The sequence below is a fragment of the Rattus norvegicus genome, chromosome 1 (genome assembly GCF_036323735.1).
Source record: "Rattus norvegicus strain BN/NHsdMcwi chromosome 1, GRCr8, whole genome shotgun sequence".
Classification (NCBI taxonomy): Eukaryota; Metazoa; Chordata; class Mammalia; order Rodentia; family Muridae; genus Rattus; species Rattus norvegicus.
Genome location: NC_086019.1, coordinates 82657441 through 82795890, shown reverse-complemented (window position 1 = coordinate 82795890; position 138450 = coordinate 82657441). Strand labels below are relative to the sequence as shown.

General features: G+C 46.5%; 9 protein-coding genes, 1 long non-coding RNA gene and 1 pseudogene across 25 annotated transcripts in view; 6 read left to right on the top strand and 5 right to left on the bottom strand.

The window, feature by feature from the left end:
* Vom1r55 (vomeronasal 1 receptor 55) overlaps nt 1-218 on the bottom strand; it is an 897-nt gene extending 679 nt beyond the window's left edge. Inside the window, exon 1 of the mRNA NM_001166763.1 lies at nt 1-218. This exon is cut by the window's left edge and continues 679 nt beyond it. Within this exon, the coding sequence (NP_001160235.1) occupies nt 1-218 (218 nt within the window).
* Nucleotides 219-40821: 40603 nt separating this feature from the next.
* Nucleotides 40822-53182, top strand: Mzf1 (myeloid zinc finger 1). Of its 2 annotated transcripts, XM_006228116.5 has the most exons (6): nt 40822-41144; nt 42504-42942; nt 43311-43494; nt 43896-43966; nt 44085-44205; nt 50811-53182. In XM_006228116.5, the coding sequence occupies exons 2-6, from the start codon at nt 42544-42546 to the stop codon at nt 52241-52243; spliced, it is 2208 nt and encodes a 735-aa protein (XP_006228178.1). In that variant the 5' UTR covers nt 40822-41144; nt 42504-42543; the 3' UTR covers nt 52244-53182. The 2 variants fall into 2 exon arrangements, with proteins under 2 accessions (XP_006228178.1, NP_001101940.1); NM_001108470.1 differs by lacking the exon at nt 40822-41144 and having other exon boundaries at nt 42071-42942; nt 50811-53165.
* A 4410-nt stretch (nt 53183-57592) lies between these two features.
* Ube2m (ubiquitin-conjugating enzyme E2M) lies at nt 57593-61130 on the top strand. The gene is made up of 6 exons (NM_001108471.1): nt 57593-58274; nt 59271-59365; nt 59460-59498; nt 59592-59695; nt 60001-60064; nt 60152-61130. The coding sequence occupies exons 1-6, from the start codon at nt 58166-58168 to the stop codon at nt 60290-60292; spliced, it is 552 nt and encodes a 183-aa protein (NP_001101941.1). The 5' UTR covers nt 57593-58165; the 3' UTR covers nt 60293-61130.
* On the top strand, nt 60803-64679 carry Chmp2a (charged multivesicular body protein 2A). Of its 5 annotated transcripts, none has more exons than NM_001416000.1 (6): nt 61147-61270; nt 61850-62063; nt 62854-63033; nt 63109-63239; nt 63323-63384; nt 63459-63661. In NM_001416000.1, exons 2-6 carry the CDS (start codon nt 61896-61898, stop codon nt 63584-63586), a joined length of 669 nt encoding a protein of 222 aa, NP_001402929.1. In that variant the 5' UTR covers nt 61147-61270; nt 61850-61895; the 3' UTR covers nt 63587-63661. The 5 variants fall into 5 exon arrangements, with proteins under 5 accessions (XP_063125093.1, XP_063125089.1, XP_006228179.1 ...); NM_001108906.2 differs by lacking the exon at nt 61147-61270 and adding an exon at nt 61273-61402; XM_063269023.1 differs by having other exon boundaries at nt 60803-61270; nt 63323-64679.
* Nucleotides 64325-71049, bottom strand: Trim28 (tripartite motif-containing 28). 2 transcript variants are annotated; one of them, NM_053916.1, is made up of 17 exons: nt 70368-70996; nt 69966-70078; nt 69610-69742; nt 67585-67720; nt 67387-67503; nt 67202-67316; nt 66925-67071; nt 66707-66821; nt 66492-66598; nt 66359-66395; nt 66227-66272; nt 65886-66138; nt 65379-65698; nt 65150-65273; nt 64980-65066; nt 64764-64901; nt 64325-64677 (listed from the first exon to the last, which is right to left on the bottom strand). In NM_053916.1, the coding sequence occupies exons 1-17, from the start codon at nt 70711-70713 to the stop codon at nt 64504-64506; spliced, it is 2508 nt and encodes an 835-aa protein (NP_446368.1). In that variant the 5' UTR covers nt 70714-70996; the 3' UTR covers nt 64325-64503. The 2 variants fall into 2 exon arrangements, with proteins under 2 accessions (NP_446368.1, XP_063121963.1); XM_063265893.1 differs by having other exon boundaries at nt 64333-65066; nt 70368-71049.
* An 11915-nt stretch (nt 71050-82964) lies between these two features.
* Nucleotides 82965-88258, top strand: Zbtb45 (zinc finger and BTB domain containing 45). Of its 3 annotated transcripts, none has more exons than XM_006228115.5 (3): nt 82965-84197; nt 85614-86916; nt 87562-88258. In XM_006228115.5, the coding sequence occupies exons 2-3, from the start codon at nt 85614-85616 to the stop codon at nt 87816-87818; spliced, it is 1560 nt and encodes a 519-aa protein (XP_006228177.1). In that variant the 5' UTR covers nt 82965-84197; the 3' UTR covers nt 87819-88258. The 3 variants fall into 3 exon arrangements, with proteins under 3 accessions (XP_006228177.1, XP_006228176.1, NP_001100948.1); XM_006228114.5 differs by having other exon boundaries at nt 82965-84289; NM_001107478.1 differs by having other exon boundaries at nt 84130-84327; nt 87562-88257.
* Nucleotides 88259-88521: 263 nt separating this feature from the next.
* On the bottom strand, nt 88522-96364 carry LOC108348449 (uncharacterized). 4 transcript variants are annotated; one of them, XR_005498947.2, is made up of 3 exons: nt 95968-96364; nt 95483-95586; nt 88522-95192 (listed from the first exon to the last, which is right to left on the bottom strand). It is a non-coding gene; the product is annotated as an uncharacterized LOC108348449 (long non-coding RNA). The 4 variants fall into 4 exon arrangements; XR_010059584.1 differs by having other exon boundaries at nt 96148-96357; XR_005498948.2 differs by lacking the exon at nt 95483-95586 and having other exon boundaries at nt 88522-95456; nt 95968-96104.
* A 191-nt stretch (nt 96365-96555) lies between these two features.
* Slc27a5 (solute carrier family 27 member 5) lies at nt 96556-107149 on the top strand. Its single transcript, NM_024143.2, has 10 exons — nt 96556-97293; nt 97785-97994; nt 100081-100239; nt 102406-102530; nt 104352-104546; nt 104633-104723; nt 105915-106113; nt 106367-106464; nt 106632-106762; nt 106836-107149. Exons 1-10 carry the CDS (start codon nt 96606-96608, stop codon nt 107010-107012), a joined length of 2073 nt encoding a protein of 690 aa, NP_077057.1. The 5' UTR covers nt 96556-96605; the 3' UTR covers nt 107013-107149.
* LOC134482888 (small nuclear ribonucleoprotein F-like) lies at nt 100250-101711 on the top strand (annotated as a pseudogene).
* Nucleotides 107150-115476: 8327 nt separating the features above from the next.
* Nucleotides 115477-121971, bottom strand: Zfp446 (zinc finger protein 446). Of its 5 annotated transcripts, none has more exons than NM_001427845.1 (6): nt 121709-121971; nt 120464-120847; nt 120190-120391; nt 119819-119913; nt 117825-117906; nt 115477-117618 (listed from the first exon to the last, which is right to left on the bottom strand). In NM_001427845.1, the coding sequence occupies exons 2-6, from the start codon at nt 120803-120805 to the stop codon at nt 117062-117064; spliced, it is 1278 nt and encodes a 425-aa protein (NP_001414774.1). In that variant the 5' UTR covers nt 120806-120847; nt 121709-121971; the 3' UTR covers nt 115477-117061. The 5 variants fall into 5 exon arrangements, with proteins under 5 accessions (NP_001414774.1, XP_017445423.1, XP_017445425.1 ...); XM_017589934.3 differs by lacking the exon at nt 121709-121971 and adding an exon at nt 121231-121609 and having other exon boundaries at nt 115482-117618; XM_017589936.3 differs by lacking the exon at nt 121709-121971 and adding an exon at nt 121416-121563 and having other exon boundaries at nt 115482-117618.
* Nucleotides 121972-123105: 1134 nt separating this feature from the next.
* Zfp324 (zinc finger protein 324) lies at nt 123106-132280 on the bottom strand. The gene is made up of 4 exons (NM_001400923.1): nt 131827-132280; nt 129200-129326; nt 128635-128751; nt 123106-127896 (listed from the first exon to the last, which is right to left on the bottom strand). The coding sequence occupies exons 1-4, from the start codon at nt 131908-131910 to the stop codon at nt 126479-126481; spliced, it is 1746 nt and encodes a 581-aa protein (NP_001387852.1). The 5' UTR covers nt 131911-132280; the 3' UTR covers nt 123106-126478.
* Nucleotides 132281-138450: the final 6170 nt, after the last annotated feature.

Genomic DNA, 138450 nt, shown 5'->3' with positions numbered 1-138450 from the left:
AAATCTTCCATCACCTGCTGTGCCCCCTTGGAGAGAAGAACCAAGGAATTGGCCAGAGCCAAGTTGGACAAAATGAGCTCTGTAGGCTTCGGCCTGTGCCCTGTGAGAAGGACGAAGCTATGCATGAAGAGCAAATAAGTGTTTGCCAGAAGGCCTGTGCCCATCTGCAACAGGATAACAACCTTCAAGACCATATCATCAACAGTTATTTGCACCATGTTTGTGAAGGTTTATATGGTCAAGGTTGTGCCCTGGAAGAGAAAAACATTGATATTACTGTGCATAGGTTACAACTACCCAGTGAATCTAAGCATCTTATTAACTCATTTTTATTTGTATTTTAGATGTAGGGGTGTCACATGTGTGTACACATATGTGTGTGGCTGCCCCATAAGACTAAGAAGGCTAGGGGTCAACATTAGGTGGCTTCCTCTAACTGAACCTGGAGCTCACTGACTGACAAACTAACTGGCAAGCAATTCTGAACAGCATTCTGTCTTTGCATCCCAGGTACCTGCTATCTCATCTGGCTTTTTATATGGGTCTGGAAGACTCTAATCTGCATCCTCGTGCTTGTAATACAAGCTCTTTGTCAACTTAGCCATCCTCCCAGCTCAAAGACTTCCTTTCTTCAAAGATTAAATTGCTGCATATACATAGGTGGCCTAGGTCCAGTCTAGGCATGCTCTTTGGTTGGTAGTTCAGTCTCTGTGAACCCACATGGGCCTAGGTAGGTTGCCTACACATAGCAGATGTGAGGCTTGATCTTCAAGTGGTTCTCCCCAACAGTTACAATGGGGAATGTCCCTGACTCAGACTCTGTTGCCTGCCTTTGGATCCCTTTCCCTTTGGACCCCTTTCCCTTAGATAGGCTGCCTTGTCTGACCTCAGTGGGAGAGGATGCACTTAGTCCTGGTGAGACTTAATGTGCCAGGATCCGTTGGTACCAGGGTGGGAGGGGGGACAAGGAGGATGGAGGGATGGGAGGGGTGGGAGTGGGGAGTGGGACACTCCACCTCTCTGAGGAGAAGGGGAGGGGGGAATGGGAGAAGGAGGGCAGGAGGGTGGGAGGATGGGGCTGGGAGGGGCTGCAATCAGGATGTAAATAAGTAAGATGAGTAAATAAATAAGATGAAACTGAAGTGCTAAAAGTTTATCTAAATTGGTAGAGTGCTTGATGGCTTATGTCAAACTCCTGAATTTTATCGCCAGCACCTCGTAAACCAGACACAACAGCAATCCCAGCACTCAGGAGATGGATATGGAAGGATCCAGAGTTAAGTCATTGGGAGGACATGGCATGAGGCCTTGTCTCAATTAATAAATAGAAATAATGTAAATAAATAGAAGCTGAGTAGGTGGAGGTGGAGCGCTGGTTCAGTGGTTAGGAGCACTGGCTCCTCTTACAGTAGACTTGGACTGACCACCAGCATGCACATGTAGGCACACAGCTACCTCTAACTCCAGCTCTGAAAGATCCTATGCCTCTGGCCTCCAAGCACTGAACTCTCATGCACGTATCCACACATGGCCTCCAAGCACTGAACTTTCATGCACATATCCACACAAGTACAACATAACTATTTTTTAGTTTTTGTCTTAATCAAACTGAAAGTCGCTGAGAAGTTTTCTGGCACTTGAACTCCGATTTTGTAAGACTGGGGATATGGCTCAATGGTACAAAGCTTGCCTGGCATCCATGATGTAATTCAGTTGTTATGCCCAGTCCCACAAACAAATTCTAGTTTTATATTAGTTTTTTTATTACCATCATAATTGCTACATGACTGCTGAAATGTATTATCCTTGCTTTCAACCTAGTTCAACAGAAGTTACATCTGCCTGGGCCTGTAATCTCAACAGCGAGAAGCAACAGCGAGAGAACTGTCAGAGGTATGAGGGCAGGTTAGACTAAACAGTAAGTTCCAACTTAGTCTAGGCTGTATGAGAATTTGCTTTCTTTAAAAAAATAATTAAGTCAGACAATAACTTGATTGTTATTATATATTATATACTACTATATTTATATCCATTATAATTGTATATATTATATTTCTATTTTTTATATATTGAATTGTCTCGTACATTATTGGCACTGTACCATGGAGTTAACCCCCAGTCTCCCCCACAGTCTTACCTCCAAATGCATGTGATGGCTATGCAGAGACACCATCTATGCTCAGTTTAAAGACTTTCACTAGCAGACTAGAAGACTTTAATGAGAAAGAGCAAGTTCCCGTTGTTATAGGATCCTAAAAAGGGAGTTGTTTCTTCCAAACTTCCTGGAACTATGGACCTTCCACCCAGACCACATGCCGTGATAGATCAGGGTGTGCTGGCCATTTCTACAAGCAGACTGGGAACCACAGATCTTGTTTCATTCTCAGAATGGAGGGAGCGTCATCTATATACACTGAGGACACAGGACAAAGGCTTCCATGGAACCTTGTAGAAAGGAAACGTTGAGCTCCTCCTTTCCAACACCCACATGCCACGTAAGTGCCTTCAGTTCCAAGGGACAGCATGCAAGAAAGTAGAAACAGGGTTTTGAAAAACGTGTAGGGGCTGTAGATAAAGCTCACCAGTTAACAGCAATGGCTGCTCTTCCAGAGATCCTGAGTTCAACTCCCAGCAACCACGTGGTGGCTCACAACCATGGGATCCGATGCCCTCTTCTGGTGGGTCGGAAGATAGCAACAGTGTACTCACATAAATTTAATCTTTAAAAAAAATAAAGAAAAAGAAACACGTATAAACATCCAAAGATCAGGGAGAACACTCACCAAAGACACTGCTTTCTGAGACACTGTTGGTTCAAGAAGTCAACAGAGAACCTGGTGCAATATCCACAGCCAAGTCTAACAGCTTTGACCAGCAGAGCCACATGGTGGTGGGGAAGAAGTGACTTCCACATGTTGTCCTCTGATCTCCACCTGCACACCATGTCGCACCCACACCCGTATATCCAAACACAAACATACATACTAAATAAGTGGAAACTAATTTTTTCCAATTTTTTTGAGTCAGGGTCTTACCATGTAACTTTGGCTGGTCTGAAACTCGATATGTAGACCAAGCTGGCTTCTAAATCACAGAGATTCGGATGTCTGCCTCTGCCTCCTGAGAGCTGGAATTAAAGTCCTGCATAACTACATTTGGCTAGTAAACAATAGATTCTATTTTATTTATTTTTTTTATTTTTCATGACAGGGTTTCTCTATGTAGCTCTGGCTATCCTAGAATTCACTCTGTAGACCAAGCTGGCTTCGAATTCAGAGATCTGTCTGCCTCTGCCTCCTGAGTGCTGGGATTAAAGGGTGTGCTATCACTGCCAGACATGACAGAAATTTTTTTTAAAAAAAACTTAATCAACAGAAGCTGGACATGATGTTACATACCTGCAATGCCCACCTTCAGTAGGGTGAAATTGAAGGATCAAAAGTTCAAGGCCAGGCTGGTCCACATAGTGGGTTGCAAGCCAGCCAGGCTACATAGTAAAACTCTGTCTCAAAACAAACAAACAAACAAACAAAAAGACATAGAACATACATGCATTGTCTCTGTATACATTTAAATGTTGCTATTTTTAAATAGAATTTAAGACCTCAAGCATCAAAGAACAGACATAGAACAGAATACTTAGAAGGAGAAGATGAGGATATGATACTGAAGCTGGGTAGTGGAGGCCCATGCCTTTAATCCCAATACTTCGGGGGCAGAGGCAGGCAGATTTCTGAGTTTCAGGTCAGCCTGGTCTACAAGAGGAGAGGCAAGAAATTAGAGGAGTGGGGAGGGTGGGGAGAGAAGGAGGGAGGGGAAAAAAGAGAAAGAGAGGCTCTGTTAGAAGTTAGGAGTTATATCATCTATCCTAAATACTGAAAAACAGAAACATCTCTGTTGAGACCAAGCTGGGATGGGAGGCTACTCTTCCTTCACTAAGATGACAGATCCTGAGACTTATGAAAGGGTTTGCATTCAGAGTGACAGCCCTTCACATACACCTGCTGGATCAGGCAGATACCTGCAAATCACTCTAAGATAACCCATTCGTCAAGCTTCAACCCCACCATTCTCTTCCCATCCTCACATGTCTCCACATGATCCCTCCGCCTAGCCACCTTTCGGCAACCTATTGGTACCAGCTCCAGGCAGAGGCTAAGTCTAAAGCTAAGGGGACAAAACCTGGCTCTGAGCAGTATTCACAAGCTAGAGTTTATGAATCTTCACCTGCACCCTTGCCTGTAGACTTGAACCCCAGGAAGCCTCACAGGTTCACCTCCACAGCTGTGGACACAGGCGGCAAAGCCAGATCCAGAGTGCACAGCAGTTGTCTGAGGCCACTGAAATGGGAACTGGACTCCAGAGTAAAACCCTCAGGTGGCTGCCAGTATGTCACCTGCAAAGACACTGACATTGTCTGTAAGGGGAGTCTGGGCACTTCCAGAAGAGAAAGCACTCAGGCACCAGGTGCAAGGGCCTAATAGTAGCTAGTAATAATTAAGAGGCCTCATGAACAGTTAGAAAAAAATACTTCTGAGCTCCCAGGAGCTACACACCAGAGTGAGAGGTGGTAGTGTGCTATATAGGTTAGGGGTGTTCTATAATAGTGTCCCCAAAATGGGCTCACAGTCTACTTCAATGGAACTGTCTTTCAGTAAGTTCATGGTCACCCATAGGCTGTCTCAGAGGGGAAGTATCAGGAGCTGCCAGCAGAAACAGGTGCAGTCTGCCTTTCCACCCATATGCATTCCTGCAGGGCCTCTCCACAGAACACAGCTGGGCTTTGAAACACTGTAGGCCCTTCCACCAGGAGTAAGACACAGCCTAGACCACATCCATCCACCCTCACTCTCTCCTGAGACTCCTTCTCAGTTGCTCATTTGCATTTAAGATTGATATATTTCTCTGAATTTGAAGTATCTAGTCTGGAAGTGTCTTCTCAGAGAAGCTGGGGACCTTGTGAAGATGTTCTCCAAACCCATTCCCTAAATGACCTTATGGTTTTAAGTTTCCTTGGAAGATGCAAACAACTGTCTGTCAACCTCCTCCCTGGATAGGCACCAATGACATCCCAAAATACAATTTCACCCAAATCCAATTTGGGTTTTCTTACACCGTACAGGCAAGGAGTTACTTATAAGAGTGTGGTGCCTACTTCAGGTTTGAAAGCCTACTCAACCCTTCAATCGCTCATCTTGAAAACTCACCAGTCCCTGAGCCTGAAAACTCACCAATCTCTGAGCTCAAAAATTTCATCAATCCCTGGGCTTGACTTGAAATCTCACGAATCCCCACCATGGGAATCCCCCCCAAAAAAAAAACCATATATAAGCCTGCCTCCCACTCAGGTCTCTGCTGCTTCTAAGCCAAGCACAGGCAGCTACTCTCTTGGGTCTTTCCCAGTAAGTCTCTTGTGTGAGGTTTGTTGTGCAATGTGATTTTGTGGTATTCCTTTGCTCCGGACTGGCAGGATGCCTTTCCCTTCAGAGCTGTAACACTTGCAGTAGGAAAACCCTTTATCCCTCCACCCCAACGCCCAGCAAAGCTGTAGTAACACTTATGATGGGGAAAACTTCCCCCGCAGAGCTGCAACATTTTCATGTGGAAGACAGTTATATCATCTCCAAGTCATTCCCATCGTGTATAACAACCTCATGGAAGCTGCATCATGGAGTTCTTTCAGTTTGCAATGGTTACCACTACATTTAAAGTTTAGAATTACAATGCTTGAGAGACCAAAAATCAAATAATGTCTCTGTTGAGGCCTGCTCCTTTTAACATAACTGTAGCTATTTTTCTATTCAGACTCCACGTTACTCACAAGGTGAAATTAAGCTCATAGTTACTTTAACTGACACTGAAGAATGTTACTAATAAGACCAAAAGTTAGGGTTGGATCACTTGTACCCTGTTATCTCAGTGTTCACCACCTGTCCACCATCCCTTACCTCACTCAGGAGCAATGAGCTTAAAGGTTGACTGATGATACTTTGTCTAGTTAGCCAAAAACATTGTACCACTTCAATGCTTGCCTTAGAACTTTTGAACCTGGTTTTTCACAAAAAAAAAAAAAAGTCTGCCCTGAGGACAGACTAGTACCATAATTAGGTTTTCTCTTCTTGTGGACCTGGACATCCAGCACTATGGTGTACAGTCAATAAACTACTTTTTTAAAGATTTATTTATTTTATGTATGTGAGTACACTGTTGCTGTCTTCAGACACACCAGATGAGGACATCAAATCCCATTACAGATGATTGTGAACCCCCATGCAGTTACTAAGAATTGAACTCAGGGGACTGGGGATTTAGCTCAGTGGTAGAGCGCTTACCTAGGAAGCGCAAGGCTCTGGGTTCGGTCCCCAGCTCCGAAAAAAAGAACCAAAAAAAAAAAAAAAGAATTGAACTCAGGACATTTGGAAGAGCAGTCAATACTCTTTGGTTCTTTTTTTTTTTTTTTTTTTTTCGGAGCTGGGGACCGAACCCAGGGCCTTGCGCTTCCTAGGTAAGCGCTCTACCACTGAGCTAAATCCCCAGCCCCGCAGTCAATACTCTTAACCACTGATCCATCTCTCCAGCCCTCGATAAACTATTCCTGCTTAACTGAGATTGGTGTATGTATGGTTTGAGTGGCAATTCCCAGACCCTAACAGTCGCTAACATATAAGCCTGTAGCTTGTATAGGCTGTACCCTAGCAGCCCACCTTTCTTCTCCTGACATTGAAGACTATTCTGAAATTGATTGATCTTGTAAAATTTGCTGTTCTAGCAAAATAATAGGTCATAACACCAACTGCTATTTCTACTTTTATAATCAAACTTGTTACTCTGCTCAACGAGTAGGCCAACTGCAAGATAGATAGATAGATAGATAGATAGATAGATAGATAGATAGATAGATAGATAGATAGATAGATGAATGACAGATTCATACCCTGCCTACACATAGAATACGTATAATCATGGATTTTGACTTTGTAAGTCTTGGACTGATATGACTAAATGCTGCATCTTGGGAACACTCTCAGTTGCAGTCCTGATGCTATGAGTATCTGGCACCAGTATTGAATAAAGCCTCTTAGGGGTTGGTCTGGTACTACTGGTATTCAAATGCTAAATTCTGTACCCCAAGATCTGGCTGCCCCAAGACAAGTGAATTTCTATGCATTCTAGCTTTTGTTGTGCAAACCTTGCTCCCTGATTTAAAACTATTGATTAAATAAAAATGGCTACAGCCAATTATTGGGGAGATCAAGTGGAGTTTGAGTTACCAGACTGAGGGACCACGAGGAGAAAGAGAGGAGAAGGAAGAAAGAAAATGAAGGGCACAGGTGACCTCTCCATTACATATGACAGGCTAGGAACACCATGCAAGAGACATTGACCCTGAGGTAGTTCTTTATTGGACCAATAGAAAATGAAAGAGAGCGATGCTCTACATAATACTGAGTCAAGAGATGCTTCATGCACAGTGCACAAAAACATCCCCCAACAAAGAACACACACTGTTCTTGTAGAGGACCCAGAGGACCCAGTATATGATACACAGACATATATGTGGGCAATGCGAAAGTAGTAACACATTAACAAAGATTTTTTTTTATTATTTTTAAAGTGGTGTGTGTGTGTGTGTGTCTCTCTCTCTCTCTCTCTCTCTCTCTCTCTCTCTCTCTCTCTCTCTCTCTCTCTGTGTGTGTGTGTGTGTGTGTGTGTGTGTGTGTGTGTCTCCAAGACTGACATTACAGATGGTTGTGAGTCAACATATGGGTGCTGGGAATCAAAGCCAGAAGAGTAGTTTAAGTGGGCTATGCCATCTTTTTTTTTTCTTTTTTTCTTTTTCTTTATTAACTTGAGTATTTCTTTCCCCCCCCCCCCCCGGAGCTGGGGACCGAACCCAGGGCCTTGCGCTTCCTAGGTAAGCGCTCTACCACTGAGCTAAATCCCCAGCCCCAAGTATTTCTTATTTACATTTTGATTGTTATTCCCTTTCCCGTTTCCGGGCCAACATCCCACTAACTCCTCCAACCTCCCCTTTTTTACAGGTGTTCCCCTCCCCATCATCCCCCCATTACTGCCCTTCCCCCAAGAATCCTGTTCACTGGGGGTTCAGTCTTGGCAGGACCAAGGGCTTCCCCTTCTACTAGTGCTCTTACTAGGCTATTCATTGCTACCTATGAGGTCAGAGTCCAGGGTCAGTCCATGTATAGTCTTTAGGTAGTGGCTTAATCCCTGGAAGCTCTGGTTGCTTGGCATTGTTGTTCATATGGGATCTCGAGACCCTTCAAGCTCTTCCAGTTCTTTCTCTGATTCCTTCAACGGGGGTCCCATTGTCAGCTCAGTGGTTTCCTGCTGGCATTCGCTTATGCATTTGCTGTATTCAGGCTGTGTCTCCCAGGAGAGATCTACATCTGGATCCTGTCAGCCTGCACTTCTTTGCTTCATCCATCTTGTCTAATTGGGTGGCTGTATATGTATGAGTCACATGTGGGGCAAACTCTGAATGGGTATTTCTTCTGCCTCTGTTTTAATCTTTCCCTCTCTATTCCCTGCCAAGGGTATTCTTGTTCCCCTTTTAAAGAAGGAGTGAAGCATTCACATTTTGATCATCCTTCTTGAGTTTCATGTGTTCTGTGCATCTAGGGTAATTCAAGCATTTGGGCTAATAGCCACTTATCAGTGAGTGCATACCATGTATGTCTTTCTGTGTTTGGGTTAGCTCACTCAGGATGATATTTTCCAGTTCCTTCCATTTGCCTACGAATTTCATAAAGTCATTGTTTTTGATATCTGAGTAATAGTCCATTGTGTAGATGTCCCACATTTTCTGTATCCATTCCTCTGTTGAAGGGCATCTGGGTTCTTTCCAGCTTCTGGCTATTATAAATAAGGCTGCAATGAACATAGTGGAGCACGTGTCTTTTTTATATGTTGGGGCATCTTTTGGGTATATGCCCAAGAGAGGTATAGCTTGATCCTCAGGCTGTTCAATGTCCAATTTTCTGAGGATTCTCCAGACTGATTTCCAGAATGGTTGTACCAGTTTGCAATCCCACCAACAATGGAGGAGTGTTCCTCTTCCTCCACATCCTCGCCAGCATCTGTTGTCCCCTGAGTTTTTGATCTTAGCCATTCTCACTGGTGTGAGGTGAAATCTCAGGGTTGTTTTGATTTGCATTTCCCTTATGACTAAAGATGTTGAACATTTCTTTAGGTGTTTCTCAGCCATTCGGCATTCCTCAGCTGTGAATTGTTTGTTTAGCTCTGAACCCCATTTTTAATAGGGTTATATGTCTCCCTGCGGTCTAACTTCTTGAGTTCTTTGTATATTTTGGATATAAGGCCTCTATCTGTTGTAGGATTGGTAAAGATCTTTTCCCAATCTGTTGGTTGCCGTTTTGTCCTAACCACAGTGTCCTTTGCCTTACAGAAGCTTTGCAGTTTTATGAGATCCCATTTGTCGATTCTTGATCTTAGAGCGTAAGCCATTGGTGTTTTGTTCAGGAAATTTTCTCCAGTGCCCATGTGTTTGAAATTCTTCCCCACTTTTTCTTCTATTAGTTTGAGTGTATCTGGTTTGATGTGGAGGTCCTTGATCCACTTGGACTTAAGCTTTGTACAGGGTGATAAGCATGGATTGATCTGCATTCTTCTACATGTTGACCTCCAGTTGAACCAGCACCATTTGCTGAAAATGCTATCTTTTTTCCATTGGATGGTTTTGGCTCCTTTGTCAAAAATCAAGTGACCATAGGTGTGTGGGTTCATTTCTGGGTCTTCAATTCTATTCCACTGGTCTGTCTGTCTCTGTACTAATACCATGCAGTTTTTTATCACTATTGCTCTGTAATACTGCTTGAGTTCAGGGACAGTGATTCCCCCTGAAGTCCTTTTATTGTTGAGGATAGCTTTAGCTATCCTGGGTTTTTTGTTATTCCAGATGAATTTGCAAATTGTTCTGTCTAACTCTTTGAAGAATTGGATTGCTATTTTGATGGGGATTGCATTGAATCTGTAGATCGTTTTTGGTAAAATGGCCATTTTTACTATATTAATCCTGCCAATCCATGAGCATGGGAGATCTTTCCATCTTCTGAGGTCTTCTTCAATTTCTTTCTTCAGAGGCTTGAAGTTCTTATTGTACAGATCTTTTACTTGCTTGGTTAAAGTCACACTGAGGTACTTTATATTGTTTGGGTCTAATATGAAGGCTGTCGTTTCCCTAATTTCTTTCTCAGCTTGTTTCTCTTTTGTGCAGAGGAAGGCTACTGATTTATTTGAGTTAATTTTATACCCAGCCACTTTGCTGAAGTTGTTTATCAGCTTTAGTAGTTCTCTGGTGGAACTTTTGGGATCACTTAAATATACTTTCATATCATCTGCAAATAGTGATATTTTGACTTCTTCTTTTCCAATCTGTATCCTCTTGATCTCCTTTTGTTGTCTGATTCCTCTGGCTAGAACTTCAAGAACTATATTGAATAAGTAGGGAGAGAGTGGGCAACCTTGTCTAGTCCCTGATTTTAGTGGGATTCTTTCAAGTTTCTCTCCATTTAGTTTAATATTAGTTACTGGTTTGCTGTATATGGCTTTTACTATGTTTAAGTATGGGCCTTTAATTACTCTTCTTTCCAGGACATTTAACATGAAGCGGTGTTGAATTTTGTCAAATGCTTTCTCAGCATCTAATGAAGCCATCATGTGGTTTTTATTTTTCAGTTTGTTTATATAGTGGATTACGTTGATGGTTTTCTGTATATTAAACCATCCCTGCATCCCTGGGATGAAACCTACTTGATCATGATGGATGATTGTTTTGATATGCTCTTGGATTCAGTTTGCCAGAATTTTATTGAGTATTTTTGCGTCGATATTCATAAGGGAAATTGGTCTGAAGTTCTCTTTCTTTGTTGGATCTTTGTGTGATTTAGGTATAAGAGTAATTGTGACTTCATAGGAGGAATTCAGTACCACTCCGTTGTTTCAATTTTGTGGAATAGTTTGGATAGTATTGGTATTGAGGTCTTCTATGAAGGTCTGATAGAATTCTTCACTGAACCCATCTTGACCTGGGCTCTTTTTGGTTGGGAGACCTTTAATGACTGCTTCTATTTCCTTAGGAGTTATGGGGTTGTTTAAATGGTTTATCTGTTCCTGATTTAACTTCGGTACCTGGTATCTGTTTAGGAAATTGTCCATTTCCTGCAGATAGTCAAGTTGTGTTGAATATAGGCTTTTGTAGTTGGATTGATGATTTTTTGAATTTCCTCTGATTCTGTAGTTATGTCTCCCTTTTCATTTCTGATTTTGTTAATTTGGACACACTCTCTGTGTCCTCTTGCTAGTCTGGCTAAGGGTTTATCTAACTTGTTGATTTTCTCAAAGAACCAACTTGTGGTTCTTTTGATTCTTTCTATGGTCCTTTTTGTTTCTACTTGGTTGATTTCAGCTCTGAGTTTGATTATTTCCTGCTTTCTACTCCTCCTGTGTGTATTTACTTCTTTTTGTTCTAGAGCTTTTAGGTGTGCTGTCAAGCTGCTGACATATGCTCTCTTCTGTTTCTTTCTGCAGGCACTCAAAGCTATGAGTTTTCCTCTTAGCACAGCTTTCATTGTGTCCCATAAGTTTGGGTATGTTGTACCTTCATTTTCATTAACTTCTAAGAAGTCTTTAATTTCTTTCTTTATTTCTTCCTAGATCAGGTTATCATTGAGTAGAGCATTGTTCAACTTCCATGTATATGTGGGCATTATTTCCTCATTGTTATTGAAGACCAGCTTTAGCCTGTAGTGGTCTGATAGGGCATATGGGATTATTTCTATCTTTCTGTATCTGTTGAGGCCTGTTTTGTGCCCGATTATATGGTTAATTTTGGAGAAAGTACCATGAGGTGTTGAGAAGAAGGTATATCCTTTTGTTTTGGGATAGAATGTTCTATAAATATCTGTTAAGTCCACTTCGTTCATGACTTCTCTTAGTCTGTCTATGTCTCTGTTTAATTTCTGTTTCCATGATCTGTCCATTGATGAGAGTGGGTGTTGAAATATCGTACTATGATTGTGTGAGGTGCAATGTGTGCTTTGAGCTTTAGTAAGGTTTCTTTTATTTATGTAGGTGCCCTTGTATTTGGAGCATAGATATTTAGGATTGAGAGTTCATCTTGGTGGATTTTTCCTTTGATGAATATGAAGGGTCCTTCCTTATCTTTTCTGATGACTTTTAGTTGAAAATCGATTTTATTTGATATTAGAATGGCTACTCCAGCTTGCTTCTTCAGACCATTTGCTTGGAAAGTTGTTTTGTAGCCTTTTACTCTGAGGTAGTGTCTGTCTTTGACTCTGAGGTCTGTTTCCTGTAGGCAGCAAAATGCTGGGTCCTCATTAGGTATCCAGTTTGTTAATCTGTATCTTTTTATTGGGGAGTTAAGACCATTGATGTTGAGAGATATTAAGGAGTAGTAATTGTTGTTTCCTGTTATCTTCGTATTTGGAGGTGAGATTATGTTTGTGTGCTTGTCTTCTCTTTGTTTTGTTGCAAAACGATTAGTTTCTTGCTTTTCTAGAGTGTAGCTTGCCTCCTTATGTTGGGCTTTACCATTTATTATCCTTTGTAGTGCTGGATTTGTAGAAAGATATTGTGTAAATTTGGTTTTGTCATGGAATATCTTGGTTTCTCCATCTATGTTAATTGAGAATTTTGCTGGTTACAGTAACCTGGGCTGGCATTTGTGTTCTCTTAGGGTCTGTATGACATCTGTCCAGCATCTTCTGGCTTTCATAGTCTCTGGTGAGAAGTCTGCTGTAATTCTGATGGTCTGCCTTTTTATGTTACTTGACATTTTTCCCTTACTGCTTTTAATATTCTTTCTTTATTTTGTACAGTTGGTGTTTTTGATCCTTTTGTGACAGGAGGAGTTTCTTTTCTGGTCCAATCTATTTGGAGTTCTGTAGGCTTCTTGTATGTTTATGGGCATCTCTTTCTTTAGGTTAGGGAAGTTTTCTTCTATGATTTTGTTGAAGATATTTACTGGTCCTTTAAGTTGGGAGTCTTCACTCTCTTCTATATCTATTATCCTTAGGTTTGATCTCTTTGTGTCCTGGATTTCCTGTATGTTTTTGGGCCAGTCACGTTTTCCATTTTACATTATCTTTGACAGTTGTGTCGATGATATCTATGGAATCTTCTGCCCCTGAAATTCTCTCTTCTATCTCTTGTACTCTGTTGGTGATGCTTGTATCTACGTCTCCTTGTCTTTTCCTTTGGTTTTCTATATCCAGGGTTGTCTCTCTCTGTGCTTTCTTTATTGTTTCTATTTCCATTTTCAATTCCTTCTCCTTTTTCGATGTGTTTTCCTGTAATTATTTCAGGGATTTTTGTGTTTCCTCTCTAAGGACTTCTACTTGTTTACCTGTGTTTTCTTGCATTTCCCTAAGGGAGTTCTTTATGTCTTTCCTAAAGTCCTCCAGCATCATGATCAAATGTGATTTTAAATTTATATCTTGCTTTTCTGGTGTGTTTGGATATTCAGTGTTTACTTAGGTGGGAGAATTGGCCTTCGATGATGCCATGTAGTCTTGGTTTCTGTTGCTTGGGTCCCTGAGCTTGCCTCTCGCCATCAGGTTGTCTATGGTGTTACCTTGTTCTATTTCTGGCAGTGACTTGATCGTCTATAGGCCTGTGTGTCAGGAGTGCTGTAGACCTGTTTTCCTCCTTTCTTTCACCCAGTTATGGGAACAGTGTGTTCTGCTTTCAGGTGTGTAGTCATTCCTGTCTACTGGCTTTCAGCTGTTCCTGTGGGTGTGTGTCTTGAGTCTACCAGGCAGGGCACTTGGAGCAGAAAAGTTGGTCTTACCTCTGGTCTCGGGCTTGAAGTCGCTCCTCAGGGCTGGGTTTCAGCTCTCGATGAGGGCAGCAACCAGAAGGGCCTGCCCCTACTTCTGGCTCCTTGTGCGCAGGGGACCCTGATTGCACTAGGTGTTTTCCTCTAGAGTTAGATATGTGGGCAGAGAGTAGTCTCCTCTGGTTTCCCACTCGTGTCTGCCCCTCTGAAGGTCTAGCTCTCCCTCCCACGGGATTTGGGTGCAGGGAGCTGTTTGTCTGGGTCTCTTCAGACCTGGGCGCAGCCTGGACCACAGGGCTCCTGCAGCTTGAGTGCCCCTATCTTCCTGCTCCCAGAGGCTCTATACAGTTTCCTCTTGAGTCAGGGATGTGGTCAAAGGTGGGCAGAAGTGGCAGTCTCTCCTGCCCTGCAGTCTCAGGAGTGCCCACCCGTCTAGGTGATGAGCTCTCTCTCCCACAGGGTTTGGGAGCAGGGAGCTATGGGCTGCGGTCAGCGAGGTTTGGGCACCAGCTAGAAACCAGAAGTGTGGAGAACCTCAGTTCTATTCTCAGCACCCATACTAGGATCCTCTAGGGATATCCAACTCCCTCTTCTGGAATCTGCAGGCACCTACAAGCACATATGCATACAACACACACACACACACACACACACACACACACACACACACACACACACACTCATACACAAAATAATATTTTAAAAGTTAACAAAGCAACCACACCCTCGGATCCCAGCCAGCAGCAGCTCTCTGCTCCCAAACCCCGTGGGAGAGAGACCTCACCACCTGGTCAGGTGGGCATTCCGGAGGCTGCAGAGCGGAGGAGACCACCAACACTGCCCACCCCTGCCCAAATCCCTGGCCCAAGAGGAAACTGTATAAGGTCTCTGGGTTCCCGTAGGGGAGGGCCCAGGAGCGGCAGGACCCCTGCGCCTGAGACACCGCCGAAACCTGAAGGAAGCAGACCAGATAAACAGTTCTCTGCACCCAAATCCCGTGGGAGGGAGAGCTAAACCTTCAGAGAGGCAGACACGCCTGGGAAACCAGAAGAGACTGCACTCTGCACACACATCTCGGACGCCAGAGGAAAACACCAAACGTCATCTGGAACCCTAGTGCACGGAAGCTCCCGGAAAGGGTGGCGGATATCTTCCTGGTTGCTGCCGCCACAGAGAGCTCGTGGGCAGCACCCCGCGAGCAAACTTGAGTCTTGGGACCACAGGTAAGACCAACTTGTATGCTGCAAGTGACCTGCCTGGTGAACTCAAGACACAGGCCCACAGGAACAGCTGAAGACCTGTAGAGAGGAAAAACTACATGCCCGAAAGCAGAACACTCTGTCCCCATAACTGGCTGAAAGAAAACAGGAAAACAGGTCGACAGCACTCCTGACACACAGGCTTATAGGACAGTCTAGCCACTGTCAGAAATAGCAGAACAAAGTAACACTAGAGATAATCTGATGGCGAGAGGCAAGCGCAGGAACCCAAGCAACAGAAACCAAGACTACATGGCATCATCGGAGCCCAATTCTCCCATCAAAACAAACATGGAATATCCAAACACACCAGAAAAGCAAGATCTAGTTTCAAAATCATATTTGATCATGATGCTGGAGGACTTCAAGAAAGACGTGAAGAACTCCCTTAGAGAACAAGTAGAAGCCTACAGAGAGGAATCGCAAAAATGCCTGAAAGAATTCCAGGAAAACATAAATAAACAAGTAGAAACCCATAGAGAGGAGACACAAAAATCCCTGAAAGAATTCCAGGAAAACACAATCAAACAGTTGAAGGAATTAAAATTGGAAATAGAAGCAATCAAGAAAGAACACATGGAAACAACCCTGGATATAGAAAATCAAAAGAAGAGAAAAGGAGCTGTAGATACAAGCTTCACCAACAGAATACAAGAGATGGAAGAGAGAATCTCGGGAGCAGAAGATTCTATAGAAATCATTGACTCAACTGTCAAAGATAATGTAAAGCAGAAAAAGCTACTGGTCCAAAACATACAGGAAATCCAGGACTCAATGAGAAGATCAAACCTAAGGATAATAGGTATAGAAGAGAGTGAAGACTCCCAGCTTAAAGGACCAGTAAATATCTTCAACAAAATCATAGAAGAAAACTTCCCTAACCTAAGAAAAGTGATACCCATAGGCATACAAGAAGCCTACAGAACTCCAAATAGATTGGACCAGAAAATAAACACCTCTCGGCACATAATAGTCAAAACACAAAACGCACAAAATAAAAAAAGAATATTAAAAGCAGTAAGGGAAAAAGGTCAAGTAACATATAAAGGCAGACCTATCAGAATCACACCAGACTTTTCGCCAGAAACTATGAAGGCCAGAAGATCCTGGACTGATGTCATACAGACCCTAAGAAAACACAAATGCCAGCCCAGGTTACTGCATCCTGCAAAACTCTCAATTAACATAGACGGAGAAACCAAGAGATTCCATGACAAAACCAAATTTACACAATATCTTTCTACAAATCCAGCACTACAAAGGATAATAAAGGGTAAAGCCCAACATAAGGAGGCAAGCTATACCCTAGAAGAAGCAAGAAACTAATCGTCTTGGCAACAAAACAAAGAGAAGAAAAGCACACAAACATAACCTCACATCCAAATATGAATATAACAGGAAGCGATAAGCACTATTCCTTAATATCTCTCAACATCAATGGTCTCAACTCCCCAATAAAAAGAAATAGATTAACAAACTGGATAAGCAATGAGGACCCTGCATTCTGCTGCCTACAGGAAACACACCTCAGAGACAAAGACAGACACTACCTCAGAGTGAAAGGCTGGAAAACAACTTTCCAAGCAAATGGTCAGAAGAAGCAAGCTGGAGCAGCCATTCTAATATCAAATAAAATCAATTTTCAATTAAAAGTCATCAAAAAAGATAAGGAAGGACACTTCATATTCATCAAAGGAAAAATCCACCAAGATGAACTCTCAATCCTAAATATCTATGCCCCAAATACAAGGGCACCTACATACGTAAAAGAAACCTTACTAAAGCTCAAAACACACATTGCACCTCACACAATAATAGTGGGAGATTTCAACACCCCACTCTCATCAATGGACAGATCATGGAAACAGAAATTAAACAGAGACGTAGACAGACTAAGAGAAGTCATGAGCCAAATGGACTTAACGGATATTTATAGAACATTCTATCCTAAAGCAAAAGGATATACCTTCTTCTCAGCTCCTCATGGTACTTTCTCCAAAATTGACCATATAGTTGGTCAAAAAACGGGCCTCAACAGGTACAGAAAGATAGAACTAATCCCATGCGTGCTATCGGACCACCACGGCCTAAAACTGGTCTTCAATAACAATAAATGTAGAATGCCCACATATACGTGGAAATTGAACAATGCTCTACTCAATGATAACCTAGTCAAGGAAGAAATAAAGAAAGAAATTAAAAACTTTTTAGAATTTAATGAAAATTAAGGTACAACATACCCAAACTTATGGGACACAATGAAAGCTGTGCTAAGAGGAAAACTCATAGCGCTGAGTGCCTGCAGAAAGAAACAGGAAAGAGCATATGTCAGCAGCTTGACAGCACACCTAAAAGCTCTAGAGCAAAAAGAAGCAAATACACCCAGGAGGAGTAGAAGGCAGGAAATAATCAAACTCAGAGCTGAAATCAACCAAGTAGAAACAAAAAGGACCATAGAAAGAATCAACAGAACCAAAAGTTGGTTCTTCGAGAAAATCAACAAGATAGATAAACCCTTAGCCAGACTAACGAGAGGACCCAGAGAGTGTGTCCAAATTAACAAAATCAGAAATGAAAAGGGAGACATAACTACAGAATCAGAGGAAATTCAAAAAATCATCAGATCTTACTATAAAAATCTATATTCAACAAAACTTGAAAACCTACAGGAAATGGACAATTTCCTAGACAAATATCAGGTACCGAAGTTAAATCAGGAACAGATAAACCAGTTAAACAACCCCATAACTCCTAAGGAAGTAGAATCAGTCATTAAAGGTCTCCCAACCAAAAAGAGCCCAGGTCCAGACGGGTTTAGTGCAGAATTCTATCAAACCTTCATAGAAGACCTCATACCAATATTATCCAAACTATTCCACAAAATTGAAACAGATGGATCACTCCCGAATTCCTTCTATGAAGCCACAATTACTCTTATACCTAAACCACACAAAGACACAACAAAGAAAGAGAACTTCAGACCAATTTCCCTTATGAATATTGACGCAAAAATACTCAATAAAATTCTGGCAAACCGAATCCAAGAGCACATCAAAACAATCATCCACCATGATCAAGTAGGCTTCATCCCAGGCATGCAGGGATGGTTTAATATACGGAAAACCATCAACGTGATCCATTATATAAACAAACTGAAAGAACAAAACCACATGATCATTTCATTAGATGCTGAGAAAGCATTTGACAAAATTCAACACCCCTTCATGATAAAAGTCCTGGAAAGAATAGGAATTCAAGGCCCATACCTGAACATGGTAAAAGCCATATACAGCAAACCAGTTGCTAACATTAAACTAAATGGAGAGAAACTTGAAGCAATCCCACTAAAATCAGGGACTAGACAAGGCTGCCCACTCTCTCCCTACTTATTCAATATAGTTCTTGAAGTTCTAGCCAGAGCAATCAGACAACAAAAGGAGGTCAATGGGATACAGATCGGAAAACAAGAAGTCAAAATATCACTATTTGCAGATGATATGATAGTTTATTTAAGTGATCCCAAAAGTTCCACCAGAGAACTACTAAAGCTGATAAACAACTTCAGCAAAGTGGCTGGGTATAAAATTAACTCAAATAAATCAGTAGCCTTCCTCTGCACAAAAGAGAAACAAGCCGAGAAAGAAATTAGGGAAACGACACCCTTCATAATAGACCCAAATAATATAAAGTACCTCGGTGTGACTTTAACCAAGCAAGTAAAAGATCTGTACAATAAGAACTTCAAGCCTCTGAAGAAAGAAATTGAAGAAGACCTCAGAAGATGGAAAGATCTCCCATGCTCATGGATTGGCAGGATTAATATAGTAAAAATGGCCATTTTACCAAAAGCATTCTACAGATTCAATGCAATCCCCATCAAAATACCAATCCAATTCTTCAAAGAGTTAGACAGAACAATTTGCAAATTCATCTGGAATAACAAAAAACCCAGGATAGCTAAAACTATCCTCAACAATAAAAGGACTTCAGGGAGAGTCACTATCCCTGAACTCAAGCAGTATTACAGAGCAATAGTGATAAAAACTGCATGGTATTGGTACAGAGACAGACAGATAGACCAATGGAATAGAATTGAAGACCCAGAAATGAACCCACACACATATGGTCACTTGATTTTTGACAAAGGAGCCAAAACCATCCAATGGAAAAAAGATAGCATTTTCAGCAAATGGTGCTGGTTCAACTGGAGGTCAACATGTAGGAGAATGCAGATCAATCCATGCTTATCACCCTGTACAAAGCTTAAGTCCAAGTGGATCAAGGACCTCCACATCAAACCTGATACACTCAAACTAATAGAAGAAAAACTAGGGAAGCATCTGGAACACATGGGCACTGGAAAAAATTTCCTGAACAGAACACAAATGACTTATGCTCTAAGATCAAGAATGGACAAATGGGATCTCATAAAACTGCAAAGCTTCTGTAAGGCAAAGGACACTGTGGTTAGGACAAAACGGCAACCAACAGATTGGGAAAAGATCTTTACCAATCCTACAAGAGATAGAGGCCTTATATCCAAAATATACAAAGAACTCAAGAAGTTAGACCACAGGGAAACAAATAACCCTATTAAAAAATGGGGTTCAGAGCTAAACAAACAATTCACAGCTGAGGAATGCCGAATGGCTGAGAAACACCTAAAGAAATGTTCAACATCTTTAGTCATAAGGGAAATGCAAATCAAAACAACCCTGAGATTTCACCTCACACCAATGAGAATGGCTAAGATCAAAAACTCAGGTGACAGCAGATGCTGGCGAGGATGCGGAGAAAGAGGAACACTCCTCCATTGTTGGTGGGATTGAAGACTGGTACAACCATTCTGGAAATCAGTCTGGAGGTTCCTCAGAAAATTGGACATTGAACTGCCTGAGGATCCAGCTATACCTCTCTTGGGCATATACCCAAAAGATGCCCCAACATATAAAAAAGACACGTGCTCCACTATGTTCATCGCAGCCTTATTTATAATAGCCAGAAGCTGGAAAGAACCCAGATGCCCTTCAACAGAGGAATGGATACAGAAAGTGTGGTACATCTACACAATGGAATATTACTCAGCTATCAAAAACAATGACTTTATGAAATTCGTAGGCAAATGGTTGGAACTGGAAAATATCATCCTGAGTGAGCTAACCCATTCACAGAAAGACATACATGGTATGCACTCATTGATAAGTGGCTATTAGCCCAAATGCTTGAATTACCCTAGATGCCTAGAACAAATGAAACTCAAGGCGGATGATCAAAATGTGAATGCTTCACTCCTTCTCTAAAAGGGGAACAAGAATACCCTTGGCAGGGAATAGAGAGGCAAAGATTAAAACAGACACAGAAGGAACACCCATTCAGAGCCTGCCCCACATGTGGCCCATACATATACAGCCACCCAATTAGACAAGATGGATGAAGCAAAGAAGTGTAGACCGACAGGAGCCGGATGTAGATCGCTCCTGAGAGACACAGCCAGAATACAGCAAATACAGAGGCGAATGCCAGCAGCAAACCACTGAACTGAGAATAGGACCCCCGTTGAAGGAATCAGAGAAAGAACTGGATGAGCTTGAAGGGGCTCGAGACCCCATATGTACAACAATGCCAAGCAACCAGAGCTTCCAGGGACTAAGCCACTACCTAAAGACTATACATGGACTGACCCTGGACTCTGACCTCATAGGTAGCAATGAATATCCTAGTAAGAACACCAGTGGAAGGGGAAGCCCTGGGTCCTGCTAAGACTGAACCCCCAGTGAACTAGACTGTTGGGGGGAGGGCGGCAATGGGGGGAGGGTTGGGAGGGGAACACCCATAAGGAAGGGGAGGGGGAGGGGGATGTTTGCCCGGAAACCAAAGAATTATTATTAAGTATTAAATAAATTAAAAAAAAAAGTTAACAAAGCAGAACTGGAGAAATGGCTCAGCGGTTTAGAGCACTGACTGCTCTTCCAGAGGTCCTGAGTTCAATTCCCAGCAACCACATGGTGGCTCACAACCATCTGTAATGGGATCTGATGCCCTCTTCTGGTGTGTCTGAAAACAGTGTACTACAGTGTACTTATATATAATAAGTAATTTTTTTTTAGTATAGAATAGAGTTTATTCAGGACATGGGGAAGGGAGTTAAGAGGATAATAGGGGCAGAGAAAGGCAGAGAGAGAGAGAGAAAGTAGAAGAGTAGAGGCTGGCCATGAGCATATGGAGAGAGAGTGGGGAGGGAGGAAGGGAATGGGGACAAGGGGGGAAGAGGGGAAGAGCAAGAGAGCAAGTAAATTTTTTTTAAAAAACTTAACAAAGCAGATCTAAATAGTGCAACCCCTCCACATCACAAGTTTCACACAGGTGAACAGCCTTCGGAGTGGGAACTTTGTACGATGGCCCTCAGCATAATAAAATATAACTTTTGTCCTATTAACAGTGTGCATCTACCTTCTTGCTTGTGACACAAGGGATCCCATTCTTTCTTAAAAGGATTGGTATAGGCTCAGGACCCCAAGACCAAGTTCTTAGCACAAAGATGATTTATTTGCCCCAAAGAGACAAAAGGCAGAATATAAGACTCAGACAGAGGGGTTGAGGATTTCACTCAGTGGTAGAACGCTTGCCTAGCAAGCGCAAGGCCCTGGGTTCGGTCCTCAGCTCCAAAAAATAATAATAAAATAAATAAAAAAAAATAAAAGACTCAGACAGGAGAGAAATGACAAGGAAGAAGAAGGGGAAGGGAACAAGGGAACAAGGGAGAGGAAGGAGGAGTATTTGTCATGTAGAAGGGCAAAGGACTGTCTCTGGATAGAGAGGAGACGTGTCCCTCAAGCAAACAGTGGTTTATAAAGATAAAAGGACAAACCTTATTAAGTTCTGGTGCTTAATTTTTTTTAAGATTTCCTTTTTTTAATTTATGTGAGTACTGAGTACACTGTAGCTGTCTTCACACACCAGAAGAGATTATAAGATCCCATTACAGCTGGTTGTGAGCTACCATGTGGTTGCTGGGAATTGAATTCAAGACCTATGGAAGAGCAGTCAGCGATTGTTTCCTCTGAGCCATCTGTCCAGCCCCAAAGTGCCTGTCCAGGGACACCCGGCCTGCTATGCCTTTCTTTGCCTGAGCTAGTTGTTTTCCACATCATGAGACCTTGTTTCCAAGTAGCATAAGTGGGGGTTACCACCAGCCAAGAATACTGGAGACTTCCTGGTAGCCTGCTTCTGCACAAGAATGAGTTTCACTCTATTGTTAGTTAGAGACTTCAGGAAATTGAAACTTATTGTAGATAAGAAGTTTTTGGAAAATCAAAACTTACACCATTGGTTTCTGATGTGACGTATGTTTATCGTTACCCTGACTACCAGTTTGTGTTGTGTGATTTTTCTGCTTATAAGCAAGTGCTTTTTGCTTGATTAAATGAGACTTGATCAGAATACTGTCTTATCTCCATTTCTCACGCCTCTTGTCCCATCCAACCACTCCCCTCTCCAGGGTCTCCGTCGATTCCCGAGGGCCGGGACAAGCACCTAATTTTAATTAGTCATGTTAATTAGGTAAGACAAAGGGGGCTTTATTGATTGGTGGATTTCAATACTTTGTAGCTAAACTCTATAAACCTCAGGAGGAGGAAGTAGCCAACTAAGGAGAACAGACCTTGATGGCTAGCTTTCAGGACATAATGGAACAGTTTTTATCTAAGCAGAAGGAATTGGGGAGAAGGGCAGGGCCCAACAGAGCCATTATTTGTCATGTTTGGGTTGGCTAGAATCCCTTCACTTATGACCTGTGTGGAAACTTACATGCATGTGGTACTTATAAACATAAATAGGCAGGATGAAATCCCAGCAACCACATGGTGGCTCACAACCATCTGTAATGGTAGTGTACTAAATAAATCTTAAAAAAAAAAAAGGCACACACACACATATAGATCAACCACACACACACAAGTTCTTATTTTTTAAAATGCAGCCAAGAATGATGGTAAATGGCTTAATTCAAGCACTGGGAAAGCAGAGGCAGAGAGGCAGGTGGATCAATGTAACTTTGCAACTAGATTTGTCCAAGTTCAAGGCCAAGCAGAGCTACATATTGATATTCTGTTTCAGGGGAGGGGGGTACCAGAAAAGAAGTATGTTGAAAGTTGTGGATAACTTAGTGGCTGCAAAATTGTGAAATACACTAACCCCATCAAAGACAGTCCAAGCAAGCCTGTTGTGTGTGACTAATCCTCACTTGGGAGGCAGAGGCAGACAGATCTCTGTGAATTTGAAGCCAGCCTGACTGGTCTACATAGTGAGTTCCAGGATATCCAGGGCTGCATAGTGAGACTGTGGGGGAGGGGGGGAGGAGAGAGAGAGAGAGAGAGAGAGAGAGAGAGAGAGAGAGAGAGAGAGAGAGAGAGAGAGAGAGAGAGATTTTCAAATTTTCATTGGGACAGTAGGAAAAATGTTTTGAGAGACATCACCCATCCCTGGCTCAAAAGTGTGAAAAGGTAAACCTTTCCTTTTGAGAAGGGAACTCGCTAGTTGAACAGAACCAGCAGCTAGGGAAATGTGTCCCCAGTCCTCAGGTCAGATTCGGCTCAGAGGTTGCTGCAACCACAGTCTAAGAGGGTTAAGGCACTGACTAGTTTTGCAAACAGGCAGGCTGTAAATCATAAAGACTCACAGTCAGATTTCCAAGGCTGGCTTGGGAATCCAGCTAATGTATAGTGGAGTCAGAGTCCCTGTGTGCAGCAACCCTTGAGAGACTTGCAGGCTTTTTAACGCTAGAATCTGGACCCTGGGGCTGAAAAGATGGCTCAGAAATTAAGCATCATTATTGCTCTCATAGAGGACTACTATCCGCAACTTCAGTTCCAAGGGATTAGATACCTTCTTCTGACTTTTGCTGTTCTTCTCTGACCTCTTAAGGCCCCAGGCACTGGAGGTTGTACATATATACCTTCAGGCAAAACTCTCATGCACATTAAATAAAAGCATCTAAAGACAAAAAAAAACAAAGAAAAAACAATTGGGACCATAAATATTGTTTAAAAGAAAGAAAAGAAGCCAGAACTCAAGGCTTCTTTTAATAGGAAATAGTCTGTTGTATTGGCCATCCTTTGCATCCAAAGGCTAGAGCCCCAAATGTTATAGAGTTAAGGCTTTTATGCATTTTTTTCTCATATATGTCTACATACATTTTGATCGAGTGTTTGAAACTACTAGGCAGTAATGGCTAGAATGAGAAGAGAAGGGGAAGAGAGGGTCTACAGGAGAGATGCAGTGAGTTCGCATGCCCTGTTAGGGTGTCCTGTTATACTTATCTGAAGAAAAGAGAGACACTGCAGGATGAATTTAGGCTTTTCAACAAGCAGGGGTTCGGCCTCTCAAGGACTAGACGATGCTAGCTTCCTAGAAGCTCTTTCCATTGTTACACTAAAGGCACTTTTAGCAATTTCCACATATCAAAACCTCTTATCTGAAGTTCAGCTTGTCTTGAAAAACCCATCACCTAAGCAATTCTCAACCATAAGAGACTTCCTGATTTGCCAGGGCAAATAACTTAGTCTCCAGACTAAGTTATGCAAAGGCTCTGAGTATCCTTCAAAAGAACCCCATAAAATCTCAGATAACAACCACTGGCAAAAGGTCACTTCTAAGCTTAGGTGCCATCACTCCGGAATCCAGGCCAGATAAAACAGTCCTGCTAAGCTTCTGCTACAGGAGGGCACTGACCAACCCACACTTATGAACACTAAACAGGCCACAATGCTGTTTTTGCAGTTTTCTTCCTCTTAGTCTTTGGGAGACACCTCCTCCTCTTCCACCCACAAGGGGGCAGGGTGTGATAACCTAAGGGAGAAGACCCCAAGATGTTGAAGAAGGCAGGAATGTAACACATGGTGTGCCTGTGGAGAAAAGACACAGACAATAATCAGAGCCAGCATGAGAAAGAGGTCACCCGAGGTACATATAGTAAGGCCCTAGGGGCTGCCCAGGATCCACTAAAGCGCCATCAAACCACTGTAGCTTGCTGGACCTGATGTGACAAGATTTATTGTTTTTATAGTGGGATTCCGGCTTCATGCTGGTTCACGGATCCAGTGCTTTCTCCTATTCTTTCTCTTCTGGTATTAATATTCACCGTCCAACAACTGGGAGGTAAAAGCAAAAGGATCAGGTGTTCAAGCTCATCAACTGTACAGTGAGCGGGAGGCCTAACTAGGCTACTCAGGACACTATCAAAAACCAAAACACTGGGCACAGTGGCCATGGCACAAGCCCTTGGGAGGCAAGAGCAGGGGGATCTTTAAGTATGGGGTTACTCTGTTTACACGGAGTACCAGGACGACATAATGAAATCTTGTCTAAAATAAATAATTTTTAGATTAGAACCACAGCTATCAAGGTTGTGTCAAAAATTTGTGTGTTGCAGGATATATGATCACACTGTGAACCCCGAAATTGTGCTATTTGCTGGGGGGGAACTATCTTTAGTTGTGATGTGGTGCAGCCTTAGCACACACCTTTTTTTTCCTTTTTTTTTTTTTATTAACTTAAGTATTTCTTTTTTTTTTTGGTATTTTTTTTTTATTAACTTGAGTATTTCTTATATACATTTCAAGTGTTATTCCCTTTCCCGGTTTCCGGGCAAACATCCCCCTCCCCCCTCCCTTTCGTTATGGGTGTTCCCCTCCCAACCCTCCCCCCATTGCCGCCCTCCCCCCATAGACTAGTTCACTGGGGGTTCAGTCTTAGCAGGACCCAGGGCTTCCCCTTCCACTGGTGCTCTTACTAGGATATTCATTGCTACCTATGAGGTCAGAGTTCAGGGTCAGTCCATGTATAGTCTTTAGGTAGTGGCTTAGTCCCTGGAAGCTCTGGTTGCTTGACATTGTTGTACTTTTGGGGTCTCGAGCCCCTTCAAGCTCTTCCAGTTCTTTCTCTGATTCCTTCAACAGGGGTCCTATTCTCAGTTCAGTGGTTTGCTGCTGGCATTCTCCTCTGTATTTGCTGTATTCTGGCTGTGTCTCTCAGGAGCGATCTACATCCGGTTCCTGTAGGCCTGCACTTCTTTGCTTCGTCCATCTTCTCTAATTGGGTGGCTGTATATGTATAGGCCTCATGTGGGGCAGACTCTGAATGGGTGTTCCTTCAGTCTCTGTTTTAATCTTTGCCTCTCCCTTCCCTGCCAAGGGTATTCTTTTTCCTCATTTAAAGAAGGAGTGAAGCATTCACATTTTGATCATCTGTCTTGAGTTTCATTTGTTCTAGGGATCTAGGGTAATTCAAGCATTTGGGCTAATAGCCACTTATCAATGAGTGCATACCATGTATGTCTTTCTGTGAATGGGTTAGCTCACTCAGGATGATATTTTCCAGTTCCAACCATTTGCCTACGAATTTCATAAAGTCATTGTTTTTGATAGCTGAGTAATATTCCATTGTGTAGATGTACCACATTTTCTGAATCCATTCCTCTGTTGAAGGGCATCTGGGTTCTTTCCAGCTTCTGGCTATTATAAATAAGGCTGCGATGAACATAGTGGAGCACGTGTCTCTTTTGTATGTTGAGGAATCTTTTGGGTAAATGCCCAAGAGAGGTATAGCTGGATCCTCAGGCAGTTCAATGTCCAATTTTCTGAGGATCCTCCAGACTGATTTCCAGAATGGTTGTACCAGTCTGCAATCCCACCAACAATGGAGGAGTGTTCCTCTTTCTCCGCATCCTCGCCAGCATCTGTTGTCCCCTGAGTTTTTGATCTTAGCCATTCTCACTGGTGTGAGGTGAAATCTCAGGGTTGTTTTGATTTGCATTTCCCTTATGACTAAAGATGTTGAACATTTCTTTAGGTGTTTCTCAGCCATTCGGCATTCCTCAGCTGTGAATTCTTTGTTTAGCTCTGAACCCCATTATTTAATAGGGTTATTTGTTTCCCTGCGGTCTAACTTCTTGAGTTCTTTGTATATTTTGGATATAAGGCCTCTATCTGTTGTAGGATTGGTAAAGATCTTTTCCCAATCTGTTGGTTGCCGTTTTGTCCTAACCACAGTGTCCTTTGCCTTACAGAAGCTTTGCAGTTTTATGAGATCCCATTTGTCCATTCTTTTTTTCTTTTCTTTTCTAGACTTTTTTTTTATTTTTTTTTAAATTTTTTTTTATTATTAACTTGAGTATTTCTTATATACATTTCGAGTGTTATTCCCTTTCCCAGTTTCCGGGCAAACATCCCCCTCCCCCCTCCCCTTTCTTATCGGTGTTCCCCTCCCCACCCTCCCCCCATTGTCCCCCTCCCCCCAACAGTCTAGTTCACTGGGGGTTCAGTCTTAGCAGGACCCAGAGCTTCCCCTTCCACTGGTGCTCTTACTAAGATATTCATTGCTACCTATGAGGTCAGAGTCCAGGGTCAGTCCATGTATAGTCTTTAGGTAGTGGCTTAGTCCCTGGAAGCTCTGGTTGCTTGGCATTGTTGTACATATGGGGTCTCGAGCTCCTTCAAGCTCTTCCAGTTCTTTCTCTGATTCCTTCAACGGAGGTCCTATTCTCAGTTCAGTGGTTTGCTGCTGGCATTCGCCTCTGTATTTGCTGTATTCTGGCTGTGTCTCTCAGGAGCGATCTACATCCGGCTCCTGTCGGTCTGCACTTCTTTGCTTCATCCATCTTGTCTAATTGGATGGCTGTATATGCATGGGCCACATGTGGGGCAGACTCTGAATGGGTGTTCCTTCAGTCTCTGTTTTAATCTTTGCCTCTCTCTTCCCTGCCAAGGGTATTCTTGTTCCCCTTTTAAAGAAGGAGTGAACCATTCACATTTTGATCATCTGTCTTGAGGTTCATTTGTTCTAGGCATTTAGGGTAATTAAAGCATTTGGGCTAATAGCCACTTAGCAGTGAGTGCATACCATGTATGTCTTTCTGTGTTTGGGTTAGCTCACTCAGGATGATATTTTCCAGTTCCAGCCATTTGCCTACAAATTTCATAAAGTCATTGTTTTTGATAGCTGAGTAATATTCCATTGTGTAGATGTACCACATTTTCTGAATCCATTCCTCTGTTGAAGGGCATCTGGGTTCTTTCCAGCTTCTGGCTATTATAAATAAGGCTGCAATGAACATAGTGGAGCACGTGTCTTTTTTATATGTTGGGGCATCTTTTGGGTATATGCCCAAGAGAGGTATAGCTGGATCCTCAGGCAGTTCAATGTCCAATTTTCTGAGGATCCTCCAGACTGATTTCCAGAATGGTTGTACCAGTTTGCAATCCCACCAACAATGGAGGAGTGTTCCTCTTTCTCCACATCCTCGCCAGCATCTGTTGTCCCCTGAGTTTTTGATCTTAGCCATTCTCACTGGTGTGAGGTGAAATCTCAGGGTTGTTTTGATTTGCATTTCCCTTATGACTAAAGATGTTGAACATTTCTTTAGGTGTTTCTCCGCCATTCGGCATTCCTCAGCTGTGAATTCTTTGTTTAGCTCTGAGCCCCATTTTTTAATAGGGTTATTTGTTTCCCTGTGGTCTAACTTCTTGAGTTCTTTGTATATTTTGGATATAAGGCCTCTATCTGTTGTAGGATTGGTAAAGATCTTTTCCCAATCTGTTGGTTGCCGTTTTGTCCTAACCACAGTGTCCTTTGCCTTACAGAAGCTTTGCAGTTTTATGAGATCCCATTTGTCAATTCTTGATCTTAGAGCGTAAGCCATTGGTGTTTTGTTCAGGAAATTTTTTCCAGTGCCCATGTGTTCCAGATGCTTCCCTAGTTTTTCTTCTATTAGTTTGAGTGTGTCTGGTTTGATGTGGAGGTCCTTGATCCACTTGGACTTAAGCTTTGTACAGGGTGATAAGCATGGATTGATCTGCATTCTTCTACATGTTGCCCTCCAGTTGAACCAGCACCATTTGCTGAAAATGCTATCTTTTTTCCATTGGATGGTTTTGGCTCCTTTGTCAAAAATCAAGTGACCATAGGTGTGTGCGTTCATTTCTGGGTCTTCAATTCTATTCCATTGGTCTATCTGTCTGTCTCTGTACCAATACCATGCAGTTTTTATCACTATTGCTCTGTAATACTGCTTGAGTTCAGGGATAGTGATTCCCCCTGACGTCCTTTCATTGTTGAGGATAGCTTTAGCTATCCTGGGTTTTTTGTTATTCCAGATGAATTTGCAAATTGTTCTGTCTAACTCTTTGAAGAATTGGATTGGTATTTTGATGGGGATTGCATTGAATCTGTAGATTGCTTTTGTTAAATGGCCATTTTTACTATATGAATCCTGCCAATCCATGAGCATGGGAGATCTTTCCATCTTCTGAGGTCTTCTCCAATTTCCTTCTTCAGTGTCTTGAAGTTCTTATTGTACAGATCTTTTACTTGCTTTGTTAAAGTCACTCCGAGGTACTTTATATTATTTGGGTCTATTATGAAGGGTGTCGTTTCCCTAATTTCTTTCTCGGCTTGTTTCTCTTTTGTATAGAGGAAGGCAACTGATTTATTTGAGTTAATTTTATACCCAGCCACTTTGCTGAAGTTGTTTATCAGCTTTAGTAGTTCTCTGGTGGAACTTTTGGGATCACTTAAATATGCTATCATATCATCTGCAAATAGTGATATTTTGACTTCTTCTTTTCCGATCTGTATCCCCTTGACATCCTTTTGTTGTCTGATTGCTCTGGCTAGAACTTCAAGAACTATATTGAATAAGTAGGGAGAGAGTGGGCAGCCTTGTCTAGTCCCTGATTTTAGTGGGATTGCTTCAAGTTTCTCTCCATTTAGTTTAATGTTAGCAACTGGTTTGCTGTATATGGCTTTTACCATGTTCAGGTATGGGCCTTGAATTCCTATTCTTTCCAGGACTTTTATCATGAAGGGGTGTTGAATTTTGTCAAATGCTTTCTCAGCATCTAATGAAATGATCATGTGGTTTTGTTCTTTCAGTTTGTTTATATAATGGATCACGTTGATGGTTTTCCGTATATTAAACCATCCCTGCATGCCTGGGATGAAGCCTACTTGATCATGGTGGATGATTGTTTTGATGTGCTCTTGGATTCGGTTTGCCAGAATTTTGTTGAGTATTTTTGCGTCGATATTCATAAGGGAAATTGGTCTGAAGTTCTCTTTCTTTGTTGTGTCTTTGTGTGGTTTAGGTATAAGAGTAATTGTGGCTTCGTAGAAGGTATTCGGTAGTGATCCATCTGTTTAAATTTTGTGGAATAGTTTGGATAATATTGGTATGAGGTCTTCTATGAAGGTTTGATAGAATTCTGCACTAAACCCGTCTGGACCTGGGCTCTTTTTGGTTGGGAGACCTTTAATGACTGCTTCTATTTCCTTAGGAGTTATGGGGTTGTTTAACTGGTTTATCTGTTCCTGATTTAACTTCGATACCTGGTATCTGTCTAGGAAATTGTCCATTTCCTGAAGATTTTCAAGTTTTGTTGAATATAGGTTTTTGTAGTAAGATCTGATGATTTTTTGAATTTCCTCTGAATCTGTTGTTATGTCTCCCTTTTCATTTCTGATTTTGTTAATTTGGACACACTCTCTGGGTCCTCTCGTTAGTCTGGCTAAGGGTTTATCTATCTTGTTGATTTTCTCAAAGAACCAACTTTTGGTTCTGTTGATTCTTTCTATGGTCCTTTTTGTTTCTACTTGGTTGATTTCAGTTCTGAGTTTGATTATTTCCTGCCTTCTACTCCTCCTGGGTGTATTTGCTTCTTTTTGTTCTAGAGCTTTTAGGTGTGCTGTCAAGCTGCTGACATATGCTCTTTCCTGTTACTTTCTGCAGGCACTCAGCACTATGAGTTTTCCTCTTAGCACAGCTTTCATTGTGTCCCATAAGTTTGAGTATGTTGTACCTTCATTTTCATTAAATTCTAAAAAGTTTTTAATTTCTTTCTTTATTTCTTCCTTGACCAGGTTATCATTGAGTAGAGCATTGTTCAATTTCCACGTATATGTGGGCATTCTTCCCTTATTGTTATTGAAGACCAGTTTTAGGCCGTGGTGGTCCGATAGCACGCATGGGATTATTTCTATCTTTCTGTACCTGTTGAGGCCCGTTTTTTGACCAATTATATGGTCAATTTTGGAGAAAGTACCATGAGGAGCTGAGAAGAAGGTATATCCTTTTGCTTTAGGATAGAATGTTCTATAAATATCCGTTAAGTCCATTTGGCTCATGTCTTCTCTTAGTCTGTGGACATCACTGTTTAATTTCTGTTTCCATGATCTGTCCATTGATGAGAGTGGGGTGTTGAAATCTCCCACTATTATTGTGTGAGGCCAATGTGTGTTTTGAGCTTTAGTAAGGTTTCTTTTACATATGTACGTGCCCTTGTATTTGGGGCATAGATATTTAGGATTGAGAGTTCATCTTGGTGGATTTTTCCTTTGATGAATATGTAGTGTCCTTCCTTATCTTTTTTGATGACTTTTAGTTGAAAATTGATTTTATTTGATATTAGAATGGCTATTCCAGCTTGCTTCTTCTGACCATTTGCTTGGAAAGTTGTTTTCCAGCCTTTCACTCTGAGGTAGTGTCTGTCTTTGTCTCTGAGGTGTGTTTCCTGTAGGCAGCAGAATGCAGGGACCTCGTTGCGTATACAGTTTGTTAATCTATTTCTTTTTATTGGGGAGTTGAGGCCATTGATGTTGAGAGATATTAAGGAATAGTGGTTATTGCTTCCCGTTATATTCATATTTGGATGTGAGGTTATGTTTGTGTGCTTTCATTCTCTTTGTTTTGTTGCCAAGACAATTAGTTTCTTGTTTCTTCTAGGGTATAGCTTGCCTCCTTATGTTGGGCTTTACCATTTATTATCCTTTGTAGTGCTGGATTTGTAGAAAGATATTGTGTAAATTTGGTTTTGTCATGGAATCTCTTGGTTTCTCCATCTATGTTAATTGAGAGTTTTGCTGGATACAGTAACCTGGGCTGGCATTTGTGTTCTCTTAGGGTCTGTATGACATCAGTCCAGGATCTTCTGGCCTTCATAGTTTCTGGCGAGAAGTCTGGTGTGATTCTGATAGGTCTGCCTTTATATGTTACTTGACCTTTTTCCCTTACTGCTTTTAATATTCTTTCTTTATTTTGTGCATTTGGTGTTTTGACTATTATGTGAAGGGAGGTGTTTCTTTTCTGCTCCAATCTATTTGGAGTTCTGTAGGCATCTTGTATGCCTATGGGTATCTCTTTTTTTAGGGTAGGGAAGTTTTCTTCTATGATTTTGTTGAAGATATTTACTGGTCCTTTGAGCTGGGAGTCTTCACTCTCTTCTATACCTATTATCCTTAGGTTTGATCTTCTCATTGAGTCCTGGATTTCCTGTATGTTTTGGACCAGTAGCTTTTTCCGCTTTACATTATCTTTGACAGTTGAGTCAATGATTTCTATGGAATCTTCTGCTCCTGAGATTCTCTCTTCCATCTCTTGAATTCTGTTGGTGAGGCTTGTATCTACAGCTCCTTGTCTCTTCTTTTGATTTTCTATATCCATGGTTGTTTCCATGTGTTCTTTCTTGATTGCTTCTATTTCCATTTTTAATTCCTTCAACTGTTTGATTGTGTTTTCCTGGAATTCTTTCACGGATTTTTGCGATTCCTCTCTGTAGGCTTCTACTTGTTTATTAATGTTTTGCTGTGTTTCCCTAAGTGTGTTCATGTCTTTCTTGAAGTCCTCCAGCATCATGATCAAAAATGATTTTGAAACTAGATCTTGCTTTTCTGGTGTGTTTGGATATTCCATGTTTGTTTTGGTGGGAGAATTGGGCTCCGATGATGCCATGTAGTCTTGGTTTCTGTTGCTTGGGTTCCTGCGCTTGCCTCTCGCCATCAGATTATCTCTAGTGTTACTTTGTTCTGCTATTTCTGACAGTGGCTAGACTGTCCTATAAGCCTGTTTGTCAGGAGTGCTGTAGACCTGTTTTCCTCTCTTTCAGTCAGTTATGGGGACAGAGTGTTCTGCTTTCGGGCGTGTAGTTTTTCCTCTCTACAGGTCTTCAGCTGTTCCTGTGGGCCTGTGTCTTGAGTTCACCAGGCAGGTCACTTGCAGCAGAAAAGTTGGTCTTACCTGTGGTCCCCAGGCTCAAGTTTGCTCGCGGGGTGCTGCCCAAGGGCTCTCTGCAGCGGCAGCAACCAGGAAGACCTGTGCCGCCCCTTCCGGGAGCTTCAGTGCACCAGGGTTCCAGATGGCCTTTGGTGTTTTCCTCTGGCGTCCGAGATGTATGTACAGAGATCAGTCTCTTCTGGTTTCCCAGGCTTGTCTGCCTCTCTGAAGGTTCAGCTCTCCCTCCCACGGGATTTGGGTGCAGAGAACTGTTTATCCGGTCTGTTTCCCTCAGGTTCCGGCGGTGTCTCAGGCAGGGGTCCTGCCGCTCCTGGGCCCTCCCCCACGGGAGCCCAGAGGCCTTATACAGTTTCCTCTTGGGCCAGGGATGTGGGCAGGGGTGGGCAGTGTTGGTGGTCTCTTCCGCTCTGCAGCCTCAGGAGTGCCCACCTGATCAGGCGGTGAGGTGTCTTTCCCACAGGGTCTGGGAGCAGAGAGCTGCTGTGGGCCCGGGATCCGCGGGCGTGGGACCTCCGGCAAACACAGGACGTGCCCGGTCCTAGATGAACTCTGCCTCTGTGTGTCCCATTTGTCCATTCTTGATCTTAGAGCGTAAGCCATTGGTGTTTTCTTCAGGAAATTTTTTCCAGTGCCCATGTGTTCCAGATGCTTCCCTAGTTTTTCTTCTATTAGTTTGAGTGTGTCTGCTTTGATGTGGAGGTCCTTGATCCACTTGGACTTAAGCTTTGTACAGGGTGATAAGGATGGATCGATCTGCATTCTTCTACATGTTGCTCTCCAGTTGAACCAGCACCATTTGCTGAAAATGCTATCTTTTTTCCATTGGATGGTTTTGGCTCCTTTGTCAAAAAACAAGTGACCATAGGTGTGTGCGTTCATTTCTGAGTCTTCAATTCTATTCCATTGGTCTATCTGTCTGTCTCTGTACCAATACCATGCAGTTTTTATCACTATTGCTCTGTAATACTGCTTGAGTTCAGGGATAGTGATTCTCCCTGACGTCCTTTTATTGTTGAGGATAGCTTTAGCTATCCTGGGTTTTTTGTTATTCCAGATGAATTTGCAAATTGTTCTGTCTAACTCTTTGAAGAATTGGATTGGTATTTTGATGGGGATTGCATTGAATCTGTAGATTGCTTTTGGTAAAATGGCCATTTTTACTATATTAATCCTGCCAATCCATGAGCATGGGAGATCTTTCCATCTTCTGAGGTCTTCTTCAATTTCTTTCCTCGGTGTCTTGAAGTTCTTATTGTACAGATCTTTTACTTGCTTGGTTAAAGTCACACCGAGGTACTTTATATTATTTGGGTCTATTATGAAGGGTGTCATTTCCCTAATTTCTTTCTCAGCTTGTTTCTCTTTTGTATAGAGGAAGGCAACTGATTTATTTGAGTTAATTTTATACCCAGCCACTTTGCTGAAGTTGTTTATCAGCTTTAGTAGTTCTCTGGTGGAACTTTTGGGATCACTTAAATATACTATCATGTCATCTGCAAATAGTGATATTTTGACCTCTTCTTTTCCGATCTGTATCCCCTTGATCTCCTTTTGTTGTCTGATTGCTCTGGATAGAACTTCAAGAACTATATTGAATAAGTAGGGAGACAGTGGGCAGCCTTGTCTAGTCCCGGATTTTAGTGGGATTGCTTCAAGTTTCTCTCCATTTAGTTTAATGTTAGCAACTGGTTTGCTGTATATGGCTTTTACCATGTTCAGGTATGGGCCTTGAATTCCTATTCTTTCCAGGACTTTTATCATGAAGGGGTGTTGAATTTTGTCAAATGCTTTCTCAGCATCTAATGAAATGATCATGTGGTTCTGTTCTTTCAGTTTGTTTATATAATGGATCACGTTGATGGTTTTCCGTATATTAAACCATCCCTGCATGCCTGGGATGAAGCCTACTTGATCATGGTGGATGATTGTTTTGATGTGCTCTTGGATTCGGTTTGCCAGAATTTTGTTGAGTATTTTTGCGTCGATATTCATAAGGGAAATTGGTCTGAAGTTCTCTTTCTTTGTTGTGTCTTTGTGTGGTTTAGGTATAAGAGTAATTGTGGCTTCGTAGAAGGAATTCGGTAGGGCTCCATCTGTTTCAATTTTGTGGAATAGATTGGATAATATTGGTATGAGGTCTTCTATGAAGGTTTGATAGAATTCTGCACTAAACCCGTCTGGACCTGGGCTCTTTTTGGTTGGGAGACCTTTAATGACTGCTTCTATTTCCTTAGGAGTTATGGGGTTGTTTAACTGGTTTATCTGTTCCTGATTTAACTTCGATACCTGGTATCTGTCTAGGAAATTGTCCATTTCCTGAAGATTTTCAAGTTTTGTTGAATATAGGTTTTTATAGTAAGATCTGATGATTTTTTGAATTTCCTCTGAATCTGTAGTTATGTCTCCCTTTTCATTTCTGATTTTGTTAATTTGGACGCACTCTCTGTGTCCTCTCGTTAGTCTGGCTAAGGGTTTATCTATCTTGTTGATTTTCTCAAAGAACCAACTTTTGGTTCTGTTGATTCTTTCTATGGTCCTTTTTGTTTCTACTTCGTTGATTTCAGCTCTGAGTTTGATTATTTCCTGCCTTCTACTCCTCCTGGGTGTATTTGCTTCTTTTTGCTCTAGAGCTTTTAGGTGTGCTGTCAAGCTGCTGACATATGCTCTTTCCTGTTTCTTTCTGCAGGCACACAGCGCTATGAGTTTTCCTCTTAGCACAGCTTTCATTGTGTCCCATAAGTTTGGGTATGTTGTACCTTCATTTTCATTAAATTCTAAAAAGTTTTTAATTTCTTTCTTTATTTCTTCCTTGACCAGGTTATCATTGAGTAGAGCATTGTTCAATTTCCACGTATATGTGGGCATTCTTCCCTTATTGTTATTGAAGACCAGTTTTAGGCCGTGGTGGTCCGATAGCACGCATGGGATTATTTCTATCTTTCTGTACCTGTTGAGGCCCGTTTTTTGACCAACTATATGGTCAATTTTGGAGAAAGTACCATGAGGAGTTGAGAAGAAGGTATATCCTTTTGCTTTAGGATAGAATGTTCTATAAATATCCGTTAAGACCATTTGGCTCATGACTTCTCTTAGTCTGTGGACATCACTGTTTAATTTCTGTTTCCATGATCTGTCCATTGATGAGAGTGGGGTGTTGAAATCTCCCACTATTATTGTGTGAGGTGCAATGTGTGCTTTGAGCTTTAGTAAGGTTTCTTTTACATATGTAGGTGCCCTTGTATTTGGGGCATAGATATTTAGGATTGAGAGTTCATCTTGGTGGATTTTTCCTTTGATGAATATGACGTGTCCTTCCTTATCTTTTTTGATGACTTTTAGTTGGAAATTGATTTTATTTGATATTAGAATGGCTACTCCAGCTTGCTTCTTCTGACCATTAGCTTGGAAAGCTGTTTTCCAGCCTTTCACTCTGAGGTAGTGTCTGTCTTTGTCTCTGAGGTGTGTTTCCTGTAGGCAGCAGAATGCAGGGTCCTCGTTGCGTATCCAGTTTGTTAATCTATGTCTTTTTATTGGGGAGTTGAGGCCATTGATGTTGAGAGATATTAAGGAATAGTGGTTATTGCTTCCCGTTATATTCATATTTGGATGTGAGGTTATGTTTGTGTGCTTTCATTCTCTTTGTTTTGTTGCCAAGACAATTAGTTTCTTGTTTCTTCTAGGGTATAGCTTGCCTCCTTATGTTGGGCTTTACCCTTTATTATCCTTTGTAGTGCTGGATTTGTAGAAAGATATTGTGTAAATTTGGTTTTGTCATGGAATCTCTTGGTTTCTCCATCAATGTTAATTGAGAGTTTTGCTGGATACAGTAACCTGGGCTGGCATTTGTGTTCTCTTAGGGTCTGTATGACATCAGTCCAGGATCTTCTGGCCTTCATAGTTTCTGGCGAGAAGTCTGGTGTGATTCTGATAGGTCTGCCTTTATATGTTACTTGACCTTTTTCCCTTACTGCTTTTAATATTCTTTCTTCATTTTGTGCGTTTGGTGTTTTGACAATTATGTGAAGGGAGGTGTTTCTTTTCTGGTCCAATCTATTTGGAGTTCTGTAGGCTTCTTGTATGTCTGTGGGTATCTCTTTTTTTAGGTTAGGGAAGTTTTCTTCTATGATTTTGTTGAAGATATTTACTGGTCCTTTGAGCTGGGAGTCTTCACTCTCTTCTATACCTATTATCCTTAGGTTTGATCTTCTCATTGAGTCCTGGATTTCCTGTATGTTTTGGACCAGTAGCTTTTTCCGCTTTACATTATCCTTGACAGTTGAGTCAATGATTTCAATGGAATCTTCTGCTCCTGAGATTCTCTCTTCCATCTCTTGTATTCTGTTGGTGAAGCTTGTATCTACAGCTCCTTGTCTCTTCTTTTGGTTTTCTATATCCAGGGCTGTTTCCCTGTGTTCTTTCTTGATTGCTTCTATTTCCATCCTCACTTCCTTCAACTGTTTGATTGTGTTTTCCTGGAATTCTTTCAGGGATTTTTGTGTCTCCTCTCTATGGGCTTCTGCTTGTTTATTTATGTTTTCTTGGAATTCTTTCAGGCATTTTTGCGATTCCTCTCTGTAGGCTTCTACTTGTTCTCTAAGGGAGTTCTTCACGTCTTTCTTGAAGTCCTCCAGCATCATGATCAAAAATGATTTTGAAACTAGATCTTGCTTTTCTGGTGTGTTTGGATATTCCATGTTTGTTTTGATGGGAGAATTGGGCTCCAATGGTGCCATGTAGTCTTGGTTTCTGTTGCTTGGGTTCCTGCGCTTGCCTCTCACCATCAGATTATCTCTAATGTTACTTTGTTCTGCTATTTCTGACAGTGGCTAGACTGTCCTATAAGCCTGTGTGTCAGGAGTGCTGTAGACCTGTTTTCCTCTCTTTCAGTCAGTTATGGGGACAGAGTGTTCTGCTTTCGGGCGTGTAGTTTTTCCTCTCTACAGGTCTTCAGCTGTTCCTGTGGGCCTGTGTCTTGAGTTCACCAGGCAGCTTTCTTGCAGCAGAAAAGTTGGTCTTACCTGTGGTCCCGAGGCTCAGGTTCGCTCGTGGGGTGCTGCCCAGGGGCTCTCTGCAGCGGCAGCAACCAGGAAGACCTGTGCCGCCCCTTCCGGGAGCTTCAGTGCACCAGGGTTCCAGATGGTCTTTGGTTTTTTCCTCTGGCGTCCGAGATGTGTGTGCAGGGAGCAGTCTCTTCTGGTTTCCCAGGCTTGTCTGCCTCTCTGAAGGTTTAGCTCTCCCTCCCACGGGATTTGTGTGCAGAGAACTGTTTATCCGGTCTGTTTCTTTCAGGTTCCGGCGGTGTCTCAGGCAGGGGTCCTGCCGCTCCTGGGCCCTCCCCCACGGGAGCCCAGAGGCCTTATACAGTTTCCTCTTGGGCCAGGGTTGTCGGCAGGGGTGAGCAGTGTTGGTGGTCTCTTCCGCTCTGAAGCCTCAGGAGTGCCCACCTGACCAGGCGGTTGGGTCTCTCTCTCACCGGGTCTGGGAGCAGAGAGCTGCTGCGGGCCGGGATCCGCAGGTGTGGGACTTCCGGTCGAGTATTTCTTATATACATTTCGAGTGTTATTCCCTTTCCCGGTTTCCGGGCAAACATCCCCCTCTCCCCTCCCCTTCTTTATGGGTGTTCCCCTCCCCATCATCCCCCCATTACTGCCCTTACCCCAAGAATCCCGTTCACTGGGGGTTCAGTCTTGGCAGGACCCAGGGCTTCCCCTTCCACTGGTGCTCTTACTAGGCTATTCATTGCTACCTATGAGGTTAGAGTCCAGGGTCAGTCCATGTATAGTCTTTGGGTAGTGGCTTAGTCCCTGGAAGCTCTGGTTGCTTGGCATTGTTGTTCATATGGGGTCTCAAGCCCCTTAAAGCTCTTTCAGTCCTTTCTAAGATTCTTTCAATGGGGGTCCCGTTCTCAGTTCAGTGGTTTGCTGCTGGCATTCGCCTATGTGTTTGCTGTATTCTGGGTGTGTCTCTCGGGAGAGATCTACATCCGGTTCCTATTGGCCTGCACTTCTTTGCTTCATCCATCTTGTCTAATTGGATGGCTGTATATGCATGGGCCACATGTGGGGCAGGCTCTGAATGGGTGTTCCTTCTGTGTCTGTTTTAATCTTTGCCTCTCTATTCCCTGCCAAGGGTATCTTGTTCCCCTTTTAAAGAAGGAGTGAAGCATTCACATTTTGATCATCCGTCTTGAGTTTCATTTGTTCTAGGCATCTAGGGTAATTCAAGCGTTTGGGCTAATAGCCACTTATCAATGAAGCACACACCTTTCATCCAAGAGCTTTCTGCTTGAATACTATAAACAGGATTAAATAATGTCAACCATAGATCAAGAAGCAGAACAAGAAACCAGTTGACAAATACAGAACATAGGCATATTAAGAAAAAAACACAGAGAGTAAGAGGGAGTCTGGAGGACAGATAGACATTCAGAAAGTAGAAGGAGAAACCCTCAGTTTGAAGGTTTCTTGGGACACCGAGAAATAAGCATTGGTGGTAAGACTTCAGCTGAGAAAGAAGGTCACCTGGGTGCTTTTTCTGCCTCTCTGAGCTAGCAGGTTTTCATTCCAACATCTGGCTTCTAAGTCTTCATTGGTAAAATCAAACAATTGAGATTTTGTTTAAAAAACAACAACAACAAACATATATGTCTCAAGGAAAACAGAAAAGTAGCAAAGGTAGATCCAGGAAGATGCAACAGATGAATTTGAAATAAAACAAAAGGTTGGATGTAGGGATACAGAACTATTTAGCTACCTTCCAGGTGATGTGCTGGGCAGAACTCATTTGTAACCTGTCAGCTTCTTGTAAATCATTTTCTACCAGAATAGTGTTATGACTTCAATCCCAGCTAAAGAAGGGGGGAAACTGCTATGTTTACGTAGTCAAAATTGTCTGGTAAATGACGCTAGGAAACTAGAGGACTTCCAGTCCTCTTTGTGGTGTATTGTCATTGTGTGTGTGTGTGTGTGTGTGTGTGTGTGTGTGTGTTTCTCTGAAAATGTCTCCCCTACACGCATATCTAATCTTTTTTGTTGCCATCTTTCAGTCTTTGAAACCTATCAGTCCTTCTTACGGTCTTATGGCCTCTATTAACATCTTTAGTGTATCTCTATTGTCTACTGACTTAACCTTTGTACTGGATTTTCGATGTCTCACTTTCCTAATCCCAACCCCTTTCTGCTTCTCTCTTCCTCCTCTCGTTAAATTTTCTGCCATGATTCGGGTCCTAACTCTGATTCTAATGAATGAAACCCCTCCCCACTCCGCTTTCATTCACACCTATATCTCTCTGAGTTCACTTATATTCACTTATATTCATCCTCGCACCCAGTCTCCGCCCTTAAAATTTTTGCGTCCTTCTCCTCTTTCTTCCCCGACTCTGAATGCGGGTGTGTCTGCCTTCCTGTATAGACAGCTAGTATTTGTTTCCCTGTCCCCTCCCCTTGGCCTCGCCAAAGAACCGGACCTTTCCTAAACCAAGTAGTCCCGTCGTTACCTAGGATACCACCCTGTCTGGTCCCCTGGTTACCATGGACACTCGCTCACTCCTACCCACCCCACAGAAATACAAGCGATCCGGTGATGCTGCGTTTGCGCACACACGCAGCACCCTCCGGACTACGACGCCCAGAGAGCATTTCGTTAAACCTTTCTCTGGGTTCAGAAGCTAGCCCAGCGGACGCGCCTCCCGAACCGTGGTTGCCATGGAGACGGAGAGGCTGACGGCGTCCGAGTGAGAGCGGTGATTGGTGCAGAACCCTGCAAATCCTGGGAAGGCCTGTAGAGAACTGACCGAGAAAAAAAAAAAATGTGGTGGGGGGCATGCGCGGTGTGGAAGGCGGTGCTACCATCTGTTGCCCCCCGAGAGGATTGTGCACGTCGACGGGGCCCTGACGCCTGGATTCGAGACGGGGAGTGTGGGAAGAGACGGCCAGGAGTGCGACCTGATTATTGCGACCAGCGCAATCCCTTGGGGACGGGAAGAAGGGTAGAAACGGAGGCGGGGGTCGGGGGGGGAAGGGCAGAAGGGCTTAGAACTGCGCGCAGAGCAGTCTGGGAGATGTAGTCTGGTCTGGAGCAAGCGAACGGGAGTGCTCACGTTCACGAACGCATAGCCTCCCTCGGAGCACTGAAGGAAGGCTGGGAGTCCCTTCACCGTTAGGCCTTGGGAGGGGACTGGGTAGAGTGGACTCTGGGATTTCGTCTGTCCAACTAGATCTGGAGCGCCGGCAGGGATCCAGGAACTCCTACAAACTGGCCCTGTGCTGTCACACTAAGCAAGCTGATCGCCAGCGTTGCCATGGCGACCGGACTCATTGGCACCCTAAAGCGGTGATGCTCGCTTAGAGTTCTGGGAAATGTATTTCCGGAACCTCCGCTACTTGCTTAGTGGCTGTTCCCAAGTTTCTCTCAGGGTTTCGAGTTCTTAGTACTCTAAGGGAGCAGCGGTGTAACCCACAGAAATCAAGCTCCCTCTAAGATGCTGCCATCCCAATAAAATAAATTTAGATTTTCTTTTTTTTTTTTTTTGGTTCTGTTTTTTTTTCGGAGCTGGGGACCGAACCCAGGGCCTTGCGCTTCCTAGGTAAGCGCTCTACCACTGACCTAAATCCCCAGCCCAAATTTAGATTTTCACAAAGTCCCAGTTACAGAAAGTGTCATGGGAGAAGTCAGTCTTATCTGCAAGTGAGGAAACTATAGTTCACCTAGGCACAGCAAAAGTAGTATCCTTGCAGACTGTTCGGTCCAGTGATTTGGAAGCCTTTGAGGGTCCCCAGAAGTGCCCCAGTCACCTCCCAACCCCAACTAAATTAGAGAGCTGAAGATTTGTATCGCTGTTACATGTGATGAGTTAGCTTCTGGTATTAGAGATATATGGAAAGGTGTCTGAGAAGAGCTGAAATGGGGGACCCAGTGGAGTAGGACTGTCCCCTTGATACCACATTGGGATGGGAATGTTCGGGCCTGAGAGAGGGGCCAAGTCCAAGACTGGTAGAAAACATTAAGGTTCAGTTATTGGGAGTCCGGGAGGAGGCAGCAGTGGTAATGCAAGTAGAGAAGCAGCTGCTGCTATAGAAAATAGGATTTAAGGAAGAGAAATATTTCTAAGCTTAAGCAACAGCCTGTATTTAGAACAGAGTAAGCTACCAGACCTGACTGAAATGAGGTCTACAAAGCACGTGGCTCATATAGAGTTCCAAAGGGACTCTGGGGAGTGCCTGTTCCCTCAGATGTTCTCCTCATGGAGAAGGTCTCAGGATCACAACAGCGTGTGGTAGGCACTCGGTAAACATTCACTGCCCCTGGCTGTCCTTACTTCACACGCCTCATACTATTCCTTCCCTAGGGACAGACACTGGCCTCAAAGACCTGATCTGGTTCTCCTGATGAAACCCATTGTGCCAGACTCCTCAGGCCGTGCACCCCCAGAAAATGAGCCTGCTGTGGTGAAGCTGGAGGACTCTGACAACTACGATAAGAGAGAAGATACACTGTGGGACCCAGGCCCTGAAGCTGCACGTCTACGCTTCCGGTGCTTTCGGTATGAGGAGGCAATAGGTCCTCAGGAAGCCCTGGCTCAGCTCCGAGAACTGTGTCACCAGTGGCTACGTCCAGAGGTACATTCCAAGGAACAGATCCTGGAACTTTTGGTGCTGGAGCAGTTCCTAGGTGCACTGCCTTCTGAGATCCAGGCCCGTGTGCAAGAGCAGTGGCCAGGCAGCCCTGAAGAGGCTGCTGCCTTGGTTGACAGACTTCGATGGGAGCTTGATGGACCTCGGAAATGGGTGAGTCGGTAGCTGAATAGAAGGTCAGGGCTGGAGCATTGTCACGTTTTACCTCACTCTAAGAGTGCCATGCCTAGCCAGACATGTTCCTTGGTCATACAGAAGTGTCTACTTATAATGGATCCTTTGTGAAGCTGCTCAGGACAAGAGCCCATAGCTATATTACCTGTCATCCCAAAGCTAGATGAAACACAATGGGTACCATGCAACCCCCTGTACCAGCAAATAGTCCCTTTGCTCAGGGTCAAAAGAGGGGAATGGGAGGTTTAGGAATTTGAAGGACCTAATCAGTCTGCTTTGGAGTTGGTGCCCATAGAGCATGGGTTGTGCCCAGCCCCACTCTCTCCCTGGTCCGTGCATCTCCCTAGGTCACGGTCCAGGTACAGGGCAAGGAGGTCCTATCAGAGAAGATGGAACCTTCCAGCTTCCAGCCTAGACCTCAAGTCAAGCTTCAGACTCCAGAGGCTGGGTCTGAGACTACCCCAGGGGCCACGCAGGAATTGCCGCTGGACCTACAAATGAAAGAGGAGACAGAGTTGATGGAGAATCCAGGTGAGAGCAGGCAAAGTGGGCAGGCCCTAAAGCCTAGCTGAGCAGAGATACTCCACTCCACTGAGCCAGGCCCCCACTAGATGATAATAGTTCCAGTGTACCTCTGGTCTTTCTCTCACCTCCAGTCCAACCAGAACAGACACTGTCCCTGACCACCACGGCCCCATTTCCAAGCATCATGGGACAAGCTGACCCACAGAGATACAGATGCAGGAACCAGTGCTTCCAGAAAACCCTATTTGACACCATTCCCACTGGGCCCTCAGCTGCCCTACCTTGTCCTTCCCAGCTTCGAGATCGTGCCTATGTCTCCCTCACGTCTGGAACCTAGCTAGCACCTAGCACCACTAAGAAAGGTGGAAACTTTCTTGAGCTGCCTGACCCCACTTTTTCTCCCCCAGAGCTCCTGGAGTCTGAGCCTCTTTCTGCTGCTCAAGAGGCTGCAGCCACTCTCCTACCTAAGGTGGCCCAGGTGAGATCTATACAGACTGTAAGCGACCCTCTGCCCTATGAGTCTATAATGGGTGAGTGTCAGATAGGTCCTCTGAAGCCAACCAGACACAGTCCAACACTGACCACTGTGGTTTCAGGGCCATGGGATAGCACTGGACCAGACCTCTCCTCACAGCGACACTGAACCTGATGTGCCCCCATGGAGCGAGGACCCTATGCCCCTGTGGCATGAGGAAGTAGAAGGCATCTTGTCGCCAGGTTAGTGAAATGGACATGGTGGGACTGAGCCCTCCTCGTGATCTGCTACATCCATGAGACCTTTGTCCCTACTCCAGACAGCACGGTCACTGCAGTGCCTCCTTTAGCCCTCTCTGCCACTGAGCCCCTGGCTCTTTCTGACTTTGCCTTGAATCATAATACCTTCTTGAAAACAACCTCTCCCAGCCATAACATTCTACATGGCCTCCACACTGTGGTGTGCGTCTTGCCTGTTGGATAACAGAGTAGGCAAGTTTGGGACCTAACAAAGAGGGCTTATTAGTAGACAAGGCAAGAGTAGTTCTGACACAGTAACTACTAAGGACAGACCAAAACTCTGCCTAGTCACCTAGGCTCTCCTCTCTTTCTTCATTTACTTCCTTACCTGTAAATTCTGGTATAGGAAGTAAAACTCTGAGAGGTTACAGATCTGAAACACATTTGTTTAGCCCTTATTAGATAGTTTCTTTTTCCATTATTGGAGCTCAGGGATTGTGCATGCTAGGTAAGCACACTCTCACTGAACTACATCCCCCAGCTTCCTTCCAGTGGATTACGGACAAAAACTCTACTATTGAGCAGTGCCTCCAACCATTCCCTGGTAGATTCCAAGCCTTTGTCCCACCACCGAGCCATGTGTTAGCCCCTCCTGGAGTTTTACCACTGAGCTATAACCTCAATCCCAAAACTGTTCTGTTGGACTCATTTGCAGGATTTTTTTTTAATTGCTGCTGTTGATAGGCCCTCTCTATTTGGAATTCACATCTCTCACTAGTAGGAAATTGTCTTGAAATGTTTCTTGGAGCATGATGTGATTGACCGAGGCTCTTGGGCTCTGGGATGGTCCTCTAATCTTATCACCCAGTTTTCCACCTTCTTTGTTGTGTGTGAATTCCAGCATGTGGTGTGTGTCATAGCACACACATAGAGTTCAGATTACAAACTGCAGCAGTCAGTTTTCTTTCTCCATCATATGGCACCTCAAGATCAGACTCAGGTCATCAGGCGTGGCAGAAAGATCATCCATCGTGAGCACCCGCTGCCTCAGAATTCACCCGTCCTGATTAGCCATGCCTGTGTTGCACAGGAACCACTTTGTCCTGCTTGGACCTGCTTCCCTCTTTATTCACAACTCCAGTCTCTCAGCTCTCTTGCAGGCACATTGACAGCACTGTTTCAGGCCTCCTGGCTGCTTCCTCCTCTTGGGCTGCTCTTGCTGTAGACAACCATAGCTCCTGCTTTCAAGCATCAATTCATCTTTGCCTCCATGATTTCTGGCACGCCCCTTGGCTACTTACCTCATCCTCCAGCTGGGCCTTCTGTGGCAGACAGAGTTTTGGGTATTGAGAGAGGGTCCTGTTTTGTTTTGAGATGGGGTCTACTGTATCCTAGGCTGGCTTAGAACTCAGTATATAGCTGAAATTGACCTTGAACAACTGATGCTCCTTCCTGCCTCTACTTACCAAGTGCTGGGATTACAGGAGTAGGATACCTCTCCTGTCTTATGCAGTGTTGGGGATAGAACTAAGGGCTTCATGCATGCCACAAGCATTTTACCAGCTGAGACACATCCCAAGCTGTATTAGTGATTTGGAGGTGGTAGTGATGGTACAGTGTGTGTGTGTGTGTGTGTGTGTGTGTGTGTGTGTGTGTGTGTCTGTGTAGTGTGTACCAGGGATTGAACCCTAGACTTTTTCAAATGCTAAACATTCATTCTATTATTAGAGCTATACTCCCAGATATCCTTTTAGTACTTCATTATGGTGCTACTTTAAATGTTAACACCATATAAGGGACAGCATTGGCAGGCTAGTGGTAAGTGATCTCACTAAAGACACAAGATTTGCTAGATTGTGGTACATCAGCAAGCAAGGCAGTAAAGAGAGTCTGTCTTCACAGAGCCATTATACTAGCTGCTTCCAGTAGCAGTATGTCCCGGTGTGTACAGTCAACCAACATCTCAGTGTCCTGGAGTCCCTGCATTTGGGGTATATCCTGGCTAGCCACAGCCTAGACTAGAGGCAATAATGATTTGACTTATCCTGAGTCAGAATTGGCTCTGCAGGACCACCATCCTAAATCTACATCGGTACTTTGCTGCTAGGGCTTGTCCTACATAGCTAGCAGATAGTAGTCCTGCTCATATGAAACCAGCCTGACAGGAGGCAAAAGCAAGCTAGTTTCACAAAGTGACATGAGCTTAGAACAGTATCCATAGTTAATGCATTCACATGGTGGAATCTCCAAATGATATACCATGAGTACAACAGTACAGTGCCCCATCAGTGTCCAACAGCCAAGGTGACAAGTTCTGTCTGTGCCCTCCAGAAAGAATCTGTATGCAAAGGAGCAGACACAATATAACCATACGCTGCATAACAGTGCATTGGTCAGCCCAGACCACAAACAACAATTACCTTACGATATTGTCAAAGGTTCTACACACCTAGCACTTGGAAGGTGGAGGCAGGAGTTAGGCAGAAGCTAGAGGACTGCCATTTCTTCAAGGTCGGTTTATACTACAATGTGAGATCCTCTCTCAAAAGTTAAGGCTGGCAAGATGGCTCAAGAAGAAAGAGCACTTGCTCCTAACAACTTGAGTTGTGTCTCTGGGACCCACATGGTGGAAGGAGAAAATCACTTCCCATGAGTTGTCTTCTGACCTCCACATATGCATCATATGGAATACACGTGGCCATAAATACACATACACAGCAAAAATAATTATTTGAATGTAAAAACCAAAACCACTTGACAACACCTTTCTATAGAGTTTTCCCTTTAGTTAACAAACACATACCTCTACAGCCAGGTGCTCAGTAGCCTTTCATGAACACGGTCAACAAGTATAGGGTACATAGTGAAGCACTGCTCTTTATTTTTTTAAAGATTTATTTATTTTATATGAGTACAATGAAGCTATCTTCAGACTCACCAGAAGAGGGCATCAGATATCATTATGATGGTTGTGAGCCACCATGTGGTTGCTGGGAATTGAACTCAGGACCTCTGGAAGAGCAGTCAGTGCTCTTAACCACTGAGCCATCTCTCCAGCCTGAAGCACTGGCTCAAAAACACACAGCAAACCAGAAATGGTAGCACGGGATTATAGGCCTTTAATCCCAGCACTGGACAGGCAAAAGTAAGCAGATTTCTGTGAATTTAAAGACATCCTAGTCTACATAACAGGTCCCAGACCAGCCAAGGCTCATAGTGAGACCTGTTGATTTATACCAAAAACAAAAAAGCAGAAAGATGAAAAGGTTTTTTGGGGTTTTTTTTTTGTTGTTGTTTGTTTGTTTGTTTTGTTTTGTTTTTAATGGAGCTGGAGAGCTAGGACCTAGGTTTGATTCCCACCTCCCACATGGTAGCTCAAAACTGTCCCAGAGAATCTGGCTGGCCATTGCAGACACTGCATACACACAGTACACAGACATACATACAGGCAAAACACCCATACATATATAAAATAAAAGCATTTAAAGATGAAAGATTTTTTGTTACTTGGTGTGTGTTTGAGTGTCCACAGTTTTTTTAGTTTGGTTTCTTTCTTTCTTTGTTGTTGTTTTTCTCTATGTATCCAGGGAGTCTTGATCCCACTTGTATCAAGCTGGTATCAAATTTATGTTAGTCTTTCTGCCTCAGACACCAAACATATCTGGGATTATAGGCATGTACCACTATGCACTGGCAAGAAAAGTTTAAAAAGAAGAAGGTGCTTAAGGGACTGGAGAGATTGCTCAGCAGATAAGAGAGCATACTTTTTTCAGAGGACCAAGGTTGGATTCCTAGCACCCAGGTCAGGCAACTCAAAAGCCCCTGTACATCTTGCTCCAGGGGCCCCGATACTCTCTTCTGAGCTCTGACTTCACTGCATTCACATGCACATAGACATATACTTATGTGGAGACGTAGTGGTACACATCTTTAATTCCAGTATATGGAGGACTGAAGAGCTCTGTGAATTCAAGGCCAGCATTGTCTAAATAATGAGTTTCAGGCAAGCCAGGGCTATACAGACCCTGTCTCAAAATAAAAATAGTGTTTTCAAATTAACAACCCTGGGGCTGGAGAAAATGAATGCCTCACAACCATCTTAACTCCAGTTCCACCCTTTCTGGCCTCCTCTGGCCCCAGGTATGCACATGATGTACAGACATACATGAAGGCAAAACACCCATACATACAAAATAAGCTTAAAAATATATATTTTAATGAACAGGCCAGGCATAGTGACACACACCTTTAGTCCCAGCACTTGAGAGGCAGAGGGGCACTTGGGAGATTCAAGGCCATTCATCTGCATAGTGAGTTCCAAGACAGCCAAGGATGCATAGTGAGACTCTGTCTCAAAAAGAGACGGGGGGGGGGGAGGAAGAATATGAATGAACCTTGTTTGGTGAGATGGTTCACCAGAATCCCCGTGGTGAAAGGAAAAGACTCAGTCCTCCAGGTTGTCCTCTGACCTCCACATGTGCCCTGTAGGATAAACATGTGCGTACACACACACACACACACACACACACACACACACACACACACACACAAATTATAAGTTTTTTAAAAGATTTATTTATTTTATTTATATGAGTACACTGTAGCTATCTCCAAACACCACAAGAACAGGGTATCAGATTTCATTATAGATGGTTGTGAGCCACCATGTGGTTGCTAGGAATTGAACTCAGGACCTCTGGAAGAGCAGCCAGCGCTCTTAACCACTGAACCATCTCTCCAGCCCCAAATGATAAGTTTTAAATATATATTTTAAGAAAAAATGGGGGGAGAGGGTGCTCAATGGCTAAGATTGCTTCCTGCTTTTCAAACCCACATCAGGAAGTTCACAATATCCTTTAACTCCAGTTCCAGGGGATCTGATGCCCTCTGACCTCCTAGGGCATCTGCATACACATGGTTACACAAACTCATGCAGTCATATGTACTTACACATAATATATTTATATATAAAAAAATTCTCATGGATGCCCAAATGTCCTTATTCTGTTGCTGTTTTTGTGCCATGTGCTTGGCAAACAGCAGGGGTCAGCACAGGACTTCAGACAGCTCTGTAGACTCCTAGCCCACTGCCGTCACTCCTTTGTCAAGAGTTCCTTTGGATTGCTCCTCATTAAGTACTGGAAAACCCTGTTCACAGGTCATTAACACGAGGAGCACAACTACTAGATAGGAATACTTGGGATAGAGATACGTGGAATTCCTGGGACAGTGTGGAACACTGCCGTTTGAATTTTTGTGAGGTTGTTTTGGTTTTCATTTTGAAGGTGGTATCTTATATAACACAGCTGGCCTTGAACTTGATTTGTTGAGAACCTTGAACTTCTACCTCTATCCCTCAGAGTCTGGGATTGGAAATACTTACCACCAATGCCCTGTGCATTGATTCAGTTTCCCAACCCAACATGTGTTGTACCAGCAATGCATACAGACACTTACGATTAGGGAAACAAGGCTAGAGAGATGGCTCAGCAGTTAAGAGCACACTGGCTTCTCTTGCAGTTCCTAGCACCCACATGTCAGCATACAACCAAGTATAACTCCACAGTCAGGAGATCCAGCCTCCTCCTCTGGCCTCCTCAGGCACCGAAGCCGCCTGGTCACACACAGTATGCAGACATACATGCAGCCCAAAAACACCTATATATGGGGGAAAGGATGTGGCTCAATGGTAGATTATTTGCCTAGCACCTGGGACCTCATGCTGAGAATCAGAAACAATATGTCAATTCATCCCTACTGTGAATTTTTCTAAGCAATGACTACCCTATTCTATGGAATTTAAACAATTAGTTACATTTTTTTCATGTCCACATCCAGGCCACTGTTGGTTTATGGGAGCTCTGTAGTAAATTAATTAGCCCTCCGTCTCTGGAGAGTTGTTAGCTTGGCTTTGGATTCTGGTTCCTTTGCTGTACTCTAATTCATCTTACTTCCCTTTGATGCTTCCTGGATTCTGTCACCCATTTTGTCTCCATCCCCAGTGACCTTGGTGGACACTTCATCCCTCCAGTATCCTCTCACACAAACTCACCCTGTAGTCCATTATGCTTGAGGCCGGCACCTTGAAGGCTCACTCTGTAGCAAGGACATACTTCTACATAGACAACTCCCATGTCGATCACATGTATGCCATGTTCATCTCATCTCTAACCCCCAAGCCTTCATGGAATCTCCTTGCCTGGGTCATCTTAAGTGTGACAAGTCCAAACCCACGACTAAAGAACTGCATTATTTTAATGCTACCTGTTAATGTCACATCTGGCTTTTATTGAATCTACATTCTTCTCTGCATTTTCCAAGACCCTCATTGGCCACCTAAACTGGGTCCTACTGTCACACCAGAATTCTTCCAAAAAGAGTTCCCCACCCCTACGACTTAAGTCAAATCAGGAAAGCCTTTACACACCTCAGTGTTTTCCTCGGGGCTCTACCCATCTCAGGGAAACCTGTTCAGGTAGAACTGCTATTATTACCTCCTTTCTGCCTCACCAGCCAGTTCCAAGTCTATATATAGTTCAGTCTCCCAGAACTCCATGGGTTAGCGCTGAAAGCCAGAGTCTCATAAAAGAATGGGTCCCGTTGTGCAGGGTTCACGCTGCAGATGGACAGCATCACAGCAGAGCCAGATACGGTGAGCCCCCACCTCCATGTCCCCTGGGATCTGGACATGGCTAGCCTCTCTGGACAGATGCAGTCCCCTACCAGAGAAGGTGGCTTTGCCCATGCCCTCGTACTCCCCAGCGATCCAGGAAGTGAACAGGACCCTGCCTGTGAGGATCCCTGCCCCAGTGTGGGCCCAGCACTGGTGGCGACTCGCTGGCATGCCCCAAGGGACCGGAGCCAGGGCCACCCTAGCACAGGGACTGGAGTGATGCGAGGCGGCCGCTGCGACGTGTGTGGCAAGGTATTCAGCCAGCGAAGCAATCTGCTGCGGCACCAGAAGATCCACACAGGCGAGAGACCGTTCGTGTGTGGCGAGTGTGGCCGAAGTTTCAGCCGCAGCTCTCACCTGCTGCGCCACCAACTCACGCATACTGAGGAACGGCCTTTCGTGTGCCGCGACTGTGGCCAAGGCTTCGTGCGCAGCGCCCGCCTGGAGGAGCATCGGCGCGTGCACACGGGCGAGCAGCCGTTCCGCTGCGCAGAGTGCGGCCAGAGCTTTCGGCAGCGCTCCAACCTACTGCAGCACCAGCGCATCCACGGTGACCCGCCAGGTCCGGCGCCGCCCGTCCGGTCCCTCGCTGGAGTGCCCGAGCCTCCGGGCCCCTTCCCTTGCAGCGAGTGCTGCGAGAGCTTCCCACGACGCGCAGTACTGCTCGAGCACCAAGCGGTGCACACCGGAGACAAGTCCTTCGGATGCGTGGAGTGCGGCGAGCGCTTCGGCCGCCGCTCGGTGCTGCTGCAGCATCGGCGCGTGCATAGCGGCGAACGACCTTTCGCATGTGCCGAGTGCGGTCAAAGCTTCCGGCAGCGCTCCAACCTCACCCAGCACCGGCGCATCCACACCGGCGAGCGGCCCTTCGCCTGCACAGAATGTGGCAAGGCCTTCCGCCAGCGGCCCACTCTCACGCAGCACCTGCGTGTGCACACCGGTGAGAAGCCCTTCGCCTGCCCCGAGTGCGGCCAGCGCTTCAGCCAGCGACTCAAGCTCACACGCCACCAAAGGACCCATACGGGCGAGAAGCCCTACCGCTGCAGTGAATGCGGCCTCGGTTTCACGCAGGTGTCTCGGCTCACCGAGCACCAGCGCATCCACACAGGTGAGCGGCCTTTCGCCTGTCCCGAATGTGGCCAGAGCTTCCGGCAGCACGCCAACCTCATCCAGCACCGGCGCATCCATACAGGCGAGCGGCCCTACGCGTGTCCCGAGTGTGGCAAGGCCTTCCGCCAGCGGCCCACGCTCACGCAGCACCTGCGCACCCACCGGCGCGAAAAGCCCTTCGCCTGCCAGGACTGTGGCCGCCGCTTTCACCAGAGCACCAAGCTCATCCAACATCAACGCATCCACAGCACTGAGTAGCTGTACAGCACTGAGTAGGTCAAAACACCTCATTAGGTTGTTGTGAGGCTGCCATCTTCCAACAGGCCCAAGTAGAGCCTTCAGTAGGTGCTCAATAAATAGATAATGCTTCCCCAACCTTACCGCAGTTTCCATGCTGGTATAAGCTCTGCACACACGGCTGCCAGGGGGAGGCTACACACCTCCTTCCACAGTAGCACTACCACACAATACTTCTGGCTTACGCAGAGGGGATGCCCAGCCTCAGATGGGGCAGAGCAGCCACATTCACAAAGAAGGAAAGGGTTCTTTACGTCTGCTATGGGTCTAGTCAAGAGAGAGGTCTACCAAGTATGTCACTGGTGGGTGACTGAAAAGGGTAGTCCAGCTGGGTGAGGTAGTACACACATTTAGCCCTAGCATTCAGGAGGCTGAGACAGGATTGCATTGAGTTTGAGTTCAGTATGGACAACACCATAAGATGTCATTTCAAAAGCACACATTGAGGTGGCACACACGTGTGATCCCAGCACTTGGGGACAAAAAGATAATTGCCAAAAGTTCAACAGATAAGTCTATGTAACAAGTTCCTAGATGGCCAGAGTTGCATGGTGAGAACCTATCAAACAAACAAACAAAAAACCAACAACAGAAACAGAAAATACAAACGTGGTGGTGTGATGGCACAAGATTTGTAACCATTCCAGCTATTCAGGAGGCTGAGGTGGGTGAACTGCTATTTCAACGCCTGCTTGGGGCGGGGCCTTTGCAGTGGGATAGTTCAGAGGTAACACTGCTTGTCATGAAGCCTGATGACCTGAGTTTGAACCCTGGAACCCACATGTTGGAAGGAGACAACCAATTCCTGAAAGTTGTCCTCTGACCTCCACAATCTGTGTTTCCTGGGTTGTTTTGCACATGCACATACACAAGTAAATAAATGGGAAAAAAACTTTAAAAGGTGCCAGAGTCAGAAAGTTTATTGATAGGCTAGTATTCACAAGGCCATGGGTGTGCTCCCCCCACCTCCCGCCCCCATTAGGTTTTGAGGCCTATTTTTATGAGTTAGAAAGAAAAACAAGTCAGGAAAACTAGAAATCGTGGTTGCTGCTGAGAGGAGAGAGATGAACAGTAAAGAGAGGAAGAGTAAGAACTATGCCATTTGAGTCAGGGTCCCCAGAAAGCAAGCAGGTTCAGCAATGGTTGTCAGCAATCAGCCGGATGGGAGCTGAGGGCTGGGATTATCATCAAAGAGAGTGAGACTGTCCGTAGTACCAGGGCAAGAACAAAGATAGGACTTTTGTAGGTATCCAAAGCTTTTTGAGGTAGAACTCAGAAAAGTGATCGGGCTTAGCAGTGAAGATCTGTAAGCAACTTCCCAGTGTGTATGTAAAAGTGTAGTGTGAAGGAGGTGGAACTTAGGAGCAGCCATTTGGGAGCTCTGATCATTGAGCATCCTGTCCCAAAGTGAAGAATCCTGAGGAAGAACCTTTAGGGCTTTCTCTCCAGGGAGCTCAAAGGCCTGGTTCAGGGTGGCATAGCATTCTACTAGAAAGGCCTTAGCTGCCAGGCGAAGAGATTGCTGTGCCCTGGTGCCCTGGTGACATGCTTCCCACACCCCGTGGCACCTTGTCTCTCAGAACAGGAGGTTTGGAGGCCTCTGTGGAGTCTCCGCCCTATGGTGAAGCCCAGAGAGACAAGTCTAGAGCTCAGAGACAGGAATTTAATTGGTATCCCAGCCTTTGTCAGGAGACAGGATCTCGTGGTGTCTTCCCCGACACTGCAACCACATTCCAGAGCCTTGGGAGGGCATGGGCCTCCAAAGGATTGCCTACGTCTCAAGCCATCCATCTTGCTTTAAGCCAATTCCCATGACAGTGTTTCCCTGTGCCCAAACCCACTGCCCAGTCACTTTCATCCTAGCAGCACCCTGTCCCCAACCCCTCAAGCTATCACAAGCAGGCAAAGCTTTCCTCCTGCCTGTGGGAGCACGGAGGAGTGAACATAGGAGGTGGCCATGATACAAAATGGGAGGTTTAACCTAGAAGTTCAGACATGTCAAGCTTTTCCTACCCCCATGGCTTTGCAGCCAACAGATACTAAGAAAGGATGTGTGAAACTCCCAAGTTATAGAACACAGGCTGCAGGCCCATGACCAGTTGCTCTACACTCTAGAATTTGTTCCCCTCATTCCAGCCACAGGCTCCTTCGACACGACTCTGTTCACAGCTCTACAAGGGTCTCCTTCAGAGAAGTCTTCAGAAGGAGTGCATTCAGCAGGAAGTCACAGGAAATAGAGCTGACAACAGTTGACATGACCCTGAACACTTCAGGCTTGGTGCCCCATGACATTTGCCTCCTTTGCAATAGCCATTTTCCTTTCCATCTCACTGGCTATGACTTTGACACAGTTGTTCCCCTCTTCCCGAGGGGTACTGGGGTGCAAGTAGTCAAAGGAGCCCCATGTAACATGACTCAGCTCGGGCCCTAAGCCACAGTTAAGGCCTTTCTCTGGGTAGCTGTATCAGATTGGCTCTAGCCTTGGCATCTCCAGGAATTCCATTTTAAGGGCAGTGTGTCTAAGCTACTTTTGTGCGGATAGTTTTACTTGTTCTCACTACTTCATCGTGACACTCCAAACATGGACCTAGCTTCAAGGTTAAGTAGACAAGCCAAACCAAGTTACAGAGAGGCTGATCCTGTGCAGAACAAGCGGGTCCCCGATCCCTATGATACTCTCTTGTTCCCTCCAACTGTCAGCTGTGAGAGGACAGAGACACAGCTCCATGAGGCAACCCCTAGCAACCTGTGGAATACCCCTAATCTTAAAAGATCTGGACTCAGGACAAACTGAGATTCATGGCTCCAGTGCAGAAAAGAATTTCAACCCTGGCTAGTAAAAAGCAAAGTATAGATATTTTAATATAAGCACTAAGCATGAGAGAAGTGCTCAGAAAGAGACAACATATAATCAAGTATGGTTATTATGTCTTCAGAGGAAGAATGAGGGAAGGTAGTACATATAGGACCCTCAAGGGATAATAACCTCAATAGTATTAGCATTCACTATGATACTTTTGGTGGCTCTCAAGTTACTTTACAAACGGTTGCTAAGAAACCTTTTTCCTTTCCTCTTTGAAAAGGTTAGAAGGTAGCTGTAGAGATGCCTTAGATGGGATTATAATCGGATGAGGTAAAACCAGAACCTATGAGAATTGTACACATTTAGTACACATCCTTTTCCCATAAATGGATTTTCTGATGAGATTCTTAGAAAACTGTAGGTCCACAGCTGAGAGGGGAGAAAATCCTTGAAGCAGTTGTTAATTGTACTGGCATTCCTACTTCTCTAAGGGAAAAATCAACTTCAACAGGCCCCAGAGTCAGAGGCTCTATTCCTTTCTTAAGTCCCCATAATTTTCAGTGTTGATCTCTCCTGCCTCATGGACTGCCAAAGATCCTGAGCCAAGATAAGAAGAATTTAGAATCTAATCCAAAGGGTAGTGAAAGAACACAGGCAGGCGAGTGCTACCCCAGTCAGCAGAACTACAGGACCAGAAAGATTAGCCACAGGTTTGGGGATTTAGCTCAGTGGTAGAGCGCTTGCCTAGCAAGCGCAAGGCCCTGGGTTCGGTCCCCAGCTCCGAATAAAAGAAAAAAAAAAAAAAAAAGAGGGCTGGAGAGATGGCTCAGCGGTTAAGAGCACCCGACTGCTCTTCCAGAGGTCATGAGTTCAATTCCCAGCAACCACATGGTGGCTCACAACCATCTGTAAAGAGATCTAATGCCCTTTTCTGGTGTGTCTGAAGACAGCTACAGTGTACTTATATATAATAAATGAATAAATCTTTAAAAAAAAAAAAAAAGAAAGATTAGCCAGAGCCCCATCTAGCCACAGCCATGGGACTTTGGAAGGGTCAAAAATGGAGGGATATACCTGTAAACACAGCATTCAGGAAACAGAGACAACAGGAAAAAACGTTAGTTCAAGATCCACCTCGACTACATGCTGAGTTTGGACTACAGAGATGGATTCTATCTGGAAGAAAGCAAGCCAGAAAAACAGCAGATATACAAAAATAATCAGCCTAGAGTAGGATAGCTGAGAAAACAGTAATGAACAGTTCTAGAGTGATTTGTCTTGGGTCTCAAAATGGGCTAGCCGGCAAGGAATGTAGAACTGTGCCATGCTGGGTGGTGCAAACGCTGTCAGTCAGCAAAGAGCCTTTATAAGAGCAGAACATAGTCCTAACCTGTTCCGGTCATGTTTTTCAACAGCGACTCTGGCTTCTGGTTTCCTAGATGACAGCCAAAGTCACTGGCCCATCCTGAGCTATTATTTTCTTCTGCCTCCCAAGCACTGTGGTTGGATGCAAGCTCACTGAACAAGTTAATCAAGAAGCACAGTGCCACTTCTGCTGGTCTCTAGATCGCAGTCGTAAGCCCTACCTATACCAACGTCAACCTCGGACCCTAGAACTACACGGTTGCTCACGTCTGTTACACAACAGAAATTTAAGGAACAAGGGTCTCGATGTGTTGCCTAGGGTGTCCCTGAACGCCTGTTCTCTCTCTCTTTTTTAAAGATTTATTTTTATTATATATGAGTACACTGTAGCTGTCTTCAGACATACCAGAAGAGGGCATCAGATCTTATTACAGATGGTTGTGAGCCACCATGTGGTTGCTGGGATTTGAACTCAGGACCTCTGGAAGAGCAGTTGGTGCTCTTAACCACTGAGCCATCTCTCCAGCCCTTAACGCCTGTTCTCAAGCCAACTTGATACCTCAAGCCTCCAGAACAATTCGAGTTTTTTTTTTTTTTGTTTTGTTTTTTTGTTTTGTTTTTTTTTGGTTCTTTTTTTCGGAGCTGGGGACCGAACCCAGGGCCTTGCGCTTGCTAGGCAAGCGCTCTACCACTGAGCTAAATCCCCAACCCACAATTCGAGTTTTAAACTAGTTCCCATCAATCTGAATCTGGGATTGCGGTGGGATTAAAGGGGAGCTTGCTTCTGCACCCTTAGGCAACGTTCCTTACAACGTCCAGGTTCTGCCTTTGCTGAGCCCTCAAGAGGGCAAGGATCCAGTCTAACCTGGTAACCTGGTCCCGCTGAGATCCGCATAAGTGCAATATTGAATAGAACCACCAAGAGCCAAACAGCCACTACCTGCCTGGTTCAAAAATGGTTGCAAGCACTGCTTCCTACTCTCCTGGGTGCGCATCCCAGGAAGTACCCGATGGACCGCCAAATAGTCACCTCCACAAACGGAAATACCCGAGCTTAACCGAAGAAAACCGAACCTCAAACTACAACGAGGAGCAAGCAGGGGGGTGGGGTGGGGGCGCTGCAAGAGTTGCGCAGGCGCAGAGCGCAGCCGAGCCAGGAAAAACCGAAGCGGACAGACGACGGAAAGTGCCGAAGCGGCGGGGTGCCCGAGGCCGTTGCCGACCTCCGCATCGAAGCCGCGCCTGCCGCGGAAGCTGAGCCTCCACCGGTACCCTGCGGTACCCTGCCGCCGCAAGCGCGGCTGCCGCCTCCTCCTTCCACCTCACCGCAGCCTCCTAGCAAAGGGAGCAAGTAGGCGGGAGAGCGGCGGACCGGTAAAGGCCGGCGTCCGCAGCCGCAGCGGGGACTCACAAGACCCGAGCGGAAGAGGGGGAGGAGGGCGCGGGGGCCGTAGCAGGGGCGGGGCCGAGGATAGCCGAGTCCTCCCGAGCACTTCCGAACACACCCGAGGTGCTAAGCCAGGCCAGAGCCGGACTACGGGAGCCGAGGCGGGCCGTGCGGTGGGCGCGGAGCAGCGCGGCAGGCCGGGCGGGCGGCAGCGGAGGAGGCCGCGGTAGCGGGTCCGAGGAGCGGAAGCGGCGCAGGCGGCGGCGGGGGGCCGGGTGGCCGGGGTCCCGGGCCCCGCGGCGGCTGCGGCGGCGGCGGCGGCGGCAGGATGATCAAGCTGTTCTCGCTGAAGCAGCAGAAGAAGGAGGAGGAGTCGGCCGGCGGCACCAAGGGCAGCAGCAAGAAGGCGTCGGCGGCGCAGCTGCGGATTCAGAAGGGTAGGGGTCGGGACCCTGCGTTCGAGGTCAGGGACCGTGGCGTGAAATTGCCACCGCTGATATTTGGTATCGAGGGTCAGAGTTCGAGGGTTGTGATACGGGACGGGGTGGGGGGGTGCGGTCACTAGGGAGGGTCAGAGATTGGGGCCGAGTATGGGGCGTTGGGATATTTGGGCCTGGAGTGTTAGGGACCCGGAATCTGTTAGGGGAGGGGTATAGTTTGGAGAGTCAGAGGGGAACTTTGCTCTGGGGTGACGGGCCGTGAAGATTGTGAAGGTTACGAATTGGGGATAAGTAGGAGACGGTTTAGTGTTTTATACTGGGGCTGGTGGTCCAGGACTCAAGTCCAGGGGTTTAGGCAGAGTGGTTTTGAGTTTGAGGTGAAGGGGGGTAGAGAAAATGACAGGAACTTTAAAAAAAAAAAAAAAAAAAGGAGTTTGGGTCAATTTAAGCTACCATGCTAGAAATCTCAAGGATCAGATGGGAACGTGGAGTAATCCGGAGAAGAGGGAGGACAGTGGAGGCTGGATACTTGATGGGAAGGTTGAACTTAGTGTTGTGGGGGGAGGTGTCATGGTCCTTGAATAGTGGTGAACTGGTAAACAGTCGTGAATGGAGATAGTGACTAGAAATAGAGAACCTCAGGTTTAAGGTACTCAGGGGTTCTTGGAAGTAAGGGTTATGGGAGTAAAGGTTCTTGGGGACTATGTTGTGGGAACTTGCGGAGGACTTGGGGTTGGGGGATAAAGGCTTGCCCTTTCCCAAGAGATGGGCATCCAGTTACACTTGAAGATGCTTGTATGTGGGATACCGTGTATCCAGAAGAGTAGAGACTGAAAAGTGGAAAGAGTAGTTAGTCCTATGGAGTGAGTTAAAGCACAGCACACAAAGAGCACCTCAGGTCCAGGAGACCTTGGGGGTTCTACTGACACATGTCCAGACCTACCTCCTTTCTTCTACCTGTTTTCTCTCCCTCTCCCTGCTGTGCAAACCTAGACATTAACGAGCTGAACCTGCCCAAGACGTGTGACATCAGCTTCTCAGACCCAGACGACCTCCTCAACTTCAAACTGGTTATCTGTCCTGATGAAGTAAGAGTAAAACATGGCAGGATTCCCAAGAACAGTCCAGGGGTGGCCCCCTAAGAGCAGGATCTTTATGCATTCTTCCCCCTTCCTCTTCCAGGGCTTCTACAAGAGCGGCAAGTTTGTGTTCAGCTTTAAGGTGAGTTTCAAGTGTACAAAGGTGGCTCTGTGGAGAAGACTGGGGCATAGCCAAAACACCCTCCCATCTCATTTCTCTTTTTTCTGGAGCCAGGTGGGACAGGGTTACCCACATGACCCTCCCAAGGTGAAGTGTGAAACAATGGTTTATCATCCCAACATTGACCTCGAGGGCAACGTCTGCCTCAACATCCTCAGGTGAGGGCACTGCCTTCCTTTCCCTCCCAAGGCTTGCCTTCTAGGAATCCTCTCAGCCTTTGTGGATGCTGCATCCATCTCTGTCCTTGCCTTTATGGTCAGTCTGGGTTTCTGTCTTCCTTTTCAAGTTGTTTTTCTAGTGACCTGACCTTGGCTTTCTCCATGACCTGCCCTGTTCCACATCTTCCCCCTCACTCTTCAATGTTAATGGCCCTTCTATGGGCCTGACCTGTTTCGTGTTAGCAGGGCCTGTGGCAACCTCCCACTCACCAGCCCCTGATAACCTTGATGCTCTCTGCCCACAGAGAGGACTGGAAGCCAGTCCTTACGATAAACTCCATAATTTATGGCCTGCAGTATCTCTTCTTGGTAAGTAGGCATAGACATTTGAGGCTGAGGGCTTGTTGGCCATCTCTGCCTCTCTTGCCTGTTGACTTCCACTTGTACTGGCCACAGGAGCCCAACCCCGAGGACCCACTGAACAAGGAGGCTGCCGAGGTCCTGCAGAACAATCGGCGGCTGTTTGAACAAAACGTGCAGCGCTCCATGAGAGGTGGTTACATCGGGTCCACCTACTTCGAGCGCTGCCTGAAATAGGGTTAGCAATTACCCATCCCTGCCAGGGTTACTGGCCCAGGCATCCCCTGCAAATATTTATTGGGGGCCCAGGTAGGGTGTGTGGGGTAGCCTTGGCCCCTGCCTTGGCCTTGCCTCTCCTCCCTGTCACCTGCCCCTAGTTATTTTTTTTGACCACCACGTGATTATGGTCGGTGCTGCCTCCCCCGACCTGCTCAGCGATGGGAAATGAATTGGCTTGTTTAGCGCCCCCCCTCCCGCTGGGTGCTGTCCAACCCCCCACTCTTGACTGTGGGGTAAGTGGGCAATGGGCCTGGGTCACCAGGCTCAAGCAACCCACCCCACCACCACTGGAGGTCCCACCAGGCTATTAAAGGGGAATGTTACTGCATGGCCTCTGCCTCTTCCTTCTGTGGGGTGGGAGGTACAAGTGAGGTCCACCAGCGTCTATAATGAAGATAAATTTGTGGCCTTGGGTTGGGTGGGACCACTCACTGGGATGAGGCGCAAGCAATGGAAGAATCAGGTAATTTCAGCTCCTGGCCCTTACACCAACATAAGGGAGCCTACAAGTCATTTCCAGTCTTGCCCCTTTATGCCATGTGTGGGCCCGCCAATTTGGTTCCTGCCAGGCACTTGCTAAGATACGATAAATGATCTGCCCAAAACTGGGTGGAGTATGGGCCTTCCAGAATGAATAGCCAGTCCTGCTGCGCTCCCGCCGTGGGCCTGCGATGCTGGCTTGGGTGGGGCTTGTACCTTCTGCTGAGGTGCGGGGTCCTTTGCGCATGCGCTTTTATGGCTGGCTGTGCGCGTGCGTCTTAGCACTTCCCAGCATTCCCGGAGAGGGTGGGTCGTGTGACGTCAGATCGTTTAATCCGGAAACGGCGGCCGCAGCAGAGGCTACCGAACCGAGGGGTTGTCGTTGGTGGAGTCCCCAGACTTCGGAGGGAAAGGGGCGTGACCCGGAAGCGGAAGCCCATCCTTCTCTCGGCTCCGGTGAGTGGTCTCTGCTGAGCCGCAGGTCCCGTTTGGGCGGCAGCGTAGGAGGGCTTTTAGGCTGGAGCATCGGATGCCGTGCGGTCCGCCTGTCCCTGCCCACATCGAGGTCTTCACCTCTGCCTGCTCTCGGTATGCAGGCTCAACACCCAAGACCTGCTCCGTGTCCCTGTCACGTCCTGAGCATAGAATGTCAGTTCTATCCCGGAGAGCTTTGTTTCCTTGGTATTCATGTCCATTACCCCACCTTAGGGCCCAACTTCCACCTTACATTTTAGAACCTACTCCATTTTATCCTCCCTTGTCGAGAGGGCCTCACAACTAACCCCTCCTCAGTACTCAATCACCTTGGCGTGCCCACTCAGGTTTGGTTCCCTGGAACCACACCCTTAAGTCGGAAACAGGCCTGCCTCATCGTCCATGGAAAGAGTAAAGGAGTTGTGCCTGAGTCAATATATCTATAACTAGTTCTCGCCTGTTCTCACTGGCTACTCAAGCGTACCTGTTTCTACACCCTATCTTCTTATAAGACTGTTTCTGTCTTTTGCTGCCCTGGGCCCTGTACCCTACACCCTACAGCTAGGTCTGACGGCTGTCTTAGACCTGCTGGTGGAGTCCTACCACCATGGACCTGTTGTTTGGGCGCCGGAAGACGCCAGAGGAACTACTTCGGCAAAACCAGAGGGCCCTGAACCGAGCCATGAGAGAACTGGACAGGGAACGACAAAAACTAGAAACCCAGGAAAAGAAAATCATTGCAGACATCAAAAAGATGGCAAAGCAAGGCCAGATGGTAAGTGTCTAGTGGTCAGGGGCTGGGACACAAAGCAAGATGTCATCTCAGACACTGTGGAAGGATAACAGTGAAACAGAGTGCTTTGAGCAAAGTATAATGGTGAACAGGAATTTCCCAGTCTGGGGTGTCAGAGAAAACCCCTTCACAGGTAGTACAAATGAGCTTCCAGAAAAGCTGGCCATCAAGCAGACAACAGCCAAATGTTACCAAGCCAAATAGCAAACAGAGAACAAAAGAGCTGAGGAGTGGTGGTGGACCAGACACAAGCTGTGATGAATAGGCAAGAGTTAACCAGCCTTAGGCTAATGAGGATCAGAGATGGTTATTTCCTGGGGGGTGAGGGGGGGGGTGCTGCAACATTTAGGTAGGAAATAGAAGCTGGACCCTGGATAGGTGATTCTAGATAGAACCTGAGGTGAACTTTATTCAATGGCAGACTCAGAATTTTGTGCGTGTTGGGCAAGGCACAAAATATCCATGGCCCAAAGACATTCTTGACAGTCTAGAAGTCAAAATGGAGTAAAAAGGTTGTGGATATCCTGGAGATCAAAAGAAATAGGGGCTGAGCCTAGGCCTTTTATGTGCATATTCCTACACGTCAGGACTAGGTTAATAGTCCCTGCATTAAGGGAGATTGAGGCAGAACTTGTCAATAGGCTACTCTGAGATACATGAGTGAAGGGTGAGATTTTGAAGAGGGGAGAAGAGATCTTCCATAAGTTTTCTGGACCACAGCAGGAATAAAGTATAACCTCACAGCTTCATCCTTCTCTTGCCCACTCGGCAGGATGCTGTTCGAATCATGGCAAAAGACCTGGTGCGTACCCGGCGATATGTGCGCAAGTTTGTGTTGATGCGGGCCAATATCCAGGCTGTGTCCCTCAAGATACAAACTCTAAAATCCAACAACTCAATGGCACAAGCCATGAAGGGTGTTACTAAGGCCATGGGCACCATGAACAGACAGGTTTGTCCCTCCCAATCCACTTTCCCATCCCCATTGACCTTCAGGCAGGTCACTCACCCTCCCTGCTTCTTCCAGCTGAAATTACCCCAGATCCAGAAGATCATGATGGAGTTTGAACGGCAGGCAGAGATCATGGACATGAAGGAAGAAATGATGAATGATGCCATTGATGATGCAATGGGTGATGAGGAAGATGAAGAGGAGAGGTGTGGGACTTTAACAGGAAGGCAAGAATATTTACCAGGCCCCTTAACCATTCATAGACCTGATGAGTTTTTTCTTTTCCTAGTGATGCTGTTGTGTCCCAGGTACTGGATGAGCTGGGACTGAGCCTCACAGATGAGCTGTCAAGTGAGTGTTCCAAATCCACCTATTTTCCCACCCAATGCTCAACCACAGCCCTTGACCCTCAACTCTCTCTGCAGACCTCCCCTCCACTGGAGGCTCACTCAGTGTGGCTGCTGGCGGAAAGAAAGCAGAGGCCACAGCCTCAGCTCTGGCTGATGCTGATGCAGACCTGGAAGAGAGGCTCAAGAACCTTCGCAGGGACTGAACACTCCACCTGGACTCAATGCCTAGGATCTTCATCCTGTCCCCCCTGTAATAAAGAAATTTGGACACTAACTTACCAAGGCTGAGCTTGTGACTAGTTACACTAAGACCCAAATTCCAGGTTGGAGTGAAGAGGATTCTGCTTAATACAAAGGGCTGAGAGCTACCAATCAGGTACAGGCTCCCCCACGACTAACTAGCACTAGAGACACCAGTTAGTATGTTAACTTAAACCAGTGACCAAAGTGGGCTGGCAGCATCCAGACAATGCATACCTCCATCTAACACATTCAGTGAGGTGTTTAATACTAACAATCCATGACAACAGATGAGATTTAAGCTAATGACTGTCTACTCATTATGTGCTGTTATGGGTCATAGCAAGGATAATAATTCAAGTATTAACGCATACCTTCAATCCTGGCACCCTAGACGTAGACAAATCTGAGTTAAAGGCCAGCCTGGTTTATATGTTTCCAGGATAGCCAGACTCTGTAAAAACAAGAACCCCTTGAGAATCTACACACAACCCAATTTGAGTGTTAAGCTTTTGAGTAGCTGCAGGTCTAAATATGCTATCTGGCCACTGGGAGGCATATTGCACACTTGAGAACTCCAAGTTTCACCAGAGACTTGTACAAATAAATCTTTCACCCTGCCAAATGAGGTAAGGTCCCCTGTAGAGTATCATGCAGGCAGAGTCTAAGTCCTCAGGAACAGTCCCCAAACAGCTGAGGAATGAGCGACTGACTCAGTGAAGTTTTTATTAAATCCACAGAAGTAAAAACCATTTTGTGAGGAGGGACTGAGGGATGGGGCCAGCAAGAACAGGTAGTCAGGCCACCAGAGGAAGGACAGGGTATGGGTTGAAAATACAGAGACCAGAGCTGGACTGGGCTGACCACAAGAGCCCCAGCTTCAGGGGCCATCACCAGGACCAGACAGCTCCTGAGAACTTAGGCCAGCACTGGGAAGGTTCAGTGGTGGTGGTTCTACCAGCACAGCAGAAAACTTGGTGTCACCAAAGGCATCATTCATTCGTGTCTCAAAGAAGCGCTGGAGGCCGATGATGGACTGAACATCTGCCTTGTCCTGGTCCAATTAAGAGTACACTGGTGAGTGGGTTCTGGCTTTTCTTCCCCCTGCTGCCCCCTCCCCACTTCATTCTGCAGGCTCACCTCAGTCAGCTTATTGAACTGTTTGAACATGCGGCCCACATCCTGGGCAAACTCCTGGGGGGAGCTATAAGGAGGTGACAGCTTCTCTTGGAGGCGAGCACGAATCAAGGTCAGGTCTAGGGTACCACCAGGCTGCTCCTGCAGGGAGAGACAACAGACATTGAGTGGGGCTACCAACTTGACACCTGCAACCTCTCCTATTCTGGGACTACTCACCATGGAGAATGTAGAGTCGGTAGCCAGCTGATGCAAGGGGCGGCACGGTTCATGGCAGAAAAGGGCCAGCAGAACACGCTCACATTTCTAGACAGACAAGAGATATGAGAGTTGTAGCACAGAAGGCCTTAGCTACTGGGCCACCCAACACATGTGCATTCGGCCCTCACCCGCTGGTTGGCTGGTGAGAGTTTAGCTACCACACCAGTGCTATCTGCTCCATCCAAGCTAAGGCTTCCATCTTCCTCCTTTAGATCAGGGAGCACGTGGCAGAGTGAGCAACTCCATTCCTCCCTAGGATGAAGAATAATAGGAGTTGTAAAAGATGACAACCAACTCTAGTTGTAAAAGATGACAACCAGCCCTCCACGATCTGATTCTGCCTGGCTTCACACATACCCTGGAACATCCTGCAGGGAAGGGAGGTGACAATCCAGGTGGAAGCAAAACTCGCACTGGTTGCACATGACCAGGTCACCTGGCTTCTGGCATACACGGCAGATAGTGGCACTGTCATCCAGGATACCTGGCCCACTTACTGGGGCTGAGGTAACCTCAGGAGCTACCACCTCCAAGCCTGAGCTGGTACTGCCACTAGGTGAAGCTAGACGAGGTCCCTCAGCCCCAGGGCCTTCAGTCAGAGCCATCAACACAGGCTTGGTTTCAGGCCCCTCAGGGGCAGCAGGAGGGGCTCCAATAGCAGCTTCTGTCTCTTCTTCCTGCAAGACAGATTGAGTGTTAGTATCAGAATTAGTATCAGAATCTAGGGTAGCAGGTTTCACTCTCTAAGCATCATCCTGTATGTAATTAAGACAGGCTTACCTAGGAAGCGCAAGGCCCTGGGTTCGGTCCCCAGCTCCGAAAAAAAAGAACCAAAAAAAAAAAAAAAAAAAAAGACAGGCTTACCTTGACAATGGCCATGCCAGGCAGGGGTGGGGCACCAGGGGCTCCTGGTGGCACAGTCCCAGCCTGGCCAGCGGCTGCTGCAGCAGCACCACGCTCAATAACAATTAGATTGTAGTCCTCAGTGGTGCTTCCAGGAAAGACCTTGAAGACTGGTGGCTGGCTATCAGAGGTGAGATCCAGATCCAGGCGTTCAAGGCTCACACGTGGCACCTTCCTCATGAGGCCACTTACTTCTCCCTCACCAGAGCGGGACCTATTAGTATATCTTGTCATGAGCTCACATGCATCCCTACCACACCAATCCTGTACCCCCTGCTACTTCAATGGGTTGCCATACTTACCGCTTCATGCCTGATACATGTGGCTCTGCACTTGAGTAGGGATCATCTGCTCAGAAAACAAAAGAGTTGGCAGAAAAGACAAAGACAGGGAGGGTACTTACCAAGCCCAATTTCCTAGGCAAAGCTACCTACCTGTCCCAAAGCCATAGCCCTCTTGTACTTCCATGGGCTAAAGACAGAAGAACAGAACATGTACCATCAGCAGGGATATAAGTAAACCCCCATGGCCCTCATTCCCTCTCCTTGGTTCCTCTACCCAGCTCACCTGGCTACTACCAGAACCTTGCTTGCTTAGGGGGCCTGGGGCTCTTGGAGGAGCCATGGGCCCAGGACCCGTGGAGTTTGTACCAGGACGCTCAGCCACAATCTTACCTGAAGAAAAGAGAAACCCCATTAGGCACAATACTGCTTTGAATGCTCCCATGGTTGAGCAAAAAAAAAAAAAAAAAAAAAAAAAAAGCAAAGGACTAAGTAACCTACCAAAGGCTTCAGCACTCTTGGTCCAGGCATTGAGATCCCACTGAAACTTCATCTCACCATGAGGCTCCACAGGATCCACAATCATTTTGAGGGCCCGATGCAGCTGGAAATAAATCTAATGGGGCAAAAATGTAGCACATAAGCATAGTTGGCAACTTACAGGATCCCAAGGTGCTGAGGGGCCACCTAGCTGAATAATGAAGGCCACCACTACACACCAGCTTCTTAGAGAGCAAGAGGGCTGTATTGTTATCACTCTCCAAAGCCCAAGAGGCAAAGCGCAAAATGTGTTCCTGGTGCTTCTGGATTTTGGTCATGGTCCAGTGCTGACGCTCCAGACGTTCCTGCTGACCCTCAGTCACCTTCTGCAAGTCAAGGAAAAAACAGCCTCATTAAAGAAAGCAGAGCACTAGGAAGGATCCTTCTCCACCCTGGATACTGTCATGTCAGCCACCAGCAGAAGCAGACCAATACCATTCCAGCACTAAATTTTACCTGGGCATCATTGACCAGAACTCGTCCCCGTTTATTCAGCTCCTTCATGATCTGCAGAATGGCCATCTTCACATCAACCTGCACTCGCTTCTGCACATCAGACACCTGGCGGATCCTAATGGACAAGTCAAGTCAAGCCAGAAACCTTGCCCTGGGACCCCAATAGCCCTGGCACCGGAACTTACGAGCTTCGAACCTCCTTGGTGTTTTTCTGCAGTGTGGCATGTTTGTCCCCAAGACGTTTCACCAGTGAAGCCAAGAGTTTACGTTGGTTCCTTACTGCATCTTCCAAGAATTGGTACCTGAGACCACAAAAAAAAAGTGAGCCTGCATGCAAAACTTAAGAAATGGTATCCAACAACCCCCTACGCCTTGAGACTCACTGGTGGTCCTTGTGAGCATTGAGTTGGCAGTCCCGGCAAGTGAGCGTGTCACAGCTCTCACAAAACAGCACAAGGGGTTCATGCTTGTGCACATTACAATAGACTGTTCGTTCTCCATCTCGAGTCTTAGCAGGACCTAAGAAATAGGAATTGCCCTTAGTCACCTCCAACTCAAGCAACAAAGAAAACAAACCCCTTATAACCCTATCCCAGCTTTTCCCAAAACCCTGGCCCATTTATTAAGACCTAGATCTGGAAATTTTACTCCCAAATGACCACACCAACTAACATTATAAGGAATAAAAACAAGCTTATGAAAAGACAATCTACTTACTATTTCTCAGTTATCTTTCCATCTGCCAATGAACCATTGCCAAATAAACAAGGTCCTGATGGCTCAGAGTACTTAACACCAGCACTTATTGTTAAAAATACTAATCGTATTATCAGCACCCAGGAAACAGAATGATCACAAGTTCAAGGTAAGCTTGAACTGCATATGGTGAATTAAAAAACAGACTTGTTGGACTGGAGAGATGGCTCAGCGGTTAAGAGCACTGACTGCTCTTCCAAAGGTGCTGAGTTCAATTCCCAGCAACCACAGGGTGGCTCACAACCACCAGTAATGGAGATCCGATGCCCTCTTCTAGTGTGTCTGAAGACAGCTACAGTGTACTCACATTCCTAAAATCTTAACTTGATTCTACAGTGAAATGCTCAAAAGTCCTGAGTCCCAGGACTCAGGAGGCAAAAAAGAAAAAAAACAAAGATCTGACTTTGAGACCAATCTGATTTGCAGTGAGTGAGTTACAGGCCAGATGGGCTAGTAGGAACTATATGCTGAGCTATCATCTACCTATACAAAAAAGGCCTTGTGGGTCACAACTTTAAACCTAGCGCTTGGGGAGGCAGAGGTAGGTAGAATCTCTGCATGAAGGCCACCCTGATTCCTGGCTTAGTGAGTTAAAGAACAGGATTATATACAGACCTTGCCTCAAAAATAAAAAAAAGTTCTAAGATAGCCAGGGCGTAACAGAGAAACCCAGTCTTGAAAACAAATGAACAAAAAGGGCGGGGAACATGCACATTCCAAATGCCTATTTTAATCCCAGCACTTTGGAGCTGTGGGAGGGGCATAAAATGTTCAAGGGAAAACCAGGTGGTACACACCTTTAATCCCAGGGGAGAGGCAGGCAAATCTGAGAGGCTAGCCTCCTATACAGAGTTCCAGGACAGCCAGGGCTATACACAGAAACTGTCTGGGGAGGGGTCCAAGGCTAGCCTGAGCAGTGTCTCACCAAAATAGAAAAGTATGGACTGACCTATCAGTCCCTTTTCTCCCCGATGCTATTCCAATTCAGGCTGTATTAACCAAGCCCAAACTACATACCACTAGTAAGAGCAGTCCTCTTCCTATCACTCCTGACTTCTCACACCGGCCTTACAACTGCCTTCTACTACTACCTTAACAATGTCCTTCCAAGTAGGAAGAAACTCACCATCACATCAGAGTCAGGACCAAACCCAGAAAACAAGGTATCAATCTGACCATAAGCTTTAGTTAGGAAGATGCTGAAGGCTTGCTGCTGAATTACTCCAGGACTCACCCTAAACAATGGCCTAAGAGTCTTAACTTGTCAAGAAATTCTCCCTGTTCAAAAGCCCTTTTTCAGCAGCTAAAGCCAGGTGCCAGAGAACATCCAAATCCAAGTCACTTCATCTTGCCTTCATTAGCTGCTTATGCTAATCGACCCACCACCAGGACCTACAACCTTCCCCTGGAGACTTCCAAGATGACCTTAGTTGAATCCCTAGTATTGACTTGTAGCAGGTGTTAAATAACCCTACACATCCTCTACCTGTGGCCTTTCCCTTTCCACCTAGACCTCCAAAGTCTGCTCCAGAACCAAAGCATTTTTGAGTTGTGTCAGGTTCCTAAAAAAAACACCTTGTCCCATCCTGCAAGTATGCACTTGAGTCAACCAAGAAAGGGCAGTTCCAACAGCCTTCAAATCTTCAACATACCCGTGGAGCGCACAGTGTGATCCTTGGTGTATTTCACCCGCTGGTGAGCCTCCACACAGGTCTCACACAGTGGTTCAGAGCACTCCACACAATAGCTAGTGGCTGGGGCGTTATCTTCACAGCTAGTGCAGCACTGTGAGTGAAGTAAAGGCGGGGGTTAGAACAGGCAGAACTATCCAACGGACCTCTATTTACTTCCCAGAAAACACAAACTAAATTTTACATAATGCATTCAAATCTGTACTACCCTTCCAGAGACTCAGACTGTTATGAACATACTATCCAAACTAGTTAAGCTGGTGAGATGCTTCAGAAAAGATGCCTCCCTCTCTTACAAGATATCCCAAAGGACATACCTGGTTAGCATCCTGGGAATCAGAAGAGGCCTTACTGCCACTATCACGCATAAAGTAATTCTCCACGATGTCTTTGGAGTAGCACTGTTGTTTGCACACTGGACAATCCACCACTGCCAAGACAAGAATGTGTGAAAAAACTAACTGCATGCTCACCTAAGCTATGCCCCCAACTCAAAAGTCGAGCCAGACACTCGGCTTTCTTGACTCCTACCCCACAGTCTGCATCTCGGTGTCCAGACCTGGTAACCGGCATTGCAAGCCGCCAGCACCCGTTCCCCGCCCCCTCTTAAACCAGCAGGCCTACTTAACCCTACCCGGGCCCCCATACTCTCGCACAGGCGCAGTCCCGAGCACGGGCTTCAAGGAGGGGGGAGGGGCACCTGGCCACCCAGTACTCACTAGCGCCGTCGCCCGCCGAGCCGCCATCCCCCGAATTATTAGCTGCGGCGGGTGTAGCGGGGCCAAGGCAGGCACTACAGGCCGAATGCAGACAGGGCAGCAGCCGAGGATCCCGCTCAGGCCGCAAGCGCTCGCGACACACGCCGCAGTGCTCCAAAAGCTCCTGCGCCTCGCCACCGCCCCCCGCAGGGGACGACGCGGAGGCCGAGGCCGCCGCGGCTGAAGAGGCAGCGGGGCGCTTCTCACCGCCCGCCGAGCCTTCGCCCGACCCTGGGCTACCAGAGGCCGCTGACGCGGCCGTCGCGGCCGAGGCCGCCGCAGTCGCCGCCGCCGCCGAGGCCGCCATTCACACGCCGCCGGGGGGTTGGGGGGGCCGCCCAGGGGAGGAGGGGCACCGAGCCCGCTGCGCAGGCGCAAGTGCGCTCGCCGCCAACGGCCAGGCAGCCGCCGATGCCGCGAGGCCGAGCGCCGCCACGCGTCTCCTGGGCCGACGCCCGCCGCGCCCCAGGCGCTGCCGAGATGCGGCCAAGCCGCTGGCTGCCGGCCTCTCTACAGACGACGGCGCCGCCACCCGCGCCGCCTCCTCCCTTGCTGCTGAGACTCGCGCCGCAAGAATTGCGAACAACCGCCCGACCGCGCGCCGCTCGCAGAAAGAGCCGCGGCCTGGAGGCGGGACAGAAATATCTGGCGCCGACGACGTCGCGCACGCGCGTTGGGCACCGCAGCCTGGGGGCGGGGCGCAGGCAGATTACGCACGCGCCAGGGCCCTCCCTTCTACTCGCAGCCGCCCCTCTAGGTCCAGGATAGCAAGACTACCGGTAGGAAATTCACCCGCGGAGTACGTGCGTGATGTCTCCCATGCCCACCGTACAGTGCACCGAGGCTTATTCCTCGCGTGCTGGAAAGCGCGAGTCGTGCAGAACCGTACCTTAGGCCCCGCCTCCTTAGCAGGCGTGGCGACGTCCGCAGCCGCAGCTTGGCCTATAGTCCGCGAAGAGGGGCGGGACAATCCGAAGAGGGCGGAGCCACGGCTGAGCACAGAGACCGAGCCCAGGTGGAGGGGGTGAGGGGGTCTTTGGCAGGAAGTTCCCGCCGAGCGTGGAGGCGGTCTTAACCCAAACTTTTTTTATTGTTAAACTCGGGAAGCGAAAAGTTGTCCAAGTCAAACCGCAGATCACAGAGAGGTACTGAGAAACCATTCTGTAAAATTCTGCCCAGTCTTTCGAAAGCCTCTTCTGTTTTAGTCCTCTGCTATTCTGGTTTTAGTGGGTTTTTTGGAGGTGGAAGAACTGAACATCTAACGCGAAGGAATAAAAGTTGGATCTGAGTGATGAATCTCATCTGAGGGAGAAATAAGACCTGGGGAATAATCTTGCATGAGGAGCAGGACCTTGGCTGAAGAATTTGATTTAAGGAAAAGAATAGCAGGATCAAGAGCGGTGAAGCGGTTCATCTCAGATGCAGGATCAGTGTTAAAAAGGCAACCTGTACCCCTTGCCATTCTACTGCCGTGCTGAGTGGATGCCTCTGCAGCCTTGCAGTGTACTGGGTACGGTCTGGGTCTGGGCTAGAGTGAGTTGCCCACAAGCAACTCTAGGGTTCTCAACAAGAGTCTACCTCCTCCGTGCAGAACCAGGTGTTCACCCACGTGGCAGCGGAGAGGCGAGGAGTGTCCCGCCACTGTCCCGGGTGTGGCCTTTGTTCCCAATCAAGCTGGGGGCCCAAGGTTTTGCCCCGCCCCAGCCTTTGTTCCTATCTCGGCAGTTCTGCGTTCACCATTCGGCGGGCCACGCCCCCACCAGACCCAGCCTCTGGACTCTCACTTCTACCTCTGAAAAGGATAGTATAATCTGGAAGCTGAGTGCGGGCTTCCCGTAGAAATATTTGCGAATATTTTCACGGCCCCACGGACTGCTGGGGCCAGACTCACCAGGGTAGGGTGCCTGTGAGCCAAGCCTACCTAAACCCCGGGAGCAGACTTTAGGATACCAGAGACACAAGGTCAAAGAAAATAAGGGATGGGGACTGGAAATTTGAATGAGTGGCAGAACGCTTGCTTGCCTAGCCTGTACAAAGCCCTAAACTGTATCCTCAGCACACCCGAACCACCACGGCAAAAGGTGGGAGAGAGCGGCGATAGAGGCAAAGAGGTGGCTCATGAACACAGGCACTACCTGCCACAAGACCCACAAAGTAGAAGCAAAGAACCAACCCCCTCAGATTGTCCGGACTCCATGCTCAATCTGAGGCACATGCGTGTGTATTCAGTACACATTTAACAGATGTAATTTAATTTTTTGTTTCTTTTGGGGCTTGTTTGTTTGTTTTTCAAGGCGGTTTCTTTGTGTAACAGCCTCGGCTATCCTGGAATTCACTCTGTAGACTCAGCTAGCCAATTTACAGGGATCTACCTGCCTCTGCCTCCTGGGTGCTGGATTAAAGGCACGCACCACCATGCCTAGTGAAATTTAAAAAATAAATATACGGGGTTGGGGATTTGGCTCAGTGGTAGAGCGCTTGCCTAGGAAGCGCAAGGTCCTGGGTTCGGTCCCCAGCCCCAGAAAAAAGAGAAAAAACAAAAAAAACAAAAAATAAATATACATAGATATTGGTAGAAAACTATCCAGACACTGTCCCCAAACAGGAAAGAGAATGTAGACAGAAACAGGTGCTAAACTCTGAGGCAGGACAGACAGATGCAGGTACTTGTAGAAGAGTATGAGTCCAAGTATATATAGCCTGTGCTACATAGTGAAGTCAAACTGGACACATACTCTGCCACAACAACCAGTAATAATAATACTAATAATGTACTAGACATTACTAACTTACTCCTGGTGGCAAGGGGTTAGAGAAATGGCTTAGAGTTTAAGAGCACTTGTTGCTCTTGCAGAGAGCAAGATTTGGTTCCATCATTTACATGGTAGCAAACAACTATAGTTCCAGGAGACCTGACATCCTCTTGTGACCTATGGGTACCAAGCACACTTGTTAGCATTCCTTCTAGGCTCTGCCCCACAGTTACCTGGCAACAGCCAGGTATGCCTGGCTTATGATAAAAGGGGCTGTTTGCCCCTTCCTCTCTATCTTACTCTTATTCTCTCTGACTTCCTTCTCTCCCTGACCCCTTTCCCCCTCTCTCCCCTTCCCCCTGCTCCCCTTTTCTCCACGTGTTCCCGGGGCCAGCCTCCTCTCCTCCTCCTCTTCCGCTTCTTCCTCTTCTTTGTTCTCCCCTCCTCCTCCCTCCCCCCCTCTCTCCCCCCTCCCTTCCCAACTCCCCTTCCCATGCCCTAAATAATAACCTCTATTCCATATTATACCTATCGTATGCCTGGTACCTCGGGGGAAGAAATGCCTCCCACCTCACCATACCTCCTCGATCTATCTAACATATTCCTGCCCCCCCCCCTCATAAATTACAACATATGTGGTACCCATATACATACAGGCAAAACAGCCATACACATAAAATAAAATTATAAAAAATCTTTAAAACATAGATTGGGTGTGGTGGCACGGCTGTATACCTTTAGTCCCAGCACCTTGATAGCAGGGGCAGGTAGATCAAGGTGTGAGTTCAAGGCCAGGGTGGTCTACAAAGCTAGTTCCAAAACGTCCAGAGCTACATAATAGAGACCCTGTCTCAAAACAAAAATGTACAAACTGTAAGGGCCTCAAGTCTACTCCTAGAGACTTTCCACTAAGAAAGATTTGGATATCTTGGGGCTTAAGAGACAGTTTAAAAGTTAAATGTGCTTACTGCTCATATGGGAGACTAGAAGTAAATTCCCAGCACCTATGTGGTGGCTTACAATCACCTGCAACTTGAGCTCCAGAGAATCCAACACCCTTTTAGCCTGCACTCATGCGGCACACATAAATTCATTCATGTTTACAAACATAAATCGTTCAACAACAAAAAATTGAATCTCTTTTAAGAAAATTATCTGGGCAGTAATGACACACCACCTCTAATCCCATCACTAGGGAGGCAGAGGCAGACAGATCTCTGAGTTTGAGGCCAGCCTGTCCTACAGAGTGAGTTCCAGGACAGCCAGGAGTATATAGAAAAACCCTGTCTCAAGGGGAAAAGAAAAGAAGAATCTATATATGCTGGAGAAGGTGGAGAGGGTCAAAGCCCATTGTTCAACAAGCTTCATTAAAGATTGGAAGGATGGGGGTTGGGGATTTAGCTCAGTGGTAGAGCGCTTGCCTAGCAAACGCAAGGCCCTGTGTTCGGTCCCCAGCTCCAAAAAAAAGAAAAAGAAAAAAAAAAAGTTGGAAGGATGAAAAAGCTCCACAGAGTTGTCCTCTGACCTCCATGTGAGCACCGCAGTGTATACGTGTACTCATCTACATCCATGCTAATAGAGAGCATCCACAGAAAGAGGCTTGACCACTATCTTAGTTAAGGTTTCTACACTGTGACAGAACACCATGGCCAACATTAACTTAGGAAAGGGTTCGTATCATTTTACAGCTGTCTGTCCATCTGTCAGCTACAGAAGCAGTACCAGGAACCTCAAGCCAGGAACTGACACAGGGCCTGTGAGAGAGTGCTGCCTGCCAGCTCCCCATGGCTCTCTCAACTTGCTTTCTTTCTTTCCTTTTGTATGTTTAGTTATTTTTGGTTTTTCAAGACAGAGGCAGGGTTTCTTTGTGTAGCCCTGACTGTATTAGAACTCTCTCTGTACACTAGGCTAACTTCCAGCTAAGAGATCTGCCTGCTTCTGCCTTAATGCTGGGATTAAAGGCGTGGAGCACCGCCTCTGGCTCAGTTTGCTCTCTCATACACCCCAAAACCACCTGCTCAAGAACAGCGATACCCATCTGCACTCTCCTACATCCATCACTAATTTTTAAAATCTCGCACTAATTTTTAAAATCCCACACAGACCTAGCATGGTAGTGCTCACCTTTAATTCCAACACTCAGCAAGCAAAGGCTGGTAGATCTCCGTGAGTTCAAAGCCAGCCTGGTCTACATAATAGAAACGGCCAATCTCAAAAAAACAAAACAAGGTTTTCCTCCAGGTCCGTCTGATGGGGGCAGTTTCTCAACTGAGGTTTTCTCTTCCCAAATGACTCTAGCCTGTGTAAAGTTGACATGAAAACTAGCCTGAACAATCACTCAGTTCACCAACTAACACACTGAATCCATGATCCCTATCCACACACTAAAGAAACTAGAGAGAAGGCCAGATTTGGAATAGAGTTGCCTGCCTAGCATGACAAGGCCCAGAGTTCTATGCCCACTGCTCAAGGTGCTGGGCACAGGAGCACACACTGTAATCCCAGCATTCATGAGACTGAGGCAGAAGAACCTTGAGCTACACATTGAGTTCCAGACAATTTTGAACCACTTGCTGAGATATTATCTCCCAAGAGACTTGGGCAGTTGAGACTGGAGAACTAGCAGTTCAAGTTCATCCTCAACTGGAGGCCAACCTGAGCCTTACCTAAAAACAAAGAAATAAACAAACAAAAAAGAAATAGCCAAAGCAGCACACATCTGTAATGCCAGTACTTGGGGCAGTAGGAAGCTGAGGTAAGAGGATCACCCCCAAATTCAAGTCAGTCTCAGCTGCAGATTAAATTCTAAGGGGTTGGGGATTTAGCTCAGTGGTAGAGCGCTTGCCTAGGAAGCGCAAGGCCCTGGGTTCGGTCCCCAGCTCCGGAAAAAAAGAACCAAAAAAAAAAAAAAAATTCTAAGCTAGCCTGGGCTAGAGTGAGAGCCTGGGAGAAAGGGGTGGGGGGGCGAGTGGGGGAAGCAAATAGGGTGGTGGGCTGTGGTAAGTTCAGTTGATCCCTAGTACTAAGAAAATAAAAAATAAATTGAAAAAAATAAAAAATAAAAATAAGTGAGCTAGGATAGATATAGATATATAGATATAGATACAGATATAGATATCTCCTTCTGACTCCACACGATGCTGTGGTGCTTGCTCCCTTGTAGTCAAAGTCATTTAGAGAACCTGGCATCAATCTTGCCTTCCCTGAGGGAACAGAATCTCAGGGACACATGGCACTGCAGCTTGCTTACAGAACACTGCTTGATCATTAGATGCTAAAATGTGAAAAACAGCGCCTTTCAATTAATTGCAATGAAATCCCTGAGCAACACAGGATTATCTGCTTATGTTTTCTAAAAGAGGTGCCCAGGGATGTGTCCTGTCAGTGCCTGGGGATACCTGATAGTGTAGAGGAAGGTCAGGCTGGCACCTGCCGACATTAAGGCACACATCAGATGCAGCAGCTGTTAGCCAATGTCTGGTGAAGGACTGTAAGCCAAGAGCACATAGCCCGAAGCTCAGCAAGTTTTTTTTTTTTTTTTAAGTTTAAATTTATGTACTTACCTTGTTGTGAGAGTGGGGGTGCATAGGTCAGAGGACAATTTACAAGTCCCGGGGATCAAGCTCAGGTGATCAGGCTTGCCTACTGAGCCTACCTACTGAGCCATCTCATCAGCCTGGTTTTTTTGTTTGGTTGTTTTTTTTTTTGGTTTTTTTTTTTTGTTTTGTTTTTTGTTTTTTAGCATAGAACTTATTTTTGTTTTATGTTCATTGGCATTTTGCCTTCAGGTTCTGTCTGTGTGAGGGTGTCAGAAACTTAAGACCTGGAGTTACAGACAGGCATAAGCTGCCATGTCTGTGCTGAGAATTGAACCCCAGTCCTCTGGAGGGGGACTTAACCACTGAGCCATCTCTCCAGCCTCATCTATTTGTTCTTCAGATAGGGTTTCATAGATCCTAGGCTGGCCTGGAACTTGCTATTTAGCTGAGGATGACTTTCAATGTCTGATCCTTCTACTTCCACTTGATTTTGTTTTGGTTGATTGGTTGGTTGGGTGGGTGGGTGGGTAGTCTGGTTTTTCTTCTGGGTTTTCAAGACAGGGTCTCTCTGTGTGGCCCTCTTGTTCTGGATCTCACTCTGTAGAATAGGCTGGCCTTGAACTCAGGGGCCCACCTACCTCTGCCTCCTAAGTGCTAGGATTCAAAGTGTGCACCACCACTCCCAGATCTGTTCCCTCCTCCTAAGTGCTGTGGTTGCAGCGTGGGCTGTTACACTGCTTTCCAGTAAGTCTTTAGGTATGCACGGCTTTTCATCCATGGGTCCTATAGAGGTTCCTATAAATGGCAGGCAAAGAAAGAGGCAGAGAAGGGGCTGCAGAGGTGGCTCAGTGGTTAAGACTGACTGTTCTTCCAGAGGTCCTGAGTTCAATTCCCAGCAACCACATAACCACATACTGGCCTACAACACATAGCAATCCACATATCTCTGCCTCTCAAGTGCTGACATTAAAGGCATGCCACCACAGCCCAGCCCTGAATCCTTGTATTTAAAAAAAAAAAAAAAATCAGCTGTCTAGATATTGATGTCCTAAATTGAGTAAAGAGAAAACCAACTCCCCCCAAAATGTCCTCTGATCTCCACAAGCACTCAATGGCATGTGTGGCCTATCACAACAAATAAATGTGATAAGTACACACACACACACACACACACACACACACACACACACACACATGCTTGCATGAAGTTTTGGGTTCAACACTCAGCAGCACATAAGCTAAGTGTCTTAGTTTCAGGAAAGGTAGCTCAGTGGGTAAGAATCCTGGCTGCTCTTCCAGAGAACTGGTGTTGAATTCCAAACACCTACATGGTGGTTTGCTGTGTCTGTAATTCCAGTTCCGGCCTCGTCTGGCCTCCAAGCTTTTGCGGGGTGCACAGACATAGATGCAGGCAAGTACTTATAGATTACTCATGGATTTTTTTTTCATTTTTTAAAAATTTTCGGGCTGGAGAGATGGCTCAGCCGTTAAAGGCTAGGCTCACAACCAAAATATAAAAATTTTCTTATTTTGGTTTTCTGAGACAGGTATGTAGCCCTGGCTATCCTGGAACTAGCTCTGTGGACTTAGCCTCAAACTCAGATCTGCCTACAGCCTACCAGCCCAAGTAAGTGCTGGCACGAAACATTTGTGCCACCATCAATACCGCCTCACCCTTCAATCCCCACCCCAACTGGCAATATAATTTGTTTTTTCTAATTAAAAAGAACTTTTCATGTTTTGGAGGATCTGGAGCCCAAGGGAAGGTGACAGGGACTAAGAGAGTAGATATCAAGACCTTATATTGTCTAACTTCACATCTAGGTACTGCCCCAAACCATTGCTTCAAGGTGACTTTAGATTAGTGAGAATCCAGTAGAGACTGGACCTTCTGGGATTCCTGTTTGAACAGCAGGTGATAAGGTCACATTCCAGTAAGTGGGGAAACCTTCAAAGCTGAAGCTCTCAGGAAGGGAAAGTTGTCCCTACGTGGTGCAAAGGCTAGAGTGAGAATACCATACCCCTCTCACCCCCACATCCAGATCCAGATGTGTTGTGGAAACCTCCAGAGGTAATTAAAGAAGATCTCTACATGAAATTGCAGCTCTTGCTCAGAGCTACAGGAATGTTTTTACATATGAAAGCTCCTCCCCGACAGCTTTCCCCTTCAGCACACATTCCTCGTCTCCACCCCCCTTTGTTGTCTTTAATTTCTGTCTGGATACTATTATTTCTTATGGTAAACTTTGGAGAGAGCGGGATGTGACCAGTCTCCTTTTTCTACTTCTTCCTTGGGTCTCCTCTGGTCCCCACCTTAAACTGCAGTCTAAAAGGCTTTTCTGGGGTTTTAAACTACCCTTCCCCAACTCAGGAGCTCCCATTTCCTCCCTTCCTAAATTGTCCCTTTTTGCTCACACTGCATCTTGCCAGGGGTTGTTCCAGCCTCCAATCTGTCTTGAATCAAGAAGCAATTTCCCTGGGGTATTTTGAGTGTCTGTTCCCTAGGTGAAATGGAAACAAAAAGAACAAGATGTCTGTATTTTGGAGACAGCCTAGGCCCACTAGGGTGAGGCTTGGTTTGTAGACAAAAGACCTGAGTTTTGTACTTTACCCTGGATAATAAGAGTCCCAGTGGAGGACCTTAGATGAAGTTAGCTTACAAGAGGAGGTTAAGATGCTAACTAGCAGTTCCCACTTGAGGGTACTCAAAGACAAGACCCAACTTACCGAAAGGAGGAAGATCTGTATGGTTCAGCTACTTTAATCTTTTTTTTTTTAAGATTAATTTATCATATATATAAGAACACCGTCGCTGTCTTCAGACACACCAGAAGAGGGCACCAGATCTCATTACAGATGGTTGTGAGCCACCATGTGGTTGCTGGGAATTGAACTCAGGACCTCTGGAAAAGCAGTCAGTGCTCTTAACCGATGAACCATCTCTCCAGCCCTAATCTTAATTTTTTATTAATATTTTTGCAGGACTGGTCACTGTGACCTCTCTTTCCCTTCAGTGACTGATCCATACTGTCTACCTCTTCTTTCCCCTCCAGGGTCTAGAATTTTAAAAATATTTGCAAGCCATGTAGTCTGATAAAACATCATGTTCTGGTCCAGACAGATGGATGGCTAAGCCTGTAAAGGCACCCACTAGCCACCAGGTGCAAGTTCAATACCCCCCACCCACATGGTTACAACCCATTACAGATGGTTGTGAGCCACCATGTGGTTGCTTGGAATTGAACTCAGGACCTCTGGAAGAGCAGTCAGTGCTCTTAACCTCCGAGCCATCTCTCCAGCCCTAATTTATTTCTTTTTAAGACAGGATCTCACTATGTAGTCCTTGCTGCCCTGGAACTTGCTACATAGAACGGGCTGACCTCCAATTCACAGAGATCTGTCTGCTTTCCCTGATTTCATGCAGTGTAGGAGATCCCAATTTAGAAACATCTCCAGCCCCCAGATACTTCTGTCACCTATTGCCACTTTAGAGAGTGACCGGAAACTGACTACCTAAAGTGAGCATCCTTGTGCCTCACACTGACAGGCAAGCTTTATGTGAAAGCCCCAGAGAAAAGTCCACTTAATAGATCATCAGGTTGCAGGCAAATCTACCTGTGAGCAGCTGTGTACCTCAGGCTCGTGTTTTCCTCCTGCTCGTTGTCTAGGGTGCATGTAATGTTTCTGCCCCCTCATTCTGTCACATGCTTACCTCTTTCTAAGCTTCTGGAATCTTGTTCAACTATAAGTATGTCTGCCTCTAAGAACCCTTCTCATTACTTTGGAGTTACCCCATCCAGTATCATCTATTTAAAAATAATAATAATAAAGAACACCAAAAAACCTCAAAGACTTACTTTATGGTGTATAGGTGTTTTGCTTGCATGTATGTTTGTGTACCACACAAGTTCCTGGTGCTCAGGTAAGACAGAAGAGGATATCAGGTCTCCTGGAACTGGAGCTGTGCATAGTTGTGAGCCACCAGTGGGCACTAGGACTTGAACCTGGGTCCTCTTGGTTAGGTTTCAAACCTGGGACAAATGGCTGCCAAGTTCTCCCCCGTCCTTCCCCATATAATCTTTTCTTCATTGGCTATTTTATTTACATTTCAAATGTTATCCCCTTTCCAGATTTTCCCTATATAATCTAACCATTTTGGTTACCTGATCTTTTTCATCTACTTTTTTGAGCCTCCTGGCTGATGCACCTGGTTCTTCTTTCCTCTCTCTTCCCCTCCTGCCCTGCTTACTTGGCTCAGAGCCATTACACTCTGGACTTTCCCAGATGTGTCTGCCACTGGCTATGTTCTCCCTTTTATCTACAGTAAAATTTCTCCTTCACATACATACCTAGAAGCAGTCATATCCTTTCCCTCTTTCTTCTCTCTCTCTCTCTCTCTCTCTCTCTCTCTCTCTCTCTCTCTTCACTGTGGATGAGCAGCAAGATTCAGTGGTCCCCTATTTTAAGAGTATTTGATGAACAACGTTGATCACATCTGCAAAAACTTTTTCTTCAGAGTATTCACTCAACATGACACAGGTTCTGGGGATTTGAGCGCCAGATATTTTTGTTGTCATTATTGTTGTGTTAAAAACAAGGGTCCTTGCTACGCAGCTCTGCCCAACCTGGTTCTCAACTCTGTAGCCCACAGTAATACTCCTACTTTAGCCTCCTGACTGACGGTGCTACAACAGCAGTAAATGCCCATTAATGGGAGACTAGTAGTGGAGACATAACATTACAAGCAACTCAAAACATAAGAGAGTTAATCCAGATGGGCTGGTCAATCAGCTGGCCAAGGGACAGCCCTTCTGAAAGGTGGGGCCACACCTAGGAAGCTGGCCTCATCTTAAATGACAACAGAGAAATGGCAGAATAATTACACCTTTAATGACCTACTGTACTTTTCCTTTCCCCCAATCCCCACAAGCTTCCATGAGTTTCCATTGGGTCTGCCCATCTTGCTGAAGTACAATTTTGTTTTGTTTCGTTTTTGGCCTTTTTCTTTTTCTTTTTTTTTCCAGAGCTGGGGACTTGAACCCAGGGCCTTGCGCTTGCTAGGCAAGTGCTCTACCACTGAGCTAATCCCCAACCCCCGGCCTTTTTCTTTTCAATGCTGGCCAATACACTTTTTCTGGTACTTTTTCTTTCTGTAAAGCTCCTGTTCCTGTCGTGTGTTTGTTTGTCCACTGTGTGGCTGACTTCCATGCTGGCTTAACTCAAACAGTATGGCTAGCTTGTCTTCTTTCTTACCTCTGTTTTCTTCTGCTGGGTATTTATGCTATGCCTGCCCTGGTTTTGTTACTATTATTTTTAACTCTACTAGATCAGCCTCTCTTAAATAAACTTTTCTTGCCTTTTGAATCTTTTTGTTTTGTTTGTTTTTGTTTTTCTGAGACAGGGTTTCTCTGTGTAGCCCTGGCTATCCTGGAACTCACTCTCTAGACCAGGTTGGCCTCAAAGTCGCAGTTCGGGGATATGCCACCCCACCCAGATTCGGGGGAATGGTTTTAGGATCTGAACTCCTTCTCAGATTAATTTGGTGATGCTTCATCGGCCTACAGGGAAAAGCTCAAAGGCAACTCAGGATAGGGCTGTGTCTGTGTGTTACCATAGGAGGCTCCGAGATGGAGGCTCTAATTTACATGACAGAAGATGAAATGAAGTTAGGGAGGGCCTGGGTGGCATAGCAGTCTAGTAAGAAGGTGAGGGAACCACAAGGGCACATAGCAGGGGTCCATTTAGCTGAGGAGAAATGAACAAAGAGAAGGCTGTCCAGGATGAAGAAAGTGATTCTGTGAGGGAAGGCAAAGTCTCTTCCTTGGGCTCAGAATCTGAGGAGATAAAGATGACACACCATTATGCTTGGTCCTTTTGCTGTTAATTACCTCAACCCAGGATCTCATGCATGCAAGCCATTGTCCCAGCTCTTTTACTGGGGTGGTTTTTGTTTTGTTTTGTTTTGTTTTGTTTTGTTTTGATAAAGTTTTTTTAAAAGATTTATTCATTTATTATATATAAGTACACTGTAGCTGTCTTCAGACACACCAGAAGAGGGCATCAGATCTCATTACAGATGGTTGTGAGCCACCATGTGGTTGTCAGGATTCGAACTCAGGACCTCTGGAAGAGCAGTGCCTGCTCTTAACCACTGCCCGATGAACAGGTTCTTACAGCTGAGGCTGTCTTAAATTCCCATTCTTCCAGCTTCTCCCTCTCAAGTTATAGGATTGCCAGCATTCCTAGCTGTTAAATTTTGAGTTTTCTTTTTTTCTTTTTCAAATACCATCCTGTGTAGCCCACATTGGGCTCACCTCTGATATTTGGGAGTGACCTTGAACTTCTGATCCTCCTGCCTCAACCTCTCAAGTGCTTGGATTACAAGTGTGACCCAATGCACATGATTTCTGTGATGCTGAGGATCAGACCTAAGACCTCTGACCCAAGGCAAGCAACTGACCTACATTCCCAGTCCTAGATTTGGATTCTAATAAGATTTCCCTGGCTCACATTTCACCAGACTTTCAAATACATTTACAACACAGCTGTCCAGCTTGGGTCCAGGATGGGAAACAAAACATCCTGACATCTTCTCCCTGAGGCACCACCCGCTAGATTCCACAATACCACTTTACAAGGAGACCCAGAGCTCTATGCCTCTCCCTAGCCCTACTTACTGGTACCTGACCTTACATGGTGGCTGATGATTGTCCCAAGAATAGAGGGGAAGGGAAGACCAACCCACCACTTGATAGGTTTGGTTTACGGGTGCCTTGGACAACAAAAGGACCACTTAGGAGCCCCGTTTGGATGATTCTCTGGGCTGTTCTCCCTGGCTAGGCACTTTACTTAGTCCCTGCTGCTTGGTATCTGACTACTTTCGACTTCACTTCATGTCCTACATTCTTATTTGTGGCCAAGCTGGGGTTCTTCAACCTTTCATTTATAGAGCCGTGAATTCCTGGGAGTCTGGGTGGGGTGAGGTGGGAGGACCGAATGAGGACGCCTCCTTGGGAAGGTGGGCCTGTGTTCTTTAGGTGACTGCAGGGAAGCTCTGCAAAGCTTCTTCTGGGGTGAGGGCATAAGCGACTCAAAAGAAACTTCCTCTCCTGTGTAGGAGAAAAACCACCAGAACAGGTCCGGGCCTTCAGTCCCCGGATTCCAGCGCCCTCTCCAGACTGGCTCAGCATACTGAAGGCGTGGCCCGAGGACTGATTGACAGCTCACTCGGATCAGCCAGGAGACGACGGAAGCGTGCTCCAGCCTAGGGATCCCTAGCTCTATCATCCCCAGCTCTGCGATTTTGGTTCTGGCGCGGACCATACCGGAAGTTCTGCTCAACGACTCCCCAGTTTTAGGGGGAACAGCGGAAACGTGCTCCCGACTATCGTTCCGCCTGCGCCGCGGCTATCGGTTCCGCTTCGGGGCCCGGAAGTGCGGCCTTCAAGTTGACAAGCAGGAGGCAGCCACTGCAGGGCCTGGTGCCTGAGGAGTCGGAGGTGGGGACGAGCGGGCATCCCCCTGCCTCAGAGTCTCAGAGAAGGCTGGGGCGTGCCAGGAGAGGGAAGCCCGCGTGAGGATCGGTGTGCAGGTTGCGAACGCAAGAGGGCGCTGCAGGATCGGGGCAGGGTGAGGGCAAGGATGCGGAGGCGGGAAACGGTGGGGGCAGATGTAATGGGCGTGAAGGGGTCTTTGGCATAGGGTGGGAGTGAGGTTGATGGAGCAAGGTACATGGCATGGGCGAGGGAGTTGTGGTGAGAATGCAGTAGTAGATGTGGGAGAGTGTGCCTTTGTTCTGAGGCATCCAGGAAGGTTCAGCTACATCTTAGGAGTCTGGGCGTCAGGTGAGGTGGGTTTTGAGGAGTTATGGGTTGGCACATTATTTGAAAAAGGAGGCCGCTTGGTAGAGGCAGGTTCAAAGCCTTGGTCCGTTTTAAGAACTAATACATCGTCACAGAGGACCCAGATAAATTAGGTTCACAGGCTCCCCCTAGCTGCCGCGTGAAGGAAAGGCCTAAAAGTAGGGCTGTGGAAGGGACCTGCAAGGTGGCTTCCAGCAGTCCAGGCCAGTGGTAACTGGCACAATGTATACAATACTCTGAGAGAAAGGGAGAAATATCGCCGCGCCAAAGGGAAGAGTGTTTTTGTGTTAAGGTTCTAGAAACGTTGAGTCTGAGATCTCAGTCGTCCCTTTGTAAGGGGCAGGATTTAATGGGGCCCTGCTCTGGGGCCAGGGCCCTAGAGAGACAGACTGGTGGACAGTGGATAGATGTCAGGGTGTATCCTGTATCTTGGTTCTCTTCCTTTAGAGTAGTGTATGCAATCTGATCCAAGTGAAACACCCTTGTTTGCTGAATAAGAAACAGGCCCATAGACCTGGAGTTATCTGCTTGATGGGTTAACTGACAAATCTGATTCCAAGCTCCTTTGTGTGTGTGTGTGTGTGTGTGTGTGTGTGTGTGTGTGTGTGTGAGAGAGAGAGAGAGAGAGAGAGAGAGAGAGAGAGAGAGAGGAGAATATCTTCCCTTGTCCAGTCCCTCAGTACGATAGTATGATCAGTGCCAGCCAGCCAGGCTGATAGTCTCGGGTTCATAAGAAGTATGGGAATTGTTAAACTACGCTGAGTTTCAGCTTGCTGGTCTTTCACATTCCCTTGTGCAGTTTGAAAGCCCAAAGTTAGCACTTTTCAGGTGATGTAAAGAAAAACAAGGTTTTTCCCAAAATCATTCTGCCAGAAGGCAAATCCATCCCAACCCTTGTGAAAGCCTCCACATGATACTAGTTAATGGGCTTGGTTCTTGGGGTAATCCTAGATCTGCTTGGGGCCTTAGTGGTGCTAGGATAAGGATATCGGACTAGAGTAGACTAGAAACGAAAAGAAGAAAAGCCATCCTCCTTGTCTCCTAATCTTGCAGATGGCAGCCACAGAGGCAGTGCACCACATCCACCTACAGAACTTTTCACGCTCACTACTGGAGACCCTCAATGGGCAGAGGCTAGGTGGTCACTTCTGTGATGTGACTGTGCGCATCCGTGAGGCTTCTCTGCGTGCTCACCGCTGTGTGCTGGCCGCAGGCTCACCCTTCTTTCAGGATAAGCTGTTGCTTGGCCACTCGGAGATTCGTGTGCCACCAGTGGTGCCTGCGCAGACAGTGCGCCAGCTGGTCGAGTTCCTGTACAGCGGCTCGTTAGTGGTGGCACAAGGCGAAGCACTGCAGGTACTCACTGCAGCATCGGTGCTTCGCATCCAGACCGTCATTGATGAGTGCACACAGATCATCGCTCGTGCCCGTGTCCCCAACCCCCCGGCGCCTGCGCCACTGCCACCACCGGTGCCCCCTCCACTCGCACCTGCGCAGCTGCGCCACCGTCTGCGCCACTTGCTGGCCGCTCGTCCCCCAGGTCATCCCAACGCCGCGCACAGCCGCAAGCAGCGCCAGCCCGCGCGTCTTCAGCTACCTGCACCCCCCACGCCCATCAAGGCCGAGGGGCCTGATACCGAGCCAGTGTTGACTGCTGCGCCTGAAGACAGAGGTGAAGAGGATGACGATGAGGAGACCGATGAAGAAACCGACGCTGAAGAAGGTGAAGGCGTTGGCGGCCCGGGTGAAGGCCAGGCTCCCCCTGCCTTCCCCGACTGTGCAGGGGGCTTCCTTACCGCTGCAGCTGACAGCGCTCGAGAAGATCCACCTGCATCCACTGGCATCACTGATTATGGTGGTGCCGGAAGAGATTTCCTTCGGGGGACTGGGGTCACTGAAGATGTGTTTCCAGATAGTTATGTGTCCGCTTGGCATGAGGAAGGCAGCGGAGGTCCAGAAGGTTGTCCGGTGGAAACGTCTGCTCCACCCGACTGTGCCCTGGCTGGGCCTCACCCAACCGGTGTAAAGACCCCTGGTCCCCCAGTGGCTCTCTTTCCCTTTCACTTGGGTGCTCCTGGTCCCCCAGCGCCAACACCTCCTACTCCATCTGGGCCAGCCCCTGCACCCCCACCCACCTTCTACCCCACGCTCCAGCCAGATGCAGCCCCCAGTGCTCAGCTGGGAGAAACACCGGCTGTGCCTGCAGCCCCTGCTGCTCAGGCCACAGCCATCTCAGGCACTCCTGTGCGTGCCCCCGGTGCCCCAGGGGCTGAGCAACCCGCCTATGAGTGTAGCCACTGCCGCAAGACGTTCAGCTCTCGAAAAAACTACACCAAGCACATGTTCATCCACTCTGGTGAGTGGAAAAGGAAATCTCCTTTACTCGCACATATTCCTAGATCCTTAAATCATTGGAGATTTGGTTCCTGGATGGGATTGGGCACTCAATTGGGCTTTGTTTTATGTTAATCCTAAAAGCCTAGAAATTTGACTACTTCCTATAAAGCGGTTAATTGGGAAGTGGGAGCCTAACTTTCCAAAAAAGCCTTCAAGGCCTTTGGGAAAGACTCAGCCTGGCGTAGCCAGATTAAAGGAAGTGTTGGTGGGAAATTTGCCAGCTTCCTCAGTGGGAGCTGCCGGAAGAGGCTTGAGGTGAAGGAAGATGGGATTAATTCCCATAAAAGTGGCTCATAATAATGGTCTGGATAGAGGAGTCTGGTGCGAGTTGGGCAAGAAGAGTCCTTGAGTTTGGGTGAGATCTGTGAATGTAGTCCAAATAGGCAATGGTTGTCATTCCAGACAGTGTTCTCTTTTTAGATCCCCGGTAGACAATAGCATAGTTAAATGGTGATAAGGGTGCAGGAGAGGAGTTCCCTGCAGAGCAGAATTCCAGAGAAGTTTCCTGACTTGACTCAGGAGGGGAGAATAGAGGAGTCCCTACCACGGACAGGGTCCAGGAAGAGCATGCTGAACTAAAATGTGGTTTGCTTTGTCATTGTAGGGGAGAAGCCACATCAGTGCGCTGTGTGCTGGCGATCCTTCTCGCTACGCGACTATCTGCTCAAACATATGGTCACACACACCGGTGTGCGAGCCTTCCAGTGTGCAGTGTGTGCCAAGCGCTTCACTCAGAAGAGTTCACTCAACGTGCACATGCGCACACATAGGCCTGAACGTGCGCCCTGCCCTGCCTGTGGCAAAGTTTTCTCACACCGTGCGCTGCTAGAGCGACACCTGGCAGCTCACCCTGCACCTTGATTGGGAGCCAGCTTCACACAGCTGACTGATGCTGTCACATGCCTTGGACTAGGTCTACTCCACCAGAAGTCTCTGGAGTATGGACCCTTTCCCTTCCCCACCCTGACCCTGTTCTCCCCTGTGGACTTGGGACCCAGAATCCTATTTCTTTCCTACACTTGCTTAACTTCTCTCGATGGGACAGTGAGATGATCAGGGCCCCTGTCACCTCAGGAACCATTTCCAGGTTGGGCTGGGCAAACACTTTCTTGGTACCTGATGCTGGATTTGTGACTTACCCCCTACCAGGTATGGTGTCTAGGGTTGTCCTCTGCCCCTGTGTTGGGCTAGAATTCTCTGACCTCTGGAGCCACCCTTTCCTCACTGGGCACTTATAGAGGCCCAGATGGACCTACCTTGGGATTTTAGGCTCCAATCTAATAAAGGACACTGGGCCAGTACATGATTCATAGGCTTTCTGGGCTATGGGGTTGGGGCTTGGTCCCTGTGGTCCTGACTTGCACTTTTGCAGTGTCCTGGAATCTCCTGAGCAGGTAGGCACGATGTGTTTTGGGATTTCAGTGCATGGGCGGGCTGCATATATAACAGTCTTGAATGTTCAGCCCTGTGGGCACAGGAGTCCTAGGCCCAATGTTGGCTGCTACATTCCTGTCTTCAGACACACCAGAAGAGGGCATCAGATTCCTCTATACCCACCATGTGGTTGCTGGGAATTGAACCCAGGACCTCTGGAAGAGCATCCAGTGGTCTTAACCACTGAGCCATCTCTCCAGCTCCAGCTGCTACATTTCGACAATGCAGAAATGGAATCCCCTTTGGACCGGAAACCTTTTAGATTTGAGATTCCACCTCCCCCATTTTGATGGACACCTCCTTGTGAGATGCTCAGGAAAGTTCTTTGGAGGGGTTGGGGATTTAGCTCAGTGGTAGAGCGCTTGCCTAGCAAGCGCAAGGCCCTGGGTTCAGTCCCCAGCTCCGGAAAAAAAAAAAAAGGAAGGTTCTTTGGGGCCAGCGTGCTTTGAGGGCATTTGAACCCTGGATGTTAAGCACTAAGTACTAGAGAACCCAGACTGAACTGGATGGCTGTGTCAGCTGAGCGGGAAGCAAGCATGGCTGGGAGCCAGCTTGCCGATGAGTGATCTAGTGACCTAGTGTGGCTGGGAGCCAGCTTGCCGATGAGTGATCTAGTGACCTAGTGTGGCTGGGAGCCAGCTTGCTGATGAGTGATCTAGTGACCTAGTGTGGCTGGGAGCCAGCTTGCCGATGAGTGATCTAGTGACCTCGTGTCAAAGCAGCCAGTGTTGGACCTGTTATCCGCTCACACAGGCATCACCCTCCCTGTCTTTTTCCCAGGTCCTATGCATCCATACCTCACTGTAAGGATCAGTGCCAGGGGAAGGGCTCTAGCCTCCTGCAAAGCCAGGCCCTAGCCCTACCTGTGTGTCCTCTGGGCCCAGAGGGCTCCACTATGGCTGGACGTTCTAAGCATAGCTCAGCCTCTGAGTTCCAATGTTACGAGGTCTGCTCAGATTCAGCACAACTCAAAGAGCAAGTCAAAACAAAACAAAAATGTAATCAATCCGCTACTGGTAGATCAGGAATGCAGACTCGGGAGCTGAACTGCAACTCCCTGTTCCATCCCACTCCCAGCCAGAATGTTGCAGGGCTTTTAAAAACCACAAATATCTGTGCCAAGTTGCATTTTTCTACCAATTAGGATTCAGGGATAGGGGATTTCCTTAGATATCTTTGGGGTACACTTATCCTGTCTGTTCCCATCGTTTGGGTTATTGAACTGTGGTGGCCAACTTGCTTAGCATTCCCATCTCAACTTACAACCAGGATGTCGGTTCCCAGGTACATGTCTCTTTCTGTCAAGCAGGATGTCAGTTACCCAGGGAGGTCTCGGGAACAGAAGCCTTGACAATGGAAGTTTTATTCAAAATGGCTTCAGTCTGGTTCTTTCTTCCATTCCTCCCTTGGCTTTGTACACTATTCAAACCTTTGATTATACTATTTCAGAGTTGAAGGGATTGTTTTGGGTCCTTAGGACCATGAGCAAAACTGAGTAGCAAGAAGAAAAGGAGGTCCTGATGTAGTAAGCAGGGTGGTTAGCCAATAGGACCAATCAAAATGATTTTGGAACCATTTATCAGCTTGTCTCCTTTGTTCCTCCCTATCAAACAGGTTTTGTTTTATTTTTGTTAAGGTATCCCAGACTATCCCAGAATGTTTGGCATAAAAACAAATTTCCCCCAAAGGGAATTTTCTTTTGACTTAGCATTTTCAGCCTGTTAAGTGGGCAGGGACAATGCAGTCTCTTCTGTTCTCTGTAGCTACTTCAAGCTCAAACTTGAGGTGTCAGTTGGCAGGACCCAGGGAAGGTGAAAAACTAGTCAAAGCCTGGGAAATGGGGCATTTTTCAGAAGTAATGGATTAGTTGGTCCAGCTGAAGGGACAATTACAGCTGGACTTTCTTTTTTAAAGTCAGCTTTCAGAGCTCAGCAGTTTGGAGTTCATAGGTGCTCTGTTGATGGTGTCTGTTAGCCAAGCAGAGATCTGCTGAGACAAATATAGACTAGGGACAGAAGTTAAAATTTTCTAGTAGTTGGAGAAGGAGAGAAACTTCAAGACCAGGGGATAACCTCACTCAGGAATATACAGGTGCAGAAATTTAGGCTGTACTCATTCTGGAGTTTTGTTTTGTTTTTTTTTTTTTCCGGAGCTGAGGACCGAACCCAGGGCCTTGCGCTTGCTAGGCAGGCGCTCTACCACTGAGCTAAATCCCCAACCCCCTCTGGAGTCCATTTAACCTGTGACAGGTGGATTCAAGCCTTATGACTGTTTTGTCTCCCTGAAGCTCACAGAAATTTTAGTTTATCAAAGGAGATAATAGTTCTAGATATCCTTGTCTATATTTAGAAGATAACCAAAGGAAACTTAAAATCTTGAGCCTGTGACTGAATAGCAATCAGTGCTTTTATCAGTTTTACCATGTTGCAATGAATATTAATTGTGGTTTTTCTACACCCCCACACCCCATTCAGTTCCCAGACAAAAGGCACAAAACCTTTACATTTACAATAAGGCATAACAGCATTAGAGCTGGTCAGAAACCAACTCTCTATGGCTATCTTGTTACCTGTTAATAACCCTGAGTTATAATCTTCTGTGTTCTGCCTGGGCCGTTAATAACCCTGAGTTATAATCTTCTGTGTTCTGCCTGGGCCGCTCTTACTCCAATTAGTCAGCCCTCATGGCCATGTTTTTATGATTCACCTACCCCATGGCATTGTTCTCTTAACCTCCCTTCTCATGGTCTCTTTTCAGACCTCCAGCCTGGGAACCAAAACTCTACATACCTCTCTTCCGCCCAGCTATAGGCTGAAGGCATCTTTATTCAACCAGTAGTTTTAAGGAACAAGGTTACATAGCATCACTTGGGTATGTGAGGATTTCCTCAACCTTGGGGGCCAGTATTTAGCATTACAATATATAGCAACAGACCAAACCTCAACAATACCAGTTTATTAGAACTTCATTCATCAACGTTAAAACTCTGAACCTTGGGCTGGAAAGATGGCTCAGTGTTAAGAGCACTGACTGCTCTTCCAGAGGTCCTGAGTTCAATTCCCAGCAACCACATGGTGGCTCACAACCATCTATAATGGAGATCCGATGCCCTCTTCTGGTGTGTCTGAAGACAGCTACAGTGTACTCACATACATAAATGAATAAAATCTTAAAAAAAAAATAAAACCTCTGAACACCTGAAATCTCATTATAACAATACATTTTTACAGCTTGTGTTTATATATTTTAAATTATTTTTGAGACCCTTAGAACTTATTTAAGTTTTTACATCCTTGCATGGATTTTGAATTGTTTTTAAGCCTAATCATTTACAAGAAATACATATTTGAAGCTTGTTTATCCTTTGATATGAAGCCTCTGAGCAAGGTAAACCTGTCTGCCTTTTCTTAAGAAGAGACCCGGGGTTGGGGATTTAGCTCAGCGGTAGAGCGCTTGCCTAGCAAGCGCAAGGCCCTGGGTTCAGTCCCCCGCTCCGAAAAAAAGAAAAGAAAAAAAAAAAAAAAGAGACCCAGTAGCTATAATTAACCAATGAACTAACTAATGAACTAACAAGGTGGTTGATTGCCTAGGGGGAAGGGAGCTGGTTGCCTGTTGTTCCCTAGCTGACAAAGCTACAGTTAGCTTAGTTGTCAATGTGATCAGAAACCTGAGAAGGGTAAATGATAATCTAAATGGCCTATGTATCAATTAAAATGACAGAGACTAGTCCATAGTCCGTTACCTAGACAGTCATTCCAGGCCTCAGTGGTTTCTATGGGGATGGGGATGGGGGCAGAGAGGTATTGGGACAGCAACAGAGACATTCCTGTGGAGGAGGAGGGTAGGTAGGAGGGGACTGACTTCATCTAGCCTAGATAAACTGAGGCAATCAACTCTCCAGTGTCCTGTTTGTCCATAGTTCGGGGCAGCCCTCACGGCAGGTGAAGCCTTGGAGGAGTCTTTCTCAGTAGTTGGCATTACCACAATCCCGGAGCTCTTTGTCACTGTGTCCATTATCTTCTTGGAGACCTTGGGGTCACTGCTAGGATCTGAGAGTCTCTGTCATAGTAAGTTCAAACATCTTAAATTCCATAACCAGCAGATCTCTTTTCTAATTAATTAGTCAGCAGATCTCTTGACAGGTTTGAGGGTTAGTATCTATCAAGCATATCTGAATTAAACAAGCCTTGTCTGCTTTTAGTTATTTCCTTTAGGCTATACCTGGAGAACATAAAACAGGAGGCTAAATAAGGCTTCTTCCTGTCATTAATTACAGTAATATTTATCGTGACTACAAATATAGTTCTGACCATATCACGGCTTATTCATCTTTAACAGTTTATAATAAAAATAACAATTTCTGAATTGAAGCTCTTTTAGTGTCAAGGTAAGATTTTAACTCATAAATACAGTCAGTCCATAAAGAGACTGGGAACTTTTCTTGATCCTTACATGGTATATCATTATAGAACATAGAAGTTTTCTTGTATGATTCAGTTCTCCACATTGGTATAGCTTAACATGGCTAGTTAAAACAAGAAGGTTAGCATACAACTTTAAGTCAGTCTCTGTTAGCCTGAATAGTCCTTAAGTAAGGAATAACATGTATTTTCTTTTTTTTTTTCTTTTTCTTTTTCTTTTTTTTTTCGGAGCTGGGGACTGAACCCAGGGCCTTGCGCTTGCTAGGCAAGCGCTCTACCACTGAGCTAAATCCCCAACCCTGTAACATGTATTTTAAAGCCAGTGCTTCTCAGTTCTTTTAAAGATCTTTGGAAGAGCAGTCAGTGCTCCTAACCACTGGGCCATCTCTCCAGCCTGATTCTCAAATTTTAAGTGTTGTAACCTTTTAACATAGTTTTTTAATGCTGTGGTAACCCTAATCATAAATAAACATTGGATTTGCAGGCAACTCTGGGCTATCTCTGTAAAAAGGTCTTTTGACCCTCAAAGTAATGTAACCTGTAGGTTGAGAAACTGTTCCAATTGGTTAAGGTTAATGCCTTACTGCATCATAAGACGGAAATTCTTTAGTCTCTGGTGTTTAGCTCTGGTGTTTTAGTCTTTTATTTATTTAGCAAGATCACATATTCATAAAGATACTATAATAAAATATCTGGGGGCTGGGGATTTAGCTCAGTGGTAGAGCGCTTACCTAGGAAGCGCAAGGCCCTGGGTTCGGTCCCCAGCTCCGAAAAAAAGAACCAAAAAAAAAAAAAAGTATTAAAAAATAAAATATCTGATAAACTTTAAAATGTTCCATAGTCTTATAAATGTAAACATTTTAAAAGCTGTTTTTAAAATATCCAGTTTTGAGGGCTGGAGAGATGGCTCAGTGTTAAGAGCACTGACTGCTCTTCCAGAGGTCCTGAGTTCAAATCCCAGCAACCACATGGTGACTCACAACCATCTATAATGGGATCTGATGCCCTCTTCTGGTGTGTCTGAAGACAGCTACAGTGTACCCACATACATAAAATAAATAAATAAATCTTTAAAAAATGAAATATCGTTTTTAATTTTCTTTAAAACTCCAAAACTTTCTTTAAAGAAGTTTAAAATCTCTCAATTGTGTGTTTTTGCAATATCTTGCAATATCAAAATAAAGTACCTTTTTTGTTTCAAGACCATAATTTGCAGAATTATGTAGAAGACCAAAGAGCACAACCATAATTTGTAGAAAGCAAAACCTAGTTTTTTGGGTTTTTTTTTTTCTTTTTTTCGGAGCTGGGGACCGAACCCAGGGCCTTGCGCTTGCTAGGCAAGCGCTCTACCACTGAGCTAAATCCCCAACCCCGCAAAACCTAGTTTTAACAGTGTAAAAAAATTAGTGTCTCTAATATCAGTACCAAGTGCATTACCCTTATGTTTCAAAGTCTGACAGCCAGTAAAGTATGTTCTTGTATATGAATGCATAGAAGTGCAGCTTTAATACCTCTTTAAATATTTTTTAAATCCTATCTTTTATAAACCTGTTTTTTAATACAGGACAGGAATTATATAACCTTTTTGTTTTGTTTTGTTTAAAGAATGAATATTTTTTTTTCACTGTCTTCAGACACACCAGAAGAGGGCATCAGATCCCATTACAGAGAGTTGTAAAATACCATGTGGTTTCTGGGAATTGAATTCAGGACCTCTGGAAGAGCATCAATGCTCTAACCTCTGAGCCTCTTAACCTCTGAGCCATCTCTCCAGCCTAGAATTATATAATCTGAAACTAACTTTTTGTTACTGATGTTACAAATTCCCCTCCCCCCAAGTTGAGCACCGAACCCAGGGCCTTGCGCTTGCTACTGAGCTAAATCCCCAACCCCAACAGATTTTTAACCATACCCAATAATGTATAAACCAAAAACCTATAACCAAGACACACAGACCATAGTAAACTCACTTATTTAAGACCAGTCAGAAGCAAACATGTAGTGGCCACAGCATTTACAGTTTTGTTTTGTTTTTTTCTTTTCTATTTTTCGGAGCTGGGGACCAAACCCAGGGCCTTGCGCTTGCTAGGCAAGCATTTACAGATTTAAAACAGACAGACAAAACTTTCCTGATCTCTCCCAGCTGTAATTTTAAAGGAGGGGTAGCTAGCTACTTGCTTAATCCGATTCTCATGGGTACAGCAGATCTGTAGTGGGACTAGCTGCTGGCTTCCCTACTGGAGAAAGCTGCCCACTAGCCCAAGCACTGCATCCTGCAACAGCATTGGTTCACTGTTCTGGTCTCTCTGTGGTAGTGACAGCATGGAATGAGTTAAGACTAAACCAAGGGGTGGACAGCAGATGAAGTTTGGCCCATTTCCTTGAATATAAAACAGAAAGCAACAACAGTGAAATGAATCAACCTACAGATACAAACTGACAGACTTGGACAAACCCACCTGCCAAGGATAACCAATACACTGGGGGAGGAGATGGAGGAGAACCAGATGTCCCACCAGCAGAGACCATACCAGATGCCCTATGGAGAGGCCCAGGAGGCAGATGAGATAGGTGTGCCCAGTCCTCTTAGACTCTGAAAGTGGTACTACCTCCAGCCTCCTTCAATGAGTCAACCAGTGGTGCTCTAAATAAAACCAGAAACAGGCTTACCTCTGGAGGCCTTGAATCAGGGACCTGGGTAGAGTGAGTGGATTCCGGGCCAACGCACCAAATGTTATGGGTCCATTTAGATCCAACACAACTCAAAACACCAACTCAAAACAGAAAACAAAAATTGTTTTGTATTGCAATCAAGCCACTATTGATATATTAGAGATGCAGAACAGAACAGAGTTGAACTGTGACCTCCAAGCAGAATGTTACAAAACTTTTTTTTTTTTTTTGGTTATTTTTTTCGGAGCTGGGGATTGAACCCAGGGCCTTGCGCTTCCTAGGCAAGCGCTCTACCACTGAGCTAAATCCCCAACCCCAAAACTTTTAAGCCTCAAAACTACAGGCATCTATGCCAAGTTACACCACAGTTTTCTACCAATCAGGATTGTGGGATAAAGGACTTTCTGAGGGACATCTCCCTATGTGGAACATTTATCCTGTTCTCACTGATTTATTTAACTGTGGTGGGGCACGCAACTTACCAACCAGCTACCTAAGGAGGTCCTGGGAACCCAAACGTTATTTGACCCCTATTGAAGATGGAAGCTTTACTCAAAATGGCTTCAGCTTGGTTCCTTCTTCTACCAAATCTCAATCCACCAGGAAGAACAGGCTCGCGGTGAAGAGAAGTATGTTTAAATCCAGACGATAAAGGTATTTACCGAGTTGTTAACCGTCTACCTGACAGGCAGCCTGTTTCCATTCAGAACAAGGGTCCAGTTTCATGAGTCAGGCGAATAAAACCACAGGCTGTGTGTCTTAGCTGGCTTTCTCACTTGGCTAGAGTCAGGTGGGTCTTTTCCCTGTCTCCCTAGTTTCGCATACCGAACAGATGGAGACAAATGCTAGGCCCTGAGAGGAGAGCAGTTGGCGGTGTCCAGTGGGATGGAACAGTCCCGATGATCAGGCAGGGGGCTGGAACTGTAGGAGGACTCCCAGCCAGTAAGAATTAAGTAACACAAGAACAGAGTCCAGGGGTCACACGCAGTTGCTGATAGTACTTGGTCGCATTTGGGGAATGGGTAGACAGATTTCCTTAAAGGCAGATTTCCTTACGGCTTCGGGCGCTACTCAGAGCTGAGACTACCCGCTCTCAGCTACTTCACAAAGAGCCAGTGCCATGGGTGTTTGGAAGAAACTAACCTTCTTGCTGCTGTCGCTGCTTCTCCTGGTTGGCCTGGGGCAGCCCCTGTGGCCAGCAGCTACGGCTCTGGCCCTGCGTTGGTTCCTGGGAGACCCCACGTGCTTTGTGCTGCTTGGCTTGGCATTCCTGGGCAGACCCTGGATCAGCTCCTGGATACCCCACTGGCTGAGCCTGGCAGCAGCAGCTCTCACATTATCCCTATTGCCTCCACGGCCACCCCCAGAACTTCGCTGGCTGCACAAAGATGTGGCCTTCGCCTTCAAGTTGCTTTTCTATGGCCTGAACCTCAGGCGACGCCTTAACAGACATCCTCCAGAACTCTTTGTGGATGCTTTAGAGCAGCAAGCACAGGCCCGGCCTGACCAGGTGGCCTTGGTGTGTACTGGGTCTGAGGGCTGCTCAATCACAAATAGGGAGCTGAATGCCAAGGCCTGTCAAGCAGCATGGGCCCTGAAAGCAAAGCTGAAGGAAGCCACAATCCAGGAGGACAAAGGCGCTACTGCTATTTTAGTACTCCCGTCCAAGTCCATTTCTGCTCTGAGTGTGTTTCTGGGTTTGGCCAAGTTGGGCTGCCCTGTGGCCTGGATCAATCCACACAGTCGAGGAATGCCCTTGCTACACTCTGTGCAGAGCTCTGGGGCTAGTGTGCTGATTGTGGATCCAGGTGAGTGCCCCAGAGGCAAAACGGGCAGAAAGGAACAGAACAAGGGAGGTCACAGGTCTCTGGAAGCTAGGCAGAGAGCCTTATCTATTCCCAGACTATGCAATAAGAGTCAAAATATAGGTTACCCGGAAAGTAATTCTAGGGTCACCCCTCGGAGTCTTTTTCTTCTCTAAATCTTTCAATTCTATTTAACTAATTTAAAAAAATTTTTTTGAAGTTTCTGTTTGCTGTTGCTTTCAAGGCAGGTCTCACTATGTGAAGCTCTGGCTGCCCTGGAACTCCCTCTGTAGTCCAGGCTGGCCTTGAACTCACAGAGATCTGCCTTCGAAGGGCTGGGATTAAAGATGTGTGCCACCACCGCCTGGCACTATAGGGTTCTTTATCTAGGAACAAGGAAGCTTTTCTCCAGGATCTGTTTTTCTGTCTCTGGGTCTCCTTGACTTTGGAGGAAGGTAAGATTTGCCTCTTTTCTCCTCTGATGATCCTTGTAGACCTCCAGGAGAACCTGGAAGAAGTCCTTCCCAAGCTGCTAGCTGAGAACATTCGATGCTTCTACCTTGGCCACAGCTCACCCACTCCGGGCGTAGAGGCTCTAGGAGCTGCCCTGGACGCTGCACCTTCTGACCCAGTGCCTGCCAAGCTTCGTGCTAATATAAAGTGGAAATCCCCAGCCATATTCATCTATACTTCAGGGACCACTGGTGAGGATGCCTGCAGTCCTGCTTCCACCCCCACATGCTGAACTTGACCTATTCACCTTGTACCGTGCCTTCCGTTTGTCCTCTGACACCCGACTCTGTGCTTGATCCGGACTTCTGTCTTTGACTCTGACCCCCTAGTGTGGTTGGCTCTATTTTGTTTTATTACTCGCAGTTCTGAAAACCAACCAGAGAGTGGGTGCTATTCACATATAAATCCCAGTACTCAGAAGGTTAAGGCAGGAGGTTCTAGAGTTCAAAGTCTGCTCATTTCAGTGGCGCACATACTAAGATTGGATCCACACGCAAATTAGCATATCCCCTGTGTAAGCAAGACAGGCTAATTCACAAAGCATTCCATTCCATGTCTTTTTTTTTTTTTAAGATTTATTCATTTATTATATGTAAGTACACTGTAGCTGTCTTCAGATACACCAAAAGAGGGCATCGGATCTCTTTACAGATGGTTGTGAGCCACCATGTGGTTGCTGGGAATTGAACTCAGGACCTCTGGAAGAGTAGTCGGGTGCTCTTAACCGCTGAGCCATCTCTCCAGCCCCATGTCTTTAAAAGTGAATAAATGTTCGAGCTGGGCATGGTAGTCAATGCCTGTAATTCCAGCACTTGGGAGGCAGAGGCAGATGGCTCTCTGTGTTTGAGGTCAGCATGGTCTACAGATCAAGTGTGAGAACAGTCAGGGCTACACAGAGAAGCACTGTCTCAGTAAACAAACAAACAAAAACACATAAATACGTAAAGGAATAATGATTCTTTTTTTGCAGAAGGAAAGGAAAGATGAAAAGAAAGAGGGAAGAAAGTGTTGTAGGCTATTCACCAGAAAAGACTGTTGAGACATGGCTTAAGCCAATGGAAATTCTTTTTTTTTTTTTTTTGGTTCTTTTTTTTCTGGAGCTGGGGACCGAACCCAGGGCCTTGTGCTTCCTAGGCAAGCGCTCTACCACTGAGCTAAATCCCCAACCCCTGGAAATTCTTTTTTTTAGAGATTGATTGATTGACTAATTGATTGATTGATTGATTATAAGTACACTGTAGCTGTCTTCAGACACACCAGAAGAGGGCATCAGATCCCACTACAGACAGTTGTGAACCACCATGTGGTTGCTGGGATTTGAACTCAGGACCTCTGGAAGAGCAGTCAGTGCTCTTAGTCACTGAGCAAATCTCCAGCCCCTGAAAATTCCAGCCCCTGGAAATTCTTTATTAGCCAGCTGGTGACTGCTGTAGTTTTTCAGGATCTCAGTGTAGACCAGAGCCTTTTTCAGGGTGAGCTTCTAATCAGAAACAAAACAAAACAAAACAAGTTCTCAGTTGACATACTTCAGTTAACAGGAACAGTTAGCCAGAAGCAGAACCACAGAAGCTAAAAAGCAAAGATTATTATATTTAACGACTCTCTCAGAACTACAGACTTTGATGGATCAAGCCGTTGTTTTACTTTTGACTGATGGTGCTGAGTTTTACAGCCTGAAAGATACTCCCATCATGGAGTCAGCTGTGCTGAGGTCTCAGGGCCTACTAAGGCCCAGGACCCTGCTACAGGAAGGAAGGAAGGAAGGAAGGAAGGAAGGAAGGAAGGAAGGAAGGAAGGAAGAAAGGAAGGAAGGAAGGAAGGAAGGAAGGAAGGAAGGAAGGAAAGAAGGAAGGAAGGATAGATTGAAGGCTAGTGTGAATTACATAGTGAGACTAGGCTAGCTTGAGCTACAGAGAGATCTTGTCTCAAAAACAAAACAAAACATACAGAAAAAAAACAAAACCACACTCAACCAAAAATTTTCAGGCTTTACTGGGTTTTTTTTGTTTTTTGTTTTTTGTTTTTTTTTTTTTTTTTTGGTTTTTTTTTGTCTTTTGAACAGTCTTGCTCCAGCAGCCCCAAATGGCTTTGAACTCCCTATATAGTTGCCTCACCCTCTTGAGTGCTAGGATTATAGGTTTATATCACATTACCCGGAAATTTTCCATCCCTGGTCTCCTCTGAAAGATTCAAACCCAGGCAGATCTGACTGTGGAGACCTACCCTGCAGTTGTGATCTCTCTTCCTACTCAACCTTTATTGCTCTTCATGATCTAGGACTTCCAAAGCCAGCCATCCTATCACATGAGCGGGTCATACAAATGAGTAACGTGCTGTCCTTTTGTGGGAGAACAGCTGATGATGTGGTCTACAATGTTCTACCTCTGTACCATTCGATGGGGCTTGTCCTTGGAGTCCTCGGCTGCTTACAACTTGGTAAGTCTTTCAAGGATCTCTCTAGCGCACAGGACCACAGTTGGGCAATCAAAAGGACAAGAATCTATACTGTGTACCCTGAGTTTTGTTTTTCCCACTCCAGATTTTGAGCCATGTTGCTTGGTATACAGCCTATCGTGGACTTAAACCTCTGATCACCCTGATTATACCTTCCAAGAGCTAATTACAGATCTGAACTACCATGTCCAGTTTTAGACACTCTACTTATTTTCCTTGAAAGACAGGGTCTCACTATATAGCCAAGTCTGGCACAGACGCAATTTTTAGATTGGACTAGCTTTACAGAAATCCACTGGCCTCTAACTCTGGAGTGTTGAGATCAAAGGCACTCACCACCATGCCTGGTTAGATGCTGTTATCTTTATGTTTATAAATATTACAGTATGCATCTATAATGAAAACTAATACCTATTAAGATTAATAGTGACCCTTTAATATTATTTGATACCTATACCTTGTCAGACTTTCCAGGTTCTATGATTCATTAAAACAGTATTTTCCTCTTTTCTGTTGCATTTCTTTTTTTTTTCTTTTCTTTTCTTTTTTTTTTGGAGCTGGGGACCGAACCCAGGGCCTTGTGCTTGCTAGGCAAGCACTCTACCACTGAGCTAAATCCTCAACCCCTTCCATTGCATTTCTTGCTAGATCAAAAATGTCATTGGTTTTTACTGATGACTAATACCCATAAGCTCAATACTAAACCCAGGAGGCAGAAGCTGGAGAGCCACTGCAGTTTAAGCTCAGCCTGACCTATATACATCGCAAGGTCTAAGCCAACCATGGCTGGTAACTCAGTAGTTAAGATCACTTGCTGCTCTTGCAGAAAGCCCAGGTTTGGTTCCCAGTACCAATGTCACAGGACTCCCAATCACCTGTCACTCTAGCTCTAGGAAGTCTGACACCTTCTTCTGGCCTCTATACTGTGTGTAACACACACACACACACACACACACACACACACAGAGAGAGAGAGAGAGAGAGAGAGAGAGAGAGAGAGAGAGAGAGAGAGGGAAACATGTCCACATACACATAAAAAACAAACAAATCTTTCATTAAAAAATCAAAACAGGATTTCTTTTAGCGCCCGTCTTTTCGGTGGTGTAGCGGCAGCTGCTCCAGTCATGAGGGGCGGGCAGCGGCGGGGTCGGCAGCTAGTGGGGTGCAGCACTTGCAGGTGTTCGTGATGAGTTTACTCCTCAATCCCAAGCCTTTTCTCAATGGACTGACAGGAAAGCCAGTGATGGTAAAACTTAAGTGGGGCATGGAGTACAAGGGCTACCTGGTCTCCATTGATGGCTACATGAACATGCAGCTTGCAAATCAGAAGAATACATAGATGGGGCATTGTCTGGACATCTGGGTGAAGCTCTAATAAGGTGTAATAATGTCCTCTACATCAGAGGTGTTGAAGAGGAGGAGGAAGATGGGGAGATGAGAGAATAGCATCTTGGAATTTTATATATATATACATATATATATATATACATGCACATATATATACATATATATACATATATACATATATATATTTCTATACAATAAAGATTGGGTTTTTTTTTCCAGAGCTGAGAACTGAACCCCAAGATTGGGGATTTAGCTCAGTGGTAGAGCGCTTGCCTAGCAAGCACAAGGCCCTGAGTTCAGCCCCCAGCTCCTAAAAAAAGAAAAAGAAAAAAAAAGTAGGCTGCAAGATTGGGTTTTTTTTTTAAAAAAAAAATCAAAACAGGGGGTTGGGGATTTAGCTCAGTGGTAGAGCGCTTGCCTAGCAAGCTCAAGGCCCTGGGTTTGGTCCTCAGCTCCGAAAAAAAAAAATCAAAATAGGACAAAAATAAAATGTCTTCTAGAGGCTAGTATATTTTATTGATTGTGTAGGGTTGGGGATGGAACCTAGGACCTTGTCCATGCTAAGCCCCTCTCTAGTGAATTCAGGGCAGGTGCTCTACTATTAAGCCACACCCCCAACCCCTCTCTGGGAGATTTTAGGTAAAAGCTCTACCACTGAGCCAAACTCAGCACCTCACTGATGGATTTTAGGTGTGGGATGGTCAATGCCAAATAGTGTGGCATTATTTTGCATTTGAAATGCCACAACCAGGTAATCATAGCTTCTCACGGCAACATGTCATCCATCTTTTTCCCTACCAGGAGCCACCTGTGTCCTGGCCCCCAAGTTCTCTGCTTCCCGATACTGGGCTGAGTGCCGGCAGTACAGTGTGACAGTGGTCCTGTATGTGGGTGAAGTCCTGCGATACTTGTGTAATGTCCCAGGGGTAAGGCTTTAAAGTTAACTCTCCAAAGTGAAACTCATAGTCATGGAACCCCAGATGACTTTCCAAAGTTATCAGATAAAAATGTATGTAAGGAGTGAAGACATTGACTTAGAAATAGGATATTCTATTCATTATTATTTGATGTGTGAGACCTGACATCAAAGACAGAAAGACTCAGCTAAGGGTCTCAAGCAAGGTCATCTCTTGGCTACACGGAGAGTTGAATGTTAGCCTGGGCTATACTGAAACTGTATCAAGACAGAGTCTCATAGGACACATTCCAAACACTTTCCACGTTTTCTAGTGGGCTGCTTTGATGGTTAGTCACCTGGGTTTGTATGTGTTAGATTCCTTTTGTTGTACAATACAAAAACAAGCTAAGGAACAAAAGTTTTGTTTAGCTCACAATTCTTGGTTGTAGTGCCTCACTGTGTCAAAGTCGGAGGAGCAGGAATTTAAAGAAGTTCATCATATCACATCCACAGTCAACAGCCTCAAGTAATGAATGAATGTATGCATGCTAATACACACTTTGATATTTCTCCTTCACTCAGTCCAGCCCATAAAATCACACTCCCCACATCCACACTGGGTGTTCCAAAGTCAGTCTGCCACAGGCCAATCTAATCTACACAATCCTTTACTGAGACTCTCTCCACAGGTGACTCTAGATTGTGCCAAGATGACAAACTATCACAATAGGTGATTGTACCTTGTTCAGTTTCAGTGACTTCATTTGGAAAACACAGATAAGAACAGTCCCAATCTGGACCTTACCCAGCCCTGGATCTCAGTTCACAAATACAGCTACTAGTGATAAATACCAAGGGGAAAAAAAAAAAAATACCTCCTACCTCAAGGGGGCGCTGTAAACACGAAATGAATTGACTATATGAAGTGCGGAGAACAAGTGTGGCTCAGGATAAACACACTAGATGTGAGATGCTCTTATTCTTATAGCACAGTGAACTGTGGTCCCTAGGAAACTGTCTCTAGGCAATACACCCGCCTTCCCCAGTCTCTCCCTACCCCCATCAGTTTCAAATCAAGAGCCCTGTGAAACTCCTTCCCAGGAAGGTGCATTCCACGGGTAACACTTTAAGATAAGGTTTCAAGTAGTTCCCCAGCTCACCTATAGAATGCATGGTCACCACCCAACAGAAATGTTTATAGATAATGCCTCCAAGTAAAAACTCTCCTACCCCAGGTAGTGTCAGGTGATCAGACGTTTGCCGGACGTTAAGATCATATTAGCTTGTCATCCTGGCACAATCTAGAGTCACCTGTGGAGAGTCTCAGTGAAGGACTGTGTAGGTTAGATTAGCCTGTGGCATGCCTGTGAGAGATTGACTTTGGAAGACCCATCCTGGGTGTGGGTGGTGTAATTGTACAGGCTGGCCTGGATGCTCTGGTTCCTCCTAGCTAAGTAACTCTGCAGACAAAAGCTACTCCAAGTGACATTCTCCAGGCAAAACTCCCCTATAACGTCTGCAGGGATACTTTAGGTAAAAACTCTAGTAATTTTTTTTCTAAGATAGGGTTCTCCCTATATAATCCAAACTGGCTATGTGGCTCATTTTGAGGTCCAACTAATAATCCTCCTGTCTCAGTTTCCTAAGTGCAGGGATTATAGGCATGCCAAGCACCCATGCCTAATTCCTTAAGTAGCACAGGCAGATTCCCTAAGTATAGGTCTCATCACCACTTCCCAGGTAATTCCCAATTAACACCTGAACTACCTTCTTCAGAAAGAGTTCCTAGCCATACCCCTCCCCGCTCCCAGGGTACCACCTTCTGACCCTTCTTGGGATGTCCCTGCAGCAACCAGAAGACAAGAAACATACAGTGCGGTTCGCATTGGGCAATGGACTTCGGGCAGACGTGTGGGAAAACTTCCAGCAACGATTTGGTCCCATTCAGATCTGGGAACTCTACGGCTCCACAGAGGGCAACGTGGGCTTAATGAACTATGTGGGGCACTGCGGGGCTGTGGGCAAGACCAGCTGCTTCATTCGAGTGAGTGGGCAGGACTCCCAGGGTGATGGTGGTCCTGAGGCTGAGCCCCCAGTACCTTGGCCAATGCATCCAACCCTCTACCCCAGATGCTGACTCCCCTTGAGCTTGTACAGTTTGACATAGAGACGGCAGAGCCTGTGAGGGACAAACAGGGTTTTTGCATCCCTGTGGAGACAGGTAAGGAAGTCAGGAAGATTTCTTTGGATGGGCGAGGGGTAGTCTTACTTCCTTGGCTGGAACAAGCTACCCAAAGTCCGTTTAATATTTTTTTGGGGGGGTTCTTTTTTTCGGAGCTGGGGACCGAACCCAGGGCCCTGCGCTTCCTACGTAAGCGCTCTACCACTGAGCTAAATCCCCAGCCCCCGTTTAATATTTTTTTCTTCAGATTTCTGGGCATAATATCTCATATAACCCAAGCTGGTCTTAATCCTCCGGCCTCCACTTCCCAAATGCTAGGATTACAGGAGTGTGCCACCACCCTGGGGTCCAAAGTCTTAATATTAGTGATAGGTGGTGGTGTCTGCAACGCTCACCTTGAACTTTAAGCCCATCTGACTATCACCTGGAAACCTCTGTCTTAGCGGATTTTGGCTCTGCCTGACTCCCATTTCTGTCTTACTCTAGTCTACTGTATCAATGTGTGTCTGTTGGTTTTCTTGAGCTTTCGATAGAGGTCACAAGCCCCTAAATAGCAGTATTTGCCCGTACCTCCTCTCCTGGAGCTTTTGCAAGGATTCAGGTATGTCTTCCTTCTTCTTCTTTTTTCTTTTTTTTTTCTTTTTTTCGGAGCTGGGGACCGAACCCAGGGCCTTGCTCTTCCTAGGCAAGCGCTCTACCACTGAGCTAAATCCCCAACCCCGTATGTCTTTCTTCTAACCCCCACTTGCCAGCTCCTCCTCTGAACACCCTGATGCTACTACTTTCTCTTTTTCAGAACTATTTGATTTCCCAAGTTTCTCTGTCCTCCTCTTGGTGTCTTGGATTCTCTTGCCTAAAGTCTGAGTGTCTCCCATCAACGTATCCTTAAAATTTTTACTTTATGAATATGTGTTTGCCTGCCTTTACATATGTGCACGTGGTGTGTGTGTGCTTGGTGCCCGAGGAAGGCAGAGAGAATGTCAAATGCCTTGTGAGTAGAGCTACAGGTGATTGTGAGCCACCATGTGGATGGTGGGAACCGAACTTTAAATCTTCTGGAACAGCAACCAGCGTTCTTACCTGCTGAACTATCTCTCTGGCTTTACCAGTACATCTGAGTTCTACCTTTGGCTGGGTAAAGAGTCTACGGTGAGAAACCTCCAGCAGGAAGGCTGCCTCGAGAGCTGGTAGGGTTCTCATTTAGGACTTAATTTTAATTTATACCTCCAGGAAAGCCAGGACTTCTTTTGACCAAGATTCGAAAGAACCAACCCTTCCTGGGCTACCGTGGTTCCCAGGATGAAACCAAGCGGAAACTGGTTGCGAACGTACGGCAAGTAGGAGACCTCTACTACAACACAGGGGATGTGCTGGCCTTGGACCAGGAAGGCTTCTTCTACTTCCGAGACCGCCTTGGTGACACCTTCCGGTCAGGCATGGGTGGGTTGGGAGGGCAGGGCTTCTGGGGTATCCTACCTCCTTAGGGATGGATGGGGCCCTCTCTTCCCCCCAGGGGTGGAGCATGCCCTTTCTAAGGCAAGTCCTCTTTTTTTCCTGGGATTGGCTTCTATTCCCAGGGACAGAACATCTTTTCCTGGGGCTGAGATCTCCCTTAAGGAGGATAGCATCCCTCTCAGGGGGCGGAGCATTCATATCCTAGGGCGTGGCTTCTCTCCTTTCAGGTGGAAGGGTGAAAATGTATCCACTCGAGAGGTGGAGGGTGTGTTGTCTATCCTAGACTTCCTAGAGGAAGTCAATGTCTATGGTGTGACTGTGCCAGGTATGTAGAGTTCACCTGACTTTATACATCTTGCACCTTTGTGTGTAGAGGGTTTGTCATTACAAATTAAAGGCACTGTTGGGGTACAGAGAGGTTAAAACTTATGTCCAGTTGCACAGCCAGTAAGCAGGGATAGGCCAGCCCAGAGTGACCAGTCTGCTTTCCAGGGTGTGAGGGTAAGGTTGGCATGGCTGCTGTGAAACTGGCTCCTGGGAAGACTTTTGATGGGCAGAAGCTCTACCAGCATGTCCGCTCCTGGCTCCCTGCCTATGCCACACCTCATTTCATCCGTATCCAGGTAAGCAAGAGGTAGCAGGAGTGGGAAAGGGGAATTGGTGTCATATTCAGGGGTCATGATTACTGGTTTGCAGGACTCCCTGGAGATCACAAACACCTACAAGCTAGTGAAGTCACAACTGGCGCGTGAGGGTTTTGATGTGGGGGTCATTGCTGACCCTCTCTACATACTGGACAACAAGGCCGAAACCTTCCGGAGTCTGATGCCAGATGTGTACCAGGCTGTGTGTGAAGGAACCTGGAAGCTCTGATCACCTAGCCAAGTGGAAGGCTATCCAAAAGTGTGGAAATCGGAAATCGACACTAGTCAGCTTCACAAAGTGGTCAGGGTTCCAGATGTCCATGGCCCAGTAGTACTTAGAGAATAAACTTGAATGTGTATATAGAAGTCTGTGTGTGGATTTGAATAGATGAATGCAGCTGCTTCCTACCCCACCCTACTACACAGAGTTCTCTGCCAAGGACCATATACCTGGAGCTGTCCCTGTCAGCCCAAAGTGAAGGGAAGGGGTTGGGAACCAGCTTTAAAGCTGATCCAGTTAAGAGAAGAGAGGTGCTGCCTGCAACTCTGGGTCTTTTGTGGCTACTGAAGGACAAGGCTTGGGTCAGGGTAAGATACCCAATATAGATGACGGACAACGCCCTGTTAACTGTTGTCAAAGGGATGTGCATGGGAGGGCGGTGGATGCACAATCTGCTGAGGGGCAGTAGACTAAGTAAGGAAAAGGTGAACTGGAAGAGACTGGGAGTGTTTCTGGAAGATTAAGGCCCTACAGTATATTTGTTGAGTATCAGGAGGACGAGACTGGGTCTTTTGAGTGTAGCCCTGGCTGATATGAAACTACATAGACCAAGCTGGTCTTGAACTCAGAGATCTGCCTACTTCTGCCTCCCAAGTGCTGGGATTAAAGGCTTCTGCCACAATGGCCAACTCTTCGTTGTTTTTATTATGTGCATGCGTGTGCTTAAGTATGTGCACGTGAGTGCAAGTACCCACAGAGATCAGAGGCCTCCCCTTGGAGTTGTGAGCCACCTGGTGTAAGTGCTGGGAATAGCACTCAGGTCCTCTGCAAGAGCAGCATATGCTCTTACCAAGCTATCTCTCTGCCCCTCATATGTTATTTTAAAGCACAAGGAGTGACAAAGCTGCTGTGCACCCTTCTGGTGTTACCATGTGTTTTAGGGTTAGGTTACTATGGCTGTTGATGAAACACCATGACCAAGTGCAAAATAGAGAAGAAAGGCTCTATGTGGTTTACATGTCATAGGCCGTCTTTAGAGGAAGTCAGGACAGGAGCTTAAACAGAGCAGGGCCTGGCTGCAGAAGTTCACAGAGTCCACGGAGGACTGCTTGCTCCTCCGGGCTTGTTCAGCCTCTCATAGAACTCAGAACCACCAACCCAGAGATGGGCCCCACCCACAATGGGATGGGTCTTCCCATATCAATTACTAATTAGAAAATGCTCTACAGGCTTTTCCACAGGTGGATCTTATGGGGGCATCTTCTCAAGTGAGGCTCCCTTCTCTCTGATGACTAGCCAGAATATGAGGGAAAGGGTAGGTGGAGTTTAAAGCCTCAGTGACATCTAATGGTACTGTAACATTCACTTGTCCAAGACGTCATTCCTGAGATCTTGTGGAGGAGTTGGGGGAAGGATTGAGAAAGGCAGAGGGGATATTGACTTCACAAGAAGACCAACAGAGTCGACTCACCTGGACCCTTGGGGGCTCCAAGAGACTGAGCCAATCAAAGAGCCTATATGGGCTGGACCTAGGCCCTCTGCACATATGTAGCAGATGTGTAGCTAGGTCTTCACGCGGGTCTCCCAACAACTGGAGTGGGGGCTTACCCTGACACTTCGTGTGGATCCTGTTCCCTGACTGGGCTCCCTTGTTTGGCCTCAGCAGGAGAGCATGTGCTTAGTACTGCAGTGATTTGAAGTGCCAGGATGGGTTAGTACCCGGGGTTTGGCGGAGGACATTCTCTTTCTCAGAGGAGTGGGGTAAGGGGGTATGGGAGAGGGGCTGTGTAAGGAGGGAGACTGGGAGTAGAGGTAGAGCTGCAATGGGATGTAAAGTGAATAAAGAAATAAATTAATGGGAAAGAGAAAGAACATTCCCCTATCCAGAGTTGTGAACGTAAAATCATTTAGGTGATGGGCTAAAATTTGGGAATTTGAATAAACTGTTAAAACATAGAGACCCAATTTTAAAGGTATTTACCAGAAGGGATTAGTGTCTAGACTGGAAGTTTTCATACTCTCCCGTGCTGCCTCTGGGTAGGAATGCTAGCTTAAGGGAAGGAGATAAGACAAACACAGACCAGGAACCTAGAATGTTAGTCTAGCAACTTTGGACTCCAGCCAAGTCAGGACCCGTGGCATTTCTGGCTAAGCACAAGAACAGAACAGCTGTTTAGGGGTCTCTGCCCTGAAGTTCCTGACCTATTTTTATCTCCGGTCCTTATCATAATGGCCTCTGGAAATGAGGTCTGTACTGTCAGGAGGTAGGAGTACTCATATGAATTGATTGACAGTTTTGAGTGTCCTCACCCCCATCCCTCGCCTCAGAAATTTTGGGACCAGAAATGCCCCTAAGAGTGACTCCAAGAACTGCAGGCTACAGAATGCTGAGGTCTCTGGGAAGTGTTCTCTGTAGGTCAGGACCCAAAAGTGCTTTGAGGTACTTAAGTGTTGATTGGAGGACAGGGCAAGTCCTGCCGGAGTTGTGGCTCAGCCCCCAGGGCCAGTTGTTACTGGGTGAACTGGAGGCCAACTCTACCCTACTTCCCCCAAAGCCCCCTCCCACAAAAGAAGTGTAATCACATTGTTGGTGAGCAGCTGTTTCCTGCTAGCCCTTGGTTAGAAACCACAGTGGCTGTGAAGTTATGATTGCAATGGCTCTGTTGTTTCTTTTTCTTTGACTTTGTTTGTTTGTTATAAAGATTTATTTTATGTATATGCATACACTGTAGCTATTTTCAGACACACCAGAAGAGGGCATTGGATCTCGTTACAGATGGTTGTGAGACACCATGTGGTTGCTGGAATTGACCACAGGTCTTCTGGAAGGGCAGTCAGTGCTCTTAACCGCTGGGCCGTCTCTCCAGCCCTAATTTTGTTTTGTTTTGTTTTGTTTTTTTTAAGAGATTGTTCAGCCTGGTGGTGGTGGTGCAAAGCCTTTAATCCCAGCACTAGAAAGGCAGAGGCAGGTGGAGCTCTGTGAGTTGGAAGCCAACCTGGTCTAAAGAGTAAGTTCCAGGACAGCCAGGGTCATCCAAAGAAACCCTGTATTATTTGTGGCAAATATTTGCCCCAAGTGATCTTTGTGTATTTTGGACAGAGGCTGACTACTTACCCAAGCTAACATTGGACTTTAATCCTTTTACCACAGCCTACCTAGTATTGAGATTACAGGTGAGTGATACCATGTCTAAATCAGAATTAGTCCCTTATATATTAACACAAGTATTTTTTAACCCCCCCCCCCCGTTTCATTAAAACAACTGGATTTCTGATATTCTTTGCATGTCTGGTAGAGAGAATATGTTTTTTTTAGGTAGTTGTTGTGCTATACATGGAACATGAGAGCAACAGGCTAGCTCATGGCTAGCCTGGGCTGCAAGGTACTACTTCCAAAAACAAAACAAGGGGTTGGGGATTTAGCTCAGTGGTAGAGCGCTTGCTTAGCAAGCGCAAGGCCCTGGGTTCGGTCCCCAGCTCCGGAAAAAAAAGAAAACAAAACAAAACAAAAACAAAACAAGCTAATTGTGGTGACATGTGCCTAAAATCCCAGTACTTAGGAGACAGAGAGGAGAGGGTTGCTGCAAGTTGGAGGCAAGTCTGCCCCTACATAATGAATCCCAAGCCAGCCAGGGTTACATAGGAAGACCCTATATTGGTAAGTATTTAAATAAATAATAAGAAAAGCTGTTTCTCATACATTTTTAAAAATATGTTCTCATGAAGTTGTTAAAATACTCTGAAAAAAAAACAAAAAGCAGAAAGCAAGCAAACAAAAAAACCCTATGTCTTTTCATTCGGTACATTTAATCACCTTTAAAATATATTTTAATAAGAGTTATCTGTTTTATGAGTGTTCAGCTGCATGTATGTCAAGTGCACCACATGTCTGGTGCCCATCAGAGCAGAAATGGGCCCCAGATCCCTGGAACTGAAGTTATGAACAGTTGTGAGCCACCGTGTAGTTGCTGGAAATTGAACCTGGGTCCTCCACAAAAGCAGCCAGTGCTCTTAACTCCAAGTCTTCAATCTTTTTATTCTTGCAAGCATTAACATTCTCTCATTTCTTTGGTTTTTTATAGGTACAAAGTGGTTTAATCCACTTTATTTATTGCTTTAGAAAAAATTTTTGATCAATCTGTGTATCCTTGGTTGACTTCAAGATGTCGCCAAGATGACCTTGACAGCTTGACCCTCATAGGCATGTGTGGGGAACCAGGGCAATCCAAGGCTTTTCCTGAAGCCCTGATGTGTGGAGACAAATGTAGTTCCTCACCTAAAACCAGGAACAGATTTAGCAAAGCCAGTAATGGCCTGGGGCCAGGGCCTTGAGGGAGCTGTGAGTTTAGATCCTAGGAACCCAATTCTTACCCCTTGAGGGGCTTTGCTTATCGGTCCCACACTTGAGATATCCTGTGTTCCTTTTATGCCACGTTGCTTAATTAGCTTCCTGCTGACTTTGTCACATTGTAGGATAGCTTTCCACTGACTGTCCCATTTCCCCCTGAAGACTATGAATAAGATGCTGTACTTCTTAATAAGCTTGCTTGGCCTACGCCATTGGCTTATGCAAGACCTCCTGGTCCCTGCTTTTCTGTTTTCCTTATTTTTCTCATTCACAGCTCTACCCCTCATGAACCTGTCACTGAAGAAGGGCCTGCTGGTGCCACCCAGGCATGTGCCACCGCAGAGTTTACGCAGTATCGTGGAGCTCTGTGCATGCTAGGCAAAAACTTACTTACTTAGGTTATTATCACTGTGAGGAAACCCTGTGACTGCCTTAGGGTTTCTATTGCTGTGAAGAGACACAATGACCACGGCAACTCTTATGAAGGGAAACATTTCCCTGGGGCTGGCTTACATTTCGGAGGTTAGTCCATCACTGGCAAGGTGGGAAGCATGGCAGTGCACGGGCAGACTTGGTGCAGGAAGGTAGTTGAGAGTTCTGCATCAGGATAGGCAGGCAGAAGGAAAAAATAACGACACTGGGCCCCAGCTTGAGCTTCTGAACCTTAAAGCCCTCCCCTAGTGATAACTTCCTCTGAGGAGAACACAACTATTCCAACAAGACCAGACTTCCTGATAGTGCCACTCCCTAAGAGCCTATGGGGCCATTTTCATTCAAACCATTGCAATGGCCAAAGGCAGCGTGGGGGGCACAGATTTATTTGGCTTACATAACCTGAATCACAATTGATTAAGGGAATCCAATGCAAGAACTCAAACCACCCAGGGATTTGGAAAGGAGCTGATGCTGAGGCCACAGAGGGGCACTGCTTCCTAGCTTTCTCCTCATGGGTTGTTCAGACTGCTTTCTTTTCTTTCCTTTTTTTTTCCCCCGTTTTAATTTTTAGGTTTTTCGAACAGGATTTCTTTATGTAGCCTTGACTATCCTAGAACTGCTTGGTATATCAGGCTGGCCTTGAACTCACAGATCCACCTGCCTCTGCCTCTCAAGTGCTGGGATTAAAGGCATGCACCACTGCCCAGTTAAGACTGCTTTCTTATGGAACTCAGAACCACCAGCCCAGGATGGTAGCACCCTCTTCAATCACTAAATAAGAAAATGCTTTACAATTGTTTACAGCCCAATCTTTTTTTTTTTCTTTTTTTCAGAGCTGGGGACCGAACCCAGGGCCTTGCACTTGCTAGGCAAGCGCTCTACCACTGAGCTAAATCCCCAACCCCTTACAGCCCAATCTTAAGGAAGGACATTTCCTAATTGAGGTTCTCTTCTCTTAAATGACAATAGCTCGAGTCAAGTTGACATAAAATTAGCCAGTACTCTTTCCAAAATGGGCTATACCCCAGCACATTACCCTCTTTTCCTAGCTATGGAGGCTCTAAATTCCAGACTAGAATGTGGGCATGATCAGGTTCTGTGGGCCTTCTCGTCTCATAGAAGTTTTCTTACATGTACCACTCGGTGTAGGGTATTTCTCTTTTCTTTTTTATATATTATTTTATTTCACATGTATGGGTCTTTTGACAGCATGGATGTCTGTGCACCATGTGTATGCAGTGCCCATGAAGGCCAGAAGAGGGCACCAGATCCCCTGGAACTGAAGTTAGGTCTTCTGGAAAAGCAGACAGTGTGCTCTTAACCGATGAGCCACTGCTCCAGCCCCTGTAGCTTTTTTTTCCCCCCAAGAGTATATATAAATTGTTGGGTTGTGGCTCATCTTTGAAAGTGATCATGGTACAAACAAGGGGACAAGAGTTTGGATCTCTGGACCCACATAAATGCTGGGTGGATGTGGTGTCTCCTCTTGTCATGGCAGCCTCTGAATTCAGAGATAATCCCCAGGGCAAAAATGGGTGGAGAGACTAGTTTGATTGAGAGACCCTGCCTCAAAGAATAAACTGGAAGGACGAGGAAGATTCCCAACATCAACTTCAGGCCTCCACACAATACCTGGACACACGTGTACCCTCCATTCAAACACACATATATCACACTTATACACACATACACACACACCCCAAACACTCTTTGCATTCTGTCTTTTGTTCTCATTTTATTATGATTAGAAAAACCACCAAAAGGGCTGGCGAGATGGCTCAGTGGTTAAGAGCACTGACTGCTCTTCCAGAGGTCCTGAGTTCAATTCCCAGCAACCACATGGTGGCTCACAACCATCTGTAATGGAATCCAATGCCATTTTCTGGTGTGTTTGAAGACAGTTACGGTATACTCACATACATAAAGTAAATAAATAAATCTTTAAAAAAAAAAAGAAGGGGTTGGGGATTTAGCTCAGTGGTAGAGCGCTTGCCTAGGAAGCGCAAGGCCCTGGGTTCGGTCCCCAGCTCCAAAAAGAAAAAAAAGAAAAAAGAAAAAAAAAGAAAAACCACCAAAAGATAATAACAGTTTTACTTGTTTTATTTTGAGGTTGTTTTGTTTTATCAGACAGGGTCTCAGGTTACACAGGCTGGAACCTGCTAGCTGTGAAAGACCTTGAACTCTTGATCCTCCTGCCTTTACCTTCCTGCCTGCTAGGATTACAGGTTTGCACCATGACCAGCTATGACAAACACAAACTGTTTGACAATTAAGACAAGTCTTGGGCTGGAGAGATGGCTCAGAGGTTAAGAGCACTGACTACTCTTCCAGAGGTTCAGAGTTCAATTCCCAGAAACCACATGGTGGCTCATAACCATCTAAATGAGATACGATGCCCTCTTCTGACCTGCAGGTCTTCTCATAAAGGCAGGACACTATTCACATATGTGTATGTTTTATTTATTATAAAATATATAATACATACCTATATGTACACCTACACACCTACACACACACACACACACACACACACACACACACACACACACACAGAGACAACATCTTCTATGCTGCATACCTTTAATCTTAGCACACAGGTAGCAGAAGCTGGTGGATATCTGAGTTCAAGACCAGTAGTACATATACAAAGTTCCAGGACAGCCAGGGCTGTTTGACAGAGAAACCCTGTCTCAAAAAAACAAAACGAGGGGTTGGGGATTTGGCTCAGTGGTAGAGCGCTTGCCTAGCAAGCACAAGGTCCTGGGTTCAGTCCCCAGCTCCGGAAAAAAAAACAAAACAAAAAAAAAAAAATGGAAAGGATCAAGAACTTAAGGTAGGGCACTGGAGAGATAGCTCTGTAGTTAAAAGCACTTGCTGCTTCTGCAGATAGCCTTGGTTCAGCTCCTAGCAGCCATACGGTAGCTCACAACCACCTGTAGCTCCAGTCTCAGAGATTTTATTCTCCCTTATGACCTATGTGGGTGCTGTGAATGCATATGGTTCATGCAAACTCACACAGATATGTGTGTATGCACAGACACATGCACACTAAATAAAAAGAAGCTGAGGACAGGCTAGGGCTATGTGGAGAGATCATTTCAGCTCCCCTCCAAAAGAACAAACAAACCAACACACAAACCTGTGAAGGGCAGATTCTGGAACTTGCTGTAGGGATTGACACTGCTCTCAGTTGTCTAGGACAACTATAATGAATGGGCAAACAGTCTAAGGAACATATGAAAACTTACAGCACTCGTGAGCAGGAAGAACGGGACATGAAAGAAGAGGAACATGTGAGCAGCACAGAGGGACTCAGACTGAAGCAAATCTTCAATAACGTTGTGAGCTGGAGACAGGCTCAGCAGTTAAAAGCACTTGATGTGAAATCATCAGGACCAGAGTTTGAGTCTGTCACTGGTGTTTGGATTCCAGGATGAACATTAACAAGCAGAGGTGAAGACCCTAATACTTTTTTTTTTCTTTTTTCTTTTTTTCAGAGCTGGGGATTGAACCCAGGGCCTTGCAGACCCTGATACTCTTTTCAGGCTTCCATATACATATGTATGTACATACATACATACATACATACATACATACATACATACATACATACACACACACTCATATATATACACACACACCTAAAACAATAGACTGGATTAGTGAGCAAGAATGGACAGTGTTGAAAACTCAGGTTTCTAGATGACACTTTGATGTGCCCATCTTCAGAATTTATTTGCTTATTTCTTTATTTATTTTTAAGACAGGATCTCACTACATAGCCCCAGGCTATCCTGGAACACACTATATAAAGCAGTCTGACCTCAAACTAACAGAGATCTGCCTACAACACTGAATCCTGCTCTGTATTTCTAAATTTTAAAATTAAAAGAATTTAAAGTCTTAGCCTGGCCCAATGACACAACTTTAATTCCAACACTCAGGGGCTGAGGTTGGAGGACTACAGATAGTTTGAGGGCATTAAAGTGAGACTGTCTTAAACATACATAGAATTTAAAAATATCAACCTGGGCTTGGTGGTATAAGCCTATAGTTTTAACATATAGAAAGCTGAGACAGGAGGACCAGTTAGAGGTTAGCAGCTACTGCATTAGGAGACCCTGTCTCAAACAAAAGAAAGGTCCCACTTTATCGTCTGAGCTTAAGGTGATCACCTTACCCTGGAATATCGGGCCCCATGCCACTCAAAAGGCCCTGCAAACAGAAATCAAATATGAATGATTCACCAAGGTAAACAACTACCGACTGCTAAAGATGGAAAAAGAGGTCATCAGCCAAGGGTCTCAGGTAGCTTCCAGGGTGAGTCTGTTTTTGATTTGTGTGACTTGCTTCAGCGCTTTGATGTCGGAACAATTAGTAAGTAAATCTGTTTTGATCTACCTAGTTTACAGGCATAGTTAATAGGACACCGTGCACTGAAAAGATCCTGAGTGACTGTCCAGAGGGTCACTGTTCCCTGGGCAGTAGGGAGTGGCCCTTTGTCCTCCGGTTTAGTAGTGAACTGGCTATGTGGGGTGTAGCCTTCACCCAGAGGCATGCATGGCCTGAGGCACCTACGTGTTGTCTAACTTCTCAGAAGCCACTCTTGTCCCTTCTCACTCCCAAAGAAAAGTCAACTATTCATCCAAGTCCATCCAAGTTCAGGAATTCAAAGGCCAGGGAGGTGGGGAGCAATGTGTGTGGACAAGAAACTGGGTAGCTGGAGGAGAGAAGTGACTAATTAGATCTTCAGGGCCCGGCTGCCCTGTGGTTCCTGTGGCCTGCTAACTAGCACACACGGCTGCTCTTTTGGTCAGTGGAACCAAAAGTCAGGATGTTTACTTAGAAATTCTTGTTATAGAAGTAAAACTTACATTAGAAATCTAACATGTTAGTCTGAGGGTCGCATGCAGCAGGATTGAAAGGCAGATGTGGTTTCCAGTATCTTGCACAGAGATGTCTTGCCCAGCCACTTAGGAGGGACCTAAGTGATTTCGGAGCATCCTGAAGCAGGGAGTGTCCACCTCTTGCACAAGCTGGACCCCAGTCATAGGTTAGTAACTCCAACCCAGGCCTGGCTCCACAAAGCAGGAACCAAAGGAAGGGAACAGCCTCCTCTCCATACACTGGATAACCTGGCATTGGACAGGGCAATCTTCTTGCAATCCCTGACTTACTTGGGGTGCCTTAGAACCTCCTCTTGGCTAAAGAGGATGCCAGAAGTGGTGCATCAGGGGCTGGAGGCACCCAGGGTGAGACATGCCTCTCCAGCTACTCATGGGTCCTCTGGCTGGTGGATCTTCCTATGAATGACCAACTGAAACTTCCAGTCAAAACTACACCCACAGTCCCCGCAGAAGTGGCGCCGCTGGCCTGCATGGCTCTTGCGGTGGATGACCAGCTGTGACTTCCAGCTGAAGCTGCGCCCACACTCCACACAGGTATAGGCCCGAAGGCCAGGGGAGCGCCGCATGGCCGGCTCCCAGGCTACCTGTGATGGTCTTTCCAGGCCTGGCCCTCTCGTGTGTGTGCGGAGATGAATGATGAAAACTGACTTCCAATCAAAGCTGAGGCCACACTGCTCACAAACATACAGCTTCCGAGGTGTGGGCCTAGCTGGGGCTTCAAGCAGTGGTGTAGGAGACAAGCCTGGAGGGTCCTTGCAAGGGCTCTGTCTTTCACTTGGAGTGGCTTGAACTAGCCTTGGATCTGCAATGGCTCCCACTTCTGGGGGATGGCTCCCGAGGGACTCTGATCCTTCATGTGGGGTCTCCTGTTTTGGTCTCAGCTCAGAGTCAACATGTGTCTCTGGCTGTAGCAGCGGCAGGCTTGCTAGGGAGGAAAGAACATTCATTTGGGGGCTTGGACACATAAGGGTTTGCACAAAAGTATGGGAGTGGGCACTTTCTGGTAGAAGAGAGATGCAGCTGGATGCTAGGCCACTGCACTGGGAGCCCCAGTTGGGGGCCGAGTACATGTGGGAGGTGTGTGGAGGATGGGGCAGGGAAGGTAGGACAGGGAGGGCCATTGATCCTCACCCTGGGATACCACTGTGTTGTATTTCTCCGGCATCACACCCCAGCACAGCTCTTTTTGTGATGAGTCCATCAGGCCCCACTCCTGCAAGGATGCAACCAGTCATTGCCTCTCCCAGGTAGCCTCACTTCCTACCCACTACCCCGTGGGTGGCAGGTTACTGAATCTCCATCTGCAGCAGGCTAAGGACTAAGCTAGAACTGGCATTTGTGAGTACTGTGTCAGCTTTCATCTGTTCAACCTACCATCGCTGTCTTCTCAGTGGTCTATCTCAGAGATAGTCTGAAGGACTGAAGTTGTGGATAGGTCTTGGAGAAAGACACAGTGGCTGTCCCATCCTTCTAGTCACTACACTATGAACAGGATATGCTGGGAGGTCAGTAAGAGGCCAGATACTACCTGAGCTTCAGCTACCTTCTGTCAACACTGACTAACAAAACTGAAAATTCTTCCTTGGGGTGAGAGCTTTTTCTTTGGCCTTTATTGAAGTGCCTGTGAGAAAGAGTGGGTCTGTGTAGCCCACGTTAGCCTCAAATGCACTGTGTAGCTGAGCATAACTTGAAAGTTCTGATTTTCCAGACTCTACCTCCTGAGTTCTGGGATTACCAGTTTATGCAGTGCTGGAGATAAAATCTAGGACCTCATGCATGCTAGGTGGGCACTCTACCAAGTGAGCTACATTTGCAAAACCTTTATTTCATTTTATTTTTTAGAAAGAGGATTAAGGAGCCAGGCATGATGGGTGCACACTTTGATCCCAGTGCTCAGAAGCAGAGGTCAGCCTGGTCTACATACTCAGATCCAGGACATTTGGGGCTTTGTAGAGAGATTAAACAAAACAAAACAGAACAAAAACAGGATGTGGTGGGGAGGAAGATTAAAAAGAGTAATGAAGCTGGGCATGGTGGAGCACACCTTTAGTCCCAGTACTCGGAAGTTCCTGGTCTACAAAGCTAGTTCAGGACAGCCAGGGCTTGTTACACAGAGAAACCTTGTCTCAAACTGCCTCCCAACACACACACACACACACACACACACACACACACACACACACACACACACACACACAAAGGGGTAGAGGGGGAGGAGGAATTGATGTGATGAGGTGAGTAGGTAAAGGCGATGGAGAGAGAAAGCTTAGGTGCTTTGTGCCAGGTGGCAGCCGGTTCAAGCAAGGTCTGAAGAGGGGCAATTTGGTGGCAAGACAGTGTGTGTGTGTGTGTGTGCACGAGGGCATGCATGCGTGCTGTGATGGCCATACCAAGGAAAGAATCCCTTGCCCTGAAATCTGCCATATAGGTCTTTGATAGGTTGAGAAAAATAACCCTGAAGGACAAGCCAAAGCAAATCTGGAGAAAGGAAGGTGGCTGCCACAGCTACATCTAGAGGTGTTATTAGTCTGGAATGGAGCAGGATACCAGAGAGGGATCAAAGAAGGGTTTCTTAACCTTGAAGCACACCCTAACTAGACATTCTATTGAGAAAGAAGGTAAGGGCTCAGAAGCAGAAAGAACCTAGAGGGGACAGATCTCTACTCTCTCCATGTTAACTATACACATGCAGGTAGCAGGTTAAGCTCAGCCTCTGTGTCACTGTACTCTGAAAAGAGCAGTAGAAGGGGTTTGAGGAATGTTCGGGAAGAGAATTTTGATCTGACCTCAGGACTGCAGGAATCCTGCATGGCCATCCCCTCCCCAACTGTACACATAACAACTGGCTCATGGCTTGTGTATACTGTAAACCTTTCCAGTAACTGACTTCTCTGGAGGTGAGAAATCCATGCCCACCAGTTCTAGCCACTTCTGGATCTGGGGCCTAAATCCTTTCTAATGAGAGGCTACCAATAGGACTTGATGGGAGGGAAGGTATTTACTACTCAGAAGTAGTAAAAACCACATGAGTCACTGGCAGGGGATCCTACAAAACTGTAGGGCAGAACACAAGCCACCAGAGACACTCCTCCTCCCACATGCAAGGCCTGCTAGAGGCTGTTTACCTGGATTCTTCCTGGCTGGAACGATACGGAGGCTGTTTCCTGATGTTCAAGATGTCCCTCAGGGCCCTGGGCTGGAAGGAGGGTGCTTGGAGATACTGAGAAAGAGAGGCAGATGGGAAGGAGTATCAAGCTGTTGTTACTGCATTGGCCTTTGGCCCGCCTCTGCAATTTGACATGGGGGAGATCACCCTGTTCCTTCTCAGAAATTCAGCTTTATGGTCTCTCCAGAGTCCTTATCTCAGCTGGGATTGTCCAGACTCATTTCAGGAGTTGCAGCCCTGCAAAACCTCTCCTAGAGCACCTTACTCTAACCCCCCCCCCCGTACCCCACACACCCCAGGGATTTGAGTTCAGATGCTGCATCCCCTCACCCATCTCCTGCCCATCAGCACTGACTTCCTCCTTCACACTGCAACTGATCTGGGTAGATCTGTCTATCCCTGCGTCCTGCGGTGCCTCCGCTGGGCCTGCCTTGGAGGATTCCATTGCTGCTGAGATGTGGTGGCTCCCTGAGGACTCCTCCATCTTCTGGACTGAAGGAAGTATCTTTGGCTTCAGGATGTGGGCTGTGATCTGAAGAGAAGCATGTTACAGGGGCTCTCCCTTCAATCTGTCCCTTTAAGAAGCTAATGTCATTGCACTCACCCAGCCCAGCAGCTGTCCAGGATCATGCTGCAGCTCCTCAACAAGGGCAGCGGCCTCCTCGGGGCTTCCTGGTCGCTGTCCTCGAACCCAGGCCTGGATCTCAGGAGGCAACACACCCAGGAACTGTTCCAAAACCAGCAACTCTATCATCTGCTCTTTGGAGGATGACTCAGGCTGCAACCACTGGTGACACAACTCTCGAAGCCGGGCCAATGCCTCTCGGGGTCCCTCAACCTCCTCATAGCAGAAACCCCGGAAATGGAGTCGTGCAGCCTCAGGCTCCTCAAGGGTGGTCCTGGAGTCTCTGAAGGATAGGTGTGGGGTACCCAGAGGAGATGGCATTCTTGTTTTGAGGGTCTTTTTGGAGGTGACAGAGGGTCCTACCTACAGAAAAGGAAGAATGTCATCTAAGGTCAGAAGGCATACACCAGATCCTTCCTAGAAGCCATAAAGAGAACCCTGTGGGCAGGAGAACTTCAAGGAAGGTCATGGAAGGTGCAGGCCCACAGTAGTTGAGAAAGCCTTGAAGATAACGACTTGAGTAGAAGGTGTCCAAGGATCTTCTAGAAAACTGCAAATTACTGGCTCAAATATTTGGGTAAAACAGAGGGCTGTTGGGAGATGAAAGTGGTTCCCCCGGTAGACAAGAGTTCAAGCAGGACATAGATCGGACCATCATCCAGGGTAACCTGAAGCCCTGAGGCTTCAGGCAGGAGGCAGACCACTGTGCTAGCTGAAGAGTTGACTCTGGGGCCCAAGTACATCACCTGGGGGGCAGCGCTGAAAGCTTGGGTGCACTGCCAGGGGCTTATATAGGCTGGCAGACACAGTTCACTGACCACAACTGAACTGTGGATGCCTCACACTGCCTCAGCCTATGCATGTGAAACCCCGAAACAAAAGCCAAATCAAACAGCCCCGTTTTGTGTGTAGTCAGCTGGAACCTATGTACCAGCTCTTAAGAAGTTCTGGATTGAAATCAGCTCTCCTGAGACATCTGGCCTGTTCAGGAGACACTCAGAGTTGGGGTCTCAGGCTCTGACACAGAAAAAGGGTGGGTCCGATGGCTGGGAGGCACTCTCGGCGGTCAGAGGAGGGGGATTATAAAGCTGCGCCTGCACAGCTAGGAGTGCGCTCACCTCTGACGCGTGGGGGAGCCCGAGAAGCTTGAGGCACTTCCAGGAAGTGACACGGAGCGCGTCCCACTACCACTCACAGATCGCCCCGCCTCTCCCGTTAGCCTACCAGCCTGGCCAATCCTGCACCTGCTCCGCAGGAACGGCCCCCTCCGCTTGGACTACGTCTCCCGTGAGCCTCAGCAAGGACGACAGCACGCTTCCAGGGCCTCTAACGCGGGAGGCTCTTCGTTCCTCTCCTCGGGGTCGCTTTGCCGCAGAGTTCCGGGGGTTCCCCTTCCTGACTTGGCAGCGGTTCTTCTCTTGCAACCTCAGCCGTAGGACTCACGTACAGCCGACCCAGACTGGGGGTTAGCCTCTTGACGCATGTGCACAGCGGAACTGGTTTCTATTGGCTAGTTAGGGCATCCTGACCAATCAGAGCTGGCGCTCCCCAAAGGGCTCGCGCTCCTTGTGTCTCCTAGGTAACAGCCAGCGCACAACCTACGGCCTTTTACTGTTCTCTGAGTTATGCCGTGAGGGTCGTCCTGCCTTGGAGAAGGCCTAGGTAGAGGCTTCTTGGCCTCTTGAGTCCAGGCGTCATCCCAGACTGTTCCAGACAGTACCAGTAGGAATCCCGGTGGGAGGCGAGGAATACCCACTATGGCCTCTGTGGGATCTCCGTTAAGCTCCCTGGATATTGTGGGGGCAGTAGGCCCACGGGTGAGCAAGCGCTCGGAGGAGGGAGGTAACTATGTAATTACCCCCTCATTAATAGTCTTCAGATAACTGTACTGAAAATACTTGGATGTTCATGTTTTCTCTTGGGATGGGGAAACATTTTTGTCACCAGTCCTTCCTGCCCAACTGTGTGTGATCTTAGAAATGATAAATTTTAAGATAAAAAATTGATTAGGGTTGGGATTCTTCAGTCACCCATGTTCTTGTAATGTTACAGCTATGGGTGGAGAAAGCCTTCTCCAATGACAGTGTTACAGTTCTGAAGGGAAAGGTATCCTGGAAGTTGGATACTACAAAGTCACAGCACACAACAAACCTCAGACAGGAGATTTATTGGGAGGGAAAAACTCAGAAGATGGTTGCCTCTGCTCAGGTGAATCGGGGGGCGCTGGGACGTTCCAGAGTAGGGGAGTTGGTGGGTTTTCAAGTCTTGAGCGTAGGCTTTTTACTCTGCACAGAGGAGCTTGGACCCCATGCATCTGGAGGGGCTGGACCCAGTCATTAGGGCCCTCTGAGTGTTTTGTGGGCAGCTTAGCCACTCTCACTCCTCAAATGCTTACTCTTGTAACCCTAACAAACTCATTGACCAAGTGGGACCTAAGAGGCTTTCTTCCAGTTGGAGTATAGGTTTACGGCTGCCCAGGAAAATCATGAGAGAGAGACCCCCAGTGTCAGCTCAGTATTTGATTTCCCTTGAATGCCACCCCCCCTCCATCTTCACCTACAGACTTACAGCCAAGTGTGGAGTGTGGTGCATCATGTTCAGCTGTAGAGCCAAAGGTGAAGTTTGGTGCATGTGTTTATTTGGTTTTGTGGGATTGGGAGGTGAGGGTTTTGTTGTTTTAAGACAGGGTTTCTGTAACCTGCAGCTTCAGTTTTCTCAGCTTTGAGAACACAGGCAGGTGCTACCAAGCTTAGCTGGTTTAACATTTGACTTAGAAAACCCATAGGCATTTTTACAAGCGTAGCCTGTTAAGAGGAGCTAACCCAGTATAGCCGTAGTTCTTGGGGAACTCCCACACATAGGGGAGCGCAGGCCAGTTCTCGGTATTGGAAGAGGTAGATCCAAGGAGTGTGGAGGTAAAAAGCACTCAGCTTAAAAGCAGAGGCTGGTGAGGAAGAGAAGGTGGTAACAATTCCAGTCTGTGGATCCCAGAAGGCTCAGGACTGTCAGAGAACTGTTGGGGAACTCAGTTTCCTCAACGTATCTTTGGTCCTGGGCCTTCCTGGCGTTACATAGTTCCATCCGAGAGGAGCTGACAGTGGGCCTACTGGGTATCAGGAGGCCTACCTCAGAGAATTTTCTCTTACAGGGTCTTGGGCAGCTGGATCCTGTACAGCATCCCTCCTTTCATGAATTAATGAGGTTTAGTGGACAGATGTGTCTGACTCTACTGGCAGATGGGTGGGACAGGTGTGTCTTATGCATAGATGGTAGCTGCAAGATGGTTTTATTGCTTTTTTGAGACAGGGTCTCACTATGGACCTCCAACTGCTATGTAGTCCTACTTGTCTCTGTCTCTTGTGTGCTGGGATTAGACATCTGACCTGTGTAATTTTTTTTCTGCAGACTTTCTCAGTAGCCTCACACTGATCTGGAGGGTTAACTTCAGATCCTCCTGTCTCAGCCTCCCAAAGTGCTAGGGTTACAGGTCTACACCACTATACCTCCAGGTGACGGGACGGGAGTTCCTAAAGAGCTGGACTCAACTTTACACATGCACTCATCCTCAACAGCAGACGTGCTCATAGCAGTGACTCATTCTTCCCACCCTCCTCTCTCCACAAAGGCTCATCTTTCAACAGAACTGTTGCTCTGGAGCAGATTGCCTTTTCCTAGACCTCCTGGCTTCCCCCACCTACCTGTGGCCACCAAAGGGACATAGATGACTCCATCCTACACTGGGCTACAGATAAGCTGTATCTCTGTGACCTCAGAACCCAGATTAAAGCCAAATCCTCTGTGCTTACTTCAATATCATGTCTGTGAACATCCGTTTAATATCTTCTCTAAGGTAAAAACAAGTATTGTTCACACAGGTGTGTATCAACTCAGTTTTTTCTTTTTAAGATAGGGGCTTCAATGCTGGGCTGTGATGGCACATGCCTTTCATCCCAGTGCTTGGTGGGGCAGAGGCAGGTGGATTTCTCTGAATTCAGGCCAGCCTGGTCTACAGAGCTCCATCCTGTTCTAGGTGACCAGGGCTACACCAAGAAACCCTGTCTCAAAACAAAACACAGGGCCTCAAACTATCCTTGAATTGCCTCCTCTACCTCTCCCTCCTGACTATGGGCATTCCAGACATGCCACACCAAGCCTAGTTCTTTGAATTAATTAAAACCTGAAACTGAGGGAGAAGGATATAGTTCAGTTGGCGGAGTGCTTGCTAAATAGGCACACAGCCTCAGGTTTAATCTCTAGTACTGAATAAACCAGGCTGGTGGTGTATGCTTGTAGTCTCAGAACTCAGGAGGTAAAGGCAAGAGAACAGAAGTTCAAGGCCAGCCTTGGCTACAGAGTTCAAGGCTAACCTGGGTTACATGGGACCCTGTCTGAAAAAAAATATCAGGGCCAACAGTGGTTAAAGTCATGTACTATGAAGCGTTACAATTTGAGCTCCATCCCCAGCACCCATATGATGGAAGGAGAAAACTGATTCCTGAAAATTGTCCTTTGACTTCTACATGTATGCCTTACATACATGCATCCACACATATAATTATGAACTATGAACAACAGCAGTAAAAACCAGGAGGCATGTCCTGGAGTCAAGAGATGTGGACTTTCCTATCTAGGTAAGAAATTACAGTATATATCTGTTTTACCTTTTAAATACTGGCATTCATTTCCCTGTTGGTCTTACCTCAGGTCCAATGAGACCTGGTCTGCTAAAGGCCACAGCAAGCAAACTGAATCCCACGCACCCATCTGCCCTCAAGGTTTAGGGTTGTTACACTAGAGAGGTCTCAGAAGTCATAGGAAACGCCAAGGCTTCCCTGCTCAGCTCTTTACCTCGGGACTCGTATGTGTGGGACCGGATGGGACAGGTGGGTGCATGATGGCTAAGCCCAGCAAACATAAGCAGCCCTGTCTCATTTCCTCTCAGTTACTAGCACCACTTCAGAGGTAAGGCTCATATAGCATGGCTTTGGTAATGGCTGACGACAGGCTTGAATGAGCAGCCAGCACTCTTATCTGTCTTGCAGAGCCGAGGGCCACAATCTTTCCTCCAGGCCTCCATTTCCCACTGGTGGGTTAGGCCAGCCCTTGGAGCCTGGCCTGGTAGACTAGAGGGAAGGGATTGTAGATGGAGACTGGAGAAGTCCATCTGCGTTCAGTCCTGCTTCTGCTGTGTGCTCTAGGCCACGACTCTTCTGTGCATCCTCCGTTTCCTTGCTTGAAGCAGAGACACCGACACAAGGCCCACAGTTGCCGTCTGGGCAGCACCTAGCACATAGCACCTAGCACATAGCTGGCTGTGAGCCTACTTGCACTTTATTTGGATCCCATTGGAACATTTACATTATTTTAAAGACGGTTTCACTGTGTAACTCTCTCTAGTTGGGAGCTGGAACACACTATGTAGACCAGGCTGGCTTTAAACTCACAAGAGAGACACCTGCCCTTGCCTCCCAAGTCCTGGGTTTAAAGGCATACGTCACTATATCCAGCTGCTAGAATATTTTATAGCATCATCTTCCACTGGTCCAAAGCTCCTTCCCTCTTCACTTCCCAGAGGAAAAAGCTCAGGTTCCGAAACAAACTGTTCATTTGCCTGAGGCTTGCACCAAGGAGATGGAATGCACTGGGGCTGTGTCTTCAGCTGCTAGTTTGAGAGCTCCCACCTCCTGCATGCTCTTTTCCTGTTTTCATAGCCATAGTCAGGAAACACTGACGTGGCATCAACATGGAGATCAAAGTCTGTGGGTCACCCACTAACTAGTTCTGGGGACAGTCGCTGCCCGCCCCACCAGTACAGGGGGTACATGCACTCTACAGATTCCTCTCCTCCAGCTTCTTTCAGGATATAGCTGTAAACGGAACTGACTTGACTGGCAAGTCCTCCTTGTATTTGGCTCACATAGCAGTGAATTGCTGAGAATCCAGGCTCTTCCACAGTGAGTGAAAGGGATTCCAGAGAAGAGCACAGCTATGACCTTAGGCCTCAGCAATATTTGGGACTGCTGGTGGGTCTAAAGTGGCCTTTGGATGTGTACCATCTAAGGATACCCCAAGAGACCCGATCTGGGAGTGCATGTTGCCCCTGGGCCTCCGCAGGGCCTTTTCTCCTGTGTGGATCCTTTGGTGATGAAAGAGGGCGGGGCGCTCACGGAAAGCGCGGCCACACTGTGTGCACACGAAGGGCTTTTCACCCGTGTGGATGCGCCTGTGGCTGAGCAACACTGCTCCCTTGGCAAAGGCCTTGCCACAGTCGCCGCAGCGGAAGGGACGTTCGCCAGTGTGCAGCAGCTGATGCTGTGTGAGGTTGGAGCTGTGGCTGAAGGCACGGCCACACTGTGGACACGAGAAAGGCTTCTCTCCAGTATGCACACGCTGGTGCTTGAAGAGCGAGGAGCCCTGACTAAAGGCTGCGCCACAGAGGGAGCAGGCATAGGGCTTCTCGCCTGTGTGCGTGCGCTCGTGCTGGATAAGATGTGAGTTGCGGCAGAAGCGGCGGCCGCACTGTGCACAGGCATAGGGACGCCCTCCTGCGTGGATCTTGCGGTGCTGACTGAGGTTGGAGCCATGGCTGAAGGCCTTGCCACACTCGTTGCAGTGAAATGTCTTCTCGACAGTGTGGATGCGCTGATGGCGCACCAGTGAGGAGCTGTGTCGGAAGGCCTTGCTGCACACCATGCACACATAGGGCGTTTCACCGCTATGGATGCGCTGGTGCTGAGTCAGGTGAGATGTCTGACTGAAGGCCTTGCCGCACTGGGCACACTCATATGGCCGCTCTCCAGTATGAGTGCGCAGATGCTTTAGGAGGTCTGAGCTCTTCACAAACACTTTGTTGCACGCCCTACATTCAAAAGGTTTGTCCCCAGAGAAAAGGCCTGGGCCGGCCTGGAGGGCTTCTCCCAGCTCATCCCATATCGGGGCCTCTGGAACACTGGGGTCTCCCTGAGACTCATGGCAAGCCCCACTTATCCCATGTCCCTCCTCAGCCTCGTGGAGATCTGGGATACTTTGGAAAGTTCTCCCAGGGTTTAGCTGCATCTCTGGCTTTTGCTGCTCTGCTACCCGTAGCTGCTTCCCTGGGGCCAGGAGGTCAGAGAAGGCCTTCACTCTAGATGAACCATTCTCAGGAACCCCTACTGGGGAGGTCAATCGCAGGCTGACAGTTGCCTCACTGCTGCTAGAACCTAGCAGTAGCTGCTCCCAGTAAATCACTGATACCCCTGTGGGTTTTTTCTGTAGAGATGGGCAGGCACTTTGGTGTCCCTCCAGAATTTTTGCATCAGGGTAGGCACCAGCAGGAGGAAGAAGACTAGTAGATATCCTAACAGGCCTGTCACAGGTGGCCCCTGGAGATGCTCCAGACACATGTCTGTCCCTTGCACTGTAATTGGATCCTGAAGGCAGAGGAAAGATAGTTACCTGGGTCATCTGGTCAGAAAGTGACCACAGCAAACTGCCTGGGCAGTCAAGGGAACCTTAATGAACTAAGTGTAAAGGGTGGGAGAAGAAAAACAAACAAACAAAAAACCAACCAACAAACCAAACAAAAAACCAGAAGCGTGGGCTGGCCCTGGGAGAAGTTGGTAGGAAAGAGTCTGTCCTAATAGCTATAGCCCTCTCTGGTCAGGACCTCTGTACTGGATGTCCTGGTTCCTTTCTCTTAAGCCTCACTCCCTAACCTCCTTTCTCTTTGTGTTCATCCCTTCAGTCTATGCACTATTTATCAATCCTGTTGAAGACTGCTTTTCCCAGGCATTCTCCCTATACTACTCAGCAGTGTCCTGGCCAATGCTGTGTGCACAGTGCCAGGAACAGCCCAACCAGGAAGTGTTCAAACAACAGTTGAGAAGAAGGACTGACCCTACAGATGTGACAGCTCAATGGGGAAACCCAGCTGGTGGGTGTGTCTGTGCATGTGGTTCAAAAGGAGTAATATATCCTGCATGGACACAGCACCTGTGCCCTTCAAGTTTCTCCTTTAAGGGCAGGAAAGGCCACAAGATGAGGGAAAAGATTCAGAAAGGGAAGAGAATTGTCTCCAGACAGGAAAGGAGGGTGTTTATAAAACCAGGAAGTAGAGAATGTAGTAGCCCAGGTTGGCCCTAGTACATCCTAGGTGAAGCCCAACTCACCAAGGCTGGATCTCCTGTGGGTGCCCCTGCCTGGGCCTGCAATTGTCCTATTGGGAACCCAGGGTTCCTCACCACGCTGGAGTTGGATGATCACACGAGGCCGGGAGACAGAGGGTCCTAGGAAGGGAAAAGGAGCATGTGAGGCCAGTCATAGCTCAGGACAGTCCAGCCCCAACAGAGAGCAGGATATGGAATATCATGGACATTGACCATGCAATCAATGCACCCAAAACCCCAAAGGTCATACCATACAGGAGGATCACAGGCCCAGCTCAAGGGTTCCCATAAGGAACGACTAGATCAGCTGCTCCAAAGGAAGGTGCTAGAACTCAGGCACAGAAGAAGGTAGCCAGCCAGCAACCCAGGGATGCAGGAAATGGTTAAGTTTATCAGACTATATAAGGGCCCCAACCTTCCTCTCACATGCCCATGGATAGAGGGCCATACTCATAAACAGCTAGGGAGAGGGGACAGTTGTAATGGCTCCCGAACCTGGTGTGCTCAGCTGGCTGCCATACCTGGTCCCAGTTTTGCTTCCAATGGAGGACTCAACTCGGGGGTTTACCTATGGAGTCTACAAGTGCGAAGTTTTCCAGCATTACATGGCGGTACAGCGCCCTCTGGGCCGCATTCAGGAACATCCACTCCTCCTGGGAGAAGTACACAGCCACATCCTCAAAGGCCATCAAGCCCTACATCAGCAAGAATAAGATAGTGTCTATGCTATGGCTGGGTGAGGCAGGAACCAGTTCCCTATCCTAATGGAGATGCTTCTTGGACACTTATCTTCCTTCCCTGTAGTACTGGTTGAGAAGACAGAGGGAGGCATATATCTGTGAGTTCAGGGCCAGCCTGGTCTACATAGTGATTTCAGGACAGCCATAGGACAGCCATGTAGGGAAACCCTGTCTCAAAAACATGAGTTTAAAAAAAAAATGGTCCTTGGGAATAAGTAGACAATCTCAGTTACTGTTGTGGGTGTGAGGGTGTCGGGGGTGGGAGGTGGGAGTGGCCTTATCAACCTAGTAGACATACAGAAAGTCAATCCTTCTTGCCTCTATACCAATGCTCCATTTCCTTTCTGCTTTCAAGCAACTCTTACCCTTGTTCAGCCATCTGTGGGACTCTTCCCCTCAGGCACCACAAGCCTCTCTTCACTGCTCTCAAATCCTAAGCAACCAACCCTAATCAAGTCTATGAAACTATCTGTCTTAGTATTGATGACCAAAAAGCAACATGGGAAGGAAAGGGTTTATTCAGCGTACTTTTCCATCACTGAAAGAAGTCAAGACAGGAACTCTAACTGGGCAGGATCCAATGCAGAGGCCTTGGAGGGGTGCTGCTTACTGGCTTGTTTTCCATGGCTGGCTTGCCCAGCCTTCTTTCTTCTAGAACCCAGGACCACTAGTTCAGGGATGGCTGGGCCTCCCCCCATTGATCACTAATTGAGAAAATGTTTTATAGTTAAATTTCATGGAGGCATTTTCTCAACTGAGGCTCCTTCCTCTCTAATGACTCTAGCTTGTGTCAAGTTGACACACAAAACCAGCAACCAGCCAGTGCACTATCTCTCTTCAATTCCTAGGTCCTGGCTCAAGACAATAGGATCAATTAACTGGATATCTATTACTTCAGACCCATCAATCAGTCCACTCTGGGACATCACACACACCTGGTCTTTCCCATGTCTACAGTAGTTCCATCCTCCCAGGTACTAGAGCTGACAAATGAGAGAGTTCTTCACACAAAACTGGCACATCAGCAGATCTACTCATAATCCAGCCACTTTAACCACCACCATAACTAATCTCGTCCAGGGACCACCATAACTAATCCCATTCACAGGGACCAAGAGGTAACAGCCTCTGTTCTACATAATACTTCCTCCATGTCTGTTCTACACTCAGAAAAAAGAGAAGATGGTTTTAAAATCTTAACTGGGGGTCTGGGTGTGGTGGCCCATGCCTTTCATCCCAACACTCTGGAGGCAGAAACAAGTGAATGTCTGTGAATTCAAGAACAGCCTGGTCTAATTGTACATTTCCAGCACAGCCATGATTACATAGTGGGACACTGTCTCAAGGGTCCTACGTATCAAGTTGCAGACCAGCTAGATCTACATAGTGAGATTGCCTTTCAAAACAAAACCCTCAAAACCTGGGGCTAGAGAGATAGCTCAGTGGTTAAGAGTATGTGCTGCTCTTTCAGAGGGCATGAATTCAGCTCCCAGTGTCCACACTAGGTGCCTATAACAAAGCTCCAGGGAGAACCAACATTCACATGCATATACCCACACACAAATGCACATAATTAAAAATTAGAAAATCATGCTTTAAAAATCTTAACTGGGAAACTGTCCGATCTATGTTAAAAGCACTCCACGTCTTCCAATGCCTTTGGGACAAAGTTCCAACTCCTCTGCCTGCTATTTCAAACACACAAGACTTCCCCTTCCTTGCTCGTTCCATTTCTAAATTGCTAAGTTCCAGGCTGGGATGTAGCTCAGTTTGTAGTGTTTGCATGGTATGCATAAGGTCTTGGGTTCCATCTCCAGTACCAAATACACTGTGTGTGATGGTGCATGCCTGAAAATCTAGCACTAGGGAAGCAGAGGCAGAAGGACCAGAAGTTCAAGACCATTTCTTAGCTACATATCTAATTCTAATTTGAGGCCAACTCATAGAGAGAGGGGAGGAGGGGAGAGGGGAGAGGGGGGAGGGGGGAGGGGGGAGGGGGAGAGGGAGGGGGAGGGGGGAGGGGGAGGGGGAGGGGGGAGAGGGGAGGTGGAGGGGGAGAGGGGAGAGGGGAGAGGGAAGAGGGGGAGGGGGAGGGGGGAGGGAGGAGAGAGGAGGGGGGAGGGGGGAGGGGGGAGGGGAGAGAGAGAGAGAGAGAGAGGGAAGAGGGAGAGAGAGAGAGAGAGAGAGAGAGAGAGAGAGAGAGAGAGAGAGAGAGAGAGGGAGAGAGACTTCAAAATATAAAAGTCTCGCCTTGGTTTTTGCACATGTGGGTGCTTTCCTTTAACTTTCTCCCAGACCTTACCCACTTGGCTGTCACAAGTTAGGCTTCCACACCGGCACACCTTACTGACCTGGACTATGGTATTGGAAACAACTGGGTCCTTCCCAACAGTACAGTAAGAGGGCAAGACAGGACACCTAGTGGATCCATCCATGAAAGGATCCCTACACTCACCCGCGCTGGATCTGTCAGCGGCCAGGTTACCGCCATCGGAATCTGCAGTGGAGGCGGGGCACGACGAGCGGGAGACCTGGGCATAGCCCGTTCCCGCCCACGGCCTCGCGCAGCCCGCCTAGGCCTCAGTTTCCCGGTCAGAAAAGGGCGTTGTACGCCCAGAAGACTGTGGCCGTGAGATGGAGAGTGCGTGCGTGGCTTCGGCACAACCCTAACGGCCTCAACTGCGGCTTATGAGCCAACGGAGGAAACTCAGGATAGGAGGCAGGGCCGCTGGCCTGCACTGCCGACGTGTGCTGAGCCACGGCTCGAATCGGGCAACTGCGAGTACCGTCCTCACTTGCCCTAGTCTTGGGTCACCAGAACCTCCTGGAGAGTGCAGAGTCGGCCAGGTCCTTCAAGCACCAATCCTGATCACCCGTATGGCCTGAAGCCGGTCTGCTAAGTGACATCCCAGACCGCCGGAAACCCCGCCTCTCCGATCCGCGTTCGCCCAATGCACAACACGAATGCTCGAGTAAACGTAGTTCCTGCTGACTAGCCTGAATGACAGGCGGTGCCTTCCCGGTATCCATGGCCACGGCCAAAGCATCTTTTCCCTGACCCCCAGCCCTGGCAGAACGCTGGAAAGTGAAATTTACTACCATCATCGGGTTTCGGCGGGGCCTGAGCACCAATAGAGTCTGCTGGGTAGGCCCCCGCGCCGGGTTAGCGGCCCTGGCCCAAAACCTGGAAATGCAGAAGTAGATTTTGGGAGGCAGGCGACTGAAGCCTGGAGCACAAAAGAAAAAGACATATTGAGAACCGCTTCTAAAGAGACAGAGCAGCAGTGGGCGTGGTGGCACACACCTGTAGCTTAGGCACTTGGGAGACAGAGGCAAGAAGATCTCTGTGATTTCAAGATCAGCCTGGTTTACAAAGCAGGTTCCAGGATAGCTCAGTGGTTAAGAGCATTGACTGTTCTTCCTAGAGGATCGGGTTCAAATTCCAGCACCACAAAGCAGCTCACAGGCTGGAGAGACTGCTCCTCCAGAGGTCCTGAGTTCAATCCCCAGCAACCCCTGTACACAGCAACCCCCATAACCATCTGTAATAAGATCTGATGTCCTCTTCTGGTGTGTCTGACGGCAGTTACAGTGCACTTACATATAATAAATAAATAAATCTAAAAAAAACAAAAACAAAAAACAAGGCAGCTCACAACTATCTGTAATTCCAGTTCCAGAGGACCCAACACTGTCAGACATACATGCAAGCAAAACACCAATGCCAGTGCACATGGAATAAAAAATAAATTAAATAAATAAAGATCAGCAACTTCCACATCAACCAGGATCACTTGAGAAAATAACCCCAACTCCCAGCTCAGGCAATTTCCTTCTGCGTGGGCAGCTGCAGGGTTGGGTTTTGGCTTCTGTTTGTAGTCCCCTATCCCTGTCTTGTAATGAAGGTCAGTGTTACAAACTCTTATTATTTCAGACCCTTACACAGATCAATTAGTTTCTTTCTATGCTCGGGTGCTTGTCCTAAGGCTACCTTGTTCTTCCCTTTTTTCCCCACACATCACAATATTGATTCTTCATTTCCTTGGGACCAATCTAAGTCATAGATGAGATTTTGGAAAGGCGGGGCAGTCTCAGTGAAGACTGACTCTGTTATGTAAAGGGGTTTTCTCTGTATTGCAGCACATGAGGAATCTTGCGTCAGGAGTCTCGTTTCTCCCGTGTTGAGTTCTTAATTCTATGTATGCTTGTCTCTCAAAGTAGAGAAAGTTCCTTGGTCTTTCGTTTAAGAGTGGGCTAATGCAGCTCCTAACGTACAGTAGGCTCTCAAACAGCATAGGTTGAGAGCTGCATGTCGTAGCAGCTAATATTCTAGTTCTTAGGAGGTAGAGGCAGAAGAACCAGGCGCTCAAGTGCAGCTGTAGCTATAGTGTGAATTTGAGAATCACCCTGGATGACAAGAGACAATAATTGCAGAACTCAGAAAGCTACACTAGGAGATTTATTACAAATCTGACGCCAGTCTGGACTAAGAGTGAGTTCGTTACACACACACACACACACACACACACACACACACACACACACACACACAAAAGAAGCCAAGTGTGGTAGCACATGCTTGTAATCCAGCACTTAGGAGAAAGACTGAGGACAATTAATTCAAAATCATTTTTTAGTGTACAGTGAGTTCAAAAGCAGCCTGGAATACATGAGGCCCTGAGTCCAAAAGAAGAAAGTGATCAGTGAGACGGCTTAGCAAGTTAAAGGCACCTGTCACCAAGCCTGACACCCTATTTTCATCTACAGATGGAAGAAAAGAACTGACTTGCACCAGTTGTCCTCTGACTTCTCCTCAAGTGCCATAGCACATGGGCACCTACACTCATTTACAAAGGAAATAACTTTTTTTTTTTTTAAAAAGTATTTATTATATATAAGTACACTCTCCGTAGCTGTCTTCAGACACACCAGAAGAGGGCATCAGATCTCATTACAGATGGTTGTGAGCCAACATGTGGTTGCTGGGATTTGAACTCAGGACCTCTGGCAAAGCAATCAGTGCTCTTAACCTCTGAGCCATCTCTCCAGCCCGGAAATAACTTTTTTTAAAAAAAGATTTATTCATTTATTATATATAAGTACACTGTAGCTGTCTTCAGATACACCAGAAGAGGGCATGGGATCTCTTTTTTTTTTTTTTTTTTTTTTCTTTTTTTTTTCCGGGGCTGGGGACCGAACCCAGGGCCTTGCGCTCGCTAGGCAAGCGCTCTACCGCTGAGCTAAATCCCCAACCCCGGGATCTCTTTACAGATGGCTGTGGTTGCTGGGAATGGAACTCAGGACCTCTGGAAGAGCAGTTGGTGGTCTTAACCGCTGAGCCATCTCTCCAGCCCGGAAATAACTTTTTTTAAAGGAAAGAAAAAGCTGACTGAGGTGGTATGAACCTTAAATCCCAATACTCCAAGAACAGGCTGATAGGCTTCATGAGTTCGAGGTCAGGCTGATCTATAAAAGATTCCTGGGTCAGCCAGGGCTAAATATGAGACCTCTCTCAAAACAAAACAAACAAAATGAAACAAAATGAGGGGCTGGAGAAATGGCCCAACACTTACTGATCTTGCAGAGGACCCAGATTTCGTTCTCGGCACCCGTACCAGCCTTCTCACAACTGCCTATAATTTTAGTGTCAGGGACACAACATCTTCAGGCCTTCAAGGGCACCTGAATACATGTAGCGCACATAAACTCATGCAGGCACATGCTACATACACGTAAATAAAATTACTAAATCTTTAAAATATGAAAGTAAGCGTAACAAAACAGCCAGAGCAGGTCTGGTGGTGGCAAAAGCATGTGAGCCCAGGTGTTCGAGACAGAGGCAGGAGGACTACAAGTTCACAGTCTCAGCTACATAGTAAGTTCAAACTGAAAGAATAAAAAAATGGAGCTAAGAAGTCAGAAGTTTAAAAATGCTATCTCACCCCTAAGAAGCCCTAAATACCTCAAATTCCAGACCCTGCCCTCTACCTGAAAGTAGGTAAAAGGTCACATTTCTTGAGCCTGCTCTCCCAGTAACTAGTTGAAAGGACTTAAGATAAGGTCCTTAGATATGCGATTCCCGACCAAGTAAAGATAATGGAAAGCTTCTCCCAGGAACTAGCTGACCATAAAGTTAAAATCTTCGAGAACAATCTTGAGTGTTTCTCAACAGGAAGCTCCTCCTTGTGATTTTTCACTGGTATTCTCGACACTTTCCAATGAAGCCATCCCTGCCCCCTCAGGTTGTGGTTTCACCCTTTTTTTTTTTTTTGGTTCTTTTTTCGGAGCTGGGGACTGAACCCAGGGCCGTGCGCTTCCTAGGTAAGCACTCTACCACTGAGCTAAATCCCCAGCCCCGTGGTTTCTCCCTTTAAATACCCTTTCTCCCAGCCTCTCGGGGTCGAACTCCATTCATTGCCCCTGCGTGGGAGTCTTGACCCCCAGTGCACTGGTTCCTATCGATAAACCTCATGTGATTACAGCAAGGATGGTCTTGTGTGAGTTCTTGGGGGGCAGGGGGGGTCGAATCATCCCGAGACTTGAGTAAGGGTCTCCCCACTCCGGGGGTCTTTCAAAACCAAGCTAGGCAACTCAGTGAACTCTTGTCTCAAGAAGTATAGAGGCTAGGGGTGTAGCTCAGTGGTATACGAGGAAGAAAGGAAGGAAGGAAGGAAGGAAGGAAGGAAGGAAGGAAGGAAGGAAGGAAGGAAGGAAGCCAAGGGAGGTGATCACTACAAGCTACCATAGGGTCTATAGGGTCTGCTTGAAAGATGTAACTTGGGCTGGAGAGATGGCTCAGTGGTTTAGAGCACTGTCTGCTCTTCCAGAGGTCCTGAGTTCAATTCCCAGCAACCACATGGTGGCTCATAACCATCTGTAAAGAGATCTGATGCCCTTGTCTGTACCTCGTGTGTATCTGAAGACAGTTACAGTGGACTTATATATAATAAATGAATAAATCTTTAAAAAAAAAAAAGATGTAACTTTTCCTCCCCACCCCCTAGACTTTTTTCTTTTGGATACCAGTCTAGTATGTTTTTTCTGGTTCTTTGGTCTTTCTTATTTTCTAAAGTTTCTCTCCCTGCTATGTCATCTCTCAAAAGAAAAGTTGTGGGACTAGGAAGATGGATCAGTGGGGAAGAGCACTTGCTGTGTATGCTTACAGACCTGAGACCGGGACTGGCTACTGTGAGTTGTCTCTTGACCTCCACATAAATCCCATGGCAGGGACACACAAATAAATGTAAGATTAATGGCAGACTTCCTGGGTCCCCTGCAATGTTTCACTCCCCTTGTCAGACCCTTCTGGGTCTCTTGCAGGGTTTGACCCCTGCTGAGCCCTGCTGATGCATGTGGAAGCCTTTTGTTCCTAACGAGGAGCAGTCTGGCCTGGTACCAACACACCTGGGCGATGGTCAATTTGTTCCTGTCTTTTGTCTTCCCAGTCTTTTGTTTTTGAGATTTAGGCTGGTCTTCCAGGATTTCTCCTAGTAAATTCAGGGCACTTAGTTGGACTTTTGTAACCGAAGTCTTGAGCCGGGGTTTCCCACTGTGCTTCCCAGACCTTCTTTTCCACTTGGTCAACTTGGGGTATATATTTGGCGAATAAAGCTACAGAAGCCCCTTCCTTTTCTTGCTTAACACGAATAACGTGTGTGTGTGTGTGTGTGTGTGTGTGTGTGTGTGTGTTCTTTAATCCCTCAGGCTTTCACCCGATTCTCGGTGCCGTGTCAGTGCGGGTATCGACAGATTAACATTATTTTTCCCAGGCATGGTGGCTCATGTCTTTAACCCCAGTACTCAGGAGACAGGGTCAGGCAGATTTCTGTGAGTTCTAGGCTATCCTGGTAAACAACGTCAGTATGGGGCCACCCAGGGCTACATAGTGAGATCCTGTCTAAAACAACAAAAGTCTCCAGCACCCATTTATAAAAGCCAGGCATGGCTGGACATGCCTGTCACCCGAGTATTTAGGTGAGGGTATCAGTGTGGGTGAGTGGAGCCCAGATTTTGGGTTGGAGAGATGGCTCAGCGGTTAAGAGCACTGACTGCTCTTCCAGAGGTCCTGAGTTCAGTACCAAGCAACTACATGGTGGCTCACAACCATTATAATGGAGACCCGAGCCCTCAAAAGAAAAAAAAAAACAAAAACAAAAAAATGAGAGAGAGAGAGAGAGAGAGAGAGAGAGAGAGAGAGGAGAGAGACAGAAAGAGACATGAAAGGAAGGATCTCAGGGCACTGGGTACTTGCGGGTTATCTCTAAAAGGAAAATCCTAAACGAAAGTTAATTCATATTCGTGCCAATTTTTTTTATTTGTTTCATTTTTGTTTTGATTCAATATAGCGTTTCTCTGTGTAGCCCTGGCTGTTCTGGAACTGGCTTTGCGAACCATGCTGGTCTCGAACTCACAGACATACGCCTATGTCTGCCTCCCGACTGCTGGGATTAAAGGTGTTTGTCGCCACGACCCAGCTCCATTCTCCACGCCCAGCTAGGACAATGCCACAGAGAACAAAAGCTCGCTCTGCACCCACCAGATGCCGGGTTGAAACTACATTTACCACAAGACTGTGGGGCTCAGTAGACTCTGAGCCAATCACAGCCCAGATGAAAAAACTTTTTTCCGGCCGTGTGTGCAACAGAGGCGTGATTTCCCCTACACCCCACCCCCACCCCCTCTCCAGTGCCCCCGCAGACGTTTATTTTGCTCCTCAAGTGGGCTGGATTCTATAAGCAATTTCCTTTCAACTAGTAGATCCTCTTCTTGGGACCCGACGGCGGGGAGGATGGCACCTGTAGCGGATGCCTTCCGTTCTAGTCCCCGCAGGCTTGAAGGTAGTGCACTAGGCATTGAGTCCCTGAACCCTCAGGGCCTGCCGGGGTTCCGGTGGCGGTGAGGCTGCTGACGGATTTCCCCGGTCCTGAACAGGAAAGGCAATCTATGGACTCTCCTCCTTCCCTTTCGCTGTCTTGCCTTGCTACGGAAACGTAGATTCACGTCAGTTTTAAGGTCCCAACGCCTCCACTACGCGTTATATGGAGGGTTTCCTACTTTGGGAAAATGGTATAGAAAGCTG

Coding starts and splice junctions, on each gene's coding strand:
- Mzf1 (XM_006228116.5), top strand. CDS start 42,544: ATGAAACCCATTGTGCCAGACTCCTCAGGCCGTGCACCCCCAGAAAAT. Junction 43,495..43,895: donor AGAGTTGATGGAGAATCCAG/GTGAGAGCAGGC, acceptor TTTCTCCCCCAG/AGCTCCTGGAGTCTGAGCCT. Junction 43,967..44,084: donor TCCTACCTAAGGTGGCCCAG/GTGAGATCTATA, acceptor CTGTGGTTTCAG/GGCCATGGGATAGCACTGGA.
- Ube2m (NM_001108471.1), top strand. CDS start 58,166: ATGATCAAGCTGTTCTCGCTGAAGCAGCAGAAGAAGGAGGAGGAGTCG. Junction 59,499..59,591: donor AGTTTGTGTTCAGCTTTAAG/GTGAGTTTCAAG, acceptor TTCTGGAGCCAG/GTGGGACAGGGTTACCCACA. Junction 60,065..60,151: donor GCCTGCAGTATCTCTTCTTG/GTAAGTAGGCAT, acceptor TACTGGCCACAG/GAGCCCAACCCCGAGGACCC.
- Chmp2a (XM_063269023.1), top strand. CDS start 61,896: ATGGACCTGTTGTTTGGGCGCCGGAAGACGCCAGAGGAACTACTTCGG. Junction 63,034..63,108: donor TGGGCACCATGAACAGACAG/GTTTGTCCCTCC, acceptor TGCTTCTTCCAG/CTGAAATTACCCCAGATCCA. Junction 63,240..63,322: donor GAGGAAGATGAAGAGGAGAG/GTGTGGGACTTT, acceptor TTCTTTTCCTAG/TGATGCTGTTGTGTCCCAGG.
- Trim28 (XM_063265893.1), bottom strand. CDS start 70,713: ATGGCGGCCTCGGCGGCGGCGGCGACTGCGGCGGCCTCGGCCGCGACG. Junction 70,079..70,367: donor CTCGGCGGGCGACGGCGCTA/GTGAGTACTGGG, acceptor TTGTCTTGGCAG/TGGTGGATTGTCCAGTGTGC. Junction 66,273..66,358: donor GGGCTATGGCTTTGGGACAG/GTAGGTAGCTTT, acceptor TTTTCTGAGCAG/ATGATCCCTACTCAAGTGCA.
- Zbtb45 (XM_006228115.5), top strand. CDS start 85,614: ATGGCAGCCACAGAGGCAGTGCACCACATCCACCTACAGAACTTTTCA. Junction 86,917..87,561: donor GCACATGTTCATCCACTCTG/GTGAGTGGAAAA, acceptor TTGTCATTGTAG/GGGAGAAGCCACATCAGTGC.
- Slc27a5 (NM_024143.2), top strand. CDS start 96,606: ATGGGTGTTTGGAAGAAACTAACCTTCTTGCTGCTGTCGCTGCTTCTC. Junction 100,240..102,405: donor CCTCGGCTGCTTACAACTTG/GTAAGTCTTTCA, acceptor TTTCCCTACCAG/GAGCCACCTGTGTCCTGGCC. Junction 106,763..106,835: donor CTCATTTCATCCGTATCCAG/GTAAGCAAGAGG, acceptor ACTGGTTTGCAG/GACTCCCTGGAGATCACAAA.
- Zfp446 (NM_001427845.1), bottom strand. CDS start 120,805: ATGCCATCTCCTCTGGGTACCCCACACCTATCCTTCAGAGACTCCAGG. Junction 117,907..119,818: donor TCCAGCCAGGAAGAATCCAG/GTAAACAGCCTC, acceptor GCATCCTTGCAG/GAGTGGGGCCTGATGGACTC. Junction 117,619..117,824: donor CAACACAGTGGTATCCCAGG/GTGAGGATCAAT, acceptor TTTCCTCCCTAG/CAAGCCTGCCGCTGCTACAG.
- Zfp324 (NM_001400923.1), bottom strand. CDS start 131,910: ATGCCCAGGTCTCCCGCTCGTCGTGCCCCGCCTCCACTGCAGATTCCG. Junction 128,752..129,199: donor CGCACTTGTAGACTCCATAG/GTAAACCCCCGA, acceptor TTCCCTTCCTAG/GACCCTCTGTCTCCCGGCCT. Junction 127,897..128,634: donor CCACAGGAGATCCAGCCTTG/GTGAGTTGGGCT, acceptor CTCTGCCTTCAG/GATCCAATTACAGTGCAAGG.